This window comes from Antennarius striatus, chromosome 12, assembly GCF_040054535.1.
Source record: "Antennarius striatus isolate MH-2024 chromosome 12, ASM4005453v1, whole genome shotgun sequence".
In the NCBI taxonomy this organism is placed as follows: domain Eukaryota; kingdom Metazoa; phylum Chordata; class Actinopteri; order Lophiiformes; family Antennariidae; genus Antennarius; species Antennarius striatus.
The window spans coordinates 2289594-2432086 of record NC_090787.1 but is presented as its reverse complement, the minus strand read 5'-3'; the positions used below and the strand labels follow the sequence as shown (position 1 = coordinate 2432086).

General features: G+C 45.0%; 7 protein-coding genes across 11 annotated transcripts in view; 2 read left to right on the top strand and 5 right to left on the bottom strand.

Moving 5' to 3' along the window:
* The window catches only part of sema5ba (sema domain, seven thrombospondin repeats (type 1 and type 1-like), transmembrane domain (TM) and short cytoplasmic domain, (semaphorin) 5Ba), a 110571-nt gene extending 60975 nt beyond the window's left edge, over nt 1–49596 (top strand). Inside the window, exons 5-22 of one of the 5 annotated variants that reach the window (XM_068329507.1) lie at nt 12199–12261; nt 13066–13164; nt 13270–13483; nt 18346–18631; nt 24688–24817; nt 25489–25696; nt 25828–26035; nt 33331–33448; nt 33993–34177; nt 34965–35108; nt 35248–35395; nt 36035–36260; nt 36888–37103; nt 38639–38809; nt 41882–42019; nt 43131–43175; nt 44296–44501; nt 47098–49596. In XM_068329507.1, coding sequence (XP_068185608.1) covers nt 12199–12261; nt 13066–13164; nt 13270–13483; nt 18346–18631; nt 24688–24817; nt 25489–25696; nt 25828–26035; nt 33331–33448; nt 33993–34177; nt 34965–35108; nt 35248–35395; nt 36035–36260; nt 36888–37103; nt 38639–38809; nt 41882–42019; nt 43131–43175; nt 44296–44501; nt 47098–47274 — 2982 coding nt within the window. In that variant the 3' untranslated portion in view covers nt 47275–49596. Of the gene's footprint in view, nt 1–12198; nt 12262–13065; nt 13165–13269; nt 13484–18345; nt 18632–24681; nt 24818–25488; nt 25697–25827; nt 26036–33330; nt 33449–33992; nt 34178–34964; nt 35109–35247; nt 35396–36034; nt 36261–36887; nt 37104–38638; nt 38810–41320; nt 41382–41881; nt 42020–42386; nt 42962–43130; nt 43176–44295; nt 44502–47097 lie in introns of those variants that run through there. The other 4 variants (XM_068329506.1, XM_068329508.1, XM_068329509.1 and 1 more) reach the window with 4 other exon arrangements.
* A 12885-nt stretch (nt 49597–62481) lies between these two features.
* slc49a4 (solute carrier family 49 member 4) lies at nt 62482–97860 on the bottom strand. The gene is made up of 9 exons (XM_068329518.1): nt 97429–97860; nt 95215–95308; nt 87330–87604; nt 86792–86921; nt 81708–81816; nt 77129–77196; nt 72597–72724; nt 69762–69944; nt 62482–63990 (listed from the first exon to the last, which is right to left on the bottom strand). Exons 1-9 carry the CDS (start codon nt 97721–97723, stop codon nt 63875–63877), a joined length of 1398 nt encoding a protein of 465 aa, XP_068185619.1. The 5' UTR covers nt 97724–97860; the 3' UTR covers nt 62482–63874.
* An 88-nt stretch (nt 97861–97948) lies between these two features.
* On the top strand, nt 97949–105989 carry hspbap1 (hspb associated protein 1). The gene is made up of 7 exons (XM_068329519.1): nt 97949–98578; nt 99547–99731; nt 100669–100805; nt 102088–102259; nt 104246–104329; nt 104745–104855; nt 104935–105989. The coding sequence occupies exons 1-7, from the start codon at nt 98380–98382 to the stop codon at nt 105400–105402; spliced, it is 1356 nt and encodes a 451-aa protein (XP_068185620.1). The 5' UTR covers nt 97949–98379; the 3' UTR covers nt 105403–105989.
* Nucleotides 105990–106134: 145 nt separating this feature from the next.
* slc15a2 (solute carrier family 15 member 2) lies at nt 106135–118760 on the bottom strand. The gene is made up of 22 exons (XM_068329516.1): nt 118362–118760; nt 117307–117394; nt 116967–117108; nt 116449–116541; nt 116063–116162; nt 115664–115754; nt 115487–115564; nt 114837–114919; nt 114606–114689; nt 114436–114525; nt 113385–113429; nt 113071–113106; nt 111893–111981; nt 111330–111411; nt 110936–111061; nt 109396–109560; nt 108572–108618; nt 108359–108463; nt 107544–107643; nt 107317–107460; nt 107081–107185; nt 106135–106840 (listed from the first exon to the last, which is right to left on the bottom strand). The coding sequence occupies exons 1-22, from the start codon at nt 118368–118370 to the stop codon at nt 106634–106636; spliced, it is 2109 nt and encodes a 702-aa protein (XP_068185617.1). The 5' UTR covers nt 118371–118760; the 3' UTR covers nt 106135–106633.
* A 2445-nt stretch (nt 118761–121205) lies between these two features.
* cyp27a3 (cytochrome P450 family 27 subfamily A member 3) lies at nt 121206–126694 on the bottom strand. The gene is made up of 9 exons (XM_068329517.1): nt 126200–126694; nt 125335–125525; nt 124568–124767; nt 123953–124150; nt 123564–123727; nt 123298–123464; nt 123123–123204; nt 122805–123011; nt 121206–121921 (listed from the first exon to the last, which is right to left on the bottom strand). Exons 1-9 carry the CDS (start codon nt 126437–126439, stop codon nt 121799–121801), a joined length of 1572 nt encoding a protein of 523 aa, XP_068185618.1. The 5' UTR covers nt 126440–126694; the 3' UTR covers nt 121206–121798.
* A 649-nt stretch (nt 126695–127343) lies between these two features.
* On the bottom strand, nt 127344–130294 carry eaf2 (ELL associated factor 2). The gene is made up of 6 exons (XM_068329477.1): nt 130121–130294; nt 129601–129695; nt 129170–129306; nt 128876–129057; nt 128534–128764; nt 127344–128453 (listed from the first exon to the last, which is right to left on the bottom strand). Exons 1-6 carry the CDS (start codon nt 130221–130223, stop codon nt 128407–128409), a joined length of 795 nt encoding a protein of 264 aa, XP_068185578.1. The 5' UTR covers nt 130224–130294; the 3' UTR covers nt 127344–128406.
* A 567-nt stretch (nt 130295–130861) lies between these two features.
* wdfy2 (WD repeat and FYVE domain containing 2) lies at nt 130862–141763 on the bottom strand. Its single transcript, XM_068330017.1, has 12 exons — nt 141452–141763; nt 140318–140385; nt 139212–139285; nt 138113–138167; nt 137202–137352; nt 135758–135870; nt 134967–135093; nt 134660–134765; nt 133903–134004; nt 133692–133822; nt 133490–133598; nt 130862–132942 (listed from the first exon to the last, which is right to left on the bottom strand). Exons 1-12 carry the CDS (start codon nt 141586–141588, stop codon nt 132913–132915), a joined length of 1203 nt encoding a protein of 400 aa, XP_068186118.1. The 5' UTR covers nt 141589–141763; the 3' UTR covers nt 130862–132912.
* Between the last annotated feature and the right edge of the window lie 730 nt (nt 141764–142493).

The following is a 142493-nucleotide window of genomic DNA, read 5'->3' as shown; positions in this document are numbered from 1 at the left end:
TTTTGCACATCCTGTTCAAGGCGTGAAGGTTGACCTGCTCCCTGCCAGCCATTCTTTATTAAAGGTATGAGCACAGAATGGGGAGCCATTGTTCCTCTGCCCTTACGGGGGAAGCAGAGGCGACGGCGGCGGCGGCGGCGGAGAATGAACGTCTGTGTGAGAACGGTGAGACAGCAGGATGGGATGTGCTCACCTTTTACTTTCAGAACACCGGCCTCCTATCGAGAAAAAAAAATAAAAAATCCCACATTGAGGCAGTTTGTACCAGTTGTTTGGTTCAGTGTGACAAAAAAGACAGAATAAAGAAAAGACCTGAAAAGCCGATTTATCCTTCAGTGTCAGCATCACTGATTTAAGGAGGTCTTACTTCCCTGCCGTTCTCCACCTCCTCGCCGTGCAGGTCCTAGTTGGCGGGAGGTGATGCGGTCAACGCCGAGGCGATAAACATGAAGCATCCCGCTGCTCGTAATAAATGAGACTCCTTAAGGGTGTAATGAGTGTTTCCTGAAACTGCAGCATCACAGTTTGACTGGAAACAATCAGAAACTCCTTTTGAAATGCAGATTGGGTTTTTAAGACCAAGTAATGCATCCACGTTTGAAGGCTCCATTTATTACACGCTACGTTCCAGACGCACACGGACGAAGCCTTCCACCCATCCTCTGAGGTCCATTTCACACATATTTGTGGAAGCTTTTAGGGCTTTTTCGTGGATACGTTTGACCTGAAGCAATACCAGCAGGACTGGTAGGGGGCAGCGCAGCTACAAAACAACCTGAAAAAGCACAAATAAACTCTCCGTCTTCATGTCTTGATGCTCTTAATGGCCTGGCAGACTCTGTGATCACTGGGTACATCATCATAAATAAAAAGGGATATAAAAGTCCACTTGGAACGAATCACTAATATGTGACATTTTGGACTTGAAGTCCAGCTCAAACCGCTGACTCGGCCTGTGTGATGATCATTTTGATTTCCTATTGATTTAGTCTCTAATGCATCATTAAAGTGTAGAGAACACTTTTCAAACCAGACCAAGGTGAGGTGAACTTCCACTATTGTCAGTGGGTGGGTAACCAAGCCCACCTATAGAAACGGACCCATCCCTGTGGGAGGCAAAGCATGGCCACCATTAACTCCAAATGAAGGTCGTCCATTGAACGGCTGAAAGTCACACGGACTGTTTAGAAACGACTCGCTGATTGATTGAAAAGCAAACCGGAGCCGGTGGCCCACTCACTGCCTGATCACAATGCCGCATTCTCCCTCTTTCCTATTCATCGGTCGGGACCGTTTGGACTTAAGCTTTCCAAACGGATGATTGTCCCGTACTGTAACCGCACACCCTCCCCGTCGCCGTGCACGTTTGTGTGGCTTGTTCTGTCCGTTGGGTTCCAGCCCGATCCGTCTCGCTCCCGGATCCGAAGGAAACCCGCCGCGAGCAGGACGGACGCAGTCCTGGATGGATTCTACCTTCCGTAGAACTCTGTTTATGTGTGCGTGGAAGCAGAAAGGACTATATGTCAGCTTTGCAGTCTTTTAGCGGCGCAGGATTTTTAAAAGTCGCCCCAGAGGTGAGGGGGGGGGCCACTGCGGTGCTGATTCCGTGGCTTTCAAAGGCTCAGGGCAGGCCAGTCTTTTTCAGGCACCTGGGAGAACACCTGCCTCGGCCATTAGCGAGCAGGCAAGCGTGGAGGAATGCATGCATAGGCAATCAGTGGAGGGAGGGATGGAGGGAGCAGAGGGGGTCCAGGAGCCAGACAAGAAGAGCCGGGGTGTAAAAGATGTTGAGTTGCCGCATGAAAAGACAGGAAAGATAAGAGAATGTCAAAACATCACTAAAAAAAAATCACACATGTGGACCTGAGATGAGCAAAAAGGAGAAGGAGGAGGCGACCGAAGGTGAGACAGGAGGTGTGAGGGAGGGAAAGAGCTTCAAGGTGCGCCGGTTCTGGACGTTTTCTCCGGTGAGCCTCCGAGTCTCTAAGGAGTCGTACGAAATAGTTTCCTCATTGTGCAGCAGAAGCACAGGACCGGTCCTCAGAGAGACTTTAAAGCCTGCAGAGACTGTTTCCTACACACTCTACCTCCCCGTCGGGTTTCTGTAGGGGGAGAGCCGACCGTGACAAAGCTGCAAGTCGGAGGAAGTGAAGGAACATTTCCCCGCTGACTCATAAATACATCGGCGTACGTTGATGGATGACGAGGAGGAAGCAACCGAAGACATCTTTACAGCTAAATGCCGAACGGATTGTTTGATTAATTTGGTATTAACTCAAATGATGCTAACAGGGATTGCACTTTTTGGGAACGGAGGTCCCAGAATTATGGGGGCAGCAAATCAATTTATGATTGTTTTAATTTAAGAAAGGAAAGTTGGATAATAATTAGCTTTCCTCCGTCAAACATGATTTGATTTTCTGCTGCGCGGTGGAAGGAGTGGGTTACCTCCACAGGAAGTTGGAGGCGTTCATCCTGTCGCCTGCAGCTCCTCATCTAAACAACCTTCCCGCCAAATAATGCAGAAAATAAACCGTTTTCTTATTTTTTAAGGTGCCTTTTGGATGAACGGCGGCGCTGACACACACATTTCCTGTGATTGCATCATGATGAAAGTCAGCTTTTGTTTCGCACTAACCATGATGCTGCGTTTTCTTCTGGAGGGATCCGACCGCAGGCAGTCACTTCATAATACTGCCAATATGTAGATGCTGCTTCACCTCAGCAGTGAGCCACGCATAGATTTAATGACTATATCGGTTTTGCAGGCGGTTATTTTAGTTTATCACTGTAAATATGTATTTTTTTGGGGGGGTGGAAAATGAGCAGTTTCTGTCAAATTCAAATTATTTTTGCAAAATATTTGCAGAGACTTGATGATGCATCATGGGAAAAAGAGTCAAGAGGCACGACATTAACGGCCACAGGTGCATCTTCTTTTTTACGGTAGCCCAGAGGCGACAAACAACATGCTGGCTTTTCGTTGTTTTAGCGGGATAACCATATTTAAATGAAACCGAATGTGTGTGTGTATGCACACACACACACATTTGGGTCGGCTGTACTTTATTTTGGTCACACGCTAACAGATTTCTGCAATTAACTTTTTAATTAAAGAAACTCACAGATGAACCACCAGTCAGAGATGTGCCCTTAAGATTTGACTGATGTGTGAATAAATAAATAAATAAAAATTTCGTTATAGTTTGTGTTCAGACACAAACGTCAGCGTCACCCATCGCTCCAACCGAGCCGGGACTCTCTGAGTTTCGTGTCTCCACCTTCCCTCTTTCCATTTTTAAACTTTGCTCTCCATCCATCTCTGCTTCATCCTTTTTGTGTGTGTGTGTGTGTGTGTGTGTGTGTGTGTGTGTGTGTGTGTGTGTGTGTGTGTGTGTGTGTGTGTGTTTTTTGTGAAGTGCATTGCTGTTATTAGCGCTGGTGGTGGATCTGACTGCAATCCACCCACATCCTCCGTCCTAACACCACCCACCGAGCTCTTTGTCTCTGCCTTTCAGGCTGAGCTGCTGCAATCAGAATGGTGGCAGGAAGGTGGTGGGAGGTATGTGTGTGTATCTGTGTGTATATCTGTGTGTGTGTGTGTGTGTGTGTGTGTCTGGAGGGGGGGCAGTGGTAAAAACAGCAGAGGTATTTGGAGGGAGAATGAAGGAGAGCTGGAGTAAAGAGTTTTTCAGGATGTGCCAGATGTTTTATGAGTGATTTTCGCTGTCAAGAAAAAAAAAAAAATGAATGCACGCCAGGCTTCATTTTTTTATTCCATTTCACAAATATCTTTTTTTTTTTGTAATTTCATAGTAATAGAAACACGCAGTTTTTTTTGTCCAACACAGGTTTCAGGAGATGGAATATTGATCGCTCTCCAGCTCATATATTTATACCAGAGCGACAGAATCGGACTTTGTTTGTTGCTCATTTTTGGGATTTTGTGGCTCGCAGTCGTCAGCGTTCCCCTTCTCAGGTGGAGCTGGATGCTCTATAGTTTGTTTCTTCAGTCGTTTGTGCCAAGAATAGCGTCACGCTCCGGTTATAACGCATGATTTCACTCCGTCCGTGATGTTGTTGCGCGCGGATCACCTCTCCCTCTGCCTCCTCTTGTCAGGTTATCTCCAGGAGGTCAGGCCCTCAAAGATTCCAGCGTCAAACCGATGTGAGGCGGTGGTAGACATCATCAGCCCGCTCGGTTGGTATGAGGTCACAGATGGGTCCGTTGTGTTTTTTCACTGGACGTCAGCATTGATGGGCAGAAATAAAAAGAGGAGAAAGAATAAAGGGCGTGTTTTTCATCACGGTTTGATGAGAGGTTTATCAGCTGCTCAGATTCGTAGCATGTGTGTAGGTGTTCACTGGTATATATATATATATTTTTGTAATACTTCACCATAAATGTCAGCAGAGTTTGGAACTGCTCCTCCTCTGAACTTCTTTGTACAGTTGGAGGACGTCTGATCTTATTTTTTTGTTATTTGCTCAAATCAGACTTGTTCCTTTCTCCTAAACCCGACAGACAGATGGCGTTCTGGTCGGTGTTAACCCTCATGCTGGGTTCCTTCTCTTCCCTCTTTGGCTCATATTGAGTGTAAAATGTGATGCAATGAAATAACAGCGGTGTAAGCACTATAAATATCTTCAGGTCGCTGCCCTACGACAGATGCTCGTGTCGTAGGGTCTTGGGTGCACATCCAGGAGGTGGAGCAGTTCCAGGATAGCCAGAATTTTTCCTACGTTTCAATAAGAAGTTGGGCACATGCTGGGAAATATGTGCAACTGTAGAGAATCGAGTGAGGGAGGTAGATGTGAGGGGAGGAGAGAGTCTTTATCAGCCCATCAGATAATCCCTGAACTGACAGGACAGCAGGACCCCAGAGATGGAATGAGTTTCACTGTCTGGATCTTCTATCCGTCTTCATCCACCGACCGTTGAGCATCCTCTAAATGAATCCGCTGAAAAGAACTTTATGTTTTCTGTGTGTGGATTGTCACTCGGTTTCTTCTCTCTGTTGGTTTCTAGTGTCTTTACGTCATGGAGCGATTAATTTGCACATCAGCAGGCCGACCTTTTGTTCCAAAGGTCACCTGCTGTTGGTTCACCTGCTGTTAAAGACGATAACGGACGCACACGGCGAGGCGTCGCTGCTCATTCATCCGAACCCGGTGTCACTAAACTGTAAAGACTCGTGTCCCACCCGTCCTCCCTCCGATCTGGTTGGTGCCGCGACATCGTTCCGCTCAGACGAAGTGTTTGTGTCGGGGGCTGTGGAGTTGATCTGTGGTGTCTACCTGATGATGAGTAGCCCCCCAGGCGGCCGTCCCGCTGTGCGACATGATGGTCCGTCTCTTCAAACCTCTTTCCCAGATGCAAGGCTGGGATGCCGGCGGCGTCTGGCCCCAAAGTCCTGCTTTTCCCCCCCCATCCAGAAAAAGAGTTGGAAGTAATGAGATTACCGTTCGGTCTTCTTACTGGGTGTTCTCTGCACAGCTCTACATGTTTGATGCATTGCATTTATTCTTGCTATGCTTGGCTCGATGTATGCATTTCTTCGTTCGAGCCATGAAGCGGAAGCGGCTGCTGGTTCCAGACGGGTGGTGGGGGGGGTTTCCCCCTTCATTCTTTACTCCCGTTTCATATTTGTGTTTTTCAACATGAAACCACAGCTTTCTTTTTCTCTCAGACGGTGAAACCATCACGCAGCTTCATATTCGGTCCACCGGTTTCAAATCATCCAACTTGTATTCCGAGGAATCGTGTTTTATGAGCTTTGTGTGCTGCTAATAGGTGGAATGTAAAGGACGGTGGAGTCCGACGGCGGTGTGAAGGATCCAGGCCGAACGGAAGTAGAAGCCGGTGGATGAAGGTCACCGACGGAAACATCCCGTCGCATCAGAAGTAAAGCAAACCGCGCCTGTTCCCGTCAGACGCCAGGAGGACTCTGCAAATGCTTTAAGACACGCTGACCTTTCCTCACGCAGGGGTAGCATTAGCGTGAAGTGTTGCATGTTCCAAATATATATCCGTGTGATTCCTCATCTGCATTATGCGTGTCACATAGGGCTGTAGCTGAAGGGCAGAACGGATTCACGGGAATACAGGGGGATCAAAGTCGATGAAAGGCCAGAGGAGGCATTAAGCTGACCCCGCAGTATCGGCCTCCTCTCTCAGGCTTGAGGTTTGACGGCTCTCGGCTGATTTCATTCACACTCGTCATTAATTTCCGCGGCGCAATTTTTGGCCAGAGATTTAATTATTGATGCAGCCTTTGTCAGAGCGGAGGGATGATCCGCGAGCAGGACGGAGCCGCGTGTCGCCTTGGTAATGCGCTGCAGCCTGGTGAGTCGGGGAAGACGGACGATGTCTGCAGGATGCAGAAGGCTCATTACGATGTGCCGTACCTGAACGCACCACGACAGATATGCACGTATGCAAGTAGGAAAGATTACCGCTGGGAATTCATGGGAAACAAGTAAGCCTGCATTTATAATCCGTATTCAACACACAAAAAAAAGGAGAAACAAACATTTTAATAACGCCGTGAAACTAAAATACCGACAATATCAAACATATTTATGGTAAATCAGGTTCTAGCCCGTTTTATCCTGTCTATAAGTATAATAAATGTTCTTTTTAATGAAATCTGCTGGGCTCTGACGTTTCATTTATGTTACCTGCGTCTTTATTTGTATGTGAGTGGGCGCCTGCACAACGGCCAGCCTTTGAGGGGAAAAAGAAGGAACGCTCTATCGCACCGGTCGGCAGAGAGACTGCCTGCTTTCACCTGTCAGCTTCCCTAATGTGGAATTACAGTGAGTGGGAGGCGGCAGCAGCAGGGTGAGTGGGCAACCACATGCAGGCTGTTAGCACAAATACCCCGGCACACAGTGTATTCAGCATCAGAGGAGGAGGAAACGGCTTCCCAGCTGCGGCGGCTTGAATCCTCTCTGTTGGAAATTACTCTCAACTGTGCCTGCAAAGCACTTTAGATATGAATTAAAGTCACTCACGGAGCCGTGTTTCTATATTTCTCCAACACCATCATAATTTCACATTTTTGTGAAGAAAACCTCCTGTACATTTCTTGATCCTCTCATAATGTCTCAGTTCTGCGCCACCAAATGTAATTCCTCTCGAGGCGTGCGGGAGGATTCTGTTTCCTGTCCTGGATTTCAATTTAGTTCAATTTGACAGGCGTATTTTTACGGTTGGGGTTAGAGACAGGCTGGTGGATGAGGTGGGGGGGAGAAAAAGAAATGTTTGACCTCACAAAGGTGTTTGACAGGCAGGTAGCTGGTGTGTGTGTCTTTGTGTGTGTGTGTGTGTGTGTGTGTGTGTGTGTGTGTGTGTGTGTGTGTGTGTGTGTGTGTGTGTGTGTGTGTGTGTGTGTGTGTGTGTGTGGGACACACTGACACAAAGGAGACACTCTCATTTATATCTCATTACTTTTTCTTTTCTTTTCTTTTTTTATTCCGTCAGTAAACAGCCAGTTCTCCTTAAAGTGGTGCAAATCTTTCCGGTTATATATTTATTATTGTGATTGGAAATTGATTTAGCAGCCTGGAGGAAAAGATGTGAGTCTTTTCCACAGGAAACCAGGAAGTCTAACTTGTTTCCTTTGCTCCGGGTCTGATTGTGAGTGTGTGAAATCATAGTGGTGATTTGTAAAGACACGGTCCGATGGTTTGTACTTCTGCTGGGGCCGATGAAATCCAATCCTCTCTTCACGATGGATCCATACCCTGTACCGAAAGATCGATTTTTTCCTCGTTATTTTATTACGACCATCTTGATGGAAAGAAAAAAAAAATTATTTCCTCAGGCTATGGAGACATTTTTCGCCAATAACAACTGTTTTCCAATAGTTTGGTCCAAATAAAAGTGCTCAGCCACCGTCAAAGTAGATTTGAGATTGAGACGACTTGAAAGGGACAGAAGTTCCAGCTGAAGACAAACCAAATGACTTCCTGCAGAGCACCGATCGCTCAACAAATAGATTTTACATACATATATGAACCATGCGCTTCCCAACAGCTGTAAAAAAAAAAAGAGAATGCATTGGTTAGAACGTGATGAATATCCCTGCCATTTCTCACTTTATTACGCTTCAACAGAATCCCTGCAGAGCGTCGTCCTGCGATGAGCAGATCACGCTGGAAACACTTCAGTTTTCTGTTTCTATCCTCCCTCCCTTGGGGAAAAATAAATAAATAAATAAATAAAATTGGAAAAACCCACTTTGGTGACATTCATGTACTTTGCAAAGCTCATATCTCAATGAGAAGCGACACAAGTGAGGGTTTTGTTTGCTTTTCAAACCTGAAAAGACAAACTGGATTCAGCAAAACAACACGGCTGACAGCACAACTTTTGTTTAATTTGGGCTCTTATATATACTGTATATATATATATATATATATATATATATATATATATATATATATATATATATATATATATATATATCTTAGAATCCTCATAAGTTTTGGGTTGTTAGCTTGTTGATACACCAACCCAACTAGTGCCAGACAGCTTCTATTCAAACAGCCGTTCCTCCCCCTGACACACGTCTTTACGATATTCATGGGGTATAATTAGTTGTCACACATGATTTTTAGCAGTGTGTCAGTGGCCTTATCAGCACAGTGCCACATTTCAGGAACAACCACATTTGCAGCTGCTCACAAACTCTACTTCATTAGCGTTGGCACATACACACACACACACACACACACACACACACACACACACACACACACACACACACACATTGTCTCGTTTTCTTTTAAAAATAGCGTCCTTTTTTTCCAACGATCCATTTTCTGCAGAAATCTTCATTCGCCCAATTTGTATCTTGTTTTTTTTTTTCCTGTGAAAAGTTTATCTCCTGCCCGCCTCCTCTCCTGTAAAGAAGCACAGGATGACATATTCCCATTGCCCCTGGGGGGGGGGGGGGGGGTGACTCTGGTAGCCCTCGTGGGGTCAGGTTCTGGTTTGGACGGCGCTTATTGGCCTCGTTGATACGTGTAATTGAACGCTCACATCACCTGTGGCCCTGGGTGCGTTCAGGCGTGGAAATTGTCTGTTTCCCGTCGTCAGAGGGGCAGACGAGCCTTTAATTGTCTGTATTTTAGCGCCTAATGGACCTGTTGCCCTTTTGTTTCTTCTATATGACTGGATGGGTGAATAAAATCTACCAATTTGATCCTGATTTGTTTCTTTCTGTTTACTTTTTATATTCTGTATCTTAATTCCTCTAGCAGGAAGTCTTTAGCACTCAGAAAGACTGGGATAAATTCCTCTGTAGTCCCGACCTCGATGGTGGTGGCGGTGGCTGATGAATCTGCTAAATTACAACATTTAACTCAAATATGTCGGGAACCCAAAGTGGCCGGAGGTTAGACGATGGCTGAAACTGCAGGCTCTGCTGTTGTTCGTTGGTTAATATCAGCACTTGTAAAAATATTGTTTCATCGCATTGATGTCAACAAGAACATTTTTCAGAGACGCTCCCACTCATGCATAACTTTGCTTTTTTATTCAGTCCTCTTGATGGGAGGGGGGCATTCAGGCCAGGATGCTGCTGCTATTCTCACAGGTGCTGTGTGAGCGTGGCTTTGTTCCAATGTGTTGTGAAGAAGAGGAGGGCGAGGGGAGGTGGTGGTGGTGGTGGTGGGGGGGGGCACTTTCTGGCGAAGGTCAGCAGGTTAAGCCGACGGGGATCCTTGGAGACGGGCCCCCGCTGAAAAGATGGCAATGCCCCCGAATGCGAAGGCATCCATCACCCCGTGTGTGCGCACGCGGCTGCATTTACAATGACGTCATGCATCCAGGCCGCCGGGGGGGTGATGGATTGCCTCGGAGGGGGTGCGGCTGCTTTTTTTTTTTTTTTTTTTTTGAGTGGCAGGTGCCACACTCATTCATGGGAAGGACATTTTTGGTGGTTGTTGTTGTGTTTCTTTTTTCTTTTCCCTTGCATGCTGCTCGGCAGCAGCTACAGCAGTTTGACGAGACAGTCGAGCTCCAGCAGCGCACGTTATCCACTTCAGGTATTTTTATTTCTCCATCTCTTCCACACTGACTGTCTGGAGCTCCAGTTTCATTTTAATCACAGTTTACTTAATGTAAGCCTCCCTCGATGCCGTCTCTCTCTCTCTCTCTCAGTACCGTCTGCATTGGATTAATTGAAGGGAGCTGCAGTGGGAGATTACCTATAGGTATAAATATAGGCTAGACCCCATTTGTCATCACTCTACTGGCTACCGATGCTTCGTAACAAGAATGAATTTGTCTCCATGTGTGCGTAATTGCAGAGCAGAGAGGTTTTGTGTGGTTATTAGGCCGGTTCAAGCAGCTGTAATAGATATTTGTACTTCAGCAGGTGATGAAATGTCTACCTGTCAGGAGTTTTTTTTGAGCATCCTTTTGTTCCCTTGGATCACAGCTTCATTCCGTGTCTTTTTATTCGTGTAATTTCCACCTGCTGCAGCAACATTCACATGCAGGCTTAAGGTGATGTAGAACCAGGTGTTTACCTCAAGATGTTGGCTAATGTTGCTCCTGGCTGGAGGTATAAAAAACACACAGTTTTTAGTTTTTATCAGTGACTTTTTATTACTTTAGATGAGTTAAAATGATTATATGGCTGCTAAGAGGTCCATTTAATCTCATTTAGTCGCCCAAGTAGGAACATCTAGGGACTTAGGTGTTATTTTTTGCTGGATAGATGATATTAGGGGGACGAATTTGTTGTCGCCCTTTGACACAAGTTGTCGAATTCTGATGAATCTCTGTGGACTTAAATTCATAGCCGACAATAAAATAACTCCCAGGGACAGTGTGCAGATGTTTGACTGTCTTGTTAGGATGGGGATGCTTTTGTTCAGCCTGGTGTTTCCTCATTAGTGAAAATTTATGCAGAGACCAATCATCCAAAGTCTCAAACCTCCATTTCTTCCACTGCAGTTCCACTGCTGAGGAATGAACGATGCATTTGTACGGTTTAGACAGAAAGGAGCACTCAGCAAATTTTAAACTTTTAACTGAATTTCTCAATAAGCGTTCTTTTGCCGTTTTCACTCCATTCAAATTACTTTAAAGCTGTATTCTATGAGCTGAGGGGATGCAAAATGTGATTAACTCACTGGTATGTTTTCCCAGCGGAAGCTGTGAGACTATATGACGTCTTGTCCCTTCTGCTGAGGTTCAATTAAAGCGAAATGGAACTCCACCAGAGCTGGAGTGAAGGCACGGGAAAAAAAAAAAATTCACACCTTTTAAAAAGCTTTTTGTTCAAGTTCTTCCCTGGAATTCTTCACTATCAGGACTCGTTTGGCTTCGGTTACGAGCTCCACCGAGTGGAGAAATGTCCCTCGGAGGCAATTCATAAGATCTACACACTCCATCCGCTGTGAGCCTTTTATAACCCACCAATCCTTTTGGGAGAAGTGGAAGGAAAACAGACGGAGGGGAATCATATCAGTTGATTTTTAACTTTCATTCATTTTTGATAACTTTCCCAAACAGGCAATGAGTTCATAGAGGAGGGAGAGGAAGATGAGGAGGAGATGAAGAGGGGCAAATGAAACGAGGCCGGCGACACACAACACGGGGTCATCTGGCACGTTGGGTGTTATCGCTCCGGCCAAGAGAGCGACGTCTCTCATCCCTTTCAAGGAGTGCCAGTGCAGCTCCAGTGGCCATATGTGTGTGTGTGTGTGTGTGTGTGTGTGTGTGCACGTGTGTGTGTGTGTGTGTGTGTGACATGCATTAGTGTGTTTGCAGTGCAGTCATGCAGCAATGCTGCTTGCATCCATAATTAAATCCGAGGCACAACCATCAACAGGACTATAATTGGTTGAAGTTGGTAGAGGGAGGGGAGGGGGTGCAAACTTTCTGAGTGAGAGATGGGGGGTGGGGGGTGGGGGTGGAGAAAAATCCATTTACATGCTAATGCCGTCCTCAGTCCTTCCAGCCCGTCGTTTGGTAGCTGGACCGTCGCCGTCCAATAAGCTCCTGGCGAGCCGGTCGCCATGTTTACACAATAAACAAACAGCAATGAGGTTAAATTCCTTCCAGATTCCCTTGTTGTTGTTCGGCCTCACCGTATCAGTGACAGTCCACTGTCACACAACATTTTTGTCATATCTAAAGGTCGTTTTCATCATTTCTTTCTTGCTTTTGCCTCCTAGGCGACGGAATGGGCGCCGGATGAGGAAACCAGGCGGTCCTGTCAAAGCAAAGGCAAAACAGAGGTAAAGTCAAACCCCGCCCCCAATTACAGCGCTTCACGTCGGTGTCGCCGCGGCGCGCAGAGGGGCCATCTTGATATCTCCTGGATCTTATGGGCCCCGCGGGAAGAATCTATTCACTGATTCCATTCAGGAGGAGGTTTTTCTTGCAGGGAAGTGAGAGGGTGAAGGGAAGGGAGGGAACGACCCCGCTTTAGGGCAAGATAGCGAGTCACAAAAAGGACTTCCCTTTCAAATACGTCTGATAACCAATGCTGCAATCAGTTCTCTGATTTTTTTATTTTTTTATTTTTTCCCTGACAACTGATCATTTTATCTCCCACAAAAAGCCCGCCGAGCCGGTTCGACTCGAAGCGCACAACAGACAATCAATTCTCTGCAAAGCCAGCATCACTTCAATTACCCCTTTTTCTTTGTCACGACACAAAGCACCACCATTTACAAAAAACGATGCTTATATAAAATGCTTTACCACCAATAAATCTATTTTGTGCTTTTGTTAAAACAGATTTGACTCTTTTTTTTTTCTTTTTTTTTAACTGAAACTCAGTATTTGACATTTTGCAGAGCATTGTCAATGTCGCAAATGGGCTTCCATTCCGGCTATTTTCGAACAATAGACTTGCACAGACGGAAGCATGCAGTCCCTGAATTGCCTTTGGTTCGGTGCCAGTCTGATGCCAGAGGACTCGGTCGATTGTTATTCGCAGCGACGCGTCAAAGAATATTTTTCCTGCCACCTGTGCTGCACGATGCTCTTCTAAAACTCTTTAAAGGCTCTCTCCTTCTTGGTGGGATTCCCTGCAGATTGAATGCCAGAACTACATCAGAGTCCTGTTGGTGAACAAGACCGAGGTCATGACCTGTGGAACTAACGCTTTCCAGCCGCTGTGCATTACCAGAGAGGTAACGAACACACGCCTGTTCACGTGTCGTTCAGCGAAAACACTCGACTTAACCCCCCCGACCTCACCCCAATCCCCCCCCCCCCCCCGTTTTAATCCGTCGCAGGTGGGCAACTTGAGCAGCGCCTTCGAGCGGGTGAACGGCGTGGCCCGTTGCCCCTACGACCCCCGCCACAACTCCACGGCGGTGGTGACGGAGAGCGGGGAGCTGTACGCCGCCACCGTCATCGACTTCTCTGGCCGCGACCCCGTCATCTACCGCAGCCTGGGGGGCATGCCGCCCCTACGGACCGCACAGTACAACTCCAAGTGGCTAAACGGTGAGCTAACACAGTTAGCCTCAGTTTAGATCCGTTCTGTTTGATGTTGATGTAAAAACAACGTGTTCAGTTTGACCGACTGTTGAGACTGGAGAGATATTCAGTCTCCGGCGATGAGCTTCACCGGTAGAGATACCGCTTCCTGTTTTGTCTGAGGCGCGACGGATCTAATCGAACGGGATCAGTAATCTGATCTGAGTATAAACTCTGGCAGGATTTAGAAAATAATCTACTGGAGGTGAAATTCTAGGGTCAAGACTCGTGTAAAACAATCTGAAAATTCCTGAAAACATTTTTCCGGCGCTGCAGACGACTCAGTTTCGTACTTTCTCCTCGAACGCGACGGGCTCTTCTGTCACGGCCGGGACAGTTGGATCCAGCGGGTTTGTTTGAAAGGATTACAAAGAGCGTTTGGGTTTGACGTTGTGTGTGGAGCGTACGGGGCGGGTCAGCCGCAGGAGTCGCTGCGGTTTATTGAACTGACAGGGAACATGAAATGCCGCCAATCCCGCTGGTGTCAGTGTCAATAATCTCCCTGCTGCTGACGCAGGCCGTCCAGCCCCCAACCCCACCCCCCACCCCCCAGTTGGAATCCATTCACACACATCCTGACTCCAGCAGAAATGTAGATGGACCTTCCAGTGGAAGAGGCTTTCATTTACCGCCTTTGATATGCAGAAACATCCGGATAACAGCACCTGGAGTCATGGAGGTGTAAAGACAGGCGCAGCAGGGGGGGGGGGTGCTTTAGGCAGCCATTGTTTCCAAAGTAAAGGTCAAAAACATTTTCAGCCTCATAGAATATGGAAGGAGGCAGATTGTTGGAGCTCCTGGATGGAAATGAAAACCAACTTAAATATATTTTAGTTTTTCGCATCCAAGTAAACAGAAGCTAATAATATAATATAATATAATATAATATAATATAATATAATATAATATAATATAATATAATATAATATAATATAATATAATATAATATAATGCTAACATGTGGCTAAAAGTGATTGTAGAACACTGATAAAACAATTTGATTCTTGGTCAATTCTGAGCCAACTTTCAGTGACGTCACAATTTTATTTTTTATTTTTTTTAAATTACAAACATTTTACTTTTTCATTTGCTAATCTTTGATTGGTTGGGCTACAGGACATCCCATTGGCTGTACATGATGGTCAGATGAAGACACATTTTTACCACAGTTTTTTGGGGTTTTTGGGGGTTTTTTTTAATTCACTGTAAAAAATTTCAAAGAAAGAAAAAGAAAAAAAGAAAATGACGACTGAAAAATTATTTTTGATTTATAATTTTTATGTATAAATATCCAAGGTCACGGGTCTGCTGGAGCCTATCCCAGCTGGCTATGAGTGGGAGGCAGGGTACACCCTGGACGCGTCGCCAGCATATGGCCACATAGAAGACAAACAAACCACCCACAAATACACACACCTACTGTCAATTTAGATTGACCAACTCACTTAAAATTACGTGTTTTTGGAGGTGGGAGGAAGTCAAGGCGGATTTTTAAAAATCATTTAAATTAACTAAGGCTAGAATTTGTCATTATTTTCACTATCAGTTGTTATTTTCTACACAATTTAGTCTCACACATTCCCAAGGTGACGTTTTATATTTATTTATTTTGTCCAACCAGCCGTGGGGAGAAAAAAAATCAAACTTATTCCATTTATAAATTATGTTTCTTTCACCGATTAATCCGTCGTGAGGGGATTAGTCTGACTAATCCGTTGATCGACTAATCGTCTGCATCGTCTGTCATAAACAAATATTCACTTGTGTCCATGCAGATTTGGATTCTTGGAAAGTTGATGGAATAAAGGAGAGAGAGAGAGAGAGAGAGTGTGTGTGTGTGTGTGTGTGTGTGTGTGTGTGTGTGTGTGTGTGTGTGTGTGTGTGTGTGTGTGTGTGTGTGTGTGTGTGTTACGGTGCAAAGAGGAAGACGAGGAGGAGAGAGACTGAGGAGTCAGTCAGCGATGTAATTATTCCTCATGGCAGGGAGAGGGTGAAATTACAACACGCCACTCTGCTCGTGTGTGTGTGTAAGTGTATCCATGTATTTACACTGTGTGTGTGTGTGTGTGTGTGTGTCCAGGTTGTTTCTGTGTGTCTGACATGTACATAGGAAAAAGGAGTGTGTGGGAGTGGAAAAGAAGAGCAGTAAACTAGATAGTGTCGTTATCAGCATAATCACAGCTGGCTGCACACACGGTCTAACACACATGTTGCAGCAGACACACACACACACACACACACACACACACACACACACACACACCCTCACACACACACATTCCCATTCCAGCACAGACAAAGGAGGCTTTGCTCGGCGGCGCCGGTGAGGGTTATGGAGTTGCGTTCCCGGTGGATTTGGAGTGTGAATGAAAATCTCATTTCCAGCTCTAAGCCGCTCCACTTCTGGAGAAGCAAAGGCAGGGAGGGGGTCCTGAATCTAATCAATCTGTCCTCTTATTGGATTGGTAACCTGCCAGGCACCGACCAACTGTGTCCCATCATGCATCTGAATGACAAGTGGAAGTGCGGAGTTGCAGGTGAAATAACTTCCCGGACCAACATGTTGGTTTACGTGTGTTTTAATCATCTCCTTAGCTTTTCTGATAAATACCAAACAAAATGAAACTGAAGAGGTAAATGTCACCGTCGCTGCTAACGCGGACAAAATATGACATTTCAGCAAGTCTGAAACTTTTAAAAAACACCTTTATTCTTTTTTTTTTGAAGCTGTTTGCTGCTCAAAACTGATGACATTTGCAAAACACGTTTATTTTGTTCTCGCTGTTCATGCTTTGTGTTCATGCATCATTATTAGGGTGGATAACTTCCCCAAATTGGACCAAATTCTGCAATAAATTTCCTCTCACACCTGAATAAATGCAAAAAATTGTCAAGCAAATATTGTTTTCTCAGACGCGGCTGAATATTTTCATTTACTTTGCTGTTGGTTTGTTTTTTCCTCCCAGCTTCCCACGCTTTCCATCCAGACGAAATTACCTCCGCTAAATACACAAGTAATGGAATGCGGCGATGAGAACGATGACAGGAAACGACACTATTACTGAAGGCTAAATAAAAACATCTACTTTGTGGACACAAGCGAGCTGGAAGTCTCATCTCACCTCCATTACTGAAGGAGATGTTTTGCATCCCTCAAGCATGTGTTTGTGTGAATATTAAATAGCCTTTCTCTTTCATACCCCTAAGTGTGTTTGATCTAAAACACCAGGCGATGTTAGAGATGGAAGCTCCGCTCCTTTAGCACCCAACCAGCCCGCCAGATTGTTCAATCTGTTCGCCGCTCAGCATGCTGGAAAAAAATCTCCGTCCGTCACATTTTGCACCCACGCAGCTTCGGCTCGGCGCGGAATCTGTCAGCTCCGCCTGGCCTTTGCTTGACACTCATACAGTATGCATAAACACAGGTATGCAAACACGGAAAAGCTCAGGCACGCAGGCATTATTCATGACACAACATATCTAATACATGCATAAACACAATTACCTCCTCCGGCTGCAGGGGAATTAGCATGAGTGCGTTGTGGTTGTTGTGTTTTCAGCCTCAATAATTGACTGTCGCGCCCAACAGGCGGGATTCAAACCCTCTTATGACCAGCATTACTGCAGCGTGATGAATAAAATTCAATTCAATTTATTTATGCAGCTCCGATTCACGACTTAAGTTATGTCGAAGCACTTCACAGGAAGACGGGGCCTCTTTAAAGCTGCCCTCTTAAACTGGTTTGGGTTTAAAATAGAATTGGAACGCTCCCTAAACTGATTTCACCCCATAATCTCATAATTGTGTTTTTGCACCACAAGTGTCTTCACCTGCTGTCGGGCCAAACCGCGAGGTGGATGTTAACAGACCATGCTGGCTGTGTGTGTGTGTGTGTGTGTGTGTGTGTGTGTGTGTGTGTGTGTGTGTTTGACTTCAACATCTCTCCTTTATTTATTGTACGACTTGTTTGGCCGGCTCCATGCATTTTTGTTAATTCACAGATGCAGCGTCTTAGAATGGGTCATGTGATCAGGTGATCAGCTGATCGCTAGAGCTTTATGACAATTATTGTCCTCATGTCATGGATTTATGACCTGAATCCTGGCTTAAAATCCAACATCGTAGGCAGGAAAACTGTTCATGCAAAGATTTGTGGATTATCTGGGATCATTTGGGACGATTTGCCTCTTTTTTTAATTTTAATTATAGTTTTAAAGAATGCAAACAGGAGTCCGCTCAAATGTCAGATGATTATAAGCCCTCAAATCCACCTGTGTGACTAAAAGGTCACCGGGGGCGATGTCACTGGAGCGACTCGGTCCTCTGAGCCAGACGTTGTCTGCAGGGTTTTCAGCAGCGTAATGCTCCACATGCACACCCCCAGCCATGAATCAGCATTGCGTGATGAGTCATGTGTTTACAATGGGTGACAGTAATGTCCCTCTCAAACTGTTATTCAGTCTGCTTTCGGTGATAGCCCGCCCAGCTGGGAGGCCGTCCATCATCCGTTGCGTCTGCCAGGGCGATAAAAGCGGCGCGGGCATCCAGTCGAACAGACAACGCCGTGGATTTACCATCAAAACATCAGATGGATTTATTAGCATCCGGTTTTAATTTTCTCCTCTTCCTCCCTCTGCACCCTCCTCTCGTTCATTCGTTTGACTTTTCGGCTCTTTTCCAAGACTTCTCAAACAGAACTCTGACGTTAGTATTACAATCAGCCATAAGGGGTCCAGGGTCAACGTGACTCCATCTAGAAGAGAAATGTTGAGTTACTTTTGTTCCCCCGGTGTCGCTGTGTACTGATCGTCTCCCTTCCTCCTGCCAGAGCCTCATTTCATCTCGGCCTACGACATCGGCCTCTTCACCTTCTTCTTCCTGCGGGAGAACGCCATTGAACACGACTGCGGAAAGACGGTGTATTCCCGCGTGGCGCGCGTCTGCAAGAACGACATCGGCGGGCGCTTCCTCCTGGAGGACACCTGGACCACGTTCATGAAGGCCCGGCTCAACTGCTCCCGGTCGGGGGAGATCCCCTTCTACTACAACGAGCTGCAGAGCACCTTCTACCTCCCCGAGCAAGACCTCATCTACGGCATCTTCACCACCAATGTGTGAGTTCACCTCTGCACCTCTGGAAGGAAAGGTTTTAGGAGTTTAACTCGCCTTTAATTGGGATTAATCCCAAGAAATTACCAATCAATTGCGATTGACCTCTTCATTTGTGGATCTATTTATAGTTTCGCCCTCGGATGGAGGGAAATAAATGAAAGTTCTTGTGTAACTCAAAACACTTTCATTGGTCCAAATGGTTTCATGTCATGTTTTAGGGTTTCAGTCTTTTATTTTGAAAGAAATCATCGTATTTTGCTCTACACTTCCTGTTCCCCACCTTTCAGATCGCCTGAATCGGCTTCACCTTTCAACTCTGAATTATCAGTTGTTGTTTTTTTACACCCCCTGTACTTCTGGGGGAATAATTCATCTCAATGGGCAGAAATGTCAGCAGTAAGTCTGTGGAGTACAACAGAGGGAACTTTGGATCGTGGTGTAGCCTCTGTTGGTATTTATATCGATAAAGAATCTGCACACACCTGAATAAAGACAACCTTTCCTTTTATCACCGCTCAGGGCAAAAGAATAAAAATAAAATAATGGAACCAAGTGCTGCATAGAAAGTGTGGATAAATACAGTAGTATAATGTATTACCCCTGAGCATCGCCTCAGTGTCAGACAGAAAAGATGAACCAGGCTGAACAAACTGCAGCTGTGCTGAAGAGCCCTCAAAGCAGCAACAAGAACGTTAACGTAGGAGCATGGGCAGACACGCCAAAACACTTCAAACCCAACTTTTCCTCATTTATCATCGCTTCCTACGATTTGGCACTCTGACACCCCCCCCCCCCCATGAAAGAGGCGTTTCTGCTGCGCTTGGAGCCTCTCGGTTCCACCGGCGTTGCTGCACGTAGCTCTGGATATGCGGACCGTCTGACGCTCCCCGCGGCGTTTCGATGATCCAGGCGGGAATGTCAGACACTTGAAGACGCAGCGGAGACACTCAGAGCCAAAGGGTGTGAAGCAGAGCTCTCGCTTTTACGTTTTTATGACGAGTTGAAGTGTATTTATTGGAGGGCGACGGCGTCTGTCGTAGTCCCAAGAGAGGTAGTGGGAAAGATATTTGTATTAATACGACTCCACGTTTTAAAGATTTTAGGTCTTCACGGAAAAAAAGACTTTAAAGAGTAGTTGGAAAATATTCTTTATGGGATGTTTTACTGATGAGAAGCCCAACCCTCGGCAGCGCAGAAGGCCCTGCTTTCTAATTCCAGCCAGGCGCTCTTTGTTTTTAGTCCAGCTTTCAGCTGCTTCGGTCACCAAAGGCCAAATATATAACGTATGACGGTAGTTGAATGAATGAATGAAATTTATTTTGGTTATTCATATTTAACATTTAAAAAAAACCCAACATATTTCAATTGTATTAATAGTAACCAAAAAAAAGGACTGGGCTGAAGCAGATGCTTATATAATCCCAATCCTGATTAACACAACTTAATCACAACAACAACATCGACATCTTTGGATTTTTAACAACATTCACATAAATTAAATTATTCTCCATCATCCATTGACTTCACCTCAGCAAATCTACAAACATTTATAACCATTGATTTAGTCATATTTGATTTTTTTCTTCCAAATCATTCCAGAGTTTCACTCCTAGTACAGACACACATCTTTGCCTGACATTTGTTCCTGCTCTAACAAACTCAAATTCTACCAGACCTCAGAGGTTATATGTGCTTTTTCTTAGTTTGTAAAAGGATTGAATGGTTAAAGGAATGTCCTTATTTACAATTCGAAACACAATTTTTAACATCTGCTCCCAGGAGGAGATCTGGGCTTCAAACCGGGGCAGGAACACCGGGAACGGAGCTCTCATCCTATCTGGGACAGGTCTCAAGGCCGACCTCGCTCTTCCTCTTCAGTTTTCGTCCAGCGGAAGTCGTGTCCAGATGGAAAACAACCTCGCTTTCTCGCTTTTTTACAAAAAGCATCCCCCAGATGAGTTCCGGGGAGGATATTATAAGGCTGGTTGTTCCTGCAATAAAACCTGCTGCAAAAATAACGTGGCTGAGATCGATCGATAATAGAAGGGATCGTTCCTGTCCTGCTTCAGATGAGAAGGTTGCAGAGAGAGAGGCTCTACTGTAATTTTATTGAGCTTTAGGGCCTTTACGGCGGTTTTCTTATCGACGGTTTTTAGCATTCGGGCAGAATAAGGACACTAAAGACCTCGGAGCACGGCCGGGTCTTTTAATTAACTCTGGGCCTTTGTTGGCAGGAAGCGTCCATCGTGGACCCGGAGCGGCGGCGAGCCTCTCCTGCAGGAGTGTCTAACTCGCCATTACCCACCAATTATGAGCCTCCTTATCTGTTTCTGGGTGACTCCACCGACTCTTCCACTTCACCAGATCTTCTCATATCTGAGAGGTTTGAAGCTGGATACGTAGGATCAGCTGAAACGACTCCATTAAACTGATGAGTAAATTGACTGAAACAATTAGAGGTGATTCATCTTTTTTAAAACTGCCGGCGTTTGCGATTCCATCCCCTTCAAATCTGCTGCTTTTCCACCTTCATGATATCATCCATCCGTCTTTTTTTTTTTTTTTTTTTTCTGAGGCTGTTTGAAGATGTCAGCGTGTGATCCGGAAGGACGTTTTTAGATGGCAATTTTTGTAAAAGTCTTCCCTGCTTTGTGCCACACTTTTAGAAGCTTTTCACATGAAAAACAACCACCAAAAAAGGGATACTAAGAAAGCTGAAAGGATTTTAGACATCAGAATGGAGTGTGGGGTGCTTCGTGGGCCGTTACTTATTTCTTTGATTATTGTGAAAGTCGTTTGTGCTTCGTCACAAATGTCAGGTTTCCTGTCGGATGAAAATGAGGTTCATGTCGTCTCTCAGTCGAGGTTAAGTTAAAACAAAAAAGCTCCCTTTTTAACTTGATGCCAGACGGAATGACGGTGTTATAGGAAATGGGAATTGTGCTGTGTAATATAGTCTGGGACACACACACACACACACACACACACACACACTTTATAAGGATCCTAATATTCCTCCTATCCACTGAAAATGTGCGACTGACTCCTAGAGGGACGATACGCCGAGCAGCCGAGCGAAACAATCCGCACAACTGCACAATATTTCCAGTACAATATTCTCCTCCAATCATATCAAGTTGCTGACATCAAATCTACCTTGAAATGAACTGCGCCCCCCCAAGCGGAGACCCCCGGGCCCTGATCTGAATCCATTGCTCGACCCAATTTGCATTTGATTAAATCGGCCGGGGTCAAGCTCAGACTCACAAAATATCTCCTTTTATCAGCTTTTTATTTATTTTTTTATCACTTAAATTAATATTTTACACGACACCTCTCGAGGCGGTGGAGCACTTTGGCGTTTCGTGCTGTTGCCGTCGATCGACCGACCGATCGATCACCTCCGAGTTTGACCGTTTCAGGCCAGAACCGTCGCCTTAGCTGGCATATTGTTGTGCAGTTTAAAAATATGGATAATTCTGGCAGCGTCGTTTCAATTTCTGGTCCCTGCAGCCACGTGGTTCTGCTGAGTGGGCGCTTTTCCCCTTTCTGCTGCGGTGCAGGTATTCACTGAGGGTGAAACATCGGCCTTAATCTAGTTTTGTCTGTTCTTTTTTTTTTTTTTTTTTTTTTTTACCTCCGCTCAGAATGAGGTTAGATGCATTAGCTAAAAACCCCAGGCTTCATATGGATTCCAGTCACTGCGCTGATGTGTCAAAATCAGTTTATTTGTAAAGGAACATTAGAAAAAATGTGAACCAGAAGGAAGGAAGGAAGGGAGGAAGACGTCTTCTTTTTGGGGCCTGAACTGAGTTACGCCTCCTGTGACTTGTGGAGGAAATGGAAAAAAAAACACTTCAAGAAACTTAAATTTTCAAATAATAAATACATTTTCAAGCCCAAAAGGGGCGGAGTCAGGATTCGATGGGTTCGCCACGAAACCGGGTGCGAGGATGACGGATTTTTCCATCACTCTTTTTCTAACATTTTCATCAGTTTGTGATAACTTGATGGATGTTGGTGACATTTGGTGAAAGAGTGGGACGTCTGTCAACAATGCAACCTTTGGAATTTTGGCGTGGATCCATCGTCTCTCATCATCCATCACCAGCTGTTACCCTGATTGTGGATGCAGGTCTGGTCCTGTCTTCCTTCTCTCCACCCGTCCATCTTTTTCTCTTTCTTTTACCCAAACTGGTCAAACTGAGGCTCCGCCCACCTCCAGACCTGGATCCGCTCCAGGTTTCTGCCTGATAAAAGCCGGTCCTTTTATGATTAGGCGTCATATAGTCACATGAGTTTTTTTCCACAGAACCCTGGGCGCTGCCTTGTTATTTAAACTCATCTCATCGCGATTTAGATGAGAGTTTAATTTCATTGAAGGGATGCTGAACCCTGACCGAGGCTCATCTGGGTGTCCTTTCAGGTACTGATGCATTCATGATCGAGTTGCATCTGAATAATGTACCTGGAGTTTAATGGAACTGATAATCTTCCACCGGTGAGCAGCATCAGGGGGTGAATGTGGATGAGTTCCCCCAACAAGACAATCAAATGAAGGGTATTCCATCGGTGACAGGATCCGGCTTTTGGGACGCGATGAATCACTGTTTGGGCTTTTAGGCAGACTCAAAACATACGTGTTGCATTCATTAAGGTGACTTATCAGCGCCGCCTTTCTGTTATTTTGGCGTCATGTGCAGCGATCCCACCGCCAGAGTGGGAGATCTCAAATAATCTGGACGAAGCTTTAGCTACGATAAACCGCAACTGGGGTCAAAACGTGTATTTTTGGTTTCCACTCAACTAAAACACTTCATCTTCCTGTGGTTTCCTCCAGTGGCGGTTTGGTTTCCGTAGGTTCACCACAGCGTTCCCGCGGGGTCACACTCGTCCTCTGCTGACCTGTCACTCCTGTCTCCACCAAAACCATCAAACACTCAATTCTTTTGCTGACAAAGTAGTTTTTCCTTGCTAGGCTTTATATACCTGTGTCTTTCGCCGGAACTGAAGCGGATCTCTGGTAAAGTAGTCAAAAGAAAAAAAGAGTAGAATAGAGTTTTTTCAATTCCTCTTTGCATCTGAAGCAAAATCGACCCACAAAAAAAACACCAGAACAAAATAACAAAATCCGTGACTTTAAATTGATGTTTTTGTTTAAGCCTGTGAATGAATTCACAGATACATTTCTAAATACGTGACTATGCTGTTAAAAAAGTTTAAACAAAGAGAATTTAAACAAAGCATTCCGAGGGTTGAAGCCCACAGATTCAACAGAACCATTTACCAAACCCTGAGACGCGGCGTTTTCTGTGAACCGCAGCCTCCACTGATTTATTCCCCACCTTAGGTACCGAAACGGCTCACCACACACCGGTCCCGAAAATAATCTTTCTTTCTCCCGCCTCGCCGTCTGAACCTCTCTCTGTGACTCGTCTCACTCCGGCTGTCTCCCTACAATGTTATCACTCACTATCTCCTGACTGATGTCTTATCAGCATCCCACAAGCCGCGGCTGTTTACCGTGTAGTTAAAAAGTGTAAATGTGATGCTGGGCGGATGAGAAGCAGGGAAAAGAGAGAGTCAGCGGCAGCAGCAGTTAAGAAAGTCATTACTTTGCTGCACATTAAGGCCACAGAGCGTCGTGATAATAACTTCAGTTTATCTGGGGTTGCTTTTGTACGTGGGAGGCAGCTATGTGTGTGTGTTTGAACATAATCTGTACCACTGACTTTCATATCCTCAATTTAATTCCATCCCCATTCACTGTGCCGCTCTGATAGCATAGCTTAGCCCCCAGCTAAAGCCAGGCTGCTACGTAGCTCCTGTTTAGCGCAGGTGTGGATGACAGGACTTCCATTTAGAGGATGGAACACGTCGCAGAATGGCTTTGCTCCAAAGCCCGACTGCTGCTTATTCCCGATACGGTTCCGCGTTCACTGCCAGCAAGCAAACAGTTTGGAATGGTATTGTTGAAATAAAATATTTTTTTCTGTTTTTTCCTCTCCCTCTTTCTGCTGCATCCTGCCGCCTCCTCCTCATCTCTATAAAGCAACAGTATCGCGGCGTCCGCCGTGTGCGCCTTCAACCTGAGCGCCATCACCCAGGCCTTCAACGGGCCCTTCCGTTCCCAGGAAAACCCCCGCTCCACCTGGCTCCCAACGCCCAATCCCATCCACAACTTCCAGGTCAGTTCATCCGGATCAATCAGAAACAAAAGCTGGTGATCATGTGATCAAAAATCCTGAAGTTTTCTTTAAAACAGCTTCAAACAAGGCTTTAACACAAACAATCATGTAATTGAATTCAAGATCAATCAAGTCAAATCAAGCCTCCATCCCGACAAAAACCTTCGACAATGGAATGCGGTTTTGTTTCCCGGCCGCATCAGTTCTAGGAAAATTTGACTTTAGACATAAAATGTCCTGAAAATGTTTTCTACCAGACATCCAGCAATCAAAACATATCAGATTCGTTCTAAACGTGGGGAATTTGGACCGTAACTGGACTCTGCAAACAAATCGATATTTCATTTCAAGTCACAAAGAAAGAACAGCAGCTGCGATCACGGCTAAGCTCTGCGGCCCACACGAAGCTTTCAGAAGGCTTGTCATTTCATATTTATTCTTCTGCAGCGTCTCATTATATTGTTCTTGAGGTGGTTGCGTCACGATTGCGCCGCGGTGCCCAGAAAAAGTTGCCGTTATTGCAAATAAAATTAAGCCTTTAAACCATGGAGCCAGACTTGGATTATTGATTTGCTAAGTAGAATAAATGTCTGTGTGGAGTTTGTTATTTCTCTGCCTTCCTGTTTAATTTGCCCCTCGTCCCAACGCCTCTCCTCTCGCTTCCTCGCCAGTGCGGGACCATCGACGACGAGGGTCCGAACGAGGGTTTGACGGAGCGCAGCCTGCAGGACGCCCAGAGGCTCTACCTGATGAACGACGTAGTCCAACCCGAGTCCGTCGACCCGCTGGTCATGCAGGACGACGTTCGCTTCTCCAACCTGGTGGTGGACATCGTTCAGGGCATGGACACCCTCTATCACGTCATGTACATCAGCACAGGTTGGTTAGTTAGTTAAATAGTTAGTTCAAAACCTAGTGATAGTTTAAAAACCTAGTTAGTTAGAAATAAATACACTCGCTTTAACTACTAAACAAAAGATCTATGTCGTATTTCTCCTTGTTCCCTCCAGAGTATGGCACCATCCTAAAGGCGCTGGCTACGCCCAATAAGAACCTGCAGGGTTGTTACTTGGAGGAGATGGAGCTCCTCCCACCGGGGGTGCGAGAACCAATCCTGAGTTTGCAGATCCTGCACAGCGACAGGTCGCTCTTCGTCGGCCTCAACAACCGAGTGCTGAAGATCCCGCTGGAGAGGTGCTCCAGCTATAAAACGGAGACGTGAGTGTGAGACGCTACACCCACACCTTCAGCAACGTTTGATTCAGGACCTTCATTTGCGTCCCGGAAACCTAACTTAGACATTCGCTCAGTGTGAAAACTAATCCATACAAGTCCAAATATTCATCAAATTCTCTCTTTCCTGCAGAAGATTATGATAACCCATCAAAATAAGGATTATTGTAATCTTATAATAAAATGTCACTATTGCTTACATCCATGGGAACAACTAAAGTCTGTTTAAGTCCCCTCTAAGTGCATTTTATCCCCTATAAGTGCATTTATCCCCTCTCAGCCCAGCATACTGAACAACTAAAGACCACAAGATTAGCATTTGGATTTATTTCATGTGAAATCAAAGATGTCTGTTTGTTTCTTCCTCACTCGGCCTCTTGTGTTGCTGAGAACCGCTCAGCGTTGCCCCCTGTGGCCCGAAACGATACTACAGCAGCTTAATGGCCTCCGTTTGGATCGGTGCGGCATAGCGTCTGGTCCTTACTGAGCACAATGCTGCATCTGTGAAAAGTAGATTCATGGTGCTGGATGTGGAATATGAATCAGAAAGGTTTGCACGTCCCTCCGCTCTGCCCGTGCAGACGTTTGTGCAAAGGATTGCATTTTGCATGTTTAATTTTTCATTCTGCACATTTTGTCAGTGGATTCATTTGAACCCAGTTGATGTTTTATTGTCTTAAATTCATTGTAATTTCTAAAAGGCCCAATTATAATGGTTGGAGTCTTTCTGGAGCTGGACAAAGGACTGGGACGGACTCAGCTCTTGAGAGAAAATGAATTTATTATACGGGTATTTTTTTTTGTCCTGTCTGAATCAGACGGTAAACAAGAGGTGTGTCTGTCAAGTTTGTCTGAAGGCTGGGTTTTGTGTGAGAGAGGAGGAAGGAGGATGGGGAGGGAGAGGGGGGAGGCGGGTTTTTTTCTTCTTCTTCTTCTTTTTTCTCTGCCATCACCAGCCTCGGTGTTATTCGTGTGAAAATCACCGTCTCGGGATGAGTGAGGGGCGAAACGCTCACCGGCTGTTTGTCCAACCTTCTGTATCTCATCGCTGCTCTCAATCAGGGCCCTCTGCAAGCCACTCAGTCCTTCAATGTCAACTTTATTTTAGCATACATATTACTTGATGCCATTTTTTCATTGTGTGTGTGTGTGTGTGTGTGTGTGTGTGTGTGTGTGTGTGTGTAGCTGTATATGGACGGCAGTCTGCTTTGTGTGATTTGTGTGTGGGTTGGACGAGCTCTCATATGCGCACCGCCTGATGAGTCAGCTCGCTATTTTGAGTAAATCTCAATTCCTAGACACATGGGAGCAGACACACACACACACACACACACATGTACACACACCGCGCATACAGATACATCAGTTGGAGGAAGCGTTGCTTTTAATAAGAAGCGAGCGAGATAATAGACATGGAGAGAGAAGCAGAACCACGGTTCTATTTAAGTCACACCAGGATGGAATGGCGAATCGAGGGCGGCTCCAAGGGCACCGGGAGGGGGCGAAGGGGTTGGGCGTTGAAGGGGGAGGACGGGCCGTCTATAATCTGGTCTGTGGTGCTCTATCTACTGTAAATGCAGTGCACACAAAGGCAACACTCGCTGCGTGTGGACGTAACACCTGTGCTGGTCTGCAGGGACTCCGGCAGGTAGGAGAGGCCAGATGGCCGATATGAGAGACGAGCCAGAGCGGCGCTTCAGCTAATATTTAGATTTACTTTTAATCTGTTGATGGAAGATTAGATCAGCACCCAGCGGAAGACCGTCACCTTTGAGAAGTTCTCCGTGACAGATGCTTTGTGTTAGCGTTCTGTTGAGACTTTTCCTCCAACTCAGGAAGTTCAGGACAATCACTGCCCAGGGGTTCAGGGGGTAAATCAACATCCGTCACTGAAGATGTGTTCACTCTTGAGCCAGAGGGGAGAAGCCAATCCCAATTCAGGGTAGTCTTTCTTCTGATTGGGCCATTGAGCAGCAGGAAGCGGCTCCTCTGATGTTTGGATTGACCTTCAACGGTTGGACAGTTCTTGGACATTACACCTTCCATCAAGTGTTTCATTGGAAGCTTTTGTTTCCTGCAGCAGCTACACACGAAATCTGAAGGTGTTAATCTGCAGGAGCACACCAAGGATGTGGATTATTGACCAACTGAAATCTAGTTTGAGGTGTTGACGTTCTGCTCTGGTTCTCCCCCCATCAGTCTGGGAGGAGAACCACTCCGAACAAAACAAAACCCCAAAACGCCGACCATTATCTGAACACACTCACTGTCATTGTGCCTCTGAATGAGCCTCTCGTCACACCTCCCCTGCATTGTGTGTGTGTGTGTGTGTGTGTGTGTGTGTGTGTGTGTGTGTGTGTGTGTGTGTGTGTGTGTGTGTGTGTGTGTGTGTGTGTGGTCGTTCCATTCACAGGCGTCCGTACATCCGTTCACACACTGATGACAGCTGAATACACTCCGGCGGCTTTACAGCTGGCGACTCATCTGCAGCGTTCAGAGACACGTAATCACAGGAGAATTTACCCACGTAGAGGAGGATGTGTGATTCATGGACCGGTCACAACTCATTCATGAATTATGAAACGGATTAATTCATTGTTGTACAGTCTTCCTGCCTGTAAACGTGTGTGTTTTCAAGAGTTCAAACCCTGGCGGTTCTGCTTACGGCAGCACGTTTGGAAGGAACGCAAAAAAAAAAAACTCAATCGCCTTTAAGTGCTTTTAATGTTAAGCTTTCCTTTGTTATCGATCTGTATGTGTAACCCTGGCAGGCCTGAGGGGGGAATGATATTTACGCCGTCGTCTTTAACCAAAGTGCTTTTCTTGTTACGTCGCTAAAGCTTTTCAGCAGCTGGTGATTTGTGGCTTTTTTGTTGTGCGCTATTGTGTGTTTGCGTACACACAAACACACACATTCCCTGCGTGGTAATTATATTTGACCTGACCTGCCACTTCTGGCTAACAGTCCCACTTTGTCCTCCACCTAACACCTCTCTCTCCATCTCGCTGTCTCAGCGAAGGGATTTATTTTGGTATGTTAGCGCTTCGTTTCCTTTGTTGCAGGTTTGTAATGTAGTCCAACACAATGGTGTTGGTGACACACAACACAACACCTACAAAAGGCGCCACGTTTGAAAACAAGCGCGCCTGCTTTTCCTTTTTTTTTCTGGATTTTGGGTTTGACTCATTTGTCAAACCCGAAAGGCCTCAGATGGGGAATTGTTTCACGCCGACCAGAGTTGGAAGCTGTTTCGAGACGTTTCTTCAGTTGGCGATGAGGAAGGAACACAAAGAAGAAGAAGAAAAAAACCAAAAACAAAACCCACGAGAAACGACTACAAGAGCGAGGCAAAGGAGCGATGCTGAATAAGTGATGAGGGTAACGGTGAGGCGGAGGAAACGGAACAAATCGGGTTTTCTGCGGCGCTCACACATCGGCTTATATAAGACGGTTTGATTGCAGGAGGTAGAATTGTCCTGGTGGTGATGGTTGCATCTCCGCCTGAGGGAGTTAGGCTCAATTTGTAGTGTGTGTGTGTGTGTGTGTGTGTGTGTGTGTGTGTGTGTGTGTGTGTGTGTGTGTGTGTGTGTGATTAACAGTGACCTGGCAGCAGTGATGAGGCCCAGGTGTCTCGCTCCGCCTGCAGCAGGAGTTTAAAACGGCATCAGGAAACAACTAAGTGGCCGTCAAGGAAATACCACTGACTATTAAATCTCTGCTGCAGTCAGTGTGTGTGTGTGTGTGTGTGTGTGTGTGTGTGTGTGTGTGTGTGTGTGTGTGTGTGTGGCTGCCTGTTAAAACCAATGCTCATGACATGCTGCAGCTCTAGTTGCTTTAGAATCCGTCCCCGTTGGGACGTGGACTCCCCGGCCTGCCCCCCTGTGAGCGGGGCTTAAAGGCCTGTCCCCGGCGAACCCAATTTGCCCATCGTCCGACGCTGCCATCCTGTCAGCGGAGCCCCCGGGAGTCCACGGCTGCCAAGCTAGTGTGACCAATCAAAGGAACACTTCACCAGCCAACAACTGCAGAGGGACGAGAGACGGTGACGCACGCCGGATGCATTTATTACCCCGAGATGCGTTCGCTTCCGTGGTCGGCTTTTGTTGTGTCGTCAGTCCGTCTTCTGTCCTGGTCTCTCTCCATTCCCACATCATCTACATGTGAGGGGAAAGAAAATTCTACTCTACAGAACTCCCAGCAGATTTTTCTCAACCTTCTTTCGCCGTCAACCTTCTTATCCATGCGATTGATCGATTCGTTTTGGGTTTATTGGGACTTTTCTTTCTCCTCCTGATAACTGAAGACGATGACACGTCTCAACCGAGTCCAACACTTTTAACAGGTTGTGGATCTTGGAGGAAAGTCGATAAGGGAGACAGAAAGAAAAGGTGGCGTGTTCCCACCGGCGCCGGCGCCAAACATTCGGTTTCCTTCCACCATCCAAGGTCGTGCAGGTTCACCTGTGAATATAAATTCAAAAAGGGACGCGACATCACTTCCATTCCCCAAGAATAAAGTCATAGTTTCATGCCCCGCCTTTCTCGTCTCCACCACCCTGTAATTTCCCTGTGATTTTTTATTTTTTATTTTTTTGCATCTCCGTTTTATTCACCGGGTGCCAGGAGGACAGCAGGCGCTCGCTGGCCAGCGGCCATCTCACTTTTTTGTTTTCTTTTTTTTTTTTTAATGTGAGTTTCTTTTATTTTTCTCCAACCGGGCCCTAATTAGATGTATTAGCGCCCGACTGGTACCGTCGCTGGAGTTGTCACTGTCGGACTCCCAGAATGCTCGGCTCAATCCGGAGAGAGAGAAACCCCCCCCCGGGGGATGGAGAGGAGGAGGAGGTGCAGACACCTGTCGGCGGCGACGGCCTCCTGAAACCGTCTGCGGCGAGGAGATAACGCATCAGCGCTACGGCTAATAATAGCCGCTTCCAGCATCATAATTCATCAGCTCTGATCATCATATTTGCAATTAAACCCTGATGCCCCCCCCCCCCATTTAAGACGAGGTGAACTATTGTTTTTATAGGGCCTGTAATAAAAGAAGACGCTGCTTTTTACAGCTTTCACAAACGATTTAGGACGCCAGTAACACGCCCACAGAGGGAACGCGGCGGGTTGTATCTCCAGTCGCATTGTTACATCGGCCGTCGGGTTTTGCGGTTGTTTAAAAACACGCCGCGTTCTTCTTCTTCTTCTTCTTCTTCTTCTTCTTCTTCTCGGTTTTTGATATAGTTTTTTTTTCTCTCTCCCCTACAGTAAATCCTCTTTTTCTTAAAATCCCGATGAAAGAAAACTTACACGAAGCATTAAAGGCGCCATAAAATGTGTGTCTTTACAAAAAAGCATCGATGGCACCAACGTGAAATTACGCCATCGTTTTGAGACGTTAAACGCCACTTTCAGCGGAACGTCTCGTCTTCCTCAGGTGTTCGTCCTCGTCTTTATTCCCTTGCACCTGCGAGACGCTCCGCTGTGCATGGTGGTTGGAAAGCGAGTGGGCACCTGGTCATTACGCTCTAATGGGTGCCGATCTGCCGCCGTCACAGCCTCCACTCTTCTGGATGTGTGCTCTAAACCAGTTTTGAAACTTTTAAAAGCAGGGATTTAGTCTCAGGAGCTTTAGCTTGTCGACCGGCGACGACGGGTTCAGTTTCAACCCAACGATGTGTGAACGTGGCTGCTTTCCCGCACCCACCTGGGGTAGCTGCTGCTTTATTAACCTGTTTTTGGGTCCATGTGGAAGTTTCAACCTCATCCTCACCTCCATCCGACCAATCAGCCGTCTCTTCCCAGTTGACACTTCTGAGCTGCTCAATCAGGCTGATGATTACTTATTGGTTTCTTTTCCATACGCGGGCCGGCGCCCCAGGCTGGCGAGATCAGCGCTAATTAGTCCTGAAACGTCTCTCACCTTCGTCTGCAGGAGAGCATTATTTATCTTTTGAAACAAGCAATTATTAACCGTTCTGCTCAGCTGCGTGCGCGTGTGTGTGTCTGTGTGTGTTTGTGTGTGTGTGTGTGTGTGATGAAGGTGAGTGTGTCGGAAAGCCAAACACATCCAACAATCAAACGCTCGATATTGTCGACCTTCATCGCCGCGCTCCTCCCTCCTGCTCTTTAATGGACTGTTGGGTTCACTGAACTGTGAATTTGAATTTGAGCTCATTATTATTATTGTTTGGTCTTCATATTGTGTGTGTGTGTGGGGGGAGTGGAGTTGGGATGGGGGGGTAGATCCATCGTCTTTAGAAATAGGGCTTCTTAATTAGCAGTGAATGAAGGAAGTCTTCAGAGAATGTTCTCTTCCTCTCTCTCACCCCTCCTCTGATTGGTCAGTCTTTATCTGAAGGGGGTGGTTGTGGTGGTGGTGGTGGTAGGGGGGTCACTCTTGATGTGCTGGCTATGCAGTAATGACTTTATTGGATGGGAGCCGAGGCGGGGTTGGCCACAGAGCCCCAGACCTGGCACAGAGAGCCGGATCAACACCGGGAGATTCCTCCAGGCTGAAACACGGGGCTCTGCAAATAAACCATGAAGGTTTGAGCCAAGAAGGAAGAAAAAAACCCAAAACAAAGCAAACAAAAACAAGACAACAAGGATTTCTCTTTTCAGCTGAATGGGAGGAAGAGAACTACAACTCTGCGATGAAGGAGTGGAGGAGGATGGATGAAGCGAGAGAGGAAGGCAGGCAGAAGTAAAGTCTATTCAGTGGATGCCTTTATCCCGTCTTCCTGAGGCGTCCAGATCAGCTCTGGTGGCTTAGCCTTGTTATTAACAGCTTTAGATTTAATTAGACATCATTAAGCCTCCATTTTATTGGAGGAGCTTACAAATATTTATTCACTGTTTGGTCGATGTACCGTGTAAAGGTTTTTTCGTTTTTTTCCAAGCTGAGGGATGAACAATGTCCTGAAAGTCTTATTTTGTCCCTTTACTCTTATTTATAATGAACACAAAGCAGGCTGGTGTATTCAGATGTGAATCAGACACAGCGGCGGCATACTTATTATCTTATAATCTGTGGCTCCTATGGATTATTCTCTTCCATGTCACTGTTTCCTTAGGCTTAAAGGGATTTTTAAACCCTTGAACCCTTTTATTGGAGGGGGATGCTGGGCGTCGGTGAGCCTGAAACTTTCTGCAGCCGTGGTTGTCTCCCCAGAGAATGCAGATCGAGCAGACTTTCCAACACTTTTTAACGTATTCGGTCTCCGCGGACCGACTCTACACCTCTCTTTGCTCTGACGACTCCCTTTTCTCTCCTGCTCTTGCAGGCTTTGCTTGGAGGCAAGGGACCCCTACTGCGGGTGGGACTTCAGGCAGCGCAGATGCACCACCCTGGAGGACAGCTCCAACATGAGCCAGTGGAAGCAGAACATCACCGCCTGTCCGGTAAGACGTTTATACAAAAGTAATCCAACAGTCAGCAGGGAATCGGATCAGATTCCCGGTTTGCTCAGGCGTCCTTTGAGAAAACAAGAAAGTCTTCTAGTTCTACAAAAAAGTGTTAAATACATTTAGTGTCCAGATATTAAGTAAAAACATGAAGATTTGTGGTTATATGAGAAGATAGATATATAAAATTTATGCACTTCTATGACCAAACCGGTAGCCATCAATCATTTATGCTGTCTCAGTTTGCAAAGCCTTCTGGGATTTTTCTCCAACCCCTTCATTTTGAGTCTGCATCTGAAAACACTTCTTTTGGAGGGCTTTCTGGAGGGCTACCTGACCACGACCCCTCAATCCCCCAAACACACAAAAGTGAACACCAGGGTCAATGGGTGTATTGGGAATGGGATTGGGAATTCCCAATGGGATTGGGAATAAAGTTGCTCTGTAAACCTTCCTCCTCTGTTCCCTCAGCTGTTACCAACACACATGACCAACATTTGATTAACCCCAACTGGTGTTTTCGTTACATCGATCTCTCCAGTTACGCAACCAGACCACCAACGGAGGTTTCGGACCGTGGACGCCGTGGCAACCCTGCAACAACGACGACGGCGCTGACGGCGTGAGCTCGTGTTTGTGTCGCTCCAGGTCTTGCGACAGCCCCGCCCCCCGATGCGGAGGGAAGACCTGCGAAGGCCCAACCATCGAAGTCTCCAACTGCTCCAGGTGGGGAACGAAATCATTTTTGACGGGTTAGGAGAATGGAAAAATACTAATAAGTTGGGTTTCTAGCCGCTGGGGTTTGGTGAGCTCATCATGTATTCCAGCCCATTGGCCAGACATCACCAGACTGGACTGATTTGAATTCTACAATTGGGCTCATTGAAGGTGTCATTTTCCAAATGAGTCTGGTCCAGGATCAGGAGGACCCGAACATCTTTTCTTAAACTCTGCCATTACAGCAGCTCCGTGGTGATTGAAGCGTTCACCACGGGGCACAAATTTACACGCTGACAGAACGTGAGAAAGATCACAGCCGTGACGAACATTATTAGAAAATGCAGCTGACCTCCAGCGACCTATCCCCCTCCCTCTACCGACAGACGAGCCGGCCAACGGGCCTCGCTGCAAACCCGGTAGAGACGAAGAGCTCGGCACACCTTCATCCCACCGGATAGCTCCGCCAGTTTCAATCTTTGGTGTCGAAACTGAATTGCGCTTTTGCAGAAAGTGGCAATTAAATCATGAGAAGTGCTACCCAGGAACGAAGCACTTAAGCAAATTGAATGAATGTCAAAATGAGCTCCCCGTGTTTTATACTGTTTGTATTTCTCTTTTCAGGCGGTTGGAATCGGAGTCATGATTACCCAAAGTTTCTTTTTTTCCCCCCTCTAGCATTAGGGGAACACCGCGTGAAACAATAACACTAAAAGCCCTGATGAATAATTATGCAAGAGTTGGAAGCATCTTTAAATAGGTTGCTAATATAGTTTCTGTGTCTCTGTTGCCATAGAAATGGAGGCTGGACGCCCTGGTCGTCATGGGGACTGTGCAGCACGACCTGCGGTACGGGATTCGAGCTGCGCCAGCGTTCCTGCAACAACCCCTCGCCCCGACACGGGGGGCGCGTGTGCGTGGGCCCCAGCAGAGACGAGAGGTGATCGGAAGCGGGTGCTCTCACCCCAACTCGGGAAACTTCATCATCATCATCATCATCATCATCACCGACATCTAGGAGTTGAAAAGTTATCGTTTCCTGTCGGTAACTCTTCGCTCTCGCTTTTTTTTCCCTGTAGGTTCTGCAATGAAGGCGCTTCCTGTCCGCAGCCCATCTTCTGGTCCCCATGGGCCTCCTGGACCAAGTGCAGCACCGAGTGTGGGGGAGGGGTCCACTCCAGGGTCCGCACTTGTGAGAACGGCAACAGCTGCCCGGGATGTGCACTGGTAGGACACACACACACACACACACACACACACTCTGACAGGGCTTGAAGGATCGTAGGCAGACATTTATTATATATAGAAATGTCGAACAGAGCCACCGCTGTCAGGAAATGATAAACTATTCATATTGGAGTGTGTGTGAGCTGCCGAACAGCCACGCTTTAATGAAAGGAGGACGAAGTCATTACGAAGGTGAGCCGGTGACGATGTCAGCAGAAACACACTCCGACTTCCAGCTGGAGTGACAGCAGGGTTTTTTGGGGGTTTTTTTAAAAAATACCTGTTTGGTGTCAGTGTGACGAAAGGTAAGAGGTGTGTGTGTCTGGTGTCTCACCGAGAGCCGGACATGAGGTCAACTAGACATGTGACTCTTTCAAGATGGATTCAAAAATTTTCACGCAATCCAAACTCGGACAAAGTTCTCGAAAATGAAGCGATGCCGGTGACCTCCGGGTCGTCCATCGGATGCGAGCGTTACGCCGTAGTGACATTTGTGCACAAGAAAAATCCAAATGTGACGGATAGATTGAAGGACTTTTGATTCTAACGGGGCTTTGACCTTTCCTGTTAGTTCACACCCGAACCAACATTTGATCAAGCTAGCAGAGCGATGATAAAACGTTACGTCAATTCTTCCAGGAGTACAAGGCCTGTAACCTGGAGGCGTGTCCGGAGGTGAAGAGGAACACGCCGTGGACCCCCTGGATGCCCGTCAACGTGACCCAAGGCGGCGCTCGCCAGGAGCAGAGGATGCGCTACATGTGCCGCGCCCACCTGTCCGACCCCCACGAGCTGCAGATCGGACGTAGGAAGGTGGAGACGCGCTTCTGCCCCAACGACGGCACGGCGGCCTGCGCCACAGATAGTGAGTTACCCAGCTGACCCCTCCCACCGAGCCCCAACCGAACCATTATGCTGATGTGGCCCTCAGTGGAAATGAGTTTGACACCCTAGATTTACACCAAATGTAGAATAAATAACAACAAAACCCAAACCCTCTTATCCTTACACGTTATTATTCTACAGGTCTGAGTTTTATTCGACCCTCCTGCAGCGCTGAGCTCACTATTCTTTGACGTGTTGAAAGGCCCCCCCTTTCACACCCGTTAGCTTCTCTACACGCTTGTAGTGATGGTGTCACGCTCCAGCTCCCACACACACACACACACACTAATACAGAGACCGCTACACGGGGTCACACTCCGCTACCCCCCACCACTGGTGGCTTTCTCACGGCCCCCGTCTCCTGAATCGATTACCTGTCTCCCGCTGTCAGACTCCTGGAGGGGCCACATCGGCTCTGACAAACAGGAAACTGTTACATGCATGAAAGGGAGGAGGGTTTGCAGGAGAGGATGTGGGGGGGGGGGTGATCTTCCCGCTGGCAAAGTCATATTCTGTGGGAATTTCTCTCAAAGCGTCTCGGCGCTTCATGTGTCTCTTGGAGTTCTTTCAGCGGTGCGTACTCATGTGACGTGGGGTTTCTTTGCAGCCCTGGTGGAGGAGCTACTCAAGACCCCGGTGGTCAGACTGGCAGGAGGCGCCGGCTGGTCGTCGTGGGAGACCTGGTCGAGTTGCTCGCAGAGCTGCGCCAAAGGCTACCGCACCCGACGGCGAACCTGCGCCGGGCCGGAAGGAAAGAGCGCCCCCGTCGCGTGCCGGGGCTCGCCGGTGGAGTACCAGGACTGTAACGTCCAGGCGTGTCCTGGTGAGTGGGGACACACGGTCATGATAACTTGGAACACGTTCCAGGAGTTTCTCCATGAAGCTCCGAAACTCTGAGATAGAGAACAGATTAAGTCAGTAATTGACTTTTTAGTACTTTTTCTTAAAGGAAAGATATATGCATACTGATAAAAGATGTGGTGGAGATCGGGGGAGGTCAATACTGGTTGTAAAATACTGCTGAGCGGATCATTAGCTTCATTGGCTAATGGTTACCGGCAGCAGCAATGGTGGGTGGGTGGGGGGGTTATCTATTTCAAATCCTAATCTGCTTGGCTGCACTTTTTTTTAAAACCTGTGTAAGGACAGTCACACACACACACACACACACACACACACACACACACACACACACTGACTGGCTGGCATTCAGAAAGTCTTCCAAAGAACTCATCTTAAGTATTCATAACTTGTAAATTCTGAATTAATTCTGAATTGCGACTGTTGGTGCAAAGCTGATCAAATTCCTGCAGCATATTTAAATGTCATTTGTTGATATTCAAAGCTTAGCAACTGAAACACACACACACACACACACACACACGCAACCTAAAGAACCCCAGAGGACACGGCCTTGATAATATCCCACCAGGAAGTAGCCAATCAGGAAGCCTTTCGCCATTAGCGTCAAAGAGCTGATGTCGTGGTTCCTATCCCGGGTAGAAATGAAGGTGAGAAGGACAAGGCCGGAGACGAGAGAACGCGTGCAAAATAGTTCCTGATGATGAGATTAGAGGGGAGGGGGGAGGCCAGAGGAGAGAGAAGGATGGTGTTGGGTTGTGTCTGGAGGAGGTAGAGGAGTGTGTGTGTCTGCAGGTTAAAAATAAAAATCAGAGAGTTGACATTGTATGATTTGAAGAAAGTGTAAAGTCAGCCAAAAGACGTCTAAATCAAGGGTAAAGGTAGTCCCCAACATCTCTGATTCAACAAGTCTCGGCTCAGGTAGGAAGAAGTCCAGACCAAATCTTTCACCAGATTAGAGACTCTCAGAGGTTCCAACCCCTTAACATGCTTGATTTCCAGCCAGGTGAATAAATAAAAGTAAAGCAGACAGTAGAAGAGTCACGAAGACCTGGGTGCTGTCTGTGAGTCGTTGTGTGATTGAGCGAGTCAGACTCCGGCCGGTGAACGGCAGTCGGAGTGTCGGCCGTGCAGAACACCGGCTGGTGAGAGTTCAGTGGTCAAAGCTCGCTCCGCTCTCTGATTCCCGCTAATCCACTCGGCTAATGGAGTTTGCCTGCAGAGCTGGGTGTTACCTGGCAACGCCGCCTCTGTCAGCCAGTCATCCAGTCAGTCGGTTAGTAAGTCACACTTGCCTCATCACAAGAGACGAACGCTTACTGTCCCTCTGGAGGGTGGGATCGATGGAACGATGAGATGAGACAAAGCAAAGTTGACGTAGGATATCATCAAGAAAGAGAAAAACTTTCCCAGAGGGACGTAGAGAGTCCATCTGGTCCTGGATTTGAAGCTTGTTGCTGTTTTTACTATCTGTGTGTGTGTGTGTGTGTGTTGCAGTAAACGGCGCCTGGTCCTGCTGGTCGCCCTGGTCTCCGTGCTCGGTGGGTTGCGGCGGCGGCCACTACCAGCGCACGCGCTCCTGCAACAGCCCCACGCCCGCCAGTGGCGGCGACATCTGCATAGGACTGCACACCGAGGAGGCCCTGTGCAACACACACACTTGCGATGGTGAGGTCGAGCATAAATTCCAACAGTAACGCTGTCGTAGCACCGGCGCTCGAGGCTCCTTCCGCCCAGCCTCCAGGCAGGCAATCATCTCCCACACCGTTTAATTTTCGTGTCGTCCACTTTGCTAAATTGCTTCTTTCATCTTTCCTAATGAATAAACCAGAGCTGAGATGTGGTTTGCAAAAGTATTCAGCCCCCTTGAACTTGTCCACATTTTGTCACGTGACGACCACAAACAGAAATATATTTTATTAGAATTTTATGAGAAAAAACAACCATTCAGAGAAAAGGGGGCTGAGTACTTTTGCACACTGTCCTTTTCAGTTTTTTATTTGTAACATTTTTTTAAAAATCATATATAATTTTCTTTCTACTTCACAATCGTGTGCCACTTTGCGTTGGTCTTTCACATAAAATTCCAACGAAATATATTTAGATTTGTAGTTGTAACGTGACATAATGAGGAAGAAGTTCAAGGGGGCTGAATACTTTTGCAAGCCACTGTATGAAAAGATAAACACAGACCTGCTGACACGACGTCTTCTACCTATATTGTGCTTTTTTTTTTTTTTGCTTTATCCAACCATGGAAGTGATGAGAATTTATCTTTGCTGCCCCCAAGCAAATTAAAAATTAAAAATGTAAATTTCGCAAGCAATTATCTTTCCACAGAAAAAACTAGAGACTCAGTGTGTTGGTGCTCCTTTAGACCAACTAGCAAATCAATTACCAACCAGCAAAATCCATCATGAGTTTCAGTGTCATTAAGACTAAAGCTGTTACCAGCAGGGGTTCAAGTGGTCCGGAGGCGCCTTCGGTAAAGGAATTCATTCATCTGCTAATGTCAAGCTAGCATCTTTCTGCTAGATCCAAGTTTGCGGGGAAAAATCTCAAATATGATTTTATTAAATTGATCATTCCTCCAAACCCATTTTCATGTTGCTTTTATGTATTTGATGAAGTCTCATAAAACTTGGAGTGAAGGTTGTGCCTTTGGCACAGAAGACACCTTTAAATTGAACTTTGAACTTTACTAATCCCCAAATGGCGACATTACATATTACATAATATGTAATTACATAATGCTTTGCTGTGAAACTGGATGGAAGATGAATTACAGATCCAGGTATAGAGACGGATCCTCCATTCCCTTCATATCCACGCAGTTGTCCACCTATAACAAAAAGTCTGGTGACGCCTCTCCTAATTTTTACCCCTCCTCACCGGGGTAAAAATTTCAGTCATAGTTGACCTTTACTTGTCAGATTGCTCACTTTCACCCATGATGGACGTTATAATCCCTCCACATCAGCATAAGTGCAGTTATCCCACTAGTTGGGGCATCTGGGTGTCACCTTTTCTCTAGTGGGCTTTGTTGGGGATATATACCTTAACGGGGTCACATCCACCTGAACACCCTTGCATTGGTGACGCTTTGGCTTTCCCCCCCCCGTGACCCCACACAGCAATTACAAAAGAAAAAAAATATTTTTTCAAGTTTGAGAGTCAGATCTGTTTCACCTCCACTTGGGATGAGGTCTTTTTTACCCCCCTGCCTCCCTCCCTTCATTTGGAGGTCGCCCTTGCATTCCCTTAAGCCTCCCGCCGTGTGATGATAAAATGTGAGGTGTGTAACAACGCCCTCGGTGCCGCCGCCTCCACTCCACTCCGCTTCCACAAGGACAGTGAAATATTCATGAGCTGCCCAACAAAAAAAAAGATTCGCCCAACTCTCATCTGGAGTCGAATATCAAGCGAATTTCCGACATTTTTACACCACACTGTAATTTTCATATTTTATATACTAATTGGAAAAACAACGATGGCCATAGAAGTGATAAACATGTGTGTGTGTCCGCTCCTGTGTGTGTTGTGTTCGGCCCTTGTAACGCCTGAATTAAAGAGTCATTTCCGCTTAACAGTCGTTTTCCTCTCCTGCCTTTCATTTTGAATTAGCCCTCACTTCACAGGAAGAGTGATGCCTGCGTTCATCCTCCTTGGTAATTGCGGAGAAAGAAAGATAAATGTCTTTTTGTCTTGGTCTCTCTGTCTTTGTCGGGATGCGAGTAAGACTCCTCTATCAGGTTAACGTCCTCCTGTTTGACGCGGACCAACACGTCCTGCTGGACCCGTGTTGATCAACTGCCTGCTAAACGAACATTCTGGGCTCCATCCGTCTGCTCGTCATCTGTTATCTTTTTTTTGGGGGGGCCGGGGGGGGGGTCTCGCACACGGAATCAGAGGCGAGCTGGTTGTCAGTCACGGGGATATTTGACGCCCCTGTCGAAGGTCATTTGATGAAAGTGTCCGGCAGTAATGGAGGACGACGGGAAAGGCTGAAACACGGCGACGGAATACTAATGAAGATCTCCGGGTGGGTTCATTACAATCACACGGGTTGTCTGGGTCGCAAAAAAAAAAGAAAAAGGAAAGGATCCAATTAAAATACGGTTGCCGTGATGCGGCGGTATCAAACCCGTCTCAGGTGGTTGGTGTGTTGTGTGGATCTAGATGGCTGCGAGGCGAGAAGGGATGGAGCGGCCTTTCAATGAACACCGGACGGATGGGACAGGTAAAGAGATGCCCGTCCTCTGCCTCTACTCTACGCCTCTCTGCCAAATTTGCACACTTGAGAGCACACTGAATAACAAAACCAACTTTTCCAAACGGCCATTCATTGCAGGAGAATACGCTCACTCCACTCAAGTGTTCTGAGTGCATGGATGGAAGAAGGAGGAGCTGAGGGTTGGGAGTTTCCTCTTTCCTCTTGGGTTAGGGGCTTTTGTTCGCTGGTTGGTCGCCCGCTGCAGGGAAACGGGACTAAATTGGCTGGAGAGAGAAGCGTCTGCTCTATGCACTAAACAAACCTCTGGTGTCACTCTTCCATACTTGTTTACATCGCAAACACGTTTTGATGTGTCTGGACTTCTTTTTTGTGTGTTTTTTGGTGGGGGGCCTTGCTGGGAAGGTCAGTTTCCAATGTTGGCACCATTGGATTCCACGCCGTCTGGATTCGATGCGGTGTTGTGTTCGTTTGGTTTTCTATTGATTTGCTCTTTTCTCTGTGTCTAGGTGGCTGGATGGCCTGGTCGCTGTGGTCGGCCTGCGATGATTCAGGCTTGCAAATGAGGAATCGTGTTTGTGGGGCTCAGGGCAACATCCCTTGCGTGGGGAACAGCACTCAGCGTAGAGACTGCAATGAAATACCCGGTGAGTCAGTCCATCCTCAGACTCTGCAGCCTCTTTTCAAGGTCGCCCTGACAGGTCGACGTGTCGCAACTTAAATGTTCCTGGAGAACGATTCTCTTCTGCCAGGAGACGAGACGGGTTGCCTTTGGGTTTGGAAATGTTTGGTCTTCAGTCGGGGTTCTAGAAGCGTTTTTGGTGTGGAAAGCGGAGTAGGTGGTTTGTTTGCCTTTCCTGCGGCTTTGTCTTTTTAAAAAGCGGATTTGACATCCTCCATGCTTGCATCACAATGTCCATTAGCTGTCCACGGCATTACTTTCCGCATTTGCGGCCCACAATCCTCTTTGTGCGCTACTACTAATTAAGCATAATTCAATTCATATGAATCCAGCAGTTTTAGCGATTGGCCCCATTAGCCTCGGCGCACCTCGATATGCTGATGACGATGTCAGAAAGTTTCTCCTGAGATGATCTTTCATGGCCCACCAGCGTTGACCTCTCCACGCTCAGAATCTCTAATGAGCACAGATGAATGGGGTAAATATTAATGGCTTGTCACAACACCAAAATCGCTGCATATTTCAATGGGGCGATGGATGGATTTTTTTAAGGTCACTGGCAGAAGGGGAGTTGGCTCTGAGGAGGCTGAAAAATTAGGTCAAAAAAAATTAATGAGGAAACGTAGCTGTGGTTTAAAGTCTGCTCACGGAGGCATCGACCCGCTCTGCTCCCCTCCAGGATTTGGAGGTAACAACACGCTTTAAATTACCGTCCTGCCGTCAAGTGTCTCCGACAGCAGCGAGGGAGGTTAAATCTAACAGAGCGGCGCTTTTTATCTCGCTCAACGGTCAATTTTACTCTTAAAAGTTGAGAAAATGATCTGGGGGTTTTTGTTGTTTTTTTGTTGTTTTTTAAAAACCCCTCGACATTCATGTAATTGTTTTTATGACATTTCAATTTCTCATTCACCGTTTTTGTCTCTGCATGTGTCAACTTCCCCGATGTTACATGATGTCTGTGGTTTGCGTGTTCCAACAGCTGTTTCTCCAGTGAAATGTGCATGTGTGTGTGTGTGTGTGTGTGTGTGTGTGCATGCGTGTGTTCGTCTGACCCTGTGTTCCTCTCCCCTCTGCAGTCATTCTCCCTGCATCTGGTTTTGATAAGGACCAACACTGTGGGGGTGAGTAGACACACAACTGCCTTCGTTTTGTTTCTGCATGTCGAGGTCCTCACGTGTTTCTGCACACGTCTGTCTACGATGTGTTTTCATGCATTATATGTGCATTTTCATGTGCATGTTGCTTTTGATGAACTCCTTCATCCGATCGAGAGGAAGAAGAAATATTTTCTTGCCCCGTGTGGTTTTACTGGAACTACCCGACGTGCAAAGATTAGCCAGTGGATAACAGCAAACAGAGATGTAACGAGCGCAATTTCTCTCCATGTGTCATGAAATAACCTTTAAAAGAGGTAATTTTCCCTCGGATGCTCACAGGTTGTTAGACTTGTTGAAGAAACTTCACTTCTCCACTGGGATCTTCTGTTTGCCGTCCTCATCGACAGCGTCTTCCTCCCCTGCTAGCGTTCTTACTGGTCACATTAACAAAGAGGTTTTCCACTGGCGGTGTCCAGCAATTAAAATAATTACAGTATTTTCCGCACTATAAGGTGTACTGGACTATAAAGCGCATCTTCAATGAATGGCCTGTTCTAATTTTTTCATATATAAGGCGCACTGGAATATGAAGCGCACTGTCAGTCTGAGAAAAGTAAAGGCTTTTAGGTGCACCTTATAGTGCGGAAAATACTGTAATCAAGTTATTCTTGATCAGTCATGATTAATCAGAAGGTTACGTTTTACGTGTGCTTTTTGGAGGATGAATGCGTGAATCAAAAGTTTGTTGGTTTGCAACTTTATAACAGTTTGGTTTTAATCATTTCTTTTCTGGGAGTTAAAGTCTCCACAGAGTTAAAGTGCCGTCATCGATTAGATGTTATAATGATGAATTTAGGGTTGCTTAGTGATGCCCGTGCAATAATACATTGTTCTTCCTTGTTGGGTGCAATCTGACTTTTCTTATCACATCATGTATACAGTCTTGGAACTGGTTTGGAAAACCGACGACGACCCAGAAACCACTCGAGTTCTGACAAAAATGTGTTGTGCGAGTGTGGGATTAACTCGGGGATGCTGAAGTTGCATCGTAACCAACAGTCGTTTTAAGACACCTCTAACAACAGGACGCAATGAGGAACGCCGAGCTTCCATTAACAGTCCACGCATATTCTTTCTTTCCCAGCGTTCACCTCCATCCACCTGATCGCCACCGGTGTTTCCTGTTTCCTCGGGGCGGGGCTGCTGTCCTTTCTGATCTACGTCTACTGCCAGCGTGTCCATAAGCCGTCACAGGAGTCGGCCATCATTCACCCAACCACCCCCAACCATCTCAACTACAAGGGCAACACCACACCAAAGAATGAGAAGTACACGCCCATGGAGTTCAAGGTATCTCACCCCAATGGCAGCATTTTTTAAAATAATATCATACCAATAAAAGAAAGTAGGAATATTAGTATTTATAGTGTTGCTTATTTGTGTTCTCTCTGGCGCAAACACACAATATAAACGCTGAAGGTTCAAGGGCAACGAATGTGATTCATGTTTTATTTTGAGTCTTTATTCATGAATTTATCTCAATAGAGCGCTAACCACAGAAGACGAATTACCGTTCATTTTCATTCCTCCGTGCTGCCTTAAGGTTGGGCTGTGGGCTCGAAGCCATTCTACCTGCCCACAAAGCAAATCCTTGTTAATGGGCCCCATTAGCTTTCTGAAGCATTGCTCAGTCCTTAACCTCCCGCTGCTATTGGTACAGACTTTGCTTTCACATTTACAGAAAGTCAAGAGACTCTTTTATATATAGGTTTATAGACTTTTGGAAAATTTAATCCGCTATTTTCTACAATGCCTTGTGTTTTGCTCACCAGGTGACTGAAGATAATTCAGCCGAGGGAGGTTATTGCTGACTTTTCTGTCTGAAGTTATACGGGTTAATCGGCTGTACGTAAATGAGTTTTCTAAGCCCAGAACCAAAAAGTTTGGTGTCTTCATGGATGTAAGTTTACAACGCAGCTATAAACTTTTGGGTGGAGTTCAAACAATTGATCATTTGATGAAAATACAACCTGAATAAACAAGTTCCGTCATCGATTAGCTGCTCCGTTGCACCAGTGTTGTTACGGTTGCTCATTGATGTCCAGTGTTAGCCGATCAAACTGTCCTAGCATCTGCCAGCAGCTCGGCTTCCTTTGCCTTTTCACTTCCAAACTTGTGAATTTTTTTCACACAACGATTGGCTCAAAGGTGGCAGCTAGCCAGCTAGAACGGCTCGTCTGGACAGCGACTTCGAGCTCCTACGATAACGGACCTGCACACAAATCGGTTAGGGAGTACGGATAGTTTGGATATTATAAGCATTAGCATTCCCTCAAGTTTAGTTTGAGACTTCCGTTGAAGTCAAAGTCCTGTTCTGGGATTTTCACATTTTTGAGTTTTTCAAATGGAGTCCTGCGACTTTCCTCCAGCGCAGCAGTGCCAAAACACCAGAGATCCCCTTTAATCACCATCCAGCTCCAGCAATCTGCTCCTGTTGCTGTGTTCCACGTTACGTCTGTACTAACAAGCTCTTTTACAGCTCACCGTCCTGCTTCTATTTCCTATTGAGCCGCTGACATATGGCTCTAATTACCTTTGATCACTGTACCGTTAAAGTCTTGCTTCAACCGCACGCAAGCAAACATTGTCAGTCGACCATTTCGACTCCGGTAAACTAATGTTTACCTTCACAACCGTCCGGACAGAACATGAATTCCCGTCTCTGCAGTGATAAACCTTTAGTTTATGGACGTATTACTCAGTTCTGGTGGGAAGATTAAATCTTTATGTCATTTCAGCCGATGTGTTCCATCGGGGGTTTGTCTTAACACCTACGGTCCTACATAAGCAGCGCAGGGATGCGGTACGTAACCAGGGCGACCTTGCGTTTGCGATGGGGTCAGCCTCCTGATACTTGCTGTCCTTGCTGTTATTAGTGTTGCGGCGAGGGAAGTGCGCTGACAACCTTCGCGGTGCTGAGAGCCTGAACTCATTAGCTTTAATGACCAGAAGGGGACAGACTGTGTTGGATGCTTCTGATGTCACTGTGTGCTAATACATCAGTGTTTATCCAGCAGGTTCCCTCTCCTCCAGGCCAATTTATGATACCCAGCGTTGTGTATTTCACCGACTCTAACCTGATTATCTCCCTGCCTCTGTCCCCAGAGCTGTTCAGATGGATTACATTAGTCTAATGGTTCCCCTGGAAAGTGTTTCACCTTATGGTTGGCTTTTACCAGAGAATCAGCGATTGCATTAGAATAAAATGTGGATTTTAGACTTGTTTTTATTACAGCGAGCTGTAGTGAATTCCTGCCATCTCTTGTATTAGTGGACTGAATGTGCTTGACATGAAATAAATTCAATTTGTTACCCTTTTTTTTTGTTTTTTTTTTCCGCTTTTGGTTATGAATTCACTTACAGCACGAAAGCCATACCCTCGAGGATAGAGGAGTCAACGGGTGAATAAAATACCTGCTGATGTGATAGAAAAAACACACCATCGTGTCCATATTTAAAAAAAAAAAACTGATTAGCCTATTCTGTCGCTACTTTACTCCTCTAGATATTTGAATGAAGTGCGGAGAAAAGAAAATCCGCTTTTATAACAGACGTTCTTGTAGTAAAATTAGCCGATCTCTTCACTAAAACCCAAAATTGATTTCAGAAAATCCCAGAAAAAAAATCATTTGGTGTCTGTTTTTGCGGTTTCTCTTACTTTGAATGCGGTTCATTACATGGGGAATACCCAATAAATGCTTCCTTGTACCGGGAGTATGAAGCCACAGGAAGTAGAATAGGGGATTTGTTTATTGGGGGTTCGATGCTGGACTCCTAGGAGGAGCAACTCTCTCCCAAAATTCTGAACTTCCCTTTTCAAGCAAACTTGAACCATTTTTTGAGAACAAACATCCGATTTAAACTTCTCTTTGCTTTGTCCTTCCAGACGCTGAACAAAAACAACCTGCTGCCGGATGAAAGATCAAACTTCTACCCAACGCCGCTCCAGCAGACAAACGTCTACACCACCACCTATTACCCCACCGCCCTGGGCAAATACGACTACCAGCCTAATTCTTCCCCTTCACCGTGCAGAACCTACAACCACAGCAACAACAGCTGAGACACGCCCCGTTGATGGCTCGCCAAACCGCCCTTCCGCTGCCCCCAAAGAGGACACCGCCGCCCCACCATCCACGGTGACACAACACCAACCGGAACATTTCTCAGAGCTCGGCTGGATTTCCTCCGTTCAGCATCGCCCCTCTCCTCGCTCTCATCCCCAACATGTGCAAGGGTTTGTGACTCAAAGGGCATTTTTGGAACTTTCCATCAGGAGGTTCGGACTACAAACGCCACGTCCCGGTGCCGTCGGAGGGGGGTAACCCAGCTGGAGGCGTGTTATTCTAAGGGATACTGGGGCATGGAGACTCCAGCAGGTTGACCTTTGGCTTTAGACCTGTGGTTTTGACCACAACACCTCAGCATGACGCCTGAGCCAAACATCAACACATGCGGAGACGGACATAAACAGAATATGATATAAAATCTACCACAGACCTCTGGATCCGGGTCACCAGGTCAAGCCTCTCCCTTACAAACAACATTCCCAGCCTGTTACAGACTTATAATGGACAACAAAAGCACTGAAAACTAGCATCCAAAGGAAAAAGCTCATCCGAGTCCGGGACGTAAACTAGAAAGACTTCCGCTTGGTCTCAAGAGGTGGAAGGACTTCAGAGTTTTTGGCTGGCTGTTGAAAGGACGGTAAACATCAGCCTGCGTTGAGGAAATATTCTGTAAATCTGCTGGTGATCAAAGTCACACACCTTTTGGGACAAGAGCTGGAGGGACGAACTGTACATAAAGCTTTGGGAAAGCCTTGGTGCCTGAATGCAAAGGAGGGCGAGGGCGAGACGTGTTTCCTTCTTCTTCTGATTGATTTTGTTTTCTTTCCAAGAACAATAAAGACTTCTGAAAGGGAATCGATTGATTCTCCAATTGATTCTCCAATGGATGCATCAATCCTACTGAGTGCTAAACGGCGCGGCGGTCATATCAAATATGGCCGACGTGCCGAAACAAACCAGATTGGGTTTTCTATGATGGTAGAATAAGCTAAGTAGACTGGCACTTGTTCTTTTTTTTAATGTTCATTTATTTTTTAAAGGTCATGTCCGTCATATTGCCAGATGAGCCGTAGCATAGGAGGAAACGTTTCGTTACTTAAGATAGATGATTAATTCTTGTTTCTCTAATGTCATGCATTCATGCATTACTTTGTTTTCCTCAGAAATGTCTTTTTTTGACATTTGGTCACCGTTCCATCGTCATTCCATGAAATGTTAACACGAATATAAAACAATAAAAATGACTTTTTTTTCTTTCTTTTTTTTACAAAGAATGCCTGAATGTCGCTTGAAAACAAATTTAAAAATGATGCTTACGTAGAGATTTTGCTTGTTTGAAAATGAAAATGGGTGCGTGGATGTGTTTCCATGCAAACACACATACTGTACTCTATTCTCTGTGCTTCTGGATGCCTAAATGGAAAGAAAAAACTGTATTTTGTACGATGTAAATGCTTTCATACACTATATATACGGAGATCTGTAAAGGTGATTTATTTGTGTACTTTTTTTTTAATTCTTTGTTTCACCAGATTCTGTCGCTGACATTTAAGCATTTTTTGTATATTTCATGTACAAGATGTTAATCATTGTAAGTTAAGCGTCACGCCTTTGATTCGTGCAAAGTTGGAACGGACACTATTTATAGTCAAAGGTTGGTTTATAAGGGGCATTTTCACAGCTATATTTTACTACGATCGCCTGACGGACGAATGCTGATCCAGCAACGCTTTTTACGTTCAGCTACTGTACACACGCACGAGACGAGAGCTCTATCTGTATATAGGAGCGGTGGTCTTCTGCAGCCCATCCAATGACCCTGCAGAACCCCCCATGTAAATGTGTCTGTATATTGTATAGCTAACACTGTTTGTTAAAAAAAAAAAAAAGTTTAAAAAAAAAAAAAAGCCTTGTAGTTGTTTTAAAAAAAAACAAAACTGCAGCAGCTCAGTAAACATCGGTCGTGGGGTTTGTTTGGGGACAGAGCTCCACAATCAGACCACCTGTGGCTTATTTCAGCTGCACAAACATCGGATTTCCACATTAAAACTGATTGTGTAGCACTGATAGTGTCAAAGATCCAACACAGGAACTGAACTTCTTCAAGTCTTCATGTTAATAAGACTCTGGTCACCTGATCAGTGAATCTTGAGCTCTGTTCCCTGCAAGGTGAGGCTCTGCCCTTCTATGCAACTTACCAGGTGTACTTTTAGACCTGTCATGTTAGACTGTAATCACTGCCTTTTAGACACTGTGAATTTTTGGTACCCTATATTTTTGTATATTGTACATTATAAAGGATAATAAACCTTGATGCCAACATCATGGGTGTGGTCTTGGGTCTGTCGGAGGTGAACGTTTTTGCAGAGGAAACAGCCTCTGAATGTTTCCCATGTCTTCTAATGAAGGTGTGGATTCTAGTTGAAGGTATTTTTGACCATTTTTTTCTGTACCAAACATCCCCACTTCAGTCTAGTATGATGGTTTTCAATCATGGACAGCCCACTTTAAATCACATCAAAGATTTTCAAATAATGTTCAGGTCTGGGGCTGAGATGGCCGTCCCAGATGATTGTACTTTTTCTATTTTTCCCCTAAACCATGATGTTGAACCATCTCTACTTTCAGGTTCATTTAAGTTGTTTTCCAAGCTCCCATGTTGCCACTCTGCAGAGTAGAGGCAAAAGGAGGACGACTGGTACCTATCCACCTTAAATACCCTTCCTCTCAATTGGCTTCACCTGTGTGCACAGGTCAACGATCAACGAGCTAATCAAACAAACTTTGTGTTCCAATAATACCTAAAGCCGGTATGCAAATCTATAAAACAACACAGGTGCCCAAATTTATGCACCTGCCTGTTTTTGTTTCAATAATTATTGCACACTTTCTGTAAATCCTATAAACTTTATTTCACTTCCCAAACGTCACCGTGTTCGTCTGCTTTATGATATATTTAACTGAAATTGTTGATCTGAACAACCAGTGTTTTATAAAGGAAAATCTTGAAAATGTGTGGTTTATGCCTTCATTTTTAAATCAAGAGTTGACATGCACGACCTAAAACAGACAATATAAACTTTTATACAACATTAATGTTCAGATTTTGATTCAGTCCTGATAAGATTCAGGGAGAAATGACACCGAACGTGACTGGAGCTCAATTCCACCCTCAAGATGCAAATAATTTAGAATGACTTTAATGAGTTCATGTACCATCCAACCAATTTGGAGTTTCTCATTCCAGTTTCTGTTTTTACAGTGAAATAAACAACTTTATGTGTGACATTTACTTAAGGGCAGGTATGAATAATTCTGAATTTACTCCAAGTTTAGGTTTCTCTTCACTCATTAACTGAAAATCCTGAATTTTTCTAAGAGACACTGAGGATGTTGCGGTCACTGGGGGTCATGGGTTACTACAAATCCTTTTGGAGCGTTGCCAAACACAAACTTTGTGTTACAGTACACCCAAAGAATCTTTTCTGATGGCGTTGTGGTTTCTGCTTTATTTACTGAAGACGTCCGGATGTGTTTTCCATCCAGCGCATCTGGACATTCCTGCAGGTAGGATGCAATCATGAGGATGTTGCACTTTTACTTCACGCCGCAGAAGAATCCGAACCTTCCAACTGGCTAAGAAGCTAAAATCTATTTAAAAAAAAAAAATATATATATATATATATATATATATATATATATATATATAAATGAGATTACACATCCACTTTAAAAGATGAGATGACCTCACTGTGACAGCACATCCCATACTCCACCTCGGGCCTGCGGAGCTCCGCTTCCACTCGTATAGATGTCAGAGACGGGCATCTCCCGTATGAATGATGGCGGCGCTGCTTCCCTTCCCGTACGAGGTCGGGGGAGATGGATTGGGAATGCGAGGCGAGGAGTCAGGGAGTGTCCAGACGAGCGCCGGTGGATCGCTGCTGGTGCCGGTGGCCGGGACACCAGTGCTCCATCATTACACCACAGAGGCTCTGCTGCTGTGCAGCGAAAACCAACCCAACGCTGGAGAAGAGCTGCTGTCAGAAAATCAGATGGACTCCCTCACACCGAAAGAACGGTTTGCATTTGGTCCAGAAAGCGTCCCCCCCCCAATCTGAACCTCTCAATTACAGAGAGCCTCCTCCTGGCGTTTTTATTAATGGTCGCCATGAAAGCATTAATCAGTTTGCATTCTGCTGACAGACGGCCGCAATGATCGACAGTCTGGCTGACAGCCGAGGAGAGGTCGCCAAGGAGGCCACGAGCCGGGGGGGGGGGGCACTCAGATAAGATGGTGGTGGTGGTAGTGGGGGGGGTGCTTCCTCTCCGCGGCGGTGAGGAACGAGACTAACGGGAGAAAACGGACAAAACAGCTCAGCGATGATCACCGGCATTAATGAGTGTTGTTAAAGCAGAGATAGCCGCGTGACAAATGGGGGGGGGGGGCTACGCTGAGTCACATTCATCATGAATTATCTGGGAATTATTGGCTACCCGAAAGGTATTGTCGTTGAGGCCAGGCGTCGCTAAGGTGTGTTTGATTCTGGATTTAATGGTGCTAACTGCAGGGACCTTGGATGGTAAATTGTTATTTAGGCAAAAAAAAAATTAGGAATTAATAAGAAACTGAAACCGGGTTACAGAAAACTGCGTTGGTCCTCCTCATGAACCTAATTTGTTTGATTAGAGCTCAAATACTCAACATACAGAACGTAAAACACTCATTAGAGCTGCGCTAATTTATTTTATTATCACCGAGGAGCCAAACAGAACTCTAGAACGTGCTGCCCAACAAAGGCCTGATAAACTAACGCTGTATAAACCCGCTAGGACTCAGGTAACTGAATCTGGGGAGACCAGGAAGTGATGAGGGTCTCTGTAGGGACCCTAATGCTTGGTTTGCCTTTCTTGATTTTTACCCGACTAAGCTGCGCAGGTGGGGGTGGGAATTTTGCCACAACTTCATCTTTTCCCGCAAAGGAAAAGGTCAGGAGAGGTCAAAACTCCGGCAGTACTTTTTATATGAAGAATCACATCATAATCAGACCGACGTGTTTCAGCTTGGGGTCACATGCAGGGTCATCCACACTTGACTGCAGCCCGGCGTCGCTCTGAGACTCCTCACACCCCAACGGATGTTTATTCCACGTTTACAGCCAGAGCAGACGCCGGGGTTTTTTTAAATTTATTTAATTTTTTTTTGAAGAATATTGTCCGCCGACAGACGACAGACGCGTCCTGTGTTCTCGCGCAGCGGGAACAGGATGGGCAGATCACACGACGTCTGAAATGACTCCTGGAGCATCGTCTACGGGGATCCTCCTCCATCAGGAACCAGGGGTAATTGTTTCAAAGGATGCGTCGGTTTTGCATTAATCCAGGGCCCCATTTGTTGAAACGGGGCCCTGGACAAAGCCTGTCTGGGAGGAACTCCAAGGGGATTGGTTGTATTTGGAAACCTTCTACCGATGTCGTTTCCACACTTACCAAGAAAACCGGCGCAGACACTCCAGCCTGGATGTGGTTTCACCGACGCTGTCGCTGCCTGAAACAACCCCCCAGGACTGCAGCGCTGCATTTATTTAACGTTTAGCTTACAAGTCAAAATTGGATGCTTTTGAAAAACTTACCCCCACCGGTAATTATCTGGAGGAGGCGCTGGGATGCTCTCCTTGCATTTCCTCACGAAAGGACAGGTTAACGGTGACTCGGTTAACCTCGGTGGACAGAGAGAGATGAGACCAAGAGATCGAGCCGGCATTGATGGAGGGTCTCCTCCTCCTCCTAATAAAGCAGGGAGGGGAGACTAAATGATGGTAAATCACCCCCCCCACCCCCCTGGATGCATCCCTCTCCAACATTTCTACGGTTCTCGCTTGGAGCGGCCTCTCTCGGAGAAACGGGGACCGTTTCAAAGTTCAGGGGGGGGGGGTTTAACGATGGCGGTGCGGCACGGAGCCTGAGTGAGCCATTTGCGTTTTTTATTCAATCTACTTAACCAGCTGACGGAAGCTGTAAATGCTGCCAGCCGCCCTGAGTGGAAGCCATATTGATGACGGTGTTGTAAATAAAACCGCTGACGGCACAGAACTACCGGGGGTTACGTCAGAGTGTGAAGGAAGGAAGGAAGGTGATGTCATCTCGACGCTCCTCCTGTATCCCATGTCTGAAGCGTGTAAAGGATTTGGTTATCACGCTAATAACATGTAGATGTACCTATCTGTCCGTTTTTTCCACGCATGCCGTCCATACAGGACGTACCTGATCTGTAATTAAATAATGTCGATCGACGTCCCGCCGGGATCGAAGCACCAACGACTCGACTTCTGTCCTCAAGTTTAAAGTGAATCCATTAGAAGTGGAAGACGTGAGGTTTTAGAGAGAGCTTATGCCTGCGTTTCATTCGTCCATCTTCATCCTCATCATCGCAGAAACTTCACTGCTTATTAAAACAGCTAAAAAGAAACGGGTATCAAAGTTCCGACAAATGAGAAAGTGACAAAGTTGCTGCAAAGTGGTTTGAGGCCTCTCATTCGCCGCACGCTCTGATGGGCTTTTAAGCAATTTCTCCGTCCTTGTGCTTGTTTGATGCCATTTTCCTGCAATGTCATTAAAAAACGCCAAAGAACACACGCACGCCAAAGCCGGCGACTTCCATTAACTGACAATTTCTCTTTGGGGCGAGGAGACGCAGCGAGAAGTGCGCTCTCAGACTCAAGACATTACGACAGCAGACAGCAGCAGATTAAAGGCACATTTTAATAATGATGCTGAATCTACAAGGACAAAAAAAAAAAAAAAAACCCCAGAAAAACATTTTATTCATAGAAGTGTTTTTATAGAAAGCTCGTGTTTTGACCTCTGAATGGCTCGTTTTAAAACCCATAAAGCGCTGCAGAGGTAGACGGGGTAGCGAACGGACGACAAGGTAATTTTCAGCATCTTTCCTTTTAGCCTCCAGGCATCATTACTGGCAGTGCTAAATTAGCTTCACTTCCACCTCCCCTTCCCCGACTCCATAACTTAAATGTTCTGTACATTAATCAGCTGAAATGAGTCATATTGCGGATCCGCCGAAGAGCCAACTGGGCTTGTTTTGTGCAGGAAAGTGCATAAAAATTCAATTCTGAACGCTCCGGTGAGGTCGGCGTGGCGTGTGGGCGTGGAAGCCAGTAATGCGTAGAATTACAGTCTGGCGGTGAAACAGTTTTACTTTGCATACCAGCTGTGAAATCAGTCGATGCAGTAAATAGCTGTAACCCTTCGTGGTTGTGAACGTCACAGGGCGTTTTTGACGACAACTTTTTTTTATCCCGGCGAGGCCGGCCTCGAGGCGGAGGACGACGGCGGCGCGCCGACTTCTCCACCGGACACGACAAATCAGTTTTCTGGTTGTGTTTCCGCTCTGCCCCCCCCCCTGTCGGTGGAGGGATTCGGGAGGTTTTGCAGGTTTAAGGCGTCATCACGGGAACGGGCCGAGCTCGGCGGCGACGTCGACACACGGGAGGTGAAAATGAAGAGCGACACGACTGAAACGAGGGGAGGAGATGTGCGCTCTGTGCCGTGAATGTGTTCTCTTTATTTCTGCCTCTCTGGGGAGTAATTCTGTTTCATTCTGACGGTGAAGACTTTATTGAAAAGCCAGGATCTCAGGAGCTCCGATAAAAACCACCTCAGGCGGAGTGATTTCAGGCGACGGCTAACAAACACTTTCAGTATCAGCTTTTCTGACAATTATTTTCTCAATCCTTAATCACAAATCAATTTTAAGCTACAGAGAGGAATGATGAGAGTTATTTTTTAGTAGAGAAGCCGTCCAATGAGTTTGACTCACTGGTGAAGGAGGGATTTCATTGGAGGAAATCTGGAGTCCGGGGTCGGAGGTCAGCTGCATGGAGTGCAAATTTAAAATTCGATTTTGATGGGATTTATTTTCTTTCTCATAATTATTTTGTAATAAAGTCTTTGGAGTTTGTCGGATAAAAGATAAACATCTTGAACTCTAACATCTCAGTCGAGACGCTCCAAAATGGTGACGAGTATTTATCAAAAACGCTTTTGACGTTTTATAAACTACACAATTTAATCCATTAATCATGAAACACATTCTACATTCAACTGCGACTCCAATCCTTCAGGAACCACAACCAGAGAATGTTCAGCTTGGAAAATGATAAGTTATTAATACAGCTGATTAGTTTTCTGTCACTCAACAAATTGATTCATTGACTTCTCGCAGCAGCAGCTGTGTTCTAGAAAAATGAAACAAAAATAAAAATGGAGTATTCCTGCTTTTGGCACGCGTGCCTCCAGCGTTTCATCCACCCTGTACATCTAATCCTGTTCCTTGACATTTCCAGAAGCATTGTGCTTGAAACAATATACAATATGCAATGAAATTGGTTTCATTCAGTGCTTGCACCAGGGGAAAGAATGGAGGAAAAATATTTATGCAGCCATTTCCTCCTTTCTGGCAGAGGATTTAAGACACGGTGGAGGGAATTTTATGGTAAACCTGGCTCTAAATCTAATCTTAATTTTCTCTTTGTTCCTTCAGTATTTATCAAAAACACACCTCCACATGCGCTGTTCAGTCATCAATAATTGGATGGTTTAAATTTATAAGTAAAAATCATAGAAACATTCATATCTCAGTGCTCTGAAATCATGACCTCTGAATAACCAACATATTAAATCTGTTAAAACAGGAATTTGGAAAAATTACAAAGTAAAAATGTAAGTAAGCAATCCTGGGTTTGCTCCCATTCAATCCACTCATTCAGGTCACCTGTGTTGCTGCAGTCACCTGCCCCCCCATCTCTAATCAGGCTGCACCAAATTGAGCTCAATAATCTTAATCATCATCAGTATTACTGCATTTTCATTATCAAGAATCAAGAATCAATCTAGGATCACTTTAATTGTCATTGTTAAATAAATCTGACGACAAAATTGGGTGCTCTCTTCGTTGCAGATACAGTAAAAAAGAGACTAATAGGGGGAAAAGAGAAATAGATTTTTAAAAAATCCATTAAAACAAATAGACAAAATAGATAAAATATTATAACCCTTATTATATTATATAGAGTGTATTTTTATTTTCTAGTGTATAGGGTTAGTGGAGGTCAGGTCGGTTGCTGTTTGATGGAAACTGTTTCACTGCACCGGTTGCAGAACAGCTTTGAACATTTGCTGACTGACACGAACAGAAAGAGTTCAGAGTCAAGAAAGAAACGAGGTCTTCCCGTTCGATGCAAACAGACGCAGATCCACCCAGGAACATTTCCCACTGGACGCCCACTCATGAGAACACAACATACCTTCTTCCCTGGAAGTCTGGGAATTTATGACAGCAGCATCTACATAACTGAGGAACTAAAAACCGTGGATATTTAAGTGTCACAGTGCAGATTACTGCTTTTTTTTTTTATTAAGTGCTTTTGTTAAATAACTTGGAAAACGCTTTAATTAAATTCCTGCAATCCGTGCTTTTATTCTCATTTGATGATTTGATTGCAGCTCATTACTTCCTCCCCTGAGTGCTACGCTGGACTCCAGAGATACGGGTCAAACCGTGTCACCCTCCCTTCTTTAACTGTTTTCATCTGCTGAAAATGTGCCTGCGAGTCACCGCGAGGATGTTCAAATCGTACTAAAAAAAAACACGTCCACACGCTGAGCGTCTCAGGCGTAGCATCAAAAGTGAACATCTCACGCCAGCCCGCCTCGAAAGTTAAGTGTCTCCTTAAATTTGGAGGAAACCCAGGAGAGGGCAATAATGCTATGAGGGGTAACACAGCCACAAATTACACCAGAGCAGCCCAGTAGAGTTCTCGGACTCCCCGTTCAAATCCCATCTGCGTTGGGTGTCTGCAGACGAGGCGAGCTGTGATTCATCTAGAATTTGTAGATTAGCAGTAGTTAAGTCATCTGTTGGTGGTCTCTACGTAGATCACATGACACGGGATCAGAACACAGTAAAAAGGTTTCAATCAGGAAAAAAAAGATCACCTTTAGCATCTTGTTGTTGTTGCTTTTGTATTCATGCATGCACTTAACCGACGCGCTCCCATAGAGCGAACTAGCACGCTTTAGGACGTATGTCTGTGTCGTGGTGACAGCCCATAAACCTGTGACCAAAACACTGTAAGCATGAGATCACACCTGCACTGTGTCTTCCTTACATGTCCCATAACTCCATCTCTTGGTTTCACTGCTAATATTGGCAGGGAATTTATATCTTAATATACTGAATGTTGTGTTTTCTCACAGGAACGGCAAAATGCTTCAAATTCACCCGTGATGAATTGGCACATTAGGCGCCAGCTTTCAAATGCCAGTAGCCTGTGGTTTCGCAGCCCATCGCTCCTAATCAAGAGCACCTAGCCCCTTTTTAATACGTTGAAGATAAAGTAACAGGCGCTGTGATAGCCGTCGTGCTAAATGAGGCATTTGAAAGTCTGGCCCATTTTTCATAATAGAGGAGAAGTCAATTAAGGGACTTGCGGAGCTCGGAGAAGGCCGAGGAGACGTGGAGGTGCAGCACAACCGGGGTGGGGAAGGAAAACCAGCAGCGTGTCGGGAAAACACGAGGCGTTTACGCATCAGAGGCGACACCGGCGTTAGTCAGCTGCTTTTAGACCTCTTCACGGGGAGAAGCAAAAGCCAAAACGCACAAACTGCCTCCATCCTGTTCCCACAGAGCTAGGATGCTGCAGGACAAGAGAAACAAAACAGGGTTCAATCCTTTCTGATGAGCAGCCAGCGCCACATTTATGACCCGACATAAACGTCGTTACCTCATTCCTGTCAGACGCCTCGCGTCTGCAGGACTGCGGAGGTCGAGTGTGTTTGCTTGGTTTTTTTTGCTCAGTTTGTCCTCGAGGAGAAACTGAGAACATTTTTGTCATAATTTCCACACGAGATAAACGACTAAATTTGACACCTAAATTAATTTGTTTTGCCCCCATGAGGATTCGACTCATTCTTACGCATTGACTCTGTGTGGATCAAATTTCCAGTTCTCGAAAATCCATTTCTGTGTGCGATGGAAGCGCAGAGAGACGAGGAAGAGGAGGAAAGGAACACAAAGCTCATTTTTTCCACAAAAACAAACCATCACCATCAACCAAGAGTGGATTTATTTCACATCCCTGCAGGCCCGACTTGTCAACGTTACACAATAAGCTGAGACACACCCAACCTGAAACCATCCCATGAGTTTCCATGCAGAGCTGCATTCAAGTCTAGCTGCAGGAAGGAGTTCAGGGGATCCTGAAGGGAGTCATTTTGGGGACGGGGTGTCATTAATGTCTGCATCTTTAAGATCACACATCCGCCAATGCTAACGCCGACCGAGGACTTCATCACTCACGGGGACGCATGTGAACGCACGTCATCAACAGAGAATGATCTCATCTCCAGCTGGACCATGAGGCGTTTGGGGGGGCGGGGGCGCAGTGAGGTCATACCCGGAGAATGGTGGTCCTGATTCATAGCTGAAAATGTTAAAAGTTTGCAAAAGTGCAATCCTCGTCTCTTGATTTGGGAATGTCGTGCAAAAAAAACGTCAACGTGTTGCCAAAGAAAACAGCTAATGAGTCAAAAGCGCGACAGAGTGACATCATCTGCGTCTGACAGACTCCATACGGCTACACGTGAAAACACAACTCAAGACTAGTTCAATGTAAACTTCACCAGCCTGTACTGTGATGTTTGCTCAATGTTTGTGTCACGATTTGCATTCCTATTGGTAAAGAGTAAAACAGCTTGCAGCACATGAGGTCTCTTCAGATTGTCAGCTCATTTAAAGGAGATCTGAAAACACTTGTTAACAGCAGCTGTGGCATTTAGTTTACTCTCCTAATTTAATCTCTTTGGTTGTTTGTCGTTGTGTCCTGATTTTATTGTCCTTCATTTGAAATGTTACAGCATAGCTGGTTTTTTTAGGGTCTTGTGCTCTTAATGTACTGTATTTCTTTTTTATGGTCTTAATGTCTTATTTCATGCTACGCCTCTATGAAACACTGCACTGTGCATCAGACATGACCTATAAATAAACCGGCCCTGTCCTGTGATGCCATCTCAGACTCTACAGGGGTTCATCAATCTGAGAAAATAACCCCCATGATGTTGTCGGGGTTACGCCGGCTTGAGCAGACAGATTCACATTTTTAACTGAACAGTCTTACAGACAGGGAACATGGGCCAAAAATGGACTAGTGAAAGACAAAGATGGACTACTAAAAGACTAAGATGGACTACTAAAGACTAAGATGGACCACTAAAGACTAAGATGGACTACTAAAGACTAAGATGGACCACTAAAGACTAAGATGGACTACTAAAGACTAAGATGGACTACTAATGACTAAGATGGACTACTAAAGACTAATATGGACTACTAAAGACTGACGGACTACTAAAGACTAAGATGGACTAGTGAAAGACTAAGATGGACTACTAAAGACTAAGATGGACTACTAAAGACTAAGATGGACTACTAAAGACTAAGATGGACTACTAAAGACTAATATGGACTACTAAAGACTAAGACGGACTACTAAAGACTAAGATGGACTAGTGAAAGACTAAGAGGGACCACTAAAGACTAAGAGGGACTACTAAAGACTAATATGGACTACTAAAGACTAAGATGGACCACTAAAGACTAAGATGGACTAGTGAAAGACTAAGAGGGACCACTAAAGACTAAGAGGGACTACTAAAAGACTAAGATGGACTACTAAAGACTAAGAGGGACTAGTGAAAGACTAAGAGGGACCACTAAAGACTAAGATGGACCACTAAAGACTAAGATGGACTACTAAAGACTAAGATGGACCACTAAAGACTAAGATGGACTAGTGAAAGACTAAGAGGGACCACTAAAGACTAAGATGGACCACTAAAGACTAAGATGGACTACTAAAGACTAAGATGGACCACTAAAGACTAAGATGGACTACTAAAGACTAAGATGGACCACTAAAGACTAAGATGGACCACTAAAGACTAAGATGGACCACTAAAGACTAAGATGGACTACTAAAGACTAAGATGGACCACTAAAGACTAAGAAGGACCACTAAAGACTAAGATGGACCACTAAAGACTAAGAAGGACCACTAAAGACTGAGAAGGACCACTAAAGACTAAGTTGGACTACTCAAAGCCGGAGTGACTACTTAAATCACATCTGTGCTCTACCCATGTTGTTTGATGCAGGCTGTCTGAACATGGCCGGTCCTGTGAAACATATTACTTTGTGAGGCTGCTGGGGGGAGGATGCAGCACCCCCAGAAAGATGTAATAAAAACCATCAGATGATAAAAGGTGTAACGTCGGCTCACTGGAGAGAGAGAGAGAGATTATGTGGCTGATGGGAGAAGATACTGTGAGAATTCAAATAGAGGAGTGGACGTGACATAAAAACTTTCTTTCACCGTGATGTCTGGTTTCTTCCTCCATTCTGTGGTTTATCTATTTAGTCTATACAATGTCCTGCTGGAGTCTCTGTTAACGCTGACAGACAGATAGATCCATTTTCCAGTCTGCATCCTCTGTGGGGCGTCTGGATGTTGCTTCTGCTGCATCATTATAAAGCTAAGATAAATCTCACATCTGTAGGAGGCATCCAGACACCTCTCCTTATCTAGCTGACGGGTTGTCCAGTCCTACCAGTGCTATAGCACTGGTTAGGTTGAATTGACAACATTATTTGGATGTGTTCGACCACCCTTTGATTCAATTTCTGATCATAATCCAAAGCGTGTAAACCCTCAGGAAACCACTAGACAGCTCATTAACATTTTATGACACGGACGCTCAGGAATATGGATCCCTAATCGCTTTCCCGTGCTGACGGGAGGAAAAACAGAAAATATTAGTAGAAATGAGAGATCTTGAACAGATCGTATCCTAACTGTCACCGAGACTTCTGGATCGTTCCACTCAAAAGTGTTCCAAAGCTAAAGTGATGAATTAACTGTAGGGAGAGAGTCATTTAAGACCGCACTGACAGACTGATAGATTTTAAAAGGCTGATAAAATAATGTCAAGCTGATGGGCGATCAATCAGACAGTAATGCCCCACCCGTTAGAGCTTTATTAGGAACTGGATTATCTGTGTGTCAGGTATTGATTTAATCTCTCTAATAGGTATCACACTATTATCTGTTTGGCGTTTCCTATCCTAGTGCAATTAATCTGTATCCACACCCTTTTTTTTTTGTCAACAGATATGGTTAATCAATATCAAATCTGCATTTCCTGGCTGATGCTGACATGACTTGTAGTTTATGTACAGCTTGTAGTGAGATAATAATTAAAGATGAATTTAATACTCCAAAATGTTAAATTTACTCCTTTAAAACTGTCATTTTTTTGGTCATATTTACAGACACATCATATTTTAACCCAATCAAAGGGGGAAAACGCTTCAGCCTCTTCCTACCGGCTGTGTGTTGCATGAAGAGTCTTTTCTTTACTCGGCAAACGAGACCAAAATTGCTTAAAAGCTGCAGCGCGGGGCTGAACTCCATCCTAATGAGCTGCTGAACGGAGTGAATGCAGGCCAGGAGATCCCGACCCTCTACTTGATGTGTTTGCAGGAAGCATTTTGATTTATAATAAGCTCGGCTAAAACACTTCGATAAGCTGGTTGTTTTTTTTTTATCTGTGAAAGTATTTCATCGGCAGTCGTTGAACTCCAGACGTCTTCCGAAAGTCGATATGAAACGCTTGCGATGGTCTGTTTACAGTCATTTGTTGAATTTACCACAGCTGAAAACGACTTTCCTCACAGCTTCATAGGAAATCTGAGACGTGATGCTGTCTGTTGTCATCAGGTAGATGTGCTGTTATATTTGTGTTCATACAAAATATTAAATGACTCAGTGCAATTTCTGGGCTTGTGATGATGAAACCAGCTGTGACAGAGCCAATATGAACATGTGGACCAGAGTTAAATGAGTAGCTGAACACAGGAAGTGACAGACGCGCCTGATTCATCAGAAAAGGTGAGGAAGAGCACAAATGCTGTGACACATTTTGTACCTTTTAGAGACGTTATGTTACAGCTTTGAGCTATTTATGAAATAAAAGCACAGAACTTTGGCTTTTGAGTGTTTTAAGATGAAAATGAAATGAAATGACGCAGCAGACGCCAAGAAGGGAAGTGGTCACAGCAGCAGGGATATTCTTAAAAGGTTTACTTTAATAAGGTGCTGGATATATATTCAACAGTCAGTCGTTCTTTTTCCTTTACACAGAACCAATGGCATCAAATCCAAAGAGGATAATCCAGGAAAAAGTCCCAAAGTCCAGGAAACCAGAGTAGGATGCCCTGTGGCACACAACAACGTGACCTTTGATAATAAAGTCTGGATAGTCACAGTGTGGAAAAGAGGGAGGATGAATGCACTGTACAGGGAGATTAAGGCAACATGTTAAAGGTAAGAGACAATGTTTCTGTACAAGGAAATTAAATAATAATAATAAAAAAAAGCACCAGGAAAAACACCAAAGAGTCTCTTTTTAACCCTGGAAAAAACACATTAAAAACATTTCTGACAGCTGCATAAACCAAAGACACAGAGGGAGACGAGACACCCGCCCGTCAGGATGAGGGTTTTCACTTTGGTGTCTCCTTGTGGTGACGTCCCTTGTTTTTGTCCAAACTCCATCTTTATCAAGTCAAGGGAACAAAAATAAATAAATGTCAACCTCATTTTCGTTGTGTTCCCTTTCTTTACGGGTTGCTTCTCAGTTGGTGCGGCGACACCTGCTGGTGTTTTGTAGGAGCTCGGCGATCGCAACAAACCATCTCATGGATTCATTTCTTTAATAAACTGCTTCGGTGGTGGCGGTTGAATTGGTGGCAAAACGTCAACTGAAACGGGTTCGGGTTCGGCTGCGGTTGGTTACCGTCAGCATAAAGAGGTAAACAAATTTAAAAATAACTGTTAAAAATAAAAAGACAATAGATTTAAAATATATCTCCCTCAAATTTACAGAATTAATTATAAATAAGCAGAAACAACTTCTGACCAACAAATTCAGACAGCTTCTCAAACAAGAATGATTCTTTGGCGGGAGGGAAAATAAACACGTTTTCTCCGATCCCAGTCGGCGTGAATCTGGTCGATGATTTTTGCATAACATTCGGGTGATAAAACAATATCACAGCTCACGCAAGTAACAAGTGGATGCTTGGAGCAGCACTAAACCTAGACTTCCTGTCTAGATCCTATTCAGTATAGCCAAAGCCTGCTGATTGGCTGATGAAGCTATGATCTGGAGACAAAGTGGTGTTTAGCCAATCAGCTCATAGCTGAGACCCAGTGGAGGAGGTCCAGGCTATCAGAACCACAGGTGGACACTCACAACATCTGAATATTACATATAAATTAAACAACAAACAAGTTCATCACATTGTGCCTGACATGAATTAACCCGTTTATACACATAGACAAGACAAATAAAAAACAAGTAAAAGGATTTATCGTTCCCTTGACTCCACGTCGTTGTGCAAGACGAATCGTTCAGTCCTTTCATCGTGACGGAATCTCTTCTTTGACCTCGGCGGAATCACACGGACACGAAGACGTCCACGTAGAGGCGGTCGTACGATTCCCTGAAGAAGAGGATGAGGATGAGGCTGAAGATGCACGAGCCAGTGAGACACCAGTTCAACCACGACAGCTCTGGAGAGAGGAGACAGGGAGTCAGGCACCCCCCGGTTAGACGTTACAATACCAGCGTCTGTCTGGGCAGGAGGAGAACAAACTGACTGCAGCAGAACCGCCTAAGATTAGCTTTACTTGTACTGTGAGTCTGTTAACTTACACGTTTAACGGTGACCTCTTGCCAGATGTTTATCAACTCTGTGATTGGTTGTACGCAACAAACACCTCTCCCTTTATGGCATTACACTCGTGGATAGAGAGGGAAACCTTTACAACCCCTTGGAGTACAACTCCATCGCGAGCGAGCAATCAAAGAGGACGAAAAACTGCCTTTTAACAGCCGTAGACACTGGAGGTCGGAGGTCAGACGTCTGCCTTGACCTCAAACAACTGAATGACCTTCACAGAAGATCTTAACAGGACACTACTGCTGAGTTGAGCCTCCTTCAGCACTGATCCAGACACCACATGTCATCTGTATACAGTGTAAGCAGAACCCTAAGGACAGCTGGCATCAAGTGACATTGAATAAGTTATGAGTATCATACAGCACAAATGGCTAATCCATAAGCGCTCCTGACATACCATATCATAAAAAAGATCAGCCTCCTGAGCTGTCTTTCATAATGACATTGAATAATTCAATGCAATTGGCAGTGCTTGTCATTATCATTGACCCACACTTGAACCTCAACACTGTGCAGAATGAGGTCTTCCATTTTCTCTGCTCCATTCAGGCTCCATTAACCACAGGAGAGGTGCCCTGCCTGCTTGTAATAATGCTGATTCTGGAGGGCAGATGGGAGGTTGGCAAACCGCACTGAACTGTTGGCATCTCAACTCGGCAGACAAACAAACCTCTCCTTCCTGTTCCACCTGCGTGATGCACAAACCCTTACTCGCATCGCGCCGTCTGCACAGGAAGGAGAAAGACTTTAAGGTAAGAGGTGTGGCGGTGAAAGAAAATGATGCAAAGGCGGGTCAAGAATTCAGGTGAGGCAGTTTGCAATGTGATGTCCAGATTCCTGAAGCAGTCTCATTAATCAGGAGTGTGTGAGCCGGACAGCAGGAGACCCAGCGTGGCGCCGGGTTAATGGAGTTGAGTTTATCTGACCCTCTGTCGTCTCTGTCAAACTCCGTCTGGTGTTCTCATACCTACGCCAGACGAAGACGCACCCATTTAAAGTTGGAGGCCAGCAGTCTTGTGTGTGTGTGTGTGTGTGTGTGTGTGTGTGTGTGTGTGTGTGTGTGTGTGTGTGTGTGTGTGTGTGTGTGTGTGTGTGTGTGTGTGTGTGTGTGTGTGTGTGTGTGTGTGTGTGTGTGTGTGTGTGTGTGTGTGTGTGTCTGGAGCGGTGGCCTTGAAGGAATGCTAATATGGAGCTGGATGTAATTCAGTCTCACCCACTCCGATCTTTAAGGACGCCTCCGGAGCAAAGTCCGGATGGAACACGAGCAGAGAAGTGTTTGCAGGAGGAGGATGAGAGGATGAAGGAGGAAGATAAGAGAGGAAGAAAGACGCTTCAGTCGGGCACGCGGGTTCCACCGTGTCTTTGCTCAGTCCACAAATTAAACAAGCAAACATTTCCTCACCTCACTCACATCTAAAAGGTCTTTGCCGTCCCTTTTCTTGAATTAAAGTTTGATCTTTGTAAAGATGTCTGACAATGAACTTGACGCCCGATGTGAACGTTTTTTCTCATCTCATTTTTTTTCATCCTATCAAAACAATTGGGTGTTAAACAATTTACTAAACAAAACAGAAAGTATTGTCAAATTATTGTTTGGCTTTTCGCAAAATTATATATTTGACGATTTAACGGCTAAGAGATTTATTGTGTTATAACATTTAACTAAACCATCAAAACTTAGAATTAGGCAGAAATGCCCCTTCAGTTATCCGGTGGCACCATCAACTATTCTGGGCTGGTGATGAGTTTATTCAGAGGACGTCAGTCTGCGCCGGACAGTCCATCATGTTAACGGTTTGTTACTGTTACTGCCTTCATCAGAGGAGACAACAGCCAGCGTACGGCTTTAATCAGAGGTAATTGGGGTCAATGCAGTGTTATAATTAATTTTATGCAGGATGCATAGACAAACGGTTGGGTTTGTTCTAAATAATAAGATAATTTATGACAAAATTGTGCACATCAACTGTAAATTGATAGATGGTTAATAATAATCAATATGAATGTGCTGCGGTTAGAACTTGGAACATTGACGTGAAAAATCAAATGATTAGACTTGGATTGGGGTTTTTTGTTGTTTTTTTAGTAGTGCTCTTTGGTGCAGCACTTTGTGGCATTGATGGTCTGTGGAATATCTCTGCTACTAAATGAAGATCTGCTGTCAAAAGACAAAAGTCCTCCTGATCCCTCTTTACATGCATTTATTTTCATAACCGTCTGCAGGCTCTGGATGACTGGGAGGATTGGATGCTGCTTTGCAACCAGTTGTGAAAACCGTTACCATCCTTAGCAGAATGCTAACGGTTTGCGAGTTAGCAAACCGTACAAAGAAATGAAAGATGTCTTTTTTTATTCCACTATAAAAAATAAAATGTCCCCCGTTTTTGTCTAGAAGTAGTTTTCAAGTTTTATTTTAACCTTTTAACTTTTTTAGTCCTGTTCACAGGGACTGTCTCAAGAGCGCCCTCTAGGGGAATTACGGTGGAGTTTGGTAAAATGGAATTAATGAGGAGTGAAAGGGTTGTTTGTAGATGTGTTTTGGGGACGCAGTAGAGCAGCAAGGTTACTGATAAATTCTACACTTTGTGAGAGAAACGAGTTTATGCACCAGCTCTCATTTAGCGTGTCAATGTTGCTGCTCACTCATTATTCTAAAAATGACTCAAAAAAGGCACAAATGAAAAAGGGATTTAATTCTCTCAGGAAACACTGAGTGCTATTTGTTTCCTGTAAACACCTCTGCAGACTTCAGAGAAAAAGTTCGACTGTGGAGAACATTCAGCAAAGTTTTAAAAGATAGTTAAAAAAAACAAAAACTTCTTGGGATGTAGTACAAGCAGCGATTATTACTCTTTGCCGAATAATCCCAGCTTCCCCTCGTAGAGGGAATTCTAACAACCCAGCTGACGCTCAGCACACACACCTCAACTTCCTCTGCCTCCTTCTTCTACAAACACAAAACCTTTTTTCCCCCCACAACGCACCTCTGCTGCTTTGTATTCCACCCCGAGGCTCGGTATTTAATGACGCAAACACAGGATGGATGAAAGCAGATATACAGACCTGGGGTCTCCATTCATGCTTCTGAGTCACGTGGTTCAGACACTTTTTACGTAAAAACAATAAAACAAAGCCAAGAGAACCAGGAAGGGCTCGATGTACCAAGACCGGCCTCTCTGGGATGTTAAAGCGGACGAGGAGGTGAAACCAGAAAAAAATTCCTCTCATGCCTGCAGGGAAAAGGAACTGGAACTTGAATAGAGGGGAACTAGGGGAGCAAAGGAAGACCTTAATATTAAAAAGGTCAGCTTAGAGGATAAATATTGTTTTGAAAAGATACAGCTGATGCAGAACTGATCAGTTTTGAAGTCTGCGTATCATTTACGGCCTCCATTAAGGGACTACGGGGAGGAAATCAGAGTACCGAGGCCATTAGAATACCTCAGAGGGGAATTTACATCACGATTAAATTAATCTTCATAGGAGTGATCTCTCTTTGAGAACAGAACACAGCTGATTTCCAAACAGGCCAGTTTGGTTCAGCAATTATGGAAAATCTCTGCGTTTTAATGTCCAGAGAGCTTTTTGGAGAAGAAACAGACTCCCAAAGTCTGATATATCTTATTTCCTTGTTCTTCACTGTCATCCAAAACTATGCAAAAATGCATCAGTAAGCCAAAAAGAAGAAAAAAAAGTGCCAAGCAGCTACAGAAGATTTAAATATATGAGGGATTGTGATTCATCACAAAGTCTTTCATCTCCGGTACAAACGGACGGCCTTGAAACAGATCCACCGACAGGATAAGAGAGTTTAGAAAGTCGAGAGACGGATTAAAACGTTGCCTCCTTCATGTCTTTTCCTATAATTTGCTGAGGATAAGAAAAAAAAGAAAGAAAAGAACTGGAAGGGCACTCAGTCGACAGTACACCTTCGCCAAAAGCCCAGCAGTGGCTTTTAATCAAATTAAACCCTAATCCAAATTCCAGAAAGAGATGTGCACCAACATAATGGTGGCCCTCAGGGTCATGGAACTGTCGAAACTGTACAAAACTGTCTTGGCCGTCTCCTGAATTTAGACAAAAATGCACATAACAACATCCAATTTTAATTTCTAACCAAAATTCAAAGAATAATAAAGTAATACTAGTTTATCTTCCTCCAAACATTGGCTGGTCAGCTGTCAGCTTGATGCGAGTGTTCGGTGGGGGTCGTCCACCGCTCAGGTTGTTATCTGCAAGCCCAAATTACGATGCCTGCAGCGGTGAGAAGTTCCTGACATGACGGCTCTGGTGGTTTTTAGTGCAAGAGAAGCGAAAGCTTCCATCTTCATCAATTTGATCTTCTCTCCCGGCCGTCTGTCACAGCGACGTGTCAGCATCCATCTCTGCTCATCGAGTGTTCTTCAGCCCATTCAGAGCAGAACAAAGAAGAACAGGGCAGGGAATACGGCATGTATTCTTTATGAGAGAGTGTGTGTGTGTGTGTGTGTGTGTGTGAGTGTGTGTGGTCTTTTTCTCCATCTATGATTTATACCCGTACCGACATAGTCTCAAAATGCATTACTTAAAACTACCTAACTACTTGAAAACTGGTTTTAAAAGGTGGCAAATCTTCACTTTGGGGCTTTAAAATGTGTCCCATCAAACACGTTTAACGATTTCTACAATCAAGTGCGAGTAAAATTAATGTCGTGCACCTGCTAGGGGAAGAACAAAAGGACAAAAACAGGTCTAAGAGAAAGTTGTGAAATGATTGGATTTGTTTGCCTGGTAGCGAGACAATCAGACGTACCATCATGGCAGCAGGGATGTAAAATAAAGAAAAGGAAATCTATGCGCTGTATAATGCATGTGGTTAAGTGTCGCTGAGATGTTTGGGCCGCCGGGGGCCCGTGGGATGCGTGAATGTTCAAGTCAGACCAACCTGCACGAGCCAAAGGCGGGATGGAGAAACAACGTCGTCAGCGATGACTAAGACTTGGCAGAGAAGCTCGTGAATATTTAAGACTGTCTGAATACATATCTTTTATTTCCCCACAACAAATAGGGTGTGAGGACTCTGTGTTAGCGACATCATCCCGTCTGACGGCGCTAATCAAACTTAAAGGGGGGGGATAATGAAAGCAAACCCGGTCCTGACGACACACAGGCCTGAGATGGGCAGAGGACGAGCGGAATGGCACGCAGCCTCGCCTGGTCTAAATATATTACATCACTATCTGCCAGGCAGTCAATTTAAACATGAATCAAAGAGTAAATTACTACGGGGAGTCGTCTTTCTTCTGCGCTGACTGTGTCAATAGCAATGCAACCTAATTTTCTCGCTGCCCGCCTTTTATTGGCAGCATCTGCAGGGATTTTTTGAAAACAATGGAGCCCGTCGGCTTTAGAGAGGTGGGACAAATCTGCAGGGGAACAGAAAGCCTTCGAATGGAGCAGAAAAAAAAACAAACAAAAAAACTTAAGAGGCTTTAGACTTTCATTTGGAATAATGAGAAATACAAAGGAGCTATTTAAACGAACAAACGCTGTGATATCGTTGCGCCGCAGCGACTCGGTGTTGCTTCCCCCCCGTTGTACCTGCAGTGCCGTGAGTCTTACCTGTGCAGTAAAAAGTGAGGAAGAAGAGGAGGAGGCCGGTGGCCAGGTTCCCCAGGAAAGTGACCACTCCGCAGGTGATGCCTTCAGGGACCGGGTAAACCGTCTCAATGAAGAGCTCGAAGAATATGGGCACACTGCTGTTGATGAAAATGCCCACCAGGATGCAGGAGGTGTACAAGACGGCTGCAGGTATGGGGGGGGGGGGCAGAACAAAGAGCATCTTTTTAAAGTCTGAAACAAGATGTTTATTAGAAATCTGTGCATGAAAATAAAACATTTACAGAAAAATAACGTGATACATGATGATGTCTTGCCAGCTGGAAGTTGTCAAGTTGAAGACATTTATGGTTGAAGTTTATTTTAAAAAAATAAAGATGTGTTGAGAGGCTCAGGCGGGTCTTTCTGCAGAGGTTTCTGTCGTATTGATGCATTGCTTTGACGTGCAACATTGCATTCCCAGTTGACTGGGGGTGTAACAGGGAAGAGCGTGACCAGATGATGCCTGAACACCTGTGTCTCAAACTGGGGAAAAGGCTGATGTGAGGTTGGGGTCAGGATGAGTGTGTAACGGTTCTGTAACGGTTCAGGGGGGTCACCAGGAAATGTCTGTAAACTGTCCAGTGTGTGTGATCACCCTCAGGGTCGGATATCAACGGCACTTCTCTGCCTGGGACCTAAAATAATATGTGCAAACGCGTATTAGGAGTGAATCTGATGGAGCATCGCGCCCTCCGTCTCAGTTATCGCAGCAGATTAGTCTAAATGAGCCCCCCCCCCCATTAGCCGGCGTATCCCTTTTATCACGGTGCCTCTGAGGGCCCCTGGCGTGCCCGCCTGACCTTGACGGTTGAACCCAGGAGCTGCTTGCCATCGTCAACGCCCTCCCCTCATCGGCGTTCCTTCAACCCCGACCAACCAATCACCAATATCAAACACTTAAAGCCTCTTCAAGCGCCGCACTCTTCAAATCCTGAAGCAGGCGATCGATCTATCTATCTAATCTATCTAATCTATCTATCTAATCTATCTGGGGTAAAGTCCCAGAAGGCACAGGGAGAGTCCTTCAAGGAGGGAAACGTGGAATGTGTATCAGTCGCCTGAAGACTTCGGGGGGTTGAGTTGGAGAACTTCAAGTTTTTTTTAACCACGCATTGATTTTCTCGCTAAAACACCGTCGTGACTTTCTGGACTCGTCTGACCAAAAAGCGTCAAATCTCTACTTTTCAGACGGTTGACATTTTGCCTCATGGTGGAATCAGAATATTTAAATGTCTTAAATATTTACAGTTGTAGTTTATTTAAGGAGTAATCCGAAGCAGTGTCTGTCTTTGGGGGGGGGGGACAACTTCACATTTGATGCTTTAAAATGTGAAGCTAATCAGAACGAGACAACACTTCCACCGACCCCACTGACAGCAGCAGAATTCTGGTATATTTATGCGTGTCCCCCCTCTTTAGCGATACGCCAGGGCGGGGACGGACGAGTCCGTGGTCTGGATGGAGCAGACCACCAGCATACGGGACGGGAGAGGATGTGTGGGGGGGCGGGGGCGGAGCCAGGTTCCTGGAGGCCGTTGATGACGGATGATGGCCGGAATCATCGGCTTTCAGCGAGATGCCGCTACGCTTATTGGTTTGGCTTCGGAAAAGGAAGCGGAGTCGAGTTCAATGTCCCTCATGGGTTTATCACAGATGTCTGCAAATGGAACGGTTCTTGAATAAGTACCACGGTGGGTATGGGGGGGGGGGTGAGGGGCTTTAAATCGCTTTGGCTCTGTGCTCTGATCTGCTAACTGGAAGCTTTCAGCGTGTTCGAGAGGGGGTTACTTCCCAACTGGGCGAAGATTCTCTGACAGTTTTTATCTACTGGATGGCATTGTTTGTGTGTATCCGACACCAGCACATGAGTCACCGTGTGTTTCATTCTCTAAGGGAGAAAGCCAGAACTAAAATGCCCTAAAACAAGCAAGGGGTGCAATTGAACGCGGTACATGCTTGGCAGAGCATCGCCGGGGCAGATAACAGGTGTCCGCTGGAGTCTTTGGGTCACACACTCAAGGTTAGGGTTGGATGCTTCGGATTTTCAGCCACATAAAGGCCGTGGAATCTTGAGACCACAAGACTTTGTGTCTGTTAAACTTTGCGTCTGCTGCTAACGCTGCTACTCCCACAGGCTGGGCTGATGTTCTGATACCGAGGGGCAGTCAAGGGAAACTGTACGGAAATACAGACTCATTTGACGTCAGATAAAAAAACCTGGATTTTACCATTAATGGAGTAAAATTAAAGCCTTTCCCTTTACTGACTTATCTTAATAACATTATTTGTTGACACGCTTCCATCTCAAACGCCGTACATCCTTCAGCTCGTACATTTATTATGGCATCCATCACTGCGTCTGTGTATCGGATGGGCCGGACTTCCCCGTCACACAAAACCTGCACTTTTATCTCTTTCGTCTTTAGACGACCACTTCGAGAATTAGCACATTATTTATCATTAGACATAAAACTTATAAATCCCATTCTGTGGGCTGACACCGGTACGGCCCCGCAGTAAATCAGTCCGATGGTTGATGAATTATTTTACCTCATCTGGGATAATTTACATGGTAGGGTGAAAACTTGACTGGTATTGATGAAGCAATTTCAAAAATGTTACTTCATTCATTCATTTTCAGGTATGACTGAGTTACAAAATGCACTTTATTCCTTTTTGTAGCATCACAAAAAACATTGAGTGAAAAATCAGTGTTTTCTTCTTGTAACTGCAAATCAACTGTTTGTAAATCAACCAGGAAAAGCTCCTTAAATCGCACCACTGCTGTGGTCTCACCTGAGGTGGCGGGCAGGTGGGTGACGCCGCTCAGGCAGGTGAGCGTGAACCAGGTGGAGGACAGCGAGGCTCCTGCCAGCATCAGCACCAGGATCAGCTTCAGCATCCCCCGAATAGAGTCCGCAAACCTGTGTGGGAGGGGAGGAAGGACTCCACGTGTCACCATGGGTGCATTTTCAAAATAATAATTAAAAAAAAACAAACTTCTTAAAATTGTTAAAGAACTCAAAAAGACACGGGAGATTTTTGTGCAACGTTTTGGAGCCCCAGGCAGCAGGATCTGGGCCACAGAAGGAACTGAAATTCAACGTGAAACCGTGGAAATGAAAAAATAAACATAAAAATAGTCCCTAAATAAAAAAAGGCACCACTTCAGAAGTGTGTAGAAAGTTTACCGAGTGAGACGGACTGTTAGAACACGCTTCCTCACCCTCACCTTCATTTGTGACAGGATATACAAACTACGAGAATAAGTGCAAATGCATATTCCAGACACCGATCCTGAAACACGTCGGGACAAAGAGAATAAAAGATGACAGGAATGATTTCTGCCTCCGACAAAAAAAAAAAGCAATCCGTCATGAACACAACGTGCAGCTCAGCAATTTCTAATTGTCTGCCTCCTCTTCGACTCGCGGCGCACACAGACAATAATTATTTTGTTTTGAGGGCCCAATCTGTCGATCGATGAGACTCGAGGAGAAGATTGTCTGATTAGTTCAGCTAGGTGGTGAAGTTGGAAGGGAAATCATCCTTAGGACGGGTTGATGACAACTTCTCCACTCAGAACCTCCCTGTGTGACATTTTCTGATAAACATCAACGTCTCCTGGGATTTCCTGAGCTGCCATTCGCCGTTCCATCCATGTCCACGAGGCGCGTAAGACGCGTTTGGATCACGCTGAGACAAAATGTCCCACACGACGATCTGAGCTTTCCTGACATACTTGTAAGAATAGACAGGAAGTAAAGGCGGTGTAGCTCTCTCCCTAAACGCTCTGCATGACACTGAGATGTCTGGCTACACCCCTCCAATCTGCGCCACCCCATCTGCCGCTGTCTGGCCGGCGGCCACGGCGCTTCCAATCACCACTGGCACCAGCGACGGATGAAACCCTGAGCCGGCAAGCGGCCCGGCCAAACCTGGAGTCCAGTCCGGCCCCCGTAGGCAGAAACGCCATAAGTAGCTTATTTCCTACACCAACTCCGATGGTCCCTGAGTCCACTTGATAAAGAGCTTGGAGAGATCAGTCGGACGCTACACAGTTTGAATTAAACTAATACACCTGATAGGAGCGAGGGGATCGGACACCAGCGGCTCACAGGTGATCAAATCTCACTTTAAAGTCTTCATTCTCAAACAGAGAATCCTGACCTGATCAAATCTACCATTCTTATTCTTCTGCAGATACGTAACAACAATGAAAACCAATCCGAGTCCGTCTCCCTGATGTAAATCAGAGCTCTGTTTCCGCTGCTCTGTGGAGGACGAGGGTCGCGTCGTCTCATGAGGTAATTCTGGAATTAAAAGCTTTACGCCGCTCTGACAGGATTTATGGGCCATAAAGATGGCATCGCGTAAGTCATGTGGAATCTGATTCCATTCCCCCATTTCTCCCAGGCGCCCGTGGGGACTATTGAAATATCACTGCTGGGGTGATATTCCAATTTGGGCTCTATTTATAGGGGGGGGGGGATGCAGTAAATATCAAATAGATGTGATCGGTGTGATTCCACGTCTAGCCTGCGATCACAGGCGGAAACTTATTTGTGTTTTCTAGCATCTCGTCTCATTAACCTGGAATATTGTCTGGCTGAGACCTTCTGCGGCGTGGAGGAGGATAACCTGTTTTCATTCTCTCCCCCCCCTTCCCTTTTCTCTTTTCCCGGGGCTTGTAATGGGAAGATAATGATGGTGGATTGTTAGCTATCGCTTCCAACATCCTCACGACGTGCTCCTGTCATCCAGTCGGCTTCCGTCTGGGTCTACGGCTGCCAGATTGTCAGGCCCATCGGCCACGGGCGCCACGCCTCGAAGCATCCACCTTTAATTTGACCCGCCGCGTCGAGCCCCCTCCCGTTCGACCGTCCTCCGGCAAAACAAGGGCGACGAATGGTTTGTTGTTGTTGTTGTTCTTTTGGCAAAGGGCGACAGCTAACACCCCCACCCCCCCACCCCATCCACACCCCACCCAACAAAGAAACCAGGAAATCATGCTTTGCAGGAGTATAAGCTACTTAAAATGTGAAACTGCAACACCTGATTCCCCAAAAGCATTTACAGAGTGCCATTTTCTGTCCCCCCCCCCCGAGGGCAAACTGCTCAGCATTGGCAAGGGAACTGCGCTCTTGCCGGAGGCAGGGGGTGGGGGGGGCATTAACATGTTAAAGGCCGCCAGTGACACGGGACAAAGACTGTTCTCTGCTCAGTTCATTACCGCAGGCTTTCGTGGGAGCGAATGTTGGCGCGGGGGTGAGGAAGGAAGGGGAGACGAGGAAGAGGAGGCAGGACAGCAGTCGACGTCACATTCCATCAAGGGACCCGTTTCATCCAACCAAATCGGATGATTTTATTTAAAACGAATTTTAGTTTGATGTAATTTTTAAAATATTTTGTAGTGATAAATAAGAAGCATTTTCACCCACTATAATATAAACAGAATTAAAAAAAAAAACTAGCATAGATGAAAATAAAATGATTCTCCTAAATGCAAAGCATTAAAAAAAAAAATTGCCGGGTTATGCCTTAATATTCACATCGTTTTAAAACATTACTATGATTAACAGATCCAGCATCACTAACAAAATAAAACACCTAATTGCGTCTCTGCTGAATCTTTATTATTCATGTCTTTTACACCAGCAGCGCATTCTGTCCCGGTTGTGTTTATTCCCGCTTCTCTTCTCCGCCTCTCGTTCTCCTTTCTGTTGCTTCAGAGGTTTTATCTTATCTGAGGTTTACCTCCACACAGGAAATGAAAGTGTGAGACATGTTGAGTGTTTAGCTGATATCACTCTTTTCCTGGTGAGACGGTAATATTTAAATAACTATATTAATTGACTGAAATCCAAATTATTTTTCCTTTTTTTAAAAATTTTGCTTTGTTGCTTTTAACCAATGTCGACGTCTTAAGATGAAATTTACTGATGTCGTTTTTGAATCTGGGTTAAAAAGAAAAATTCAGGACCACCACGACACCACCATGGCGGTGTCCGTCCCGCCCTCAGGAGAAGCGAATTCTAAGCGGCCGAATTCCCTTTCCGCATCAACTGTTGCACCGAAGAGCGAGCCACGAATCACCGACCCCCGGAGTCTACGTCAAGAACGGCGATAACTCACCGGCTGTGTTTACACACGCTCTCATCTCATGCCGCAAACAACTGCATTGATTGAGGGTGGGAGTTACGGCCTCATTTCCCTGATTACGACTTAAAGAAGGCACGGGGGCCCGCCTGCGAGTGCTGATAGGGCCTCAGCCCGCCATCACCATACATCCATCGGAGCAGCAATGAGCCCGACGCTTCTGCAGACTCCACACTTTGTCTGTGCGGCGCTGCTCTCCATCCATCAGTGGAGGTGGAGTGGCTGTTGCATTAGCATCTATTTCCCTAACTCTATCGCCGAGTCGCTGGCTTCAGATCATATATTAAAAGAAAGGAGAGGAGATCAGGAGGACAAGGAAGAAGCAGCTGCCCACAAAGACACCTCAGTTCAACCCTCCGTCGCTCTTCAGAAGAGGTTTATCAGTAATTAGCGGTGATATAAAAAGCTTTCCTGGTGTCAGGGGGATCGACTGAAGTACAAGTACAGCGTGATCAGAGACATTCTGCTCTGCTGCTAATCAGGCCGGCTAGCAGAGGCTCATTCAAGGCAATTAAACAAAACATTAATTGATTAATTCCATGCGTGTGAATAAATAACCCTTTTTTTTAAAAACTATTTTCTCATGTATTCCTGAAGCAGCTGGACGTGACACTAGCATGTTTCCTAAGCCACAGATCATAATGTGGGGGGTTGGGGGGAATAACTGTGTTCATTCTGTAAAAGGGAAATAAGGTCGGCGGGGGAATTTCACTCAGGTTCTAGAACACTGAAAGCTTTCTTAGTGAAATAATCAGCAACCGCAGAATAAATCCCAATTGAAATATAAGGTAGCATAAGGACACTGACATCATCTTGGTCTGTCTTTTGGGAATGAATGAACAAACAAATGAGCCGGCGAACGAATAAGTAACAATACAGTTAAATAAGAACAAAATATATTCGACTAATTGGATGTAAATAAAAAGACTAGCAGTTACAAGTGTTGTTGTTCTCGAAGATTCAGATCTTGACTTTAAGTTAAACTTCTTAACCGCAGCACAAACATTTAGAAATAAAAAGATGCTAGAAAAAATAAGGTTAGAGATACCGGGGGTAACAATAATCACTGAAGAATGTTCAACAGTCACTTCATGAGAACACAAAGAAAATGATCTGGATGATATGTCAGTCATGTCCAATGACGATGCTATAATAACACAGAATCTTACCGGGCCATTGCTATTCCAAACACACATCCACCAACAACCGACCAGAAACCGATCCATCCAGCATCCACCTGTAGGGGAGGAGAGGAGAAGAGCAGAAGAGGAAAAAAGGAGAGGAACGATTATTCACTGTTCCAAATGTCATCCATGACTGTAGGGACAATGGCAGTAAGTGTCTTAGTCTATGGAGGCTTGTCAATCAGTGTGTGTGTGTGTGTGTGTGTGTGTGTGTGTGTGTGTGTGTGTGTGTGTGTGTGTGTGTGTGTGTGTGTGTTTTACTCTCATTCACACTGATGAAGGCCGATACATACACTTGTCCTTAAAGTCAGGGGAAAGGACATTATGGCAGCAGAATCAATAAAAGGGAAAGTGTATCTCTCTCTCTCTCACACACACACACACACACACACACACACACACACACACACACACACACACACGCAATCAGTGTGTGTTACACTAACAAGAATGTCTCAGTACTCTGAAGGTGTTTGGTTCAATCTCCCCAAGGCAAAACGTCTCATTTAACTAAATCCAAACACATGGAGTCGGACTCCAGAAGCCGTTTCCTTCATCGTACTCTACAGCGACCTGTCAGCAAAGTCCATAATGAAGAAAAGTGGACTATCAAAGTTATTAAATGTAAAATCTACTGTGGGCCAGCAAGTGATGAATATCAAAATGTCATTTTTGATTTAAAGTCTAAGAGTTGCGAGTAGGTCGGCTTTCTGTAAGTCACTAAACGACCATTGGAAAGGCAGCTCCGGCTTGTTGAAGGAGCCCCCACAGATCTGAAGCTTAATCTGCAATATGATTTCAATGACATGGGAGTCCGAGCTCCTAACACGCTGATGTGTTTCATATCCCATTCCCTCCCCAGTCACTTGTTAAAAGGCCCCCAGAGCCAATCAGATTGTGAGTTCTAATAGATACATTCCAACGACCACAAAGAAAGACCACGTTGCTAATGCCGATGCTAACCCCATGTGCACAAAACTCACACAGCTGCCAATCAGGCACCAAAACAATGGAGATCATGTGAGTTGTTTTTCTTTAAAGCGTTAATATCGACAGTCCGATGGATTACCATCCAGATTCCAATCAGATCCATAGCCAGGACTAGCACCTTTAGCCTTTTGTCCGACCGGTTGTCCTTTCACCCACTGCTTCTTATCCTGGTCTTATCCGAACCCAAACTGAATACAGAGCATAGAGGATGCTGTCAAAATATTGCACTAGCAGCAAGCACGGACGGACTGCATTCCAGAATAATGCCGACCGACAGATAAACACCCAATTCTGTTGTTTTCCATTCATTGTTCAGGCCCAGCAGCGACCAATACGTCTGCAGGCCTGGAGTCGACGATAGCCGCTGGTCGTGACGGCTGTAAACACAGAGCTGGCTCGGACGCCGGATTGGTTTCTGTTATCGGCGTGGCGTGTTTATTCTGCTTTCATTAAGTTAATCAGGGTGTTTAACGACTCAAATAGCTTCAACAAGCCTCTGTTATGGGTTCATTTTTCAATCCAGCCACGGTCTGAGCCTGGCAAAGAAAAATAAAAGATATGAAATCAAGTAAGAACTGGAAAACAAAAAGGGCTTAAAATGACCAGTTCGACATCTGGAACACGGAGGTCACTGCTGGAAGTGAGTAAAAGTGCAGGAAGAGTCGGAAACGCTAGACGGGTAAAGATGAGAGAAAATGAAAATGAAACGTATGTGATGCTGATTTCATTCCCCCAAATAGCATCTCTAGATCTGACGGCACCAACAAAGCCTACATGTGAAGCCAGAACTTGGACCCACGGGTTCACGGCGAGTTCCGACGAGAAGTAGATGTTTGCACTTCCTCTGTTCGCTTCGACGTTAAAAAAGATGCGCCGCCGTCTGGTTTCATCTATTCTTTTAAGCTCAAAAGTTTTGCTCCCTCCGGGATATCCTCTGATAGAGCCCACCTCACCACAACATAATTATATTCCTCACTTACTTTTTTATCTTCTTAACTCGCATGGAAAAAAAGAAAAGAAAAATTGGAAGAGGGATGAAAATCTTTTTGAGAACAAATGAAATCTAATAATTTGGTATGCGCCCAGCTCCCTCTTCACTGAGGTATAAAGATGGAGGTGTGACAAGGAGGGTCTAATCCTCCGCTCTCCTCTGTATGATCCCGTCTCAAGCAGAACTTGCCTGATGATAACCTTGAAAAAGATTCTCACCGTGTCTCTCGACACGGCGGCGTGTCGGGACCCAGGAAGACGCCGACTGCACAGAGCTTATTCTCAACCTTTCATGACGCTCACGACTTATCTTCCTCTTTGGTCTGTCGGATTGAAGATGGAGAGCAGGAGCTTCATTTATTAAAACAGACTAAGGATCTATTTCAATCTCAAGATTTGGGGTAAAAAAAACTTTGCAGTTATTTAGAAGACCTGGAAATGTTATCGCTAAGCAAAATCTAGACCCGATGGCAGTGATTTTAATGACGGACTTGCAGACTGTTCTTATCTTTACTTGAGATTTACAATGAATGTCTAAAGAAGCGATCCGCTAAATCACCATTTTTGGACATGACATAATCGTTCTATATGCAATTCCGAAGACTAGATGGCTTCATTTTAACGCCCAGCCATCTCTGCCTTTCCTCACTTACAAGGTAGTTTGTCATTCTCCACCAAATAATACATATTTTCTGGCTTCAATCTTCAGCGCGCTATTACTGTAATTTCAACGTCCGGAAAGTTTCATTCTCTTTCTTGATCCACAAAAATTCTTTGACTCACGTCTGCAGGAAATATACAAGGAAAAAATCCCAATGCAGGTAGAAATTGAAGTTATTTGAGTAAATTAATCATTAATCCATACACTTGAGTCTTAGGAATGGGACTCCACTTGAAATAACCTGAACAACTATGTTATAAACCCAATGACTTTTTTTTTTTTTTTTAAAGCATTGCCTCCGGCATAAAAATGTTTAATTGCGATTGACTGAGTCCTTGAAGAAGACAGGACGTCTGCGCAGGTTAACAAGAACGTGATTCATCATGCTTCTCAAATATGTTTCTTGGCTCCATGGCGCGAGACTGAATGTGTTTTTGTCTGATAAGGAACGGTGTGTTCAGAGCGCAGCCACAAAGTTAATACACGCTGGCAGAAAAGTTCAGTCTGAAGGCAGAATCCAATTCTACTGTTAGTTCAGCAGCCTTGGGGTTAATTATCCCTCAGTATCTCCAGTGTTTCTGATCTGCTTTGAAATGTAATCCATACTTTCTGTGAAGAAGTATCACCTGGGTAATAAGATACGTTGGTCTCCGGAGGCATTACCGGAGTCTTTTTAAAATATTTTTTAAGATGACAAGAAGCGACTGAAATAACTACTTGAGGCCTTGTACATCTGACTGGGCTCCACTTGTGAAATGCTTTTGCAAATTGCTTTGAAAATGTGAAAATCAAAGCTGCCAAATGGACTGACAGCCTACTCATGGCCCCGATTCACTTTCATGTAGAACGACAAGATGAGCCTGGATTCACGGCGCGACGTACGTCACAACAAGTCCTGACCTCATCGGCACGGTTTCACAAAAGACAGTCAAAATAGCAGTTCAGCCAGAAGGGGTCATTTTGAAATGAAATAAAACAAGTTTGAGTTTGGCATCAAGGCTTCAACCTCATCACTGCCCACAGGAATGGCTTCATGTGGGCTAACACGTCCAAGCAAGTAGCTAAGGACGGAGATTTCACTTGTGCTGCAAGTAAACCCGATGAGTTCCAAACATCAGTTTTATCCAACGCCAGCTGCACTTTTCATAGAAGCCGTCTGAACAGCTGTTTATTAACCTCATGCTAATACCGTAGCAGCAACAGCTTCTCATTGGATCGCACAACTATCTTAAATATTTCCAACACAAATGAGTCATAAATTATTGGGAATCAAAAAAAAAAGAAAATGGAATTTATTGCCACATTTCAATGAGTCTGTCTTTATTTATTTTTTTCCTTTTTCCACATGTCGCCTGAACAAGGAAGTACAAATTCACCATCGCCTGAAGCCTGAAGGTGGGATGGGGCTGAAAGTGGAGGCTTCAATATGCACAATGAATAACAGGGACACTTGCTGGCGGCGGGAGCGATGGGGAAGTGTCTAAATAGAGCGCCAAACTGGGACGGTGATGATGATTGAGGAGAATGAGGCGTGTCATGCGTGAATACAGCAGCTTGAGTCGTCCGCCTGAACCGAGTGGAACGCTTTGCTCCATTTCCGACAGTGGAGCAAATCATATTCACACTCAATCCAAGTGTTTGGATTGGTCCCCTACTAAAACTATTTTTTGGATTGGTTCCCTACTAAAACTATTTTGCCACAAACAACACAAACACATCTTGTTTTGTGCTCCCAGCTCCAGTCACTAGCTCAGCCTTGAACAGTTACCAACCGTTCGACCTCTGCTGTTCGGAGCCCCTTGGCGACCTCGCCGTCTGACGGGCTTCCTTAATCAAGTCTGATGCATTCACAAGATTAAAGGTGAATTGTCATTCTGACCGTGTGTGTGTGTGTGTGTGTGTGTGTGTGTGTGTGTGACCCACCTGGCTGACTTTGGCTGGTGTGAGGATCATGTCGAGAACCCCTATCCAGCCGGCGTTGATTCCAGTGGGGACGGCGTAGGCCAGAGAGATCATGAGGAAACGCACGTTACTGAAGGAGACACAGAACATCAGAGATTCTAAACGACTCTCACAAAAGACCAGATGAAGAAAACGTCATGATTTGTTCTGAGTTACACACAGGTATCTGAAGTTCTTAATAAAAGACAGGAGGTTGTTGTTTCTCTCCCCTTTGGGTCGAGATGATTTCTCGGTGCAGGCCCTCTCACTGCTGGGTGAAATGATCTTGATTTTTATGGGGATCGGTGGAAAGTTCACGGCTCATCAATCATCTTAGTCGGATCAATGATGGCCAGATCTAATAAATTTCAGATTTTTTTGCACAACGAATTACAGATTAAAAAAGACAGCTGCTGTAAAGAAAAAAGACTAAATTAAAACTAGTACCTCGAGACACAAGCTACTTGAAATACAACTTTTTTTTTTTTTTTTTTTTGGTTACAAGCTGTTGCACTGTTCATATTTTTGTTTGACGTTTTGCTTCGGAACACCACCAGTAGTTGGCGGATGTATGCATGTTTTTTTTTTCATAATTTAGAGGGTTCTGGGCTTCTTTTACAAGGCTGGAACGGATTAAAATAATCTCAGTTATTTTATATGTTGTTTGAGCTACGAGCTCAGATACAGAACAAATTAAACTCGCATCTCAAGACACGACTGCAATTTGAGTCCTGTTCAGTCCAACATACTGAATCACACTGACACACACATCTGGTTCAAAATACCAGCATCTTCACATCTGTTAACGTCTGTCGTTCTACCGAGATGACAAACGTTCTGACGTCTTCTAATGTGCTCAAACACCCCTTTGCGCCGGTGAGCTCGGAGTCATCACGAGTTACTTTGTCAGAAGAGAACAAAACCTGCTAATTACACCAACGCCACTGGTGCTGCCTCAAAAGTACAACCCACATCCAGAGAGCGTTGGCCCGAGACGACATAATAGAATTCCTCTTCCCCCTTCTGCTCGCCGGTGTTTTGAGACCTGACATCAGCCGCGAGCACACATCGTGTGACACACGGCTTTGGCTCGTCTCCCTGCTGCATTCACAGCGGAGGATCCTTCCCTGAGCAGATCAGCAGCAAACTGAACCCAGCTGAGCAAAACAGACGGAAAGCGCCTAAAATTAAACACAGCTTTACATTATTCAGCATACAGTATTTTCCGCACCATAAGAGCCTTTATCTTCTCAACAGCCGTCAGTGCGACTTATAATCCAGTGCGCCTTATATATGAAAACAGCCACTACAGTCGTTTCTATTCTATGCGCCTTACAGTATAATGTGGTGCGCCCTATTCACATATTGGTTGTTGTTGTTTTTTTAGTAATGGTATTAATTTTACAGTGTGTGAAAATTTTCATTTACCTTTCAGAGGAATAAAAAAAAAACCTGACCAATCGATGACTGGAGTTATCCTTCAGTTAAAAGTTGTGTGTTTCCGACTGATCAACTTATCAGCTGAACAAATAAAGAATTCTCCCAGCTCTGTTAAACAGATGCGAGTCTCGCACAAAACCGCCTGCGAACACCTCATCAGCTCGTTGTTGTGTTGTGACACACACACGCACAAACACACACACAAATACATACACCGCCTCTTTACGGCAGCATATGGCATCACTCCAATCACATGGAACCCAATTACAATCACTCCGAACACCCACGCTAATCACCTTCGCCCAATGAGGTGGCATGCTGATTTAAATCAGTGCCACCTCCTCAACCTCTAACAATATGATTAGGATCGCTGGGCGTCTGACAAATGAGACCAGGCGGGCAAAGCAGGCAGCAAATTCGTTAGGTTGTTTCATTTCGCCACCCCCCCCCCTCATCTTTTCTTTGTTTTAGGGACACTGTTTAACTCCTGCATCTATTCTTCCTCCACCTTGCTTCATTGTGATGCAGGTGGCGTCCTAGGCAGTGGCATGCTGGGATATCTGTAGAGCGCTCTGAGCCCTCCTGCGTCCCTCGCTGTGCCTTCAAAAGGCCTCGACAAACAGACACACACTCACGTGCGCTCTCTGAGTCAGACTTTGAGTTTTGGAACTATGGGGTGGGGGTGACAATTCTCGAGATGTGCGACCTGATTTTTGTTTTTTCGTAAAAAAACGCGCGCACCTTTCCCCTGTCCTGACACTGATGTGCTTCAGAGGATAAATTACTTTCATGACAGCACAGAAAAACAAACACAGGCTGTGGAGCTGCTGCAGGCCGCTCGTATCCAGCGCTGCCTGGAGGATGGAGGGACGCTCATAAAAGCCCCGTGATGGAGCATTCTCTCTACTTTTTCCTCCGGCGCCCCTTTCATTAACCTCGCCACAACAGCAGGGAATCAATATCCATGCGCCTTTTTTCCTCCATCCGGCTTATTTAGATATCCAAAACGTGAGCGAGCCTTCGCTCGCTAGCCGCCACGTAAGACAAGGGGGATGTTTTTATTCCACCTTTTCTTTTTGCTGCTGGCGATAAAATATCTCCAAAGGACTCTTGAAGCTGGCGACACCATCAGCTAAGTGCTATTTGTCCTTGGCAGAGTCGGCTGGCGATCAATGCATCAGGATGACAACTTTTAGAGCTAAAGAGAGTATGACTGGGGAGGGAGGGATCATCAATACCGAGGCTCCGGGGCTGCTTAGTATTCCCACTCAGTCATCAGAACACAATACTAAGTTTGCACCACTTGTGGAGACATTCTGGCTTCTAATTAGACCGCCGCTGCGGAAGCAGATGTGAACAGCTGGAGGCTCTCATCAAGAAGAAGATCATTAACCAGCGCTCAGATCCTGACAGCTAAATGGATGGAGAGGTGCGTCGATGGGTAGGTACCAGGCAGACTTGCTGACTAGCCCACGACCACCCGCGTTCACCGCAGAGGTCGGAAAATCACCACGATGTTTCAGCACCTGCAGAACTTCATCCGATCGTATCTGACGGTTCTTCAGCGAGAAGATCAGGAGTCACCCGTTCCGAGACCGATTCCACGTCCACGTCGTGACATATATAAATCCTGTCTGCGCTACAATTATGATGTAACGCTGCCTTTCAGTATCTGCAGAGTGATATTAATATTCATTTAGGTGTATTTCTGCTCTCCAGCTGACAGATGTCTCATTCGTTACTGAGGTGCTCTGATACAGGAAGTGCACCATGAATCTTCGGCGGTATCCGGATCGATAGCATCTCCTCGATGCTGCTGGAAACAGGACTCGTAAATACGTAATTTAACCAATTAATGAACGTGCTGTAAAAAAGAAAAATCTACTATCAAATCATAAAGATGCAAAGAGTTGTGAAATATTTTTTAAAAAATATGATATTTGACCAAGTTTTAACTGAAACAAATTGATTTGTGAATATTTTTAGCTCTATTTCTTAACACCAGTCAACATGAACACACACACTTTGATGTGACTTTTCTGTGTCTGCTCCTTCTGGGACGATTCTCAGGCTGGACCGAGACTCAGCGTTGCGTCCAAACGGGTCACTGGAAGCCTGCCTATCACAAGTGGAACAGAAACCCTCTCGGCTAGATGGCCTAGTTAAGATGTCTGCTGTGTGTGTGTGTCTGTGTGTATCCACCCGAAATTAGGCATTAGATTGATCTCAGATCATCCATCTGAGTAAAGCCTGTCCCTGCTGCTGAGACGGCTCTGGACCGGATGCAATTAGACTGAAGTCATTTCTTACTGCAGGTGACTGAGGATAGCCAACAAAGCAAGGCCAAATTCCCCAGCTGCCTTCATCCGGCTTCTCCTCTCCCCCTCCCAGCCCTTTAGTCCCCGGCCATGGCTGCAAGATTCGTTCCTCTGCAAGTCAGACAAATGCTGCAGCCCTCGTTCACCCAGTGTTTTCGTTTGCGTGCGTCCTTGTGTCATTGACGCACCTTTTTTTGACAGGGATGCACAATCATCAGACAACGTGCGTCCCTGGGACGCAAGCTTTAAATAATTAAACTTTTAAAAAAAAAAAACAATGCTACATTTTTACACAATATAATATTTGGATAAAATGCACTTCAATTCAACAAAAGTATTCACAATTTATCCATTTCTCCACTTAAATTTCAGACTCGGAAATCGCCATTATGTTTTGATCTCGCGCGAGTTTCTCGTCAAAGATTCATCGGCGTGATTCTGCCTTATTAAAATCGACCAAAGTTAGTCTTACATTATCACTGTGCCTCCGACAAAGATGCAAAAAGTTTGAGAAAAACCAAGTGACAATGGGAGCTTTCTTGGATAAGAAAATAATCAAAGTTAATGCAGCAAAAGGAGAGAACAGATATTACTGTGGATAGTACGGATAGAGACTATGAATTAAAGGCAAAGACAACTATTGAGTAAAACGCAAAAGTGGAAAAAAAACTATTACATCTTTCTTTATTTCCAAAACTTTTTTTTTTTTTTTTAGATTGACCACCAGGCTGTAACATTTCAATAAAAATTTTATTTAATTCTACTCCCTTTTTTTTCTTAAACAGTTATGATGTCATTATCAATAAAACCTTAAAAACGAACAGTTTGGTTTTTATGTCGTACCATTGGCAAAACTCCTTATAGACGTGTGACAGCGTGGAGTGACGGGGTCACTGTGGGGTTAGGGCGTTGTGTTAATCATAATGGTGATTATGGGGCGCAGGAACTTGTAATAAATAGAATAGACTGACTGAAGGTAGAGGCGTAGAGGACGACGTTCAGCAGCCACCACTATATTAAATCTCAGTAATTAATCTGGAGAGGGGGCAGAGGTGTCTTTGATAACAAGCAGATGGTTAACGACAGAGCCCTTCATTAAGATACCATATCCTTCTCTGACGTGAGATTCTGACACCAACTTTCTAATAAAAGAAACACGCCGCTCATCAGCAAAGAAGACACCAACTAGATCTGCAGACGGCGGTTAGGGCGGTAGGGGAGCACGCTCTTGACAGCTCTCTTATCGTCCATCTTGTGTCTTTTTCCATATCAAGGCATGCACTGTGGTTTGGTTGTGGTTTTTTTTACCTCAGCAGTCTGCAGATGCTGCTCCTGTAACTGAGCCTCTGGCTGGCGGCGGCCACGCTCGGCGGCAGCGGCGGGCGTGACGGGAAGTAGAGCAGGATGGCGGCAAAAAGCGCAGCGACGGCAGCCAGCTCTGCAGGAATAGAGTGACATAGATTAGAACAAGAGAGACGCATGTCGTCAACATTACGGTGGAGAAGACAAGATGACATGACGTTCAACATTCGGCTTGGAGACGGTATCTGCTTTGTTCTTTATGAAGTAATAAAAAAAATAATACAGGTTAAACAAAAGCCACAGGCTCAATCAATTACAGCGAGCTTGTTTCTCTTTTCAGCATGCTTTTAATTTTCTGAGCCAGTTAAGCATAACCGTCTCTGCAATCTATTTCTCAAAGTGGTGGTTATAAAGATTGGGATTGGGGGTGGGGGGTTCCCAGGAGTGAAATATTCTGCGATCCCCTTGCCTGATTATGTTTACATCCCGTTGCCGTGCCGACTGTTCTCCCTGCCCTTAGTGACCTTTCACTCCCTCTAACTACCTGCATACAGAACCAGTTGGATCCTGTCTTGGATGGCGTTGGTGGAAACGGCATCTGACAGAACGGAGGTGCCCATCTGGGTGTTATTGGGGGCGGGCACCGCCAGAGGTCCAATCAGAAACGAGGCGGCGCCTCCCAACAGGCCGAAAAGCGAGGCTACGGCCGTGGCGGTGGCTCTCTGGTCCGGGGCGAACCACGTGGTGGAGAGGAAGGGGCCGCCGCTCATTATGGTCGGGCCGGCTAAACCGTTCAGAAGCTGACCTCCGTGAATCAACCTGTGATGGACAGAAAAGGAAAGACCCGTTAAAGCTAAAAAAAAGCCAATCGAAAAGTCAGTGGACTCATCAGGAAACATGGACGCACACAGAAACGGATTCATGACGCGTGTGTCACTAATATCTGATGGGATAATGACCGGAGAAGGGGGTGTATCTCTGGGGACAGGAGCTGCAAACTGCAATAGAGAGCGTCCAAATTGCTACACAGCCTCTTCGTGCATCTACAAGACAGATGTCCCCCCACCCCCCGATGGCCCCCAGACCCGAGGCCGCCTCCCCCACCTCCATCACTGTCTGCCTGAGACAGCCAGTCGCCAGAGACGGCCAACGGCTGATTGTCTGTGAGCTCAGAAATGACTCAGCTCAGCGGGGAGAAAGAGAGAAAAGAGGAAAGGCAGAGAAAGAAAGCGATGAAGAGGAGGAGGGACCTTGGGCTAACTTCATCGTACACAAACATATTCTGTGCATTTGCATTTAGGTTGTTGATATGACAGCGAGAGTTCTGCTATTTCTAATTCAACATAAGTGAGTTCAGGCTGGAGGGAGAGAGAAGTTTCATGCAGGCAACTTTAAAACTTTAGAGTTCATTAATGCCAATTTGAATTAGATATATTACCAATTGTGAAGAAAAGAGTGGTTGTATGACAACACCTCCTTATTTTTTAGAATATCACTGTAAAAAAAATAGATCTTTGTTTCAATGCATCGTTTTTTTAGCACTGGTCCAGGACCTTCTAAGGCCCTGAGAGATCCGCGGCTAACACGAGGATGTTTTACCGCTTCAGGGCCAGAACAACCCGACATAATCGATGGAAAATATGAATTCTTCTCTTTGCTAGAGAATTCTGTTGGGTCATCAGTCTGTGACCCGAAGCTGAGCCGCTCAAAAGGAATCAAATTAAAGTTCTGAAGTAGCCTGGCCAGAGTCTGGACCTTGACCCCGTTGAGATGCCGCGGTGGGACCTGAAAAGAGCAGCTAAGAAAAGAAAACGAGAGAGAATTCCTCCACAGCGAAATCAGAAACTGATCTCCAGTTATTAGTGTTAGCTATCGCTAACACAACCAGCTCGCTATCTCACTTATACACATGCAACTTTGGCAATATTAAATATAATACATTGATTTTCTTTTTTTCTTTTTTTTAAGCATGAATCCTATTTTGATCAATGATACCAGCTTTTGGTTCTTTGGTTCTACAGAATTGAGGTCCAATATTCAGCCCCACATTTAAAAAAAACAACAACCTTGTGAGACTTGAAGCAGACACATGACATCCATTTGTTCTTCAATGCCCTTCCACACTTTTTAACTTTGCAGCGTTTCGCTTCTGAAGTTCACTAATAAATGTGTGAAGGCAGAATATAAAATTCGTCGGTCAGCGTGAGATTGTTTGGATAATAACTTGTTCACCAGATATCTCCTTCCCACATCTTAGCCCTGCTAACATCCCAGCCTACACACCAGTACCTCTTCAAAAACTCTGTGGCTTTTACTCTTTGGTCTTCCCACTCCTTTCTTTATATGCATCTGAGTCTTTACCACTCAATTAGCTGCAGGAGTTTACGCTCATGTTCTATTACTGATTACTTCCGTGAAGGCTTCTGTAACATTCACCAACGGGTATCCTGATTACACAGCCTCACAGAGTCACCTGGTTCTTCACCTCCTCAAACTTTATCACGGTCTCTGCTCCGGTTCTCTCCTCATCAAACCTCTCTAACAGGCGAGTTGTCTCAGGGACTGAAGGATGAACTCAGAGTCAGGACACATTCACTGCACCGCGTCGCTATTTTCCTCTCCGTCTTATTTCAAGCAGCAAATGACGCAATATATCTTCATGATGGCAGCACCATCCTGTGTATTTCCACATCAGAACACCACATGTCATTACATGATTATTACATACTTTCAGGTGAACAATACATCTGAGCACAAAGTGCTTGAGTTACGTCAAAGCCACCAGAAGGGAGAGTAAGAGGCTGAACCTCTATCGGAGGGTAATCGAATTACAGCAGGTGGTCGAGAAGCTGTGGTTTAATTCCATCTCCCACAGCCTTTAAGTGGTACCTGAGAATAAAATGCACTTTTTATTTGGTTTCATGCCAAACAGCGAGTCCCCGTGATGTGTGTGTGTGTTTATATTGCTTAAAATATGGCTGGTAGCATGCGGCATCACGTTAGGTTTTGAAGAAAAGCCCTGTGATTACAGTCTCAACTCGACTGGGGACGAGTCCACCAGCCAGACCGGCCCATCTGCTGTACTTGATCTTCTTATGAGACCAAAAGATGCTCCAAAACCCTCGATTCCAAACCAGTTTGTCCAAATAGTGTTCAGCAAAGCAACAAAGACGATTTGAAACACCTACTGTGGTTTCGCGTTTCCTCTGGTTCGTCTGATCTTATTATACTGATGTCAACACGACTGATGCTTTTCTTTATTGAAGTTTAAATCATATATTTAATAATAATCATAGATTTAATTCATAGGTGCCTTTGAGTAGACTCGAGGTTACCTTACAGTTACAAAAAAACCCAAACAAGAATATTGGGACATAAATAAAAAGATAAGCAATAAAAGCCCACAACTAAAAAAAAAATAAGTGCAAGGTCAACAACGATGAACGTTTCTCTATATCTTATTTTTCTCAGAGCAACTCTGATTCTAAAATATTCAGGCGGCTGTGTGCAACATACATAAAACAGAATGGGGTACTTTGCTATTCCCTTTCACGGGAAACAGTACAAACACGGTGTACTCACAAACATCACTGATTTTTGTAGAAATACTCTTCGACTAATTGAGCAACACTTTTTGACAAAAGACCGGTGGGACCGGGGAATTCTTGAAGACCTGTTGGGAATATGTCTGTGTAGATTCTCATTCGTCCAGGTCATGGTGACCACAGAAGGTTGGACTGGACTTCTGGACGTTTCACGTCTTCAGGCGTTGCTAATCCAACAACAGACGTTCAGGTCGCACCTTAACGATGGAGTCAAAAGAACCATCGTAGGTCGTTTCGGTCGTCGAAGACAAAAGCGGTTTGTCGGTGCTAACGGCGCGACGTGTGAGCCAATAGCATTATTGTATGTTTCACTTCAAGTGTGAACGGTGGTGAAACTTTCCAGGCAGACCTGTTGGGAACAAGCCGCAGGTGAACTGGTTACCTGGTTACCCAGTGTTGTGATTCGCCAAAGGACTCAGGATGAGGTGACATGACCATACTCGATAGTTGAGTACAAAGTACTTGGGATTTTCAACAAAACAAGTTATAATGTGGCATAAATACCAGAATAAGTTAACATTACCAACAGTTTGACAAACTCAGTGGCAACTTTCAGTCCGACTCTGAAACTTTGCCTTACAAGGTGTGGTCAGAACTTTAAAGTTTAAAGTTTGGTTATACGTTTCTGGCTACAGGCTCTCAGGATTGATGTAACTTTAAAAGCGGGCTTTAATTTGACAGGAGATGAGGATGGATGGTGAGTAATATCGAGACAAGTGGTCACGTAGAAGAGCTGAATGGTTGCAGGAAGAGGAAAGAAAGGGAAGAGCTTTTCTTCAACTGGATTACCAGGTTCATCGGTATTGATGAAAGCTGTCAGGTGGAATCTGATCAAGAAGGAGACCCAAAATGCCGGTGCTGTGGTGGAATCATCCCACTCTTCTGGTCCAGCAGGGCTGTAAGACAACGTTTCTGCCACCAAAAAAGGAACCCTGGCCAATTCCTTCTGGAATAAGACACCAAATTAATCGTCACAGTAATAGAACAGCCTGCTGCAAGGACCACAATGTGTTCTCACGGCCAATCAGACGGTGTCTGAGTGAGTCTGGGATCTAACTGATTGGCACTTACTAATCACACAGCTGGTCTGTATTTAAATGCATGAGAGAGACAGATGGAGAGAGAGACTATAAGGCGAAGAGAAAAGGGCAAAACCATGAGAGAACGCGGAGGGTAAAAATTTATGTCTTTGATTTGAGAGCAGCCTGAATCACAGTGAGGTCTAATCAGGAACCATTGATGAAACAGAGCCTTACTTTTCCTTATCTGCACTTAACCAAACAAAAGGCCCGTTCTGTTTCATATGTGATCACAGGAGCCACACGGGAGATCTCGGCCACGAGGGAGAGGAACTTCCATTGCTTCCACTTTCACAATCGCCTTTGATTTAAACAAAGAAAGAGCCTTAAAAAACATTTACAAAAAGGGAGTTTACTTCCTGGAAAAGGTTCTTGTGAAAAAAACGTCATTACCCAGCAAACATGAAACGGCAAGAGGGAACAAACAGATCTGCAGGGGGAACTTCTGAACCTGGACAAACATCCCCAACTGTCCCCTGATCAGGGGAACAGAAACCTGAGGGGGACTTTAAGTTTGATCGTACTCTCAAAGCCCCTGAACGCCACATATTCAATGGTCTGGGCCAGACTGTGAGGTCCCCTCCCTGTCTCTACGGCCGTCTGAGTCACATTTAAACCCATACAAAGCTAGCACAGACTTGTATTGTTTTACGTCCACGAGTGCAAAGCAAAGAGTGACATCTACTGGTGATCCAGGGAACTGTAAGGCTTCAGCATGCACTTATCCACTGTGCCATCCGTCACACTGAGGCTTCCAGAGCTGTGATCGATTAGGTTTTATAAAGAAGTCAGGTTGAGCCGCGTCAAAACTAACTCAGGCTCTGATATGCCGGCGGGTTCCTGTGAACACTTCCAATTTGCATACCACCTAAACGTCTGAAGGTCGTCCAAAGACTCCGATCGGAGAAAACACATCTCTATCTTGGGAATACTTACCTAGTTCAGTACAGAATCATACTGATTGTGATACTGTATGACAAAGATAGCATACATATACAGGGCTTAGCCCAAGCCCAGTGGTTCGTGGACATGCTTGTGCTCAATTTCCTGGAGCTACATATGAACCATTTTTCAAGCCACTGCAGATAATATGGCTTAGAGTCTGGAAAAAGCGCTATTGGCCAACTTCTTGTTAACTGACCAGTTACATCACCCCAGAACCATTACAACCCAGATTTATTTACGAACCAGCATAAAGAACATGAGCACATGTTGGCAGCTTCTGGTCTGTTTTTATCCACTCCTGGTTTTTATCTACTCCTCATTCCCCCAGCGCTACGCCAAAAAGATGACATGCATATCTTATTCTCTCACATCTGCTCCTGGCACCTCTGCTCTGCTTTTCACACCTCTGTTCTTCCACCCTTTCTTCTTCTTCTCTTCTGCCTCTTCACATTACATTTCCTATTCCGTCCTTCATTCTCGCCCTTCCTTCTCCCTCGCCAACTCGCTGAACCACTTCCTGTGGAGAAGAGTTTACTCCTCATGACTCCTTGTGACAAAAGGTTATTGCGTTCATTGTCTGTAAAAACATCCAAGTTAGCTCGCTATCACAATCGCTCACTGGGGTGGGATGATTGAATGACGCAGCGACAATGACAGGCTGGTATGGATGGCAACATTCCCCGAGTGGTGCAGCTTTTGCTCCGACAATTTGTCGATCCAGCCGGAGCGGCTAAAGGGAGAATTTAAAGATGGTGGATGGAATGTTTTTCTGCTGAGCTGGACATTTGTTGGCTTTACGACTGACCGTCCCGCCCTGAGAGAGGAGAGGTGTTCTGGTGTCTTTGCAGCTCTGTTTCTATTCTATTGTCCCCTCAACCCTCAGGTGCTTCACAGAGGTTGCTGTAAATCGCAAGTGTCAAACTCAAGCCCCAGGGGCCAAATGTGGCCCGCCACATTATTTTATGTGGCCCGCTAGAACATAAAAGGTCAGTGTCAAAAACTTTGACAAACATTGTGAACAAAGTTAATGTTCCAACTTATGCTTGATGTTATTTTTCTTTATTCTCTTGGATAGTTTGATCCTTGATTGATGGAGTTCTGTGGGTTTAATAACCTGACAAATTAAAAGGATTTATGTTATAACAGAGAAACAAACAGACATCATTTTCTGTGTAACTAATGTTTGTAACATGAATAAGTAATAAATTCAGTTCTTTAACATTAAGCAGTAGTTTTTTGACTTTTTTTTTTTTACATATAATTTTTTTTACATTGCATTGAGTTCCATTTAGTTACATTCATTAGTTGCATTAGTTATGAGGACAGCCATCATGCTGATGTGGCCCTCGTGTGAAGAGGAGTTTGACACCTCTGCTGTAAAACAACAACCCAGAGCCTGACGTGGCGTTACTCAACGTAGTAATCTATAAGAGGTCACCAGCCTGTGATAAGAGCGTGGGTCGTGTACCAGACGTGTTCCATCTATACGCCGGTGGATTCATGTCAGAGGTCATCGCTTTAGAGGCAAGGCTGTAGTCAACCTATGCTCGCCATCGCAAGAGAACAACAACTCCATCTCTTGTTTTTTCCCTTTGCCACTCGCCATTTCCCTCACCGGCGGCCTTCGTATCCCAGCCTCCTGACATAACATGAAAGTTCTCGAAGCAAATCCGACTCATCTGAATGATTATCTCAAATATCCTCATTGATATGAAGCGAAAACTATATGAAGCTCATCGTGTGGAAACACAATTCCCTCCATGTACTGATATTTCCTCATATACCACCTCATTACAGAGCTCAGTGCAAACCATTAGACTGATTACCGCTATGAAATATTAAATGAAATTATATTTTTAAAGGGAGAAATATAATTGAAATGACATTCTCCGAGCTCTTGCACTTTCTAGGAGGAACGCTGAGAATAATGGGATTCTTTTTATACTTCCTAACGACGACCTGTCTGCCGCTGAAGTGTTATTTGATAACGGAGGGAACTGGCAGCAAGGACACAGAAAAAAGAAGTGGGATCCACGTCGCATCAAGCCGTCCATTAGAATCCTGCTCTCTGGCAGCTGTGTGCTTCATGGAAGTCTCTCCATTCAGTTAAAAGAAGGCATGAGGAGCTGGGCTCCGTTTTTGTCAGACAATCTCCGACGACCGACTGCAGTCATTTTTTTGCGGCCTCTAACCTTTGATTGCTAATTACAAACACCATCAATGCAAACCTGTTAGTATTATAAAGTGTTGATTTGAAAAAGTTACACAACCAGATATTCTCTCCACAACCACGTCAGAGTGTTTTTTGTGTGAGCGCTGCGTTCATTTAGAATGGGGCTGAATTGACGATTCAAAACAGAAATGTGCCACAATAATCTAAATGTGAAATCTAATGTATGAATTTGGTTGACAACATATTGTAATGAGAGGGGTGTTGTTGATTTTGGGGACCAGAATTTTTTTTTTTTCAGAATTTTCTTCTACCCGTCAGCCCTTTTCTTTTTTTCTTTTTCAGATGTTGTTTTTAATGTTGCAAATGTGATGAAGGTGAAGTCTGTTTTAATTACATGTCCGAAAAGAAAAAAATAAAATAAAAATAATTAAAAGGCACAACTTTTTTTTTTCAGTAAAATTTATTTTGTGTAATTCCTGCCGGAGGACGAGCAGCATTAGCGAGGACCCTCTCTTATCTCCCTGCGCTGTTCGTGGCTCAGCCCCACCCTATACACACCCATATCAGGCTACATATATAAATACATGGCGCACGTGCTTGTGTGTGTGTGTGTGCAGATCCACCTACCAGCGTCTGACGTGCTCGTCTGTCAGAGGGATGCTCCTCACTGCTGCTCCCAGCAGCATGAAGAACGCAGACAGGAGCAGCGACGCCCGCAAACCTGGAAGACGGGGAAGATGAAATGAATTAAACAAAAGAAAAACACTTCTAAAACCTGAGATTAGCTCCTCTTTAAGACGTTTACATTTTCAGTTGACGACCAAAAGAGCTCCAGCAAACAGTCATCATCTGACCTCAGCATTAATTCAAAGCACCTACGATGATGTTTGAACCAGAAGATCGGGAGCCTCCACTCCAAGCTTCGTCCACATGACACCCGTTTAAAGAAACTCTCTCTCTCTCTGCTTCCCTTTTCTGGATAATTTTTTTGAAATCCCTGAAAGTTCGTCTTTCAAAATGTCTGCAGTAGACGCAACAAAACCAAAACCGGAGGAAGAAGCATCAAGCAGGGAATGTTTGCAAAGCGAACCTCACCAGCCCTGAAATACAAGTCAATGAGGCAGCAGACAAACATATTGACATGTCATTGAATATAGAAAAATATGTACTTTTGAAGCATTGTGTAACAATACTGTCGTGACAGTATCTAATTGCCAAATGTGATGCATTAGATTCCAAGCACTACTGCATCTGCTTTCAGAGACAAAACCTCAGTGGTCTGTATTTCATGCCAACTGCGAGCTGGATGTACGAGTTTTACCGCTTTGTACTCCAACAGGTGAAGCAGCTGACTTGGAACATAATGTGCAATAAAATATGTATGTATGTCATATCCTAAGAGCATTATGAGACACCAGCGTAAGCAGCACTGCGTTGTTGGTGATCATCAACCGGCTCTATATAGAAGGACAAGGAACTTCCAGAGGGAATGAGAGCTGTGTGTGTGTGTGTGTGTGTGTGTGTGTGTGTGTGTGTGTGTGTGTGTGTGTGTGTGTGTGTGTGTGTGTGTGTGTGTGTGTGTGTGTGTGTGTGTGTGTGTGTGTGTGTGAGAGAGAGAGAGAGAGGGATACTGGGAATGTGCATAATGCAAAAACAACAGTCTAGACCTGTTGTAACCTTTGGATGATATGCAGCTGACACCACTTCTTAACCCAATTTGTGTAAAGTGCTGAATGTGCAGCTCTAACTCAACATGTGACCCGGAGGAACTGCAGACCAGGTCTTGAGTTAAGCATTCAGAGTTAGGAATCTAGAATCAGAACGCTTTAGATGTGATGTTTAAATTATGACTACAACACATCCGGAACCTCTGATTAATGACAAATCAGAATCACAAGACATGTTGCGCAATTTACTGGAAACAAAGGGTTTGGTTGTGGCTGTTGATTCATCAGCAGGTCGTTGAGCTTTATGTCAGAACAGCCCAGATATCAACCGCTATGTAGTCATGTGATGCTCAGAAACCAGTTGGATCAGCCAGAATCAAGGGCTCTTCTGGCGACACGAGGCTTGTCACAAAATGTTCCGAGGTTTCAGGAACACTGAGAACTTCAGATCCTTCAGAACCACTGAAGTGTTGATTGTCCTGCATCAGCACGTCGACACTTTGATCCCACTCTGAGGTTAAAACTGGACACTACTGGAACTGGGTTGTGCTCAGTTACACAAAACATGTGTCAATGAAAATAATCGTTTGTGTTTGTAATAAATGATCAAATTTTCATAAGGTCTGGGCTGCAATAGTCTCCATCTTTTGTCCATATTTTGCTATTGTGAATTAATGAAAAGAAAAGACACACCTATACGCGTGTGATTATTAACAACTAGAGTGGAAAAAAGTTATTTCCCCTACGGGCAAATAATGGAGGGTGATTCTTATTCTTATTCTAACAGATGGGCACAGCCACATTTTTATTTTTTTTACATTTAACTGAAATGTTTTCCATTTGCAATCACAAAAGAAATTAAAATGTGCTTTTATTTTTTGTAGGGTTTGTCCCAATTGACAGAAATTAATATAAAATATTTTTAAAATCCGTGGTTTTAAATGATGGAGGTCACGTGACCGGGGTACGCCTTCATAGCGGATGTCAGCTGATGACGGTAGAAACTATAACTAGGACTAACAATGTCAACAAACACCGAATTTTTAAGGAATCAATCAATTAAAGATGAGCAATACATGGGTTCTGAGGAAGTTCTGAATACTGACGACCTTCCGTAGAGACGTCCGGGTTAAAAACGCCGAACAACCCCGGTGTACCGGTTCCAACACCTTACCTCTTTTATCCATTAGCCACATGAAGAGCAGCCAGGGGATGTAACCCACCGGCCCCCACAGCACCAAAACGGCGATGTCCGACTTGGAGAAGCCAAAGGCGCGAACAGCCGAGTTCTGAATGGGCCCCCAGAAGTTCCATATCATCCCCTGCATGAATCCCAGGAGAGAGAACAGGACCAGAACCAGCCATCTCCTCCCGTATACCCTGCTGTTCACTGGCTGGTTGTTTGTCTCCCCGGGGGAAGGCCTGAGTAGAGGTTCCCTCTCGGTCTCGGTGCTCATACGGGCCCCCATTATCGTTCTGTTCGTCCGTTCTGGTAAAAAAAAAACCCGGTTAAAGTACCGAACAGCGACAGGAAATTGACGCCAAACCGGAATTCTGTCGATCGCTAAACAACAACAACAGCCAGCATCGGTCTCTGGTCTTAACTTTACTGCGCATGCGCCAAAGCAGAGGGTCGCGATTTTTGAAACTGCGCTCGTTCAGCCGCCATCTTGGCTCCTGTGGCGCATTCGCTCGAGAACCTCAGCAGCAGAGGTGACGGAGCCTCAATGGAGCAGATTCACGTATGCGTGGGCGTGACGTATGAGGAAGTCAAACTGTCACGTGAGGTTTGTTTACTTCCGTATGAACCTCACGTGCAGTGAAGGGTGAGCGCCTTGCAGAGCCGTGTTTTGGCGAAGCTAGCTAGCTAACGTCATGTTTCCCAAGATTTGTTATAGATTGTGAAGCATTAGCATCTTCTTTAGTTTGGGATTCATAAACATTGCCTACGTAAAATCTCGTTTAAGTTACTTTTTTTTCCTGTTTGAATTCGCGAACATGATCTATACATATTATGGGGAAATTAATGAGGTAAAGGCTTTGCGGAAAGGGAATTGAGTGAGAAAGTATTAAAGTTATCAAACAGTTCCTGAATTGTACAAACATGCTGGAAAACTAGCAGATAATGGCTGCCCTGAATCCCACGAATAAACCCTTCAGTCCGGAGGAGATCCAGAGGATCCTTCATCACCTGCAGCAGCCCGCCGTCTTCATCCGCATGACCCGCGGCTGGCCCGTCCTCCGCTGGACCGCAGAGCACCTGTCCGGATGTCTCGGTGACAAACTAGTGCGGTTCAGACTCGGGAGAAAAAAGGAGACAAACAGTAAGAACCAGAAATAAATCCACGCAGATCTGGGTTGAGGTCATTACTGTGTGATTAATGACGTGCAAAAGCTAGGAGATTAAAGTTGTTGTGAATGGAGGGGAAGTTGTAAAACAGCATAATAACAACACAATAAAATTAGGGTACTGTAATATTAAAATATAAAATCCTCTAAAGCATTAAAGATTCTGTTTTATTGGCGTAATTTCCACGTCTGCAGTTCAGTGATTCCATAAATTCTGTATACTAGCATCCTAAAATAATCCCAGAAACTGTAAATGCTTTGAAAAGTCTTTGAATCATGAGCACAGAAAATGTTTCATGTTAATAAAACACGTCACTGTCATTTAAAGTTTCAAACTTCCACCATTAATGGTAATTTCTTAATTTCGGTATTAAATTCACATCTTTTTGTTTTTACGCTCCTGATCACATCAGAAGGTATTAAAGTTATACTTCAGTAAGCGCATTATAAATCTTCTGATGAGGCACAGATTGGGCTGTAATCATCAGGACCTAATGAAGTACAGGAGGACGTTAAACAACCTGATTTAAAACATTATGTTGTTGACAAACCTGGAAGGATTTTATCTTTGAGTGTCATGTATTTGTCCTCCGCTCCGCCCCGCTGATTACTCATCCCAGGATGAATAATAGAGAACATGTTCTCTGATAAAAGCCAGCTAATTAGATTTCTAAATCCTGTTTTTCAGGTGTAAGCGCTGACAGGAGGACATTGTTCATGATGGATTAGAAATGGCCTCACTCAACCGTAGGCAGGCTGTGTTTACTAAAACAAATCAGACTAAATGACCACTGCTGTGATTTATTTTTGACATAAAAGCTGGTAATAGAAGATTCCACGCCTCTGTGATGATGCATGCCTCAGGGGTTCTGCTGTGTTTCCTTTGAGCGGATCCGTTAATCTTCTGATCGCTCTCCTTACGTGTCCCTTTTCTTACCCCAAGCGCCTCTGTTTGAAACCCGGTGTGTCTACGTGGAGGCCACACTGGGACATTTCCTCAGCTGGACCCACGACCAGGCCGGACCAGATGTGGGGCCTTTCTTTGAATACCCCAAATCAGAGTATTGGGCTTACGCTGACTACAAATACATCGCCAAGGTGTTCCAGGATCAGCCTGCTATGTTTGAGGTCAGTTAAGAACAACATAAAAAGTATATCTGAACAAGTGTAGATTTATTTTTACTGGCTTTATCTTTGTTTCAGTGAAGAATAAACATGTAGTTTAGAGAACATCACACAGAATCGAGTCAAGACAGCCTTGTTTCTGACCTTGAACAAAGTTTTGGTTAATTAAGTTAAACATTTAAATGAAAAAGAGCCCAAAAAACTCCCATTCTGCTCGTTTCCTCTCAGAATGCTCATTTATATTCTTACACCCCCCCGCCCCTGTTTTGTCATTTTTAATAAGAAACCTTAAACCTTTGCCTATAATGACATCATATCGGCCGCTATTCTCATCCTTCAATAGGTGAAGACGTGAAAATGCCGCCTGTTCTTGAGCTGCTCCACCCATCCATTTCATTTTTATCACCAGTCTTCCCTTTTTTACATTTTTTTAATTCTATTTATTCCCACCTGCGATCATTAACCGCCGGCTTTGGAGACAGGCAGGCGTGAGCTTTCTTACAGGATAAATTGGAGCTGCGAGAAGCGCCGCCTCGAGGCTAGATTCACCAGTCTGTCATTTACTGCAGCTGGCACATATGGTAATGACTTCATTATTCAGGGTGCCGGTGTGATGGCTGCACCTTTGTGCTCTGACGCGACGTGATTGACAGCCCGGTTTTCCTTGGAAGATGTCAAATCCCGTGCCTTGGTTACTTTGCGCTGACACCTCCATCGGTCTCCTGTAATGGGTCCTGTCAGTGTCGCTGATGGGGAGGAGTCCCATCTGTGATTTGTGACAGTTGTGAAAATGGGAGTCTTGTCTCCGTGTCGTGTCATTATCACGACCCCCAAAAAAAACAACAGACTCATAATTGAAATGCTGACTTTTATTGATGTATTCATTCTATTTCAGGCTGAAATTTGACTACAGGTGTGTGTCTGTGTGTGTGTGTCGCAGGATGTTAAGTGGTCTGACTTTGGTTTCGAGGGACGTAACGGGAGAGAGAGCACCTTGTGGATCGGCACGGCGGGGGCCAACACTCCGTGCCACTTGGACTCCTACGGCTTCAACCTGGTGCTGCAGGTAGAAGGACGGTAAGGAGGCTCCTGTCGCCGTAACAACCAGATGTAGATCGGTAATCGTTTAGCTGGCCTGGCAGAGCGTGTAGCACACACGCCCAGTCGGTTACAGCCTGTTACAGCCTCCAGCTGAAGTCATCGAATTTTTTATTTTTTATTTTGATCCATAAATATAATGCATCAAGAAAAAATTGATAGTTTTAACACTACATTTGGTGTTTTTTTTACACATATACTTTATATATTCGTTTACAGGTTGGCTAGTTGGCAGGTTTGTGTAAAATTAGGACACTGACCGAAGGTTTTTGTGCAAATCTGCACAAAGTGACCGATGATATAAAACATGGCAAGAAAAATGGATGCAAATATAATGTATAGAGGTGAGAGATGAACAGGTTGGAGATGAACCTGTGAAATATTCTGATCTGGACTAAATTTCTCACATGCGTTAAACGATACTGATTTATTTGTCAGTGCTGTCAGGTTGTCTTCGCTGCAGAGATGTCCACATGCTAAGAGAAGGTTTTGACTCATCTCAATCCAATTCCTGGCGGTAATCCTCTTTACCATCCGTCTCTCGTGCTTCATTATTTCCCTAACAGCCCACTAAAGAAGAAAAATGAGAAGTGAATTTGCCCCATCGTATCCGGGACGACAACTTTTCACCAAGGTGGAATCTTCTGCTTTTTAACCACCTTCCCCATCTGCAGCGTGAACGGTGCAGCGTTCCGTCCTACTTACAGACGGCGATCTGTTCTCTGCCCTCTGAGACGGAGATAATTTGCTGGTGAGCTCAGCAGAGCGAGACAGAACCGGAGAGCGGAGGTAGAGGCGTTATACAGAGCACAGAGAAACAAAAGAGGAAAGTCTGTCTCTATCTTATCTCCCTGCTCTGTCCTCCCAGACCGCAGACGGTTTATCTCGCTCCACGTAATTTGGTCCAAGGCTCTTTTTATTTGCTATTGATCTCAGATGGAATGTCGTTCAGCCGAAGCCGACCTTCGACGCTGCTGATCCGTGAAAGTACAACAGCGTCGACTCTTAAGATGATGTTTGTGACGCTGAATGAATAGGAAAATGGTTTTTAAACAACATCCAGAAACATCGACCGTCCTCTTGTTATGTTTTACGCATTTCTGTTTGAGTTTCAGTCAAAACCAGTGAAATCTGGGTCCATCACAGCTGAAAAAAAGGTTTAATTCTCTCCAGTTTGTTCTAAAGTTTCCATCAACACAGTGACACGGCTGCCCTTGACCAACAGAACTGATTTCTATCTGTCTTCTGTGTCTTTGCGTAGGAAACGCTGGCACCTCTTTCCTCCTGGGGACACGGCCAGCCTCTACCCTACCAGGATCCCCTACGAGGAGTCCAGTGTCTTCAGCCAGGTGGACGTTCTCCACCCGGACCTCAGGAGGTTCCCTGCATTTCAGGGAGCCAGGGCTCACGTTGTCACTCTGCAGCCGGGACAGGTCAGGACTCCCCACACAAGAACATACAGCACAGAAATTTATTCATTTCAAGATAATTCATTTTATTTGAAACAAATTATAATTATTTCTGCATTCATAATTAAATCACCATATGTGCAGTATTTTGTTCTTTGGCGTACATCTGATTAGATACAATTTCTAAAGGAATTAAAGTAAACGTCTATTTTTTATAAAAAAATCTAGAATGAGGGGATAAAAAAATCTAATCAACTGAACAATAATCAAAATAATCTTGTTTAATAATTGGTGAATGTTTGTGCTCATTTATGTTCTCAATTCTTCCTTTTTTTTTTGCCTTTTGTAAAATAAATATCTATTCTCCAAAGAGTTGTTCCAACAAATATTGACTTTAGGGAATGTCATTTTCTTTAGGGAGCCATAAATAAAAGTCTTCCAACCCCCCCTGAGAGGATCTTAATAAAAAACTTTTCTTTTTTTTTTAATTTGAAAGCAGTCTTGTGCACATCTGAAGATAAATAGAAATATTACATCATTTGCTGTCAGATAAAAGGATTTAAGCTGCAAACACAGAAGCATTGTGTTTTTTTTAAACACCCATTAAACCGAGACGCGTCCGACACCCATTATTTAAGATCACTTTGGTATTTAGACATTAGAAAACCAGCCATTAGTGATTTAATGAAGTTTGATGTTATGCAGCTCTGCAGCTCTACATTTACTTGATGAACTGCTTGTGACACAGAAGCAGCGACCATATAACAAATAGCTTAACTGGCCCTTAAGCTGGATGCAAAACATAAAAATAGACACAACAGTGAGATTTATTTGCTGCATTGTCCTCCATAAAAGTGAGAAACAAGGCCGCGGTTGTGAAATTTGTTCCAATTAAAATCTGGCCTTCTCAGCTGGAGACCTTCAGCGGAGCGGATCACTCCTCATGAATGAAGGTGAAGGTTGTGCTACGTTAAAGTCAGCTTCATCGCCATCGCCAGGTAGATGGGTCGCCAGGGGGTCATCTGACAGAACGGTTAGGAACCCTTAAGTAAAGTAAAGATTGAGTTGCAACGGCTTCAGTATCGTCATTTCTGACGTCTTCCTGGATGCGTCTGTTATTTTTGCCTTGTTCCAGATTCCAGATGCTTTGTTTTGATCTTCAGGGGGGGTCAAAGTAATGGCGAAGCAATTACCAATCTGTCTCTCCGTCCTAAGTACCCTCCTATAAGCAGCATCAGACCCATCTGTCAAGCAGCGCCGCGGTTCCAGTAAACCTTTGTTCGAGCTGGTTGTGCTTTTGCAACATGATGGAAATTTGTGCCGATGATAGAGTTGACCAAGCGCAGGAAAATGCCCTGATTTATTTGCTCAAACACATCACCAGCTGTTGTTTTATTACTGCACTTTCCATCAGGGTGGTGTTGTCGTAAAATAGGATTCATTTGGAGTGGGGAGGATGTTCATTCCGGACCGCTGGGAACGGCAGGTGGTGCAAAAAAATAAAGTCAAAGCAGGAGAAAGAAAGGTCAGCCTGCTTTTCAGTCTTTTATACCCACAATGAGAGGAGGAATGAAGGGAAGGGACGCAGATCGAAATCAACGTCAGTCTCTCAATAAATGCCCTTGAACTTTTGCAGAGAGGCTTGTGGCTGACTTTGGCCTGGTTAGCATTCAGCAGGGAGCCACAAGTGGGCTTTTGTATCTGCAGCGATCTGAAGGAGGACGGATCTGCCTCGACAAATCAAATCCAAAGACAGGTCATTGCTCTCGAGTTGTCAGATCACAAGGCATGAATGAATCAGGACGGCGGAGGAGGCTGCAAATCAATAAGGCCCGATATAATAGTGGCGCCGTGAAAGGATGGATAAACTACTCCCACCTGTGGGGTGGTGGGAGGGAAAATGGGTGTGTGCTGCCATCTAGTGGCTCATCAGAGCAGCAGTTTGTATCTTTATGAAGTGTTTTCATCCACATAAGTTCCTCAAAATGTACTTTTAAATTCCCTCCCCAGGTGCTTTTTGTCCCCAGACACTGGTGGCACTACGTGGAGTCACTGGATCCCATCACCGTCAGCGTCAACTCCTGGATCGAGCTGGTAAGGATCCCAATCACGTTCGCCCCGCGCCGAGACGCCGCCTCCAGAGCCTGACAAACTAAAAGACGCTCCATAAATTTAAGGACAAAATTTGAGAAAAATATCCGACCTTATCAACATGTCCCCCCCCCCCAGATGAAAGCCCCTTCTCCTGCTTGAGTAATAAACAAACACAAACCTGGTCGTAAAAGATTGCCTGTCATTATGATGAGTGTGTGTGCATAACCAGGAGTGTGTGTGCCGCATGAGAAGCTCCTCACCTCCAGACAAATGCTTATTCAAACGGCAGGTTTCCTCTCAAGGTCAACGCAGCACAACGCGCCGGCAGCTCCACCCCAGACTGTGTGTCTTACATTTCAGGCCATTATCTTGATGCCAGGCATCGATTACTATTTTCCTCTCTGCTCCCGGACAGGAAGTCGATGACGTGACGAGAGTTAGCGAAGCTGTGACCAAGGCCGTTGTCTGTGCCCTTAAAAGTGCACCGAGTGATGACAACGGGGACGACTGGCTCAACCCCACTGAGGTAATAAAGCTGCTTCATACGTACTGATAGGGTCTGAATGGGACATATGAGGTGGTTAACAGTTCCTGCGTTGCCTCAGGAAGGAGCAGCATCCCATAATGAGAACATGCGGTACGTGAACCTGGCGGTGCAAGCGGTTGCTCGGCGACAGAGAGAAGAACTGACCCCTGACCTGAGAGACCCTCGTCCAGTCAAGAGGGACTCCAGAGGGCAGATCAAGACCGACGTGGACCCGCCTTTCGTCGTCCCCTTTGGACCTCATCTCACCCCCGTGCACCGCCGGGCAGAAACGTGGGGCGTAACCGCTGACGACCCGGGGGTCAGCTGGGATTCGGCGCCGGGATCCAGGCGGAGCGACGGGTGCAGCCCCGGTTTAAGTCAGCGGGGATCAGAGAACGCCTCAGACGGCGGCGACGAGCCGCCAAACCCAACGATAACCACAAACGACCTGTTGGACTGTCTGCTGCATCCTGACGTCATCGCCCGGGTCACACAGCTTCTGATGGAAAGGCACGCAGGAAGTGAAAGGAGGGCCGTACCGTCCTGAGCCCAGATGGAGGTAGTGTTGGACCAGAATCAGGACCGTTTCAGACGGAGTGATGTGGAAGGCGTCAGAACTCCTTCCTCCAAACTACCAGCGATGAAAGTTAGAAGCAAGAGTTGAGTCAAACTCTCCTTTTCCTTCTCGGATCATTTGTAAAGCCCACACACACACACACACACACACACACACACACACACACACACACACACACACACACAAAGCCCTGGATGCAAGAACTCACAACCAAACCTAATTGTGCGAGTGACTGCTGACGCCATCGGGCGGCTCCAGCGTTTCCCTTGCTCCGTTGCCTCGTACGCTCTAACCCTGTTTGTTCTGCCACAGGAAGAGAAACGACCACTTAAATCAATTTGTTATGGAAATATGAGCCGCATAATTCAGGTAATATTCCTGAGATGTGAACATTTGTTTCACTGCATAATGCTTCCTGTCATTGGCCGGTGAGGATTGTCACCGAGCGACCGCGGGCGGCTCATCGTAATGGTTCTGTGATCGATGAAAGCAGGCGTCAGGAGCGATGAAGGTGGTGACGGTCGGACGGTTTTATCACCGAGAAGGTTGTGTTTGTATTAGGATAATAAATTCAGCTTTGCTGCGTTTGTTTAAAAGAAAAACTATTTGATTCAAACTGAAAGAACGAACAACCTCAAACACATTTTTTAATCTGTGAAGCACACAAACCGGTTTCAACATCAGACAACAGAGTCAAACAAATAACGTTGTATCTGGTTGTATTTTGAGTTATTAAAACAACACCTGCAGCTACCGTATCAATCAATATGGTCATTGACGACAAATAGAATCCTCAAGTGTTCATTAGGACGCCAAAAAACAGACATAAAAATGATTTTCACAGACTGGCATGAAGAGCAGCGACCACAGGACACCATTAAAAAAAAAAATCCTTGAAGTGGTTCCGGTGTCGTTTCTGAAATCTGAACACCAACAGTTCAAAATGATGTCTTGTTGTTGTTGTTGTTGTTGTTTTCAGCATAAACAATGTAAAATTGCACAATTTCATCTTTTCATTCACAAAAATACTTCCGACGTTCAAGAGGTTTCACAGCAAATATCAATAACAGGCTAACAAATAATGAACGTCGTCACGCAAGAAATGCAGCAGTCACTTTTTATCATCACAAAATAAAACAGTCATCCGATGCGTCACAAGTCAAAATCAGGAGGAGAAGACGTGTGCGTGACGGGGGCGGGGTTACAATCTGGTGCTCCTCCCCTTTTCGTCCAGGTGCATGTCTCTTTCCTTCATCATGTCGTCGCAGCTGTTTTCCTCCTTGTCCGATTCGCACAAGTTGATTTTGTTCAGCAGATCGGGGTCGACGTAGGTGTAGAAGTACGCCATGATGGAGAAGATGATGCAGACGCCCAGCACCAGGCAAGCAAACAGCAGGAACTCCTTCCACTGGAACAACAAAGACGGGTTAGAACCTGAACCTGAACCTGGACCTGGACCTGGACCTGGACCATCAAATCCCTACAAGATTATGGCGTTTTAGTTGTAGATATATGTACATTACTGGGGGGTGATGTCATGCTGGCTACACCCCCCTCCATGATCACAGTCTCCCATTATTGGAGAATGTCAAGTGGTTTTGGTATTTAACATTGTGAAGAGACTTTACGTCATCTGATGACATCATACCTGGGCCAGCCCCGCCCCTTCTGCCACAATCAGCACGATGACGTTCCCAAAGGCGACGGTGAGCAGCCAACCGCCCTGCAGGACCGACTTCATGTTGGCTGGGGCCTGGAGGGAGGAAAGAGATGGGCCCCGCTGTGACTGACTGTCAGAGGGAATGCAGGGATTCTAGCCGATCTGGATTCATCAAACGAATTGGATCCACCAGGCGGAAGCTGATCCTTGTATCCTTAACAAACCTGTGAGTAGGAGAACTCCAGGCCCGTGATGGAGAACAGCACCTCTCCAGCCGTGATCAGGATGTACTGAGGGATCTGCCAGGTGATGTGAACATTGTTGGCCTCCACATCCTCCATCCTGTTAGTCGAAATGTTGCCCGATTCCTGAAAAAAACACCCACGCAGACTGACTTCAGTAACGCTACTGGTGACATCTGCACACATACTGGTTCAGAAAGCATCCTGACCTCTCTGAGTATAACAGTATAAGAAGCTCCAAAGTCCAGCAGGCCCAGATTCAGATCAGGACAAGCCCCCGACTGTAAGCTGCATTTGACATTTGGGTATCTGAGCAGCAGAGAACGAGAACAAAAAACACTTGAGAGAATTAAGAAGATAAATACCATGCAATCACAGCGAGACGTAATTATGCTGAAGGAGTTGTGGCTGCGGCCTCCATCATTGCTGGCAAACTATATTTAGCTGGTTGGCTTGAAACACGTTTCTAACAGTGTGCCAATGCAGGAAGTCACCGCAAATCTCAAACCTCAGGCACACTAGACAGAGGTTTATCTGGCACTGACGGCTTTAATCGTCGTCGTGTGGATTCGTTTAGAGCAAGAAGAAAGTCTTCCTCCTTTTTTCTTTTTTTTTTTGTGTGCAGACGCCAGCTGGATCACGGAACTTCTTATAAAATGTAAAAACGAGTCAAAAGCAAAACAGGAGGAAGAAAAATGAAAATTGCTTGAATGAAATTCAGCGTCTGAATAATAATCTTGTCATAATCTGAGCGTCTGTTTCAACAAAAATTATTACAATGAGTTCTATCGCTAATAAATGCTCCTCTATGCACAACTTTCATAGTGCTGTTTGGTGACGTTTAATGATGCTATAAAACTGAGGTGAAGCCAAATGAGCCGTGTGATAATCCTCTGTGTGTTCATCTCTACGGCGACACCCTCGTTGTTATTCACTTTACGATCCTGAACGTTTCATGAAGGATTCAGAAGCAACAAGTCCATCAGCTGGTTACTCTGGATTGGGAAATCCCGGTCCTGCTCACCTGCCCCGATCCACAGACATGTTTCGGGACATTTGACCTGATGGAATATCGAAAGTCACGTCTCCAACAGTTATCCCTATGGCCCCTGGCAGCATGTTAAAGAACCTGTTCAATGACATAAAGGGGAACTCGTGAACGAGTCAGTATAGTTCTTGAGTCAGCAGTATTTATATGAAGGGCGTCATCGCCGTAAGGTTCAGCTTTTATTTTTACCTCAGGAAAGGATTTCCAGTTCCATTTTTCTTTATGTAGTCCTCCACCTGGATGGTTAAAAGAAAAACACAACTCATGTTTAATAACTTTCTTTCACTTTTTTTTTTTTAGTTAAAATGAACATCTACTGAATGTTTTCAACACCACACTAATCAAATTAATTTTAGTTCAGTCAGGACAAGTGAAACCTTTGCACTCGGGTTTTTCTTCATTCCTCATGTTGCTCGTAACCATCCAATAATACAGTGACACACCTCTGCTTCTTCCTGCTGCTGTTTCCACCTCCTCATCACCACCCAATCTTCAAAGATTCACCATCTTTCTTATTCATGAGGACAGATGCCCTTAGGTCAAGACCAAAACAATTCTGACACCAAAGACTTTCAGATAACAGCAGGTTTCTGTTGCCAATGACTTTCTGACACCAAAGACTTTCTGAGGTTGAAAGACTTTCGGAACCCAAACACTTTCTGACACCAAAGACTGCTTGTGTTTTCTTCAAAGCTCTATAAAACAGACTCAAAATTAGTAATGAATGGTTCAGATTTTCATTTTGATTATATTACCTGAGGCAGGTTTTGGGTTTTTTTATTCATAACCCTTTTATTCTGAGTATAAATGGTTAAATGAATTATAAAGGCAGATGTTTCTTAACTTTTATTCTAATAAAGGTCTCTCAAATCTCTCAAATTTTTGGATCAGTTTAATGTATGTATTATAAATTCTACTGATACCCAACCACTTTTTTTGGGCCAGTTCTTCATGATGAATATTTATTAATACTGACAGAGGATGGTTTGGAAGACATTTCATCGGGCACTCACAAGTTTGCATTGGATCTCAGTGGCTTCTGAGGTTAAGATGAGACTGTAGGCCTTCTGTTCATGAAACATGAGGGAACAGTTAGAGGTTCTTCCATCTCTGGTGACGTTGATCTTCAGAATTGTGCTGGGCGACCCCAGTGGAAGAGTTTCATATTTCTGAGGGTCCTGAAACCAGAGGGTCGAAAAGGTTGTTTGAACAGAACGATAAAGTACATATTTCTAGGGATGAAGATGTAGGAATAGTCATGGATACAACACCATACATCCATACATCCATCTTCAACAGCTTATCCGGGTTGCTGGAGCAACAGTCTCAGGAGGGATGCCCATACTTCCCTCCCCCCGGACAACTCCAGCTCCTGCGGGGGGGATCCCGGGGCGTTCCCAGGCCAGCCGAGAGACATAGTCTCTCCAGCGTGTCCTAGGTCTTCCCCGAGGTCTCCTGCCGGTAGGACATACCAGGAACACCTCACATTGAGTCCTCCAGGAGGAATCGGGAACAGATGCTCGAGCCACCTCAGCTGGCTCCGCTTGAGGCGGAGGAGCAGAGGCTCTACTCCGAGCTCCTTCCTGGTGACTGAGCTCCTCACCCTATCTCTAAGGGTGCGCCCCCCCACTCTACGAAGGAAACCCATTTCAGCCGCTTGTATCCGGGATCTTGTCCTTTCAGTCATGGCCCAAAGCTCTTGACCACAGGTGAGAGTAGGAACGTCGATTGACCGGCAAATGGAGAGCTTCGTCTTGCGACTCAGCTCCTTCTTCACCACGACAGACCTATACAGCGACCGCATCACTGCAGAAGCTGCACCGATACACCTGTCAATCTCACGTTCCATCCTTCCCTCACTCGTGAACAAGACCCCAAGATACTAAAACTCCTCAACTTGGGGCAAAGACTCTCCACCGACCTGAAGAGGGCACACCACCCTTTTCCGGTCGAGAACCATGGCCTCCGTTTTAGAGGTGCTGATCCTCATCCCACTCGCGTCACACTCAGCTGCAAACCGTCCCAGTGCAGCTGGAGGTCCAGGTTTGATGAGACCAACGGGACAACATCGTCTGCAAAAAGCAGAGAGGAAATCCTTTGGTCCCCAAACCGGACTCCCTCCAGAACCTGGCTGCACCTCGAATCTCTGTCCATAAAGATCATGAACAGAACTTTTGATAGAGGGCAGCCCTGCCAAACAACATGCACCTGGAACAGGTGCATGTTGGAACAGGAACCTCCTCTCCAGTGCCCTGGAATGGACTTTCCCCATGAGGCCGAGGAGTGTGATCCCCTATAATTGGGAGACGCAACTTCTGGAGACGCAAACTCTTCAATCAGAACAGGTCGGACGCATCTCGAGACAAACCCCCCACATTCTCCTCGAGCCTCATGGTTTACTTTCACACCTTGCTCTTTTAGCGTGACTGATCACGCCCCTTTCAAGAACTTCTTCCCGCTCAGTTAAGATCAATGAAGTGAGTGTTTAACTCCACATCTCTGGCTTATGTTTGACATGATGATATAATGTGTTTCAGAAAACGGTGTATCTACCTTAAGGTAGCCGATCGGCTCTGGAAACGGGTTTCTGCCGCTGAAATCCACACTGACGTTCCCTCCTGCCAGGTTCAAGACCTGTAGGAGACACTCGGTTGGAGGTGCAGGATCTACCACCGTTTTCTAGCACAGGAAAATAAGAACACCATAAATAAATGATTAATATCTCTTATCTGGGTATGTTCCTGCTTTTGTTCTCATTTTATTTTTGCTCTTCCTTGCATTCTTACTCCTGTTCTCAGTCATATTCTTAAAACTCGGGAGTTATATAGTAAGCTGGTATTGTCATGTTTGGGATAATACCTACATACTGGAAATTCTATACATGCTTCTGTTTATTTCTCTGTCCGGAGGTTAGATTAATGATTAATGTATAGAAACTGCTACCCACCACAACGTTCACCTCCACCAGTGTGGCGGCTCCAAAAGCCAACGCTGCAAAAACCATCCCTGTTGCCATTTTCCTCAGAGGCCTAGAAGACAGACAGGAAACATTTTTTATTCACTTTTCGATTCTCTGTGCTGGATGTGTTTACCACTCTGAGAATCAAGTTTCATCACTTTATAATTCAGAGTAATTTCCACATCAGTGTCATCACCGATATCCTGCCTGATAAGAGATAATGCCACCCGTCGCAAATCAGTGCTTTACAACCTGAGTCAGTCTCCTAACATCAGTATTTGTGTTTCTGGAACCATCTGATCCCAAGTCTGTGTTTGCAGACGTAGTTTTAGTTCGTACCAATCGTAATTTTTTAAAAAAAGCACAATAAATGTGCTTCAATATGTTGCAAACATCTCTGCTGATCTGTGCTAACCTTCCCTTCATTCATTTACTAATGTTCCAGGTGGGATCCTTATGTGAGGTGTCATTTCCCCCCTTTTAAGAGGTGCTTTAAGTGTTTACTTCTGTAATAAAGATTGGAGTGTTTAAAAAACAGGTATTTTACTCACGTGATGTTGATTCTGCAAAAGCTAACGAGCGGATAAACGATGAGGTCAAAGACGGGCACAAAGAGAAGAATCAGCAGAGCGTTCAACATCTAGACCGCAGGGAGGGGAGAAACATGACTCTAATGACTGTAAAAGCTCTGTGAAACTCATAAAATCATAAAGGTTAAAGTTATAGCTGGATAAAGAGAGCGTTTCTGGTTTAATATCACCAGTAAAGAGGTCGAATGGCAGCGATGAAGGGCACTAAAAGTCTTTTCATGATGATGACAGCATAAATTGCCAGGAGTCAGTTAACTTGAAATGTACTGATGTGGGTGTTTACTGAAAACCTATGCAATTATGGGGGAGACGGCATCTCTCAGGGTTCTGTTAAAGTAAGTCCATCTTTAGTCAAGGTTGAAGCAGCTTAATATGAGGAAACTAAGAGTTTATGTTTGACTCCAGTGCATTAAACTGATTCTGACTGTGTGCTGACATTCACTTTTAACAGTCTTCAACACTGGTATAAATCAGGAAAACGCAATATATAAACCTTTTAAGGCTTTAGAGTGAAATATAAAGCAAAAATGTCTACCACTCTTATTCTGCTCTTCTGATGAAAAAAAAAATCAACGCTGACGAAAACTCACTTTACTCATTTGTATTCAAGCATTAAAAGAGATACTAAAGACTAACAGCTAACATGCTAACAAATGTAGCATTAGAGGACGTGTCCGGGGGTCAATTGTGGCCCGCCACATCATTTTATGTGGCCCACGTGAGCATAGACGGTCAGAGTGACTAAAAATTAAATAGGTCAAAAGCGTGCTCTGACCAAAACTACATTTCCCACAATGCATTATATTAAGGCTATTTCAACTTTGACAAAAAAACAAAAGCTAATGTCTTAATTTGCGTTTGATGTTATTTGTCTTTGTCCATTTGGATAGTTTGATCCTTGATTGATGGATTTCTGTGGGTTTAATAAACCTGACAAATTAAAAAAGATTTATAACGGAGCAACTTTAATGTTTATAACTCGAATAATTAAAGAGTAGTCACATTTATTTTACATCACATTGAGTTACCTTTATAAGTTACGTATGGCCCTTTGAGGACATTATCCTGATGTGAGTTTGACACCCCTGCATTAGAGGAACTGTGCAGGAAATGTGTGTCTGTGGTGTTGATGGACATACCTGCATTTGGTCAGGCTTTATACTGAAGGACTGCCCCTGGAATAAAAACCCAATGAGTTCCACTACTCAGGATTTAAACTTTAACTTCCAAATCTAAAACAGATCATCTTCTAATAACATTCCATACAACCTGACAAGTAGATGATTCACCAAGGCCTTAAATCATACAGTTTAAGGGGAATCAATGATAGCAGCAAACAGACAAACGTTTGTACAATCCGATGAACGCCACACACGCCTACTGATAACCAAGGGCAATAATATGCTATCTTTTTTTTCATGTCAAGTAATAACTGGTGTGAGTGAACTCTTACAAAAGCCATGTTCATCCTTGCAGCTTGAATTGTCCAGCGGGAGCCCTGAAAAACAGAAAGTCACTGACGGTTACTGAGGCTCACGGATGGATCACTAGAATGTCGCCTTCGCTGCCAGGAAGAGGAAATGCCTTCAGCCGGTCTGTTTGTTTGTTCTGCGAGTTTTAAAAGTGTCTTTGCGGCTTTCCATAATTACATGGTTGTATTAATGTTGACGGAGAAGCATGTAGTTATGGGATTAGAAGATTTGTGAGGTAATATCTGGCCATGTGTAGTCAAAAAAAAATATTTTGTGGTTTGGATTCTTGGTTCTACATAGCTGAGCGGCAGACGAAGCGTGTCCAGACGTTTAAAAGAGCAGTTTTAGTCACAGCGACGTATAAACGTAGGATCTGATGAGGGAAGAGTTTCCTGTTAAAAAACATGCTGTTTTCCTTTATACACTTTATACACCATCTGAAGCTCATCACGGGCTGAAGCCACCAGCGCCGGGTGCACTGCTAGAGCTGACGCTGCAGAAAAAGAAGCCACGGATTTTACAGTGAGGAGGTTTCACACTCATCCTCCACGATGGATCATTAGCTAATGTCCGTCAGCATTTTACAAATAAATTATTATCATTTCCTCCTGAAGAATCAGACATTTGTTGACATTTTCCTAATTTCCATATAAATTCTTTACTCGTGGCAAACAAAGGCCTTCCGTGTGGTCACGCTGACTTTTGTCTGCCCTACTCCAACCAGTTAATCCTAATTCTAAAAGGATATCTGTGCCAAATTTGAAGTCATTCCCATCGAAGTGTTCCAAAGATATCAGTCGAGGAGTACAGGGTGGACAGTTCAACACAATATTAGCCATGGCAAACGCCAGCGCCAAGGAATAAGTCCAAAATCAAGAATAATTAAATCCAATATTGTTATTTTTATCATGATGAGGAATCAAGCCATCCCCATTGGATGCTGTTATTTCAGCTTCGCTTCGTCAGTGCGCTCAGCTTGAGTACGGATTATTTCTGGGTTTAAGACTCCTTCGATAGTCTTCCTTCACAAACCTGCTGATCAAACAGAGCCCAGAACATCGGCAGTGGGATGTAGAGCACCAGAACCCTCAGAACCATCTTAATCTCCTGGATGAGCTGTTTCTGTAAACACACAAACACACACTGTTAACGCACCTACGCCAACGTTGTCTAAGAGTTAACAGCGAGGCTCCTTTTCTTACCGAGTATTTCTCCTCGGCCCAGTCCAACCAGTGCTTTCTTGGAGGCTGATACTTTCTTCTCTGCCAGCGGTTTTTGACAGCAAACTGCAAACCCCCCCCAAAAAAAAACAAGAGTGGAAAAACTGACAGATCTCTGACTGAAATAGAGCCTGCAGCGATGCCTGAACTCACTACTTCACGACTGCAACACAAAAAGCATCTAAACTTTAATAAATCTGGGAGATGACTCACTCCAACGCAATTGCAGACTTCCACCAGGATGTTTCCCTGGGGAGGAGTCTTCTTATACAGGCCGCTGCCAGCGATGAACACGACTGCACAAGACGGATGAAGCGTTAGACAGTCGGTGCTGGATATTACCCGGCTGCTGTCTTTCACCAAAACGCTCACATCAGTTGCACCTTATTCCCAAAACCAGTCCCGAGTCTGGCTGAAGGCTTTAAGGTCATTTCATCTTCCTGTTCTGGTTCTGGATTCTTGGGAGTAATAAATATGGACGTGTTGTAAACACTGTGGGCTGACGGTTCTGATGCTGACGCCTGTATTTTGTCTCGTGTGTGATGTGTTTATGGCTCACAGAGTAACACAAACACAGTCGGAGTCTGCGGAGGCAGAATGAAGTGAGTTCGCAGCCCTCTACAGGCCACGCCTCCTCTCGTCACCTGACCTTTTATTATAACATCTCCAAAAAAAAAAAAACTAAGTAAGTGAATTTTTAAAAAAGAAGAAAAAGAAGAGCAGCCCTGTGGCGATTTGGCTGGTAGTTTCAACCAAACCAGTAAGCTGACACGCTCAGAGTGACGACGGTAGTAGGAGAGTAAGTTCTCTACAATTCACCATTCAAGTCACCTACCAGGTATTTCTGGTAGGTGGACGCTCACCTAAAGCCACGATCATCAGAGCTGCAGGAACCCCGAAGGCCAACGCGTAGCAGTCGGCGTTGAAACACTGGACATCACCTGCAGAATCCAGAGAATCCAACGTTGGCGTTAACAACAGTTGTGTAGAGAACCTCACGGGTACGCAGGTCGTTAAAGATGGGAGTAAGAACGACGCACTTCTGAGCATCGGCGTTATGACGGTGGACAGGAGGCTCCCCGCGTTGATGGACATGTAGAAAATGGAGAAGAACTTTGTCCTCTCACTGGTCTGGAGGTGATCGAGCAAATAATTGGGAACACTTTAAACTCGTATAGTTGTTCCAGAACGTATAAAACACAACATACAGACGACCCCTAGTGTGGAAAACAATATCTGAGTGTTTCACCATTCCACAGGGTTTAAATCTCCTCTAACGTTACACTATTTGTTTGACGTGGGGGAACACTTTAGCAGCTTTTATGGACTTTTATTGCGTGACTAAATCCATCGATTGCTCTTTTGACCGCTCAGTCACACGACTTTACTGATACAACAGACAAGTTTAAAAATAAAAGCTCTCTGCCCACGACCCTTACATGCTCCTTGTCAAACTGGTCGCCTCCAAACGCCGCCACGCAGGGTTTGATGCCACCGGTGCCGAAGGCGATGAGGATCAGACCTATCATGGACAGAGCGCTGCAACAAACACAGTGGAAACGGCGCGTTCAGCCTGGTGTTTGCTATCATATTACTAAATCCACAGTATAAGACTGGTAAATGTAGTCAGCTGACAATGAGCAGGAAATTGCACAAAAAAATTTTTTTTAAATACATTTGAAGTTGGTTTGTTTACTCGTTGAAGACGGATAACAGCTGAAAGAATGTTGAAGAAATCAAAAAAGAATGATAATTATTCATACGTCTGTGACTCCTGGGTATTATTGGATGGCAGAGAACTCGACTCTGCTTTCAGGTGACTCACATGTGAACGTCAGTGTTTCCCACTGTCGGAATGGCGCCGACAGACTTGACCACATGGCCGATCACGTAGACGATGGACAGGTAGATGATGGTCCTGTTGGGAGAACGTGATGATTCAGTTCACTCAGAGTCACGTTCGGAGTCATACTATCCTGCTGTCGGCTTGGACTCCTGAGGGTCTTCCTCTCTCCTCCTCTTCCTCTCCTTCTCAACACATTCATGTTATTAAATCATGTCACTAACTTCACTTCTTCCCCAGAGTCTTGGTGCTTTTTTGTCTTGCATGTTACCCTGAACGTCCAGCGAGAAACAAAGTTAGGTGACAATTCACCAAGTCTTAAAAGGTCTGCAAAAAGGTTTGAAGTCCTCGGGCTCATCCTTAATATAATATGAATGAAACAAAACACAAACTAAAAGCAGTGAATCGAGGTTTAAAGTCCACGTTTATGGTAAATAATTTCTAGACACTAAAAGCAGCTCTTAGAGGCCATACACTAGAAGTGTAAGACAGAGACTTACTTGAATTTGCCCAGCCAGGAGTCGGCGATGAGCGCTCCCAGGATGGGGGTGAAGTAGCAGAGGCTGCTGAAAGCGTGGTAGATGGCGGTGGAGAGATTCTTGTCCCACTTCAGGTATGTGAGGAAGTAGAGCGTCAGCACAGCTACGAACACACAAAAAACCAGTCAGAACAACAAGCGGCCTCTCTGCGACATAAGGCGGCATCTTTGGAGCCTCCTGGCCTTAGTCGCCTCTGGCCGAGGAGCATCTGGCGGACAGGCAGCGAATGTCAACGAATGTTTTCGAGGAGAAGGGAACGTGGCTCTTTCCCTGTCCTCATGTTTCCCAGACGTTCACATACCTTTCATTCCATAGTAGGAGAAGCGTTCGCAGAACTCGTTCACAACGATGAAGCAGATGCCGGTCGGGTAGTTGGTGCCACATAATTTCTAAGAGCAACAGAGAATCAGACATTAAATCCATTCAAGTTGTTTGAATCAGTTGCCTAGGCAACGGGGTTGATCCACATTTATCTGGGTTTTAAAGGTTAATGCTTCCAGTTTGTCGATCGATCATCTCTCTGTCAATAAATTTATGTATCTATCTGTCTGTCTGTTGATCCTTGGGGTGTGGCTGATTGGAGAGGGTAATCCAGCTAATTTATGACCTAAGGTCAATTGACAGCAGCAAACAGAAAGCTGAGAACCCCCCCCCGGCGACACACGGAGCGACACCCCTGTTTGGATGGACAGATCTGAGGATGACAGGCTTTATTTTTGTACTGTAATTTACATTCATTTAACCAATTGAAACTTGGCAGAGGGCAGCAGCTAATTACATTAAGACAACATAGATATAATAACAGTAGAGAAACAAGCACACATCTTCAGTCTCTACGACTTTAAACACAACAAATGTCATTTTAGATCCAGGAAGATGCGGTTTTTCACAGATTTGCGGCGGTTTTGCTGCCAGGAAGGTTATTATTTGACTCTGGCAGGTTTTAATATCAACATCTGAATCCCATAATGATGCAATCAGGAACTACAAAAACTTCAGACGCGTCTGTCCGCTGGAGTTTTGCTCGGATGGCGCAAAAATAAAAAGTCCCCCACAACCCGGTGGGAGGATTTAACAGGAATGATGAGAGCATCGGAATCTATGACACACCAAAACAACAGCTCCTGACACTATGTTGGGGACAGAGGACCGTGGATGTGGAGGCTGTCTCCATCCATCCTCACCCGGGTCTTCACGTGGCGCACGGAACGCGCTCCGCTCGGGAACGCGTCCCAGACTCCGTCCCGACGCGACTCCTAACTTTTCACGAGTAGTTCTGACCATAATATAAAAGTTTTAAATAAGCAAAACGCGGGTAATGGCGCGACAAAGACAAACAAACAGTTTTTTACCCACTTTAGTCATGTTGGATTCGGATTGTGGAGAGTTGCGATCAAAACACTTTCATCAGGAGCTCCCGACTGACGCGTAAATCCGTCCCACAGCGTCTTTTCCTCTCTCCCCCACCCCCTCTCTCTCTTTCTGTCTCTCTCTCTCTTCCTCTCTCTCTTTCTGATGTTAATTCTCCACTTGGGCTCGTCCTTCAGAATTACAGCAGAGTTTCCACAAAGTTCGCCTCTTGCGCAGAAGACAGACTCAGAGTTTGTCTGTTGGGTGTTTGGTTCCGTCTGATGTCCACGTTTCGGTTCGGGTCTCCGTGGAGCCTGGAGGACCTTCTGGGCGGCCGTGGGGCGCGGATCGAACCGGACAGCCTCTCCGGTTGCTCCATAATGACGCAGGACTGTGGAGATGGACGGTCAGGGGGGTTTGCTTGTGTTTGGCCAAGTGGCATCAACTCTCCAACGGGCTGGAATGCGTCAGGCCTACTAATGAGTGTGTGTGTGTGTGTGTGTGTGTGTGTGTGTGTGTGTGTGTGTGTGTGTGTGTGTGTGTGTGTGTGTGTGTGTGTGTGTGTGTGTGTGTGTGTGTGTGTGTGTGTGTGTGTGTGTGTGTGTGTGCCTGTGTGTGCCTGTGTGTGCGTGTGTGCGTGTGTGTGTGTGTGTGTGTGTGTGTGTGTGTGTGTGTGTGTGTGTATGGGGGGGGGGTAACTGGGTAAATGAATAAAAACCAAGGAGGAGGTTAGGATCTGGAATGTAAGTGGGTAAAGGGGAGCATTTGTGGCCTCCTGTTAATGAGGAACAGGAGGAGGAGGAAGAGCATTCTGGGAGAAGATGTGGAGGCAGGATCATCTGTTGTTGTTGTTGTTGTTGTTGTTGTTGTTGTTGTCGTTGTTGTCGGTGTAACATCACACGTTTTGGACCGTGTGGTTTTGGACACCATGGTGTTGACTTTACCTGTAGGTGAAGGAGAACCAGTTTGTTGGGTTTCCTCCTACATTGACTTGACTGTTGCTGGAAAACCACGTTTGAGGAGGTTTTCTGTCTCATCCAGGCCACAGACACTGGAGGCTGGTCGGTTTGTTTACATGTTTACAGGCCCTTTGTGTGTGTGTGTGTGGGGGGGGGGGGTGCTATGTGTGTGAAATATATCAAACAATATCCCACTGGTGGATTAATAAAGGAACTTTTTATGTTTTTTTTAAATCCAGCTGATTTTTTTTTTGTGAAATGACTCACTTGATATAAAGGTTCAGGTTGTTCTGGTGTTGATCAGCTCAGCCATTACTTGATGATTAAAACAGTGATGTGCAATCCTGCTAAAGGGAAAGCAATCCAACAGGCAGGGCTATAAATAAATGAGAGAAAACTGAGATGATATTGAAGGATGTATTTATGAAAGGATATGGGAGGGAGAACAGTTAGGAACCGGTAACTCGCTTGTTGCATTTGTTCAAGCAATACAGTGAACTGGAGTTCAAACATGTAGAAAATGAGACACTTCATTTGGAGTTTAATGAGTCAGGCTTTATTTACTAACGGGATAAAGGATTCAACATTGTCCTGGAGCCAGATTAGGTCATCTTCATCATCATCTTCCACATCGTGGCCAGTACAGAATATTAAATACCTCGTGGCTTTTTAAGTTTGTATTAAATATGAATGTTCAACTCTTGGAAATGTAGGCTTGTCGTTGTTTATTAATTCATGATTTTAAAAAAAAGATTAATATTTTACTTATTTTCAATCAGGTATTGGTTACAATTATTTACAATAACTTGAGGGAACAAAACAAAACAATACAGTAAAATGCTTAAAATACGGGTTCATGTCCGGAATAAGAACCTTGGTTGCGATAATGAGATGAGCCAGAAGGTGGCAGTAGTGTGACGGTAGGCCAGCTGGCTACCGTATTAAATCATAGAAGAAGAAAAAGAACGAAAACGCCCACGAAGAAGAAATACGAACACGAGAAGAGAAGCGGGCAAGAGACGTGGAATGACGTCTCATGACGTCATGAGTTATTTAGGGACGAAACAGTTGAGGGCGGGGTAACTTCAGACATAGAGGACCAATGGTACAGTCGATCAAAGGAGAGTAGATCAAAGGTCAGTGTGGTGTAAATCACCAGTTATTATAATAATAGTGATATTAATAAAAGTGTTAATAATAAAGTGATAATAATGATATTTAAATCTATATGAGAAGGTTTTTGGGTTTTTTTGTACAGGCAGGTCTTCCCAGCGGATGAATGGAACGCCGCTCCATCCTTGGATAATTGCTGAGAACTCTGGGTAGTTTTCTCGTGGTTGCATGGCGGCGCCGGATGAGGCGTGCTGTTTTCTGTGGAGGCCAGAGGGAAGAATTTAAAATCCAAAACCCTCAGGCCAGACGGCGCCGACCGGCAGCTCCAGGATGCCATCGACGAGATCCCTTACGCCGAAGTACGAAACATCGACTTCACCTCGGCCAGATCCAAAAAGAGACTTCTTGATCAAAGCGTTCCGAAGTCCTCCAATGAAGATTCCCACCGAGTTTCCCAGCATCCTTTGGGCTTCCATCACATTCCGCCTCCGACAGAAGAAGAGCTGAAGAAGATCAGGCAAGGGGGAAAAGAAGGAAAGTCTAAGGATTGTATCCGCAGCGTTCACCTGAACGTATTTTGTAAGGAGAACATGAAGGAATCACAAACACAGAATGAATGATATCATCTGTATAAATGATGTTTTTTGGGATATAAATGTGTGTCTGATGTTGTTTCATTAAATCGTCTTCGTCAGGTCCAGGATTAGGAATTTTTAAAGATTCTTGTTGCACAAATTTATCCAACCTGACTTAAAAGATGAATCGTCGGGTGTTTAATGATGTTCAAAAAGCACACAAACCACTCCCTCAGATGAAACTTGAGGGCTATCATGAACACCAATTTTTCAATTTGTTTAAAAAGACACATCAAGAAATCAGAAGACGACGAAATACATCTTTTGCAAAATATACTTAGAAATTGCTTAAGTGAACCATTTACATATAATTAAATGCACTACTGGCAGAGATAATCCCAAAAATACCAAAGGTCAATGTTTGATGAGAACAACAACAACAGCTCTTTTTAGCCTTACATTTCAAACAAAAAAAGACTTTCGTTCATAGTTTAAAATGAGAGTCAAGTACTGGCCCTTTAGACTTTGTGTTGATAGCTTTAGATTTCAGAAACACTAAAACAACAAACCACAAATATGCTGATTGCACCCACAACAGGTCCATGATTACATTTTGTAAGACCCCAGGAAACAGAAAAAAAAGACACCAGGCTGAAAGAAAAGCTGCAAAATATTCACATTCTATAAATACACAATGTCATGTCCTCAGTCAGTTCGTAGTCCTTTCATTCCATCCAGTCCTCAGGAATTGTCCATACATATGGAAACGGGGGATGGAAGCCGCTTCTGTCAGCTTCTACGTGCCGCTTCTGTCCAGGAACTGCAGGTTGATGGGTTTGGCGGGACAGAGCAGGGTCCTGGTGGTCGGTTCCACCGTGGTTCCAGTCGGATCCGGCCTCACCTCGTAGCGTTTGATCAACTGTGGGATAAAAGGGATTGATCTCAGTAGGCATTCAATATAGAAACAACCAAGGTGACATGTTCTGGAGACAAAGAGAGCAGACTCTTAATGGTTTGGACTCGTCCAGAGGAGAGATGGTGAGGATGTTGGAAAAAAGGGTGATGAAGATGGAGCTACCAGGTGAGATGAAGACCAAAGAGAAGATGGATGGGTGTCGTGAGGAAGAAAAAATAAAAGAAGAGCGTGTGTTACATGTCAAGCTGCTTTTGGTCAGATGTTAATGTTGAGTGGTGAAAGTTCAGACCCTGTTGATTTCTCTGTTAATAATTACTGACTCAAAAAGTGGGGGGCGATGGAAACAGAGGGTGAGTTTAATGTTTGTTTTTCCGTCAGAGCACCGTGTCTTTGATTACAACTTTTTACTTCAATTGTTTTGCTAAAACTTGTTGCACAAGATGTTTTAAGGCTACGGTGACCAACGGAGTTCAAAACAAGTCAAAGGTTAAGGAAACACGAACTGACGGAGAAAATAGAGGCCGATTGAGGAAACGTCTATTAAAAGACGTTAAATTTAGCATGTTAGCAACAAAAAATTGCTTTATTGGGCATATAATTTTTACATTTTTGATTTAATTTTAATTTTAAATACTGTTATAATCCCAGAAGACTAAGTAATTATTCAATGCTGTAAAAAGACGAGCATCTCATCTTGACTTCAGACACACTCGCATCCAGCTGAGAAGTTACTTACTATTTAGCGCATATCAATGTAAAAATCTCAAAACAGGGAAAACGCCAACCGGTCTCGACTCTCATCGGGTCTTCCAAACGTGACTCAATCCGTTCCCCGGAGGAAACCGCGTGATCTCATGTTCTTTCTACAAGCCTGAGCCGTTCTTACCCTGGACAGGAGGAGGTACATCTCCAGTTCGGCCACCCGTCGGCCCAAACACGCCCGGATCCCAAAGCCGAACGGCACCGACCCAAACGGATGCTTCTTGAACTTCTCCTCGGCTCCTCGGAGCCAGCGCTCCGGCTGGAAGGCCTGGGGGTCCGGAAAGATGGTCTCATCGTGGGACACGCAGTAGTGGCACAAGTGAAACAGCGTCTGGGGGAGACCACGTGAAGACAGGTCAGGATCCATAACCAGACATTAGCCCGATCCCAATTCCCCTTTTGTTGGGATGGCGCCTTTGCTCTGGCGTCTCATTTGTCTCACCCCTGTGGGGAAGAGGTGATCTCCCACCACGATTTCGTTCTCGACGAGGAGTCGGGCGTTTCCGGGGACGACTGGGTACAACCTGTTGACCCCAAAAACACAACCAAGCGTTAGGCGTAACGCAAGAAAGCAACACAATCCACGAAACCAGCCAACGTGACAGAATCCGACTGACCGTAGCGTCTCTCTGATGATGGCCTTCAGGAACGGCATCTGAGAGATGTGTTTGCTGACCGGCACCTCGTCTCCGGGGCAAACGCCCGTCACCTCCTGGTGGAGCTGCTGCTGGATCTCCGGGTTCCTCGCCAGGAGGTAAAGACTCCACGAGATGGTGTTGGAGGTCTGCGAGCAAAGCAAACAGATGTCTTCTCATAGCAAAGACTCGTAGCTGGGGTGGGGGGCAGTAAATCTGATCATTCGATCCCCATCGCATCCACCCACCGTGTCGACTCCTGCCAGCAGGAGTTCGGTGATGCTGCCCAGGATCTCGGTGACGGTCATCTGGTCGCTGAGCAGGAGGTGTGTGAGGTACGCTCCCTCCATGTTCTCATGCAGGTCCACCTTCTTCTGGAGCTCCTCCACTTTCTTCTGCACCAGAACTTCAGCTGCGACACACAAGAGGAGATTTATCTTTTTAATTTGGGCCCCGGATCCTGGGTTGATGATGCAACAGCAACCAGGAAGTGGCGGCGTTGAAGAAAGACCCGTGAAAATCGAAACAATATGAATTTGTGCATTTTATCTCCATCAATAAGGAGTGTTTAATAGAATTTCACCTCAGATGTGACATTAAACGCGTGTGGATTCGTGTTTTTGAACATTCTGCCCACCAACTTCGAAGAGATAATCCCAGGTAGCCACAAACTTCTTCCAGACGGGCAGGTAGGGCCAGATGGATTGTGGGAAGAGGATGACCATCTGGGACAGCCGGAACATCTCCCCCACGGAGACGATGAACCGCTGGGTCTCCTCCGGCATGGTCTCGTCCAGGGAGCCCATACGCGCCTCGAACAGCACCGAGCAGATCCCTGCAGCCAGAAGACCAAAAGTATGTGGACACACGTACGGCACGCCCCCGCCCCCAGCAAAGCACGTTCATCTCAAAGGTTAAATACTGTGTCAGAGAAAAACAGGACAAAAATAATACAAATCCAATTATAACGGGGCTTAAAATGTGCTTTTATATTCAGGGATTAAGTAAAATAAATGACTAAAATAAGGACAATGATTAAAGGTCATCTTCTGTCGAACTCACCTGCACGATCATCTCACAGTATCTAGTCAGCAGTTAAGGCCAGAGGACCCAATCAGCACACACCCTGAGTACACACCCTGAGTACACACACACACACACCTTGAGCACACACACACACACGATTCCAGCAGCGACCACCTGACATCTTTCGGGTTTTCCCCGTTTGACCTTGACCTCGTTCTTTGCTGACCTTCAAAAGCAAACTTGTAGAGTTCCTCGGTCAGGTTGTTGACCATGACCCCCCCGCCGCCGGTGTCCCTCAGCACGGCCACCTTTCGCAGGAAGTCGGTCACCACCTGGTTGACGGTGTCGGCGTAGGAGGAGACGTGTTTGGGCTTCAGCATCCGGGGGTTCAGGATGCTGCGGATGCGCTGCCAGTTGGCCCCGAATCTATAGATGATCAATAAGAGAAACGGGATTAGTGATGAGGTGATCAATACAATAATCATTAGTAATAAGACTAACGAAACTGGAAGGATTCTTTGATTATGAATGAGATCCTTACTATTTATTCTAAATAGAGTTTTTGATATGAGTGTTTGGGGCTTTTAAATACTGGTTATTGTTACTTAACATATTTACTTAATATAAGTCAGAACAATTAGATTTCTTTGTGGTTCCAACTGAGGCCCAGTTGGGGTGTCCACATGCTGACACCCCAACGTGTTTCAGTCCAGGGGGCGTTTTGAGGCCAATGAGAGCGTTGCTGGTCTGTGGCGTTACTTCGTTCCGAAGCACTGGTCTGTGGCTCCCAGTTGTTTGTTCGCTGCCGCAGGTCTGACAGGAAAAACCCAACGCCAGCGAGGACCCAGCTAGAACATTCCTGGCCTGTCCGGATCTGCCTGCAGTAAACGCCGCCGGAGGGGTGGGGGGTGGGAGGGCGTTCCTGGATTCCTGATGAAACTAACTTCACGTTTGTTTCTCTGCAGTCTCAGGGGGGGGGGGGGTCTCACTCACTCCGTCAGGGGTCCGTGGGCCTGGTTCCTCAGCTCCCTGTAGCTCCTCCAGTGGGGCATGTCGGTCCGGACCGGGTGCCTCCCCTCCTGCCTCAACACCTGCTCGATCAGATCGGGGGTGGCCACGTTCACCACCACCACAGGGCCAAACTTGGACTTCCACAGAGGACCGTAGATCTTCCTGTGCTCGATCTTTAACGAAAAGACATCATAAAACACAGGTTTTATTCAAATAACATCCTATTCTAAATGCTGGAGCTCCTCTAGCTGGGGGTAAATCAATTAAGAAAACTTTATTCAAATCACTCCTGCAAAAATACAAACATCAAATTCGAAGAGAAATCAGAAAAATAAATCAGTTTAATGTTGAAATACTCTTTCAGGAGTTTAGATGTGTGTTTGTGCAACAACAAAGAACCCTTTGTATCAGTGTTACTGCTTTATAACGGGGACTGATACAGATAAGGTGAGGATCAGGATCAGGGAGTGAAGGCCACAGCAGACAATCACCTCCTGGAGACCAGGAAGTGTTGTTACACTGACGTCACCAGGTTGTTACCGGTCAAAATAACGCATAATATGAGATTAATGTTTAATTATTATGTTATTAATAATGTTATTAAATAAAGTTAACAATGAATTCAAGGGATCCCACTTGGCGCCCCTGGAGCGTTGGTTCTTTTTTTGGAATTGGGACAACTGGGATGAATTTCCGGGGAATAACAGCGATGTACCGGCACAGGAATCCAGGTGATAAACAGGTTAAATGTAAATAACAACAACAACAACAACAACAACAAGCCGAGTCTGCGTAACGCGACCACCACAGCCAGGTGGGGGCAGGGGGTGCGTTGGGGTCTCCTCACCTGCATCTGCTGCATCTTGTTGTAGTAGCCCTTGATGAAGAGCCACCTCAGGGAGGTGAGGAGACTCGGTCCCCCCAGGTCGTTGATGGTTTTCCGTTTGACGGTGTCGTCCATGACGGCGGCGGTAACGGAGGATGCGTCACGGTGGCGCGGAGCTCCAGGACCGACGGCCGCGCTTCTGACCCCGCATTTCGGTCGCTTCACTCCGAGTCCGAAGTTCACCACAGACCTCCGGAGCATTTTGGCCGTGAGAGCCGTCCGCTTCCTGCCGGAGATCCCGGTCCCGGTCCCGGTCCCGGTTCTGGTTCTGGTTCTGGTCCGATCTGGTGCGTCTGCGCGACGGGACGCGCACAACAACGGGTCTTCGCTTTAACGCGGCGCACAGGACCGCTGGAGTGTCATGACCCCCCCCTGAGACCGACTGTGGACTTGGGCACGATCATAAACGTCAGATTGGAAGTAAAGCTGGTGGTTAATAAGTGTCAGGGGAATAAAAGGGAGTCAACACGGCAGGAATGAAGGACGAACCTGAAAATCTGACGGGGAATCGAAAAAGTAAATAAATAGTAATAAATCTGGAGTTTTTATTTAGTACCCAAACCCCCCCCCCCGGCATTGTAATGTTCCATACAGGAGAAAAACAACTATGACAATTCATATCTCAACCTCTTCTCATCTTGACTATTCTACATACACGTTTACATTAAAACTATTATAAGAAACTATCATATATTACAACCTGATGATCTATACGTGTGTGTATCTGTGTGTGTGTGTGTGTGTGTGTGGGCTGGACTGGAAAAATAATTTCCCCCCCAGGTGATAAATAAATTCCATTAATTTGAAATCTGATCTATAAATTTGGCAAAAAGCATTGTTTCATTAGATACTACAGTAATATAAGTGCTGAAGGAAATCCTTTTGACTACTTAGAATAACTTTGTGACACCCCTGCATTAACCTCCTGCATCATCACAGTGAAGCGGGAGTTAAATTCACCTGATGGATTTTTCAGGATGTTTCCTTTCTTGTAGTTTTTGTCACCAGTTTTGCTTGAATTAATTCCAAATCATTGCAAAAAAAAAAAAAAATCCCGTTACACAAAAAACATGTAAAGAGGCACTGCAAAGAAACCAAACACTGTTAAAATCTTTATTTATTTACATTTAATTTTCTTCATGTTTGTTCACAAACGAACCGGCAAAGGCAAATGTGAAAAGGCACACAGGGTTCAGTCAGACTCACAGTGAGCTCAAACTAACTCGCACTTCCAGTTACATTGCTGCTAAAGAATCCGTAAAACATTTTAAGAATTCATTTTTTTTTCGACTTACGTTCTGCAGTATAAATAATTCGATTCAAGTGTTGCAGGTTCAAAGCGACGAAGCATGATCCTAACAGAATGCTATAGTGCGTGCTACCTCTCCAGGATTCAGACCCACTTCACCACAGATCAGGTCTGAGACGCTTCTGGAGCCTCCAGCTGCTGTCATCATATTTACAGAAATAATGAATTAAATGAATAAACGCTGAAGATATCCATCAGCCTGTTTCCAGACCTGCTGTTTTCTACCCACCCGTAGTGGAACTCGTTTGTCTTTCAAGCTGGTGAAGACTGCAGCAGAGATGAAGAGGAAGGAATATTTGGACTTTCAGCTCAAACAATCGACCACAGGTGTTCTCGCTGCTCTGTGACCTCTTGGTCTATTTTTAAGACGTTGTCGTTTTGGTCCACTGCCAACCGAAAGTGGCCCGAGAAAAAAAGAATTGACGCATTCGAAAATGAAAAGAATTGTAACCCAGCAGCTGTTTTCAGTAACACAAACGACGACAAGACAACTAACATCACCGAGGCTCAAAGTTTTGCGCTGACAGCTTGAAACCAAAGCAGCTGCACCGACAGACGTCCGTCCCAAAAGGCACAGCGACAGTCTTTGATATGGCGAAGCTTAAACGACGAGATGACCACGTGACCGCCCGCGTCTCCGATAGGATCGGTCAGACTCGCCACTAATGAGATGAATCGTTTACGGACGGTTTTGCTGCATCTCTCAACAAAATCGATAAAGATCATCTCTTTAATACGCCGCACAAAAAACAAAAAAACAACTGACATAATAAATGTCGACTTCTGGCAGAGGAGCAACAAATTATATTTTGCAAGCAGAATTGTGGATTCGTGGAGAAGGCGGGTTTCCTCTTGGCGCTCAGTCGTCGCTTTCGCTGCCCGATTCGCTGAGCTGGAGGTCGTTCTCTGCAACGCGGGAAGGATTTGAACGTGAACACACTGGTTTGAAAACGCTGATCCCGCGCATCAATGTGTCGGTTACTCACTGAGCGTGTTCATGAGAATTCCTCCACCTTCCTGGTGGCGGCTGTTGCTTTCGGTGCTGGTGGTGATGATGGGCATGCTGGGGTTGGCCGGGGGCGGCGGCGGCGCCCGTTCGTCCTCCGAGTCGCTGCTGCTGGAGCTGTCGTCGCTGCTTGAGGACGAGGAGCCGTTGGAGTCGGAGGAGCTGTCGCCGCTGCTCATCTGGTCCATGACCCGCGCCTCCGCCATCAGCTCTGCAGAGGGACGGACATTCAAGAAGTTAAATGTGTGGTAATTCCCATTATTGACAAGAAAAAAATGACCGACCTAGGCAGCAAAACATCATCGATCGCTCATTGACTCACCTCTCTCGATGTCATCCATGGAGGAAGCAGGGGAGGTCTTCTCTTTGGGAGGAGGGCTCTTGGAGCTGGAGGAGAATTTGTTGCTACTGCTGGTGGTGGGGGTGGTGCTACTCTTCACCTGCTGGCTCAAACGACTGGTCTGTTGCTCCAGACGAGAATGGATCTTACTGCTGCCCTCAGCCCTGGGATTGCGCACAAACAAACATTGGAAAACGCTTCTATTAGATCGGCAAGTTTAGGACTTATTTCAGAATATTTAAAATAAAGGTAGCAGCGTGATGGGTTCACGCCCACCTGGTTTTCTTCACGGCAATGTTGCTGTTGAGTTTCTCCAGCCTGTACTCTCCTGTGTCATGGTTCACGATGAGGATGCACTCTTTCATATACGGCCTCTTGGATCCCTTGAAGACAGTTACTGGGGCGCTTGAGCCCTGTTCAAAACACATTTTAAATATATACTTTTAATCATCTGTTCACTGGTGAATCATTTGATCCTCATGGTTTATTTTTCCACCCTTAGAGCCTGAATTCTGTTTGAGAACTGTTTCTTTAGCCAGACATTAAATTCTTCTGCTGCTTTACGAACTGTAAACTGAAAAGGAGAACCATGTGATCTGTGATCAGGACATTATAAAGTTCAACCCCATGATTATTTTTATACAATACTCTAATAATTCATGGGAGAAAACAAACATAATACTGGTGGATTAGAGGCGAACACCGACCTCTAGATTGGGCAGAGTGATAGTGACTTGCTCTCCTTTGCCCACTTCAAGCTCTCCTTCACAGGTTGTGTCGATGGAGGCCGGCTTGAAATCATCTGCAGGCAAAAAGCAAGAAAAACAAATATTTATGAACATCATCTACATTTAAATCTGTAAAACATACCAAATCCGATCGAAAGCTACGTTGAAAAATTAGCTCAATATCTTGAGTGCTTCGGTGCTGCAGTTGCGCATCACTCCCACATGATGGCGGTAGAGAGCAGTCACGCAATGCTAACGTTAGCCAACAGTTTTGACAGCTGGAGCATCAGTTGTTTGTAGCTAACAGCTGAAAGCTAACTGACGAAAACGGCAGAGGAGAGTCAACTCGTTAAAACATGCTAACACCAGAGCAACACCTAATCGGGTTAAATTCGCGGCAGCTGGCTCTCCTTCGGGTTTTCACCTACAGAGCTAATTAGCATGCTACTGTTAGCCGCTTCAAAGCTAAACATAACCTAGAAATTTAGATCCTACTTACATCGCACAGTATGGTAGGCACTTTTAGGGTGTTTCTCAAACGTCTCTCCTAGTTTCAGGACATGTTCTTGATTGTCAAAGTTGGAATAAGCTGTTCCATTCATTCTCAAAGTTTCATAAGTAGCAAACTCTTTGCTTTTTCAACCGATAGCCATGTACGGCACAGTACCTGAAGCCTTCATTGGTTTCTTAAGTCCCGCCTCCCATTCGCGTCGATAGGTCAAATCAGCGACACCCTTGTCTGATTGGTTGAACGTCTGTCCATCAAGATGTGGCGATGACAGGCCAATTTCAGGGTGATGTCACGTGGTTTGTTGGTCTTTGTCAGTACAGTATTTGAGGACCAGACAACCAGCATTGATCTGAATATATTTCATCACTCAGCACCACAAAAATAAAATAATTATAAAAATATACATAAATGTAAATTCATAATATAATAAAAAGTGATTTTCAAAATCACCCCTTGTATCACTATGTTATATAAAGAATAACATTTCACCAACGGCTGATCCATTTCTTCAGCTTCTCAGATCTTGGAAAACAACTAGGACCCAGATCAGATTTGAATTATTCATGATATTATTTGTACTTGCAACCCAAAAAAAATCATTAAAATATTTTAAAAACATTCTGTATCAATGTGATGATCTAGATAACTTTTAAAGAGTTCTTTCTCGGGTACTTCTACTCACACAACAATCTAAACCAGCAACAATAATCAGACTCACAACTTTTCAAGCAGGTAATCCCACATATTTAATGTCATTAACATATACAGGTTATCAATTATGGACAAAGTGAAATGCACAACCATGTCTGTTATCTGCAGCAGGGGAAAAAATACCTGTTTTCTGGTTTTTTTATTTGTAAAGGCCTTATTATTTTGTTACTACCAAGCAGTCACAGCTTGAAATTAATTTTAAAACAGACTGAAAATCAAACCATTTTTAACACCATAAAACCTGCAACTGTTCTACAGACACTCATCTGTATGATTAGTATGATGCTGGTACAACCCTTCAATGTGTTTAAAGTACCTGCATGCTGACATTCGTGAGTAAAAAGCTGCTGCTGTAAACATTAACATCAAACATCTTTGGAACATATTAATTCAGGTGTGAACATCTGAAGAACTCACCATAGTTACATCCAATTTAATTTATGAACTAACATGACAATCAAACATGTATTTTCTCTGTACAGCAGTAATCTGACAAATATTTACTTCTCAATTCCAGTGCATTGACAAAAAAAAAAGGCAGAATTCAGCATGATTGATAAAAAGAGAAAAATGATTGAAAGCACTGATATTAAGTCCTTTGAGTTCTAATGCACATGTGTGTGTGTGTGTGTGTGTTGCCGTCAATTAGCTCGATATGTCAGAATTAGGAGGGTAACACTGGTAATAATAAATAAGATATAAGTAGATAACATGCGAGGATCAGCGAGCACTCTGATACACTGATTACAGAATATTACAGGAGTAGTTAGTTGAACCGACTGTGTGATTACATCATGAATTTTAACACTTTGACGTCATGTCTTTGCCTTAAACTGAAAAAACAAAAATCCCCACAGGTCTCATATGTGATATATCCAACATGAACATATCAAATTCTGTAATATTTAAATAACATTTTTACAGCTGCACTTTTACATCAACTTAAATCAGCTTCTACACATTTCTGTCATAAATTAAGACACTTTACAAGCTCCACCTGAATTAAAATCGAGCATTCATCTCGTGGGTCAACTCTGAACCGTTTACATGTGCACTTGGTAAAACCTCCTCTGGGTGACGTCAGCCTCCTATCAGCCTATCAGCCATCTACAGGTAGCGGAATGCGGACTCTACTGCGCCCAATCGGCCAGACCCGACACCTGCAGCCACATTTATTTCCATTTTTTAACTGCTCTTAATGTATTTTTCTCTTATTGTTGCGCTAATATTCACACTATAGGTGCAGTCTGGGGCCAGTATGAATCCTAATGTGCTTGTCTAAGATTAAGACAAAGTAAATCTAAATTTTCAAAACTCTGTGCAGTTTTTCAGGGAATAAAGGTTGGACGGGAATTTAAAAAAAGCACAGATAAGGTGACGGTATCTATGTTCCTGTGTAAATCCAATGCGGATCCCACAAAAATCCGGATCCATCGAACTAAAAAGTCTTTTATGTTCAATAGACGGTAGTTTCAGATTGAAATCTTTTATCACACCGAGGACTGAATATGGGTGAGGCCTTCTGTCTGTGGACGTCTGCAGCAGGTGTGCATCTGACAGCCTGTAGGGGACGCAGGTCGGCCGAGGTTCCTTCAGAATATCCATCGTTTGCCCAAATAAATGTGTTCCACTTCGTGGGAGAGGATGGTCCGGTTCCATGATGTGCTTCACATCTTAAAAATGTCAACTTTTGGACTGACTGACTCCCCCACGTGTGCAGAAATGAGTCAACCGCTGCTTTTATGATGAAATCATCAGGAACGTGCGGAATTTAAGAAGAATTGAGTGTGTCGATTCGTTGCCAACTCCTCAACCCCACACATTCACAAATCATGTGTGTGAGGTTGTGTCAAGGCCTGCCCCCCCCCCCCCTGCCGGGCTAGACCGGCCCAGAGCGTCATCTCTGTGAACACCAACACACATTACTTGTTGTTGAATCACCGTTAAATATTATCCAGATGACACATCGAGCGATGGGCGTCTCTCTCTCTCTCTCTCTCTCAAGCTGCTGTTTTGAAACCATCGCAGTTGTGTCAACGGATGTTCATCTGCTGGGGGGCCTCGGAACCTCAGGACACCACGGGGGTCATGTCCCACAGCTGCAGACAAACACGACAGAGCGTCAGGTTCTGACTAAAAACATTAGCGCACGCGCACAAAACGTATCGCAAACAGAAGCTAACATGTGGACTCCAGAAAGTATTCCATCTATTCCTCCGCCTGCAGCTGTGACCTCTGTGGAACCTGATGAACCACAATCGGCTGTCGCGCCTCCACCGGAGCTCTACAACAACTTTCATTTAGTATTCTAACAGGATGTACTGTATTTATATTAGAGTAGCATTAAAATCTGATTTAAGATGCAGTTTTGATAATCTGTTACAGCTGGAACTCACAAACCGAGCATCACGTCTACGGCTCCGTTGCTGCGACATTTTATATTCTATCTGTGTCTGTTTTTTGCTTGATTCTGAGCAGGTTTTTATCACATCTACCTGAGGACTCTTTTTTTTTTTTCTAATTCTAATTCAAATTTCTAAAAGTCACTCATAGATTCAGAAAAACTTTGAATAGCTGAACTAAACTTCTATGTTGAACTGCTGTATGTTCTTTAAACTGTGCGTGAACTCATCAGGTGCCGCAGACCTTGATGACCTTGTCCGTGCCGGAGGTCAGCAGGTTTCCGGTGGTGGGCTCGTAGTGCATGTAAAAGATGCCGTGTTTGCTGTCGTGGAAGGTCGCCGTGGGCGCCCGGCTGGAAGACACAGAGACGGCGGCGGCGGTTACGATAGGGCGAGCGCACAGAGACGCGTCGGTCCGAGCGGAACAGAGGACGCCTGTTACTCACTCCTCTTCGGTGATGGACTCGTGGCAGCTGTCGCACACGCGCACCTCGAACTCAAAGCCCATGAGGGGGATGGTGGAGCGTCTGGACGAGCATTTGCCGCACACCGCCTGGCCGCACTTCCTGCAGTGGTGCTGAGCAACACAGGAGGGGTTTTCAACGCGTTAACGTAGATCAGCGATGGGACCGTTACCCAACCGGGACTGGAACTCACCTGTCGTAAGCCGATCTTCTTGCTGTCCCACATCTGTTTGAAGTTCCAGAAGAAAGGCTGCTCACACCGCTGACAGGAGTCGCTGTCCAGCCACTCCGGAGTCTGAGGAAACATTTTTATAACGTCAAAACGCTGAAATGAAGCGTCTGTCACCACGTTGTCATTACCTTTACAGGTTTGAAGGATAGAAAAGAGAGATTTAAATAATACTTCTGAACTTTGGGGGATTATATTTCCGGTATCTTCCTAAGAAGCAAATATAAATGTCATATTATCATTAGTATTAATATTAATACACATCTTTGCTGCAGGATCTCATTTACAGGATGGATGATTGTAAAATGACAAATTCTAGCTGATCATGTGCTCCAACTATTTCATTATAACCATATTTTTAAAGCCTTGGATGAAGATGCCGTATCCTGATGAGCTGATGATCATGTGTGTGTGTGTGTGTGTGTGTGTGTGTGTGTGTGTGTGTGTGTGTGTGTGTGTGTGTGTGTGTGTGTGTGTGAGTGTGTGTTTCCCTTTGGATGGATGTCACCATGACGATTCCTCTAACCTGAGCATGACGCTGCAGCATCAGATAAATTAAACCAGTAGATAAATAACGTGAGATACACGTGACACGTTTGCGTGTTTCTCCGTCGCTCTTCAGCAAACGGTGTGTTCATGTGTGTGTGTGTGTGTGTGTATGTGTGTGTGTGTGTCGTGTGGACGTCGCTCCCCGTCAGCATTCAGCCTCCTCTCCTCTCACCTCTTGTCGCATCACGTCCATGTTCCAGATGACGATGCCTCCGTCTGAGCTGCAGGAGATGAGCTGACGCGTGTGAGAGGCGTAGCACAAACCCTGGATCTTGTCGCTATTGGGAGCAGACAGAAACACACACACACACACACACACACACAAACAGATTTCTAGAAGTTATTCTTCATCGTGCTATTCGAAGTAGTTTGATTTATGGGACAAAAACTGCAACACATTCCCACGTCAACACAACAAAACGACACACACGAGGCCTAAAGGGCGTGTTTGACACACGGCGGGAGTTCGCGGCCCTCACTTGTGCCCTTGCAGCTCGATGGCGGTGCCTTTGCGTCCTCCGATGTCCCACATGATGATGGAGTGGTCGGAGCTGCCAGAGAACAACACCCTCTGGACCGGGTCCCAGCACAGCGCCGTCACGTTACCTGCAGAGAAGCAACACATGAACAAGAGGTTGAAGCTGCAAAGGAAGCATCTCCCCCGCCCTGAGCAACAACCTCCCCAGAAATATTTAAATCAGCTGATCGAGACTCGGTTCATTGGCTTTAAAGCCTTTATTTCTTTAAGAACTAATTTCTTGTGTTCATCTCTCCACGCTGCTAAAATAGAATAAATGATCCACATGACAAGAAACCCTTTCATTAATTCAGGATGATTGCTTCTGGCCTTGAACCTTTCACCACAAAGTTTTTAAACACTTTAAATCTTATTTCCGGCACCAAAATTCAGTTTTTAACTGCCTTTCACGATCCACGTCTCCTCGCACTCTTCAACTGGTGAACATTTGTACAACTAAACACATTCGAAAATCAAGTTCCTGTGATTTGCATTCAGGAACGACTTTCGTTCTCTCACAGCGGGAGGAACAGGCAGCTCATTACACACCGGAGGAAAATCTGCCGCTTCCTTCTCACAAACTAATTCCTGCATGAGTTATGAGAAGCAGAAATGATGAGCGATCCGACGCGGAGCTCCGATGTGATTTGAGTCAGATGACGTCTGAATACATAATTTAATCAACGCCAGTCGTTTCCGTGGGTATTTTAACTCATGCACCAAAGAAATCAGAATGAGCTGCCGGTGAGGTACCGGTGTGACCCTTGAATGTGGTGACCAGGCTGCAGCTGTCCTGCTCCAGCTTCAGGATGGTCACCTGACCCGACTGGTCCCCCACAAAGGCGTGCCTGGTCTCCACATCGAACCTGGGATGAGGGTGACGTCAAGGAAGAACAAAGAAAAGGATGCAAACCAAACTACTGCGTGTTTGTCATCAGAATACAATGTTTAAAATGTACAAGATCCACTTTTGACATTAATAAAACCACCAACAGTATTTAGAGAAAACGTGCGCTCACTGGATTTTACTGGATTAGCTGCTAAGAATAAAATATCCTCTTGCATGTGCCAAGGACTTTTCTTTCCCTTTTCGCCATTGAGGTATTAGGCACAGATTTTTATGCCGGGATTGTATTAATGTGTACATTTCTGGCAGCACACACTTGGGTGTAATACCTAAAACACAAGATCTGCGTAAAATCCCTTCACAATGGACCGGAGGAGTTAGAGAGAGTAAATGATTCAGCCGTTTCAAGGGTCCTCCTCTGACCCGGTTCAGTCACTACAAACCAAAATCATTACCGCGTCGAGTTCCAGAAGGAAAAAAGCCACCTCTGCACGGGGAATAAGACGTAATCCCATCCAATCCTGGGACACAAATCAAATTCGGGGACTTAAAGTTTTTAATTCTCTGCTTCCAGGGCACCAGATTATACGGTGTGTTCGGTCGGACTGGATGATTTACAAGTGGAGGCGCATCTAAAGATCAGCGGTCCCCCCAATCCAAACCAAAGACGAGCCAGAAGGGTACCACAAGGCCCGATTGTACTCTTTAATTAAACTAAACCCTAATCTAAATCCCCAAAGGATGACAGATCCACCCCTAAGTTTCATAAATGTCCATCAGGGAGTTTCCCTCTCAGAGGAAAATGAAAAAAAAAACAAATCTGAGAATTTAGCGTTCCTCAATTCCCTGAACATTCCTCATTATGTTCTGACCTTCTCAACAAACACAATCACAGAAAACAGTACAAGAAGCATCACTTCTCATCCCCTCCATGCTCACGTTTTTTTAATTAGCTCAGCAGGAGCGCTAACGTCTAGCGACCTCGCGGCGGCTCATTGGTATGGATCGGCGTCGCTCCCGAGCACTCAGGGCCTTTCATCTGGCCATCACAGGAACCCATTCAGGCTGTTTCCTTGACGACAGCATGACTGATGACTATTGTTAGCCATCAGTAGAAAGTAACTAGAGGGTAATCTCAACCTGCAGGTCTGGTGTTGCTGCCGTCTTAAAATAAACCACGTTTTAATAAAAAGGATTTTTTTTTTTACAGTCCGGCTCGACGCTTCTCACCCGGTTACTTCACCTCCACTCCGTTTAGCAGCGAGCTTAGCTGTCAAGTTCAGTGAGCGCACTCTGAAGCCCAAATCAGAGCATGGAAAAGATGGTGGTGGGGGGGGCATGAAAGGATACTGTAGTCCTGACACCCAGGCGGCGGTGTGATACGTCCCCAGCTGCTGGCCACTTTCTGAGCAGTGCCAGGTGAAGTTCTTGTCCTGGCCGGTGCTCAGGAGCCACTCCATCTCCAACACGAACAACACCACCATCACTCTGGCCTGGTGGGCTGAGGGGGCACGAAAGAACAGGGAAACACACGTGAAAAGCGGTTCTGAAGCGTCCACAGCCGGACGTGACACATCACAAAAGGTCAACTGTAAATGTTCCTCTGATGTCAGCCACGGCTCAGGTGCTCATGTTGACGCCGTCATTGAGGCGGCGTCTAGAGGCAGATCAGTTGGGACCTGTTCCAGTTATTCTAGAGCACATGTGTCAAATTCAAGGCCCGGGGGCCAAATGTGGCCCGCCACGTCATTTTATGTGGCCCACGAGAACATGACAGGTCAGAGTGTCTAAATATAAATAGGTTAAAAAAAAAAGGGGTGCTTTGACCAAAAACTACATTTCCCAGAATGCAATAATTAAACCCATGTTAACATTGACAAAAACGTTTTGAACAAAGTTAACGTCCTAACTTGTGTTTGATGTTATTTTTCTTTATTCTCTTGAATAGTTTAATCCTTGATTGATGGAGTTCTGCAGGTTTCATAACTTGACAAATTAAAATGATTTAAATTTAAAATGATTATAACAGAGAAACAAGCAAAGTTATTTAGCATTAAGGAGTAGTTACATTTATTTTACAACATAATTGAGTTACATTTAGTTAAATTTATTGGTTACATCTGGCCCTTTGAGGACAGACAGACATGGGTTATAAAGTCCAGGTCTTACTAAAAGGATTTTTAAATACAAACAACATTATCTCTTGATTCCTCTGCAGACATTGGTGACACTGACTCACAAACACACACTTCCTGTCTCACCCTGGTACGTTCGAGCCGGGGTCATCTTGTTATAGTCTTCTGACAGGATGAACTCCTAAAAAAGACAGGAAGTGGACATGAGTGTTCGACACTGACTGACTCAGGTCAGCCGTTAAAGTTGAGGAGATGAAACAGATTGAATGTGTCAGAGCAGCGGGGCTTCAAACTATCGTCACATCTGAAGCGCCATCAGAGAGATGAAGGATTTCCTCTTCCTACTTAATGTCCGATAGAATGTGCAGCTTTTTTTTTTTCACATTTTCTTATTTAGTTTTATCAAAATAAATTACACCATGTTTATGTTTGCCTTCCAACATCTTGAGATCAATAGGAATTATTTTGTTATTTGAGGCAAAAAATAATTTTTTGATGCTTTAACCCTTCGATAACCGATCTTCACGAGGTCAGGAAGGAAGTCGGTGAGCGACGTGAATAAAAACCTGACAATGTGAAGATTCCTGCCGGACAGATATTCAGCAGCAGCGGCCGTGTAAACCACTGACAGGCTACACACTCAGCGTTAAAACAGCCTGGACAGCTGACGGTACGCTTTCCACTGGGGGGGGGGGGGGCGTTTAGGTTTGTTCTGTGATGACAACCCCAGAAAATAGTCTGTTGTGATACTGTTTGATTCTGTGTTGGAACAACAAACCTGCAACTGATTAATTTAATTTAACAGGGATCGTCTTCTGGGGAGGGAGACATGGTGTTATCCATACTGGGGGAGGTCTTCTGTGTTCCTTATAATGGTACAGAATTACTTGAGAGGAGGAAGTTTGAAACTTGGATGTTTTAAGTTTTAAAAAATAATAATGATGTACCTAAAAATGTGTGTGATTCACTGATTTTCATCCAACCTCATGATGGTGTTGACATTTGCGGGGGATTCTGTGCAAATTTGCGACAACAGCTTGGAAGAATTGTCTCTATTTGGTGTGTAAATTCATCCTCATCGTCATCCTCATGTGAAATGTCTCATCTATGGCTCGAACACTGAAATCCAATCGAACGAACGAACTCCATCAATGCATTCCTGCAGAGCTGGAGATTAGCCAGCGGCGCAGAAACAGGAAGGTGTGCTGGCAGAGCGTGGACTTACGCAGATGCTTCCGGTATCCATGCCCACAGACAGCTTCCTGGTCTCCGGGTTGAAGGACATACAGGAACACTGCGCTGAAAACACAAAGACACACAAAGGAACAACTGTTAGCGCTCTGCCAGCCGCGCATCACACCTGAGAGTAAACCCTGTTCCTGTTCACGGCGCTTTCACCGCAGTGAAGTTTCCACATTTAAATATGGAAATGAACGGATCTGGCTTTAACAGTTTCAGGATAGAATCTTTCTAGCGTCTATAAGAAGGCGGGGCTCCCGACAGCCGCCTAATCCTATTGGATGACAGAGTGCTGGCACAATTTCCTGTGTTTGCGCTGAGGTTTAGGAGATAAAAAATAATAAACACGGGGGGGGGACAAAGTCTCTGCAGTTTGACCTCATGGGAGGGAGACAACAAACATGAACATGAGAGCACAGCCAATTACCCAGGGAGCCCAGGAGTGTGTTTTTATCTTCATCAGCCTGCTATTATTTTTCATTCTATTATGAACGTTATGAGGCACAATCTTTCAGTTTTAAATGAAGTTAAAAAAAAGACATCTACACTCTGATTGACCTCAAAGATCCACGCCTCCACCACATTTGATCAAAATCTGTTAAGTATAGGTATTTATGGGAGATCAAATAACTTCTATCTAAAGATGGTATGGGCAAAAAAATCTGACTAATTCCACCTGTATGTCGTGGTGTTTTGATTTTTTTATCACCACATGAAAACTCAGTAAATTACCATCAAACGTTTTCAATGTAGTTTCAGTTTTTACATCAGTAAACTCAAACGTTGCACGTCTGCAGCCTCTGGTTCTGTCGCTGTGAGCCGCCGGTCGTGCTGATGGCAGCACGGGATTTCCTTCGGTTGCACAACAGCAGACGAACGAGAGAAAACAGAGTCGCCAGACGTGCAGCAGCGAGGAGGAGGAGCGATCCGGATGGAGCGAAGGAGGATGGATCTCATTTCAGGAGCAAAAAAAAAAACTGAAATGAACAACAAGACCTGACCCAAGGAGCAGAAGCCACTTTCTAATATTTCAATATTTAGCCATCAAAGCCCTCGACTCAAACAGTGAACAGGTAAAAAAAGACGCCTTACATGACACCGTGTGGTAGATGCTGGGCCAGTACTGACCGCTGTCTCTCTTCAGCCAGACCCGGATCGTTCTGCGGGATGAAAAGGATGCACAGATCAGTTTTTCATACACTGAACCCTCCAGACTACAACACACAGCATGGACATTATGCGGCGGGTTAAGGGAACAAGTGTGTCTGCGTGCTTGAAATCCCGTCGATGTAGAGGAACCACGAGACGACCAGCGGCTCGTTCTGTGCAGAGGTTGGGTCAGGATCAGATTTCTGGATGAAACTGGATGAATGTGGTTCAACAAACGTTTCCTCATCTGACACTGAGGTGTAGAAGGAGGTCAACCAGGAGTCACCACGGTAACGCGCCCCAGGCCTCCGCCGCCCATCAGGAAAGGAATGTATTGACAAGTGTTGATAAAGAAAACAATATTCAACCTAAGAATGCAAAGATATCATGGCTGCACAAAGGAATGAAGACTAGAGCGGACGCAATGTTTGCAAGAATGCGACCGCCGGGACAACCTGACCTGGATCGTTCCATTGGCTAACTAGAGGCGGGGGCAGTCCTCCAGATAAGTCACAAGGTCAGTGAATGTTTCACCTTTCAACAGTGCTGCCTCTGCACCAGCGTTGTGTCGCCACGGGAACGACAACGCCCTGGCACACGATCAAAACATCCACCTGTCGAGCCTCAGGTACGGCTCTGACCGGCCAGCGACACGTCAGCGGAGAGCACGAGTTCATCCGATGCGTGACGCAGTCGGATGTTAACATCTGGACTCCCCAATGATGAGCCCACCCCCCACCCCCATTAAAAACCCTCCAGAGAGAAAGACTACAACAGTGTGAACAATCTCTGCAGCTCCACCTCATGATTGGGCTCCAATCCCACAGAATGGGATGTGCCGATCCATGAGGAGGTGGATTACGCTCATCATCATCATCATCATCAAACACTGACTGGGGACAAATACATTTTTTTCAAATTTGTTAGAGATTAAAAAAAATTTTAAAAAAGGAGGAAATTATAGGTCTTCATGTCCATAAAGAGCCAATCTGTCAAACAGAGGTCTAATTCCTGACACAGGACCGTTGACCAGTAATTATCCTGGCTGGAGCCGAACCGAACCGGCTCCCGGCTCACCTGTCCTCCGACACGCTGATCACCCCGTCCTCTTTGGGGATGATGACCGCCGCGCTCACAACATCCTGGAAAGCCTCGATCTTGCTGAGCAGACATGGCTTCCGCGCCTGCGGTTGGGGCTGATTTTCGGTCGCCATGGGTTGCTGGTGGAGAAACCTCCTTCTGCGGTTCCGGGAAACATAACCCACCGCGGTCCGGCAGCGAGGGTTCGGCCGGAGCTGAGCGCTAACCGTCGGCAGGTGGCACACGGGGCTGCGAAGGCTGCTGGAGACGTTAGCAGTCAGCTGACAACAAAGCTAGACAGCCGGACAACCAAGCACTTCCGCTAAGCAAAATAGGACTTCCTGTTTCAAAATAAAAGCGTCATAAAAATACATTTCAGATGACAAAATTAGGTTGTGAAGTGTTAAATATTTCAACGTCATTATGGAGAAGAACCATTATAAAAACAAAAGTCAGTAAGTAGACTCTCATTCTAATCTAATTGTAAGATGAAAAAATTAAATAGTTCCACAGGATTAACTGGCCACGTCTATTTTTAGAGATTTCATAATACCGGAACATTTTGTCAGATTTGCATCCAAAGAAAAATAAGAAAATAAAAATAGCACCAAAATAAATGAAAAATAGTGGTGTTTTCCTTTGGTATCACGCACCACTCTTGTAACATGACTACTTTGACTGTTATGTACCTGATAATACGTGTCATGCAATGTGACCGTTGAGCATTATCACCTTGCAGTGCTGATTCTAACGCAATATATTATGTAGCTCTATACCACGAGCAATTCTTCATATGACAGCCTTCATAATGTGCTAATAAGGTGTTAATGACTTTCTTGCTGTAGTGATTTCATTCTGTGCTCTAATGTAATAATACTATAATATATTATAAACCTAGGGAGACATTCAGAAACATAAATGATTATGATAATGAATTGGTGTAGGAGAAGAAAAGCAGATAATATTTCCCAGTTATATAGGTAGCTCTAAAAACAACGACAAAACCCCCACTGGATCCTACATTTACCACATGGAATCT

Coding starts and splice junctions, on each gene's coding strand:
- slc49a4 (XM_068329518.1), bottom strand. CDS start 97,723: ATGGGGGCCCGTATGAGCACCGAGACCGAGAGGGAACCTCTACTCAGG. Junction 87,605..95,214: donor GACGAGCACGTCAGACGCTG/GTAGGTGGATCT, acceptor TGTCCATCACAG/GTTGATTCACGGAGGTCAGC. Junction 81,817..86,791: donor AGCATCTGCAGACTGCTGAG/GTAAAAAAAACC, acceptor TGTCTCCTTCAG/TAACGTGCGTTTCCTCATGA.
- hspbap1 (XM_068329519.1), top strand. CDS start 98,380: ATGGCTGCCCTGAATCCCACGAATAAACCCTTCAGTCCGGAGGAGATC. Junction 100,806..102,087: donor GTGCTGCAGGTAGAAGGACG/GTAAGGAGGCTC, acceptor GTCTTTGCGTAG/GAAACGCTGGCACCTCTTTC. Junction 104,330..104,744: donor TCAACTCCTGGATCGAGCTG/GTAAGGATCCCA, acceptor GCTCCCGGACAG/GAAGTCGATGACGTGACGAG.
- slc15a2 (XM_068329516.1), bottom strand. Junction 111,412..111,892: donor TTTTGCAGAATCAACATCAC/GTGAGTAAAATA, acceptor TCTGTCTTCTAG/GCCTCTGAGGAAAATGGCAA. Junction 106,841..107,080: donor AAGGGGCGGGGCTGGCCCAG/GTATGATGTCAT, acceptor TTGTTGTTCCAG/TGGAAGGAGTTCCTGCTGTT.
- cyp27a3 (XM_068329517.1), bottom strand. CDS start 126,439: ATGCTCCGGAGGTCTGTGGTGAACTTCGGACTCGGAGTGAAGCGACCG. Junction 123,205..123,297: donor ATCATCAGAGAGACGCTACG/GTCAGTCGGATT, acceptor TGGGGTCAACAG/GTTGTACCCAGTCGTCCCCG. Junction 121,922..122,804: donor TGTACCTCCTCCTGTCCAGG/GTAAGAACGGCT, acceptor TTTATCCCACAG/TTGATCAAACGCTACGAGGT.
- eaf2 (XM_068329477.1), bottom strand. CDS start 130,223: ATGAATGGAACAGCTTATTCCAACTTTGACAATCAAGAACATGTCCTG. Junction 129,307..129,600: donor TCACTCTGCCCAATCTAGAG/GTCGGTGTTCGC, acceptor TGTTTTGAACAG/GGCTCAAGCGCCCCAGTAAC. Junction 128,765..128,875: donor CATGGATGACATCGAGAGAG/GTGAGTCAATGA, acceptor GTCCCTCTGCAG/AGCTGATGGCGGAGGCGCGG.
- wdfy2 (XM_068330017.1), bottom strand. CDS start 141,588: ATGGCGACCGAAAATCAGCCCCAACCGCAGGCGCGGAAGCCATGTCTG. Junction 140,386..141,451: donor ATCAGCGTGTCGGAGGACAG/GTGAGCCGGGAG, acceptor TTCATCCCGCAG/AACGATCCGGGTCTGGCTGA. Junction 133,599..133,691: donor GAGTCCATCACCGAAGAGGA/GTGAGTAACAGG, acceptor TGTGTCTTCCAG/CCGGGCGCCCACGGCGACCT.